General features: G+C 43.2%; 12 protein-coding genes, 2 long non-coding RNA genes and 3 pseudogenes across 27 annotated transcripts; 6 read left to right on the forward strand and 11 right to left on the reverse strand.

Moving 5' to 3' along the window:
* Nucleotides 1–751: 751 nt before the first annotated feature.
* On the forward strand, nucleotides 752–5,196 carry LOC120691917 (annotated as a pseudogene).
* Nucleotides 5,197–5,756: 560 nt separating this feature from the next.
* LOC120691918 (dirigent protein 1-like) lies at nucleotides 5,757–6,692 on the forward strand. Its single transcript, XM_039975121.1, has one exon. It carries the CDS (start codon nucleotides 5,863–5,865, stop codon nucleotides 6,505–6,507), a length of 645 nt encoding a protein of 214 aa, XP_039831055.1. The 5' UTR covers nucleotides 5,757–5,862; the 3' UTR covers nucleotides 6,508–6,692.
* Nucleotides 6,693–7,008: 316 nt separating this feature from the next.
* Nucleotides 7,009–21,050, reverse strand: LOC120691919. The gene is made up of 2 exons (XR_005682405.1): nucleotides 11,753–21,050; nucleotides 7,009–7,517 (listed from the first exon to the last, which is right to left on the reverse strand). It is a non-coding gene; the product is annotated as an uncharacterized LOC120691919 (long non-coding RNA).
* A 733-nt stretch (nucleotides 21,051–21,783) lies between these two features.
* LOC120690167 (auxin-responsive protein SAUR40-like) lies at nucleotides 21,784–22,456 on the forward strand. Its single transcript, XM_039972715.1, has one exon. The coding sequence runs from the start codon at nucleotides 21,904–21,906 to the stop codon at nucleotides 22,210–22,212; it is 309 nt and encodes a 102-aa protein (XP_039828649.1). The 5' UTR covers nucleotides 21,784–21,903; the 3' UTR covers nucleotides 22,213–22,456.
* On the reverse strand, nucleotides 22,304–25,352 carry LOC120690166 (30S ribosomal protein S5, chloroplastic-like). Its single transcript, XM_039972714.1, has 2 exons — nucleotides 24,534–25,352; nucleotides 22,304–22,786 (listed from the first exon to the last, which is right to left on the reverse strand). The coding sequence occupies exons 1-2, from the start codon at nucleotides 25,259–25,261 to the stop codon at nucleotides 22,537–22,539; spliced, it is 978 nt and encodes a 325-aa protein (XP_039828648.1). The 5' UTR covers nucleotides 25,262–25,352; the 3' UTR covers nucleotides 22,304–22,536.
* Nucleotides 25,353–41,580: 16,228 nt separating this feature from the next.
* On the forward strand, nucleotides 41,581–45,286 carry LOC120690845 (dormancy-associated protein 1-like). 3 transcript variants are annotated; one of them, XR_005681969.1, is made up of 4 exons: nucleotides 41,581–41,816; nucleotides 42,092–42,290; nucleotides 43,827–44,549; nucleotides 44,790–45,286. XR_005681969.1 is itself a non-coding variant. In XM_039973691.1 (3 exons), the coding sequence occupies exons 1-3, from the start codon at nucleotides 41,711–41,713 to the stop codon at nucleotides 43,861–43,863; spliced, it is 342 nt and encodes a 113-aa protein (XP_039829625.1). In that variant the 5' UTR covers nucleotides 41,581–41,710; the 3' UTR covers nucleotides 43,864–45,280. The 3 variants fall into 3 exon arrangements, 1 of the variants encoding a protein (XP_039829625.1); XR_005681968.1 differs by having other exon boundaries at nucleotides 43,827–44,701; nucleotides 44,790–45,281; XM_039973691.1 differs by having other exon boundaries at nucleotides 43,827–45,280.
* Nucleotides 45,287–47,368: 2,082 nt separating this feature from the next.
* Nucleotides 47,369–51,695, forward strand: LOC120690873 (probable sodium/metabolite cotransporter BASS1, chloroplastic). Of its 2 annotated transcripts, XM_039973736.1 has the most exons (8): nucleotides 47,369–47,944; nucleotides 48,530–48,618; nucleotides 48,891–48,984; nucleotides 49,068–49,101; nucleotides 50,405–50,459; nucleotides 50,541–50,624; nucleotides 50,699–50,986; nucleotides 51,137–51,695. In XM_039973736.1, the coding sequence occupies exons 1-8, from the start codon at nucleotides 47,551–47,553 to the stop codon at nucleotides 51,284–51,286; spliced, it is 1,188 nt and encodes a 395-aa protein (XP_039829670.1). In that variant the 5' UTR covers nucleotides 47,369–47,550; the 3' UTR covers nucleotides 51,287–51,695. The 2 variants fall into 2 exon arrangements, with proteins under 2 accessions (XP_039829670.1, XP_039829671.1); XM_039973737.1 differs by lacking the exons at nucleotides 48,891–48,984; nucleotides 49,068–49,101 and having other exon boundaries at nucleotides 47,383–47,944; nucleotides 50,405–50,464.
* Nucleotides 51,696–51,971: 276 nt separating this feature from the next.
* LOC120690872 (putative E3 ubiquitin-protein ligase RING1a) lies at nucleotides 51,972–60,126 on the reverse strand. Of its 3 annotated transcripts, none has more exons than XM_039973735.1 (10): nucleotides 59,834–60,120; nucleotides 59,640–59,712; nucleotides 56,926–56,984; nucleotides 56,292–56,373; nucleotides 55,969–56,089; nucleotides 55,853–55,894; nucleotides 52,948–53,478; nucleotides 52,764–52,871; nucleotides 52,504–52,677; nucleotides 51,972–52,358 (listed from the first exon to the last, which is right to left on the reverse strand). In XM_039973735.1, exons 1-10 carry the CDS (start codon nucleotides 59,991–59,993, stop codon nucleotides 52,326–52,328), a joined length of 1,383 nt encoding a protein of 460 aa, XP_039829669.1. In that variant the 5' UTR covers nucleotides 59,994–60,120; the 3' UTR covers nucleotides 51,972–52,325. The 3 variants fall into 3 exon arrangements, 1 of the variants encoding a protein (XP_039829669.1); XR_005682000.1 differs by having other exon boundaries at nucleotides 52,005–52,358; nucleotides 52,764–52,890; nucleotides 59,834–60,126; XR_005681999.1 differs by having other exon boundaries at nucleotides 52,005–52,358; nucleotides 52,764–52,816; nucleotides 59,834–60,125.
* A 907-nt stretch (nucleotides 60,127–61,033) lies between these two features.
* LOC120690871 (probable serine incorporator) lies at nucleotides 61,034–64,512 on the reverse strand. Of its 2 annotated transcripts, none has more exons than XM_039973733.1 (6): nucleotides 64,096–64,512; nucleotides 63,021–63,260; nucleotides 62,510–62,621; nucleotides 62,251–62,425; nucleotides 61,711–61,951; nucleotides 61,034–61,635 (listed from the first exon to the last, which is right to left on the reverse strand). In XM_039973733.1, exons 1-6 carry the CDS (start codon nucleotides 64,277–64,279, stop codon nucleotides 61,340–61,342), a joined length of 1,248 nt encoding a protein of 415 aa, XP_039829667.1. In that variant the 5' UTR covers nucleotides 64,280–64,512; the 3' UTR covers nucleotides 61,034–61,339. The 2 variants fall into 2 exon arrangements, with proteins under 2 accessions (XP_039829667.1, XP_039829668.1); XM_039973734.1 differs by lacking the exon at nucleotides 64,096–64,512 and adding an exon at nucleotides 63,736–64,047 and having other exon boundaries at nucleotides 61,068–61,635.
* On the forward strand, nucleotides 64,291–104,139 carry LOC120690869 (protein virilizer homolog). Of its 3 annotated transcripts, XM_039973730.1 has the most exons (29): nucleotides 65,465–65,821; nucleotides 66,708–66,796; nucleotides 68,375–68,498; nucleotides 70,697–71,359; nucleotides 71,448–71,819; nucleotides 71,920–72,021; nucleotides 72,141–72,323; nucleotides 73,526–73,667; nucleotides 73,758–73,939; nucleotides 77,753–77,838; nucleotides 78,267–78,315; nucleotides 78,394–78,460; nucleotides 78,553–79,034; nucleotides 79,116–79,215; nucleotides 79,336–79,469; nucleotides 79,587–79,654; nucleotides 79,747–79,966; nucleotides 80,265–80,480; nucleotides 80,572–80,724; nucleotides 81,820–81,873; nucleotides 81,954–82,165; nucleotides 82,255–82,321; nucleotides 82,971–83,287; nucleotides 84,615–84,795; nucleotides 84,868–86,171; nucleotides 102,548–102,647; nucleotides 102,740–103,543; nucleotides 103,622–103,693; nucleotides 103,839–104,139. In XM_039973730.1, the coding sequence occupies exons 1-29, from the start codon at nucleotides 65,747–65,749 to the stop codon at nucleotides 103,857–103,859; spliced, it is 6,639 nt and encodes a 2,212-aa protein (XP_039829664.1). In that variant the 5' UTR covers nucleotides 65,465–65,746; the 3' UTR covers nucleotides 103,860–104,139. The 3 variants fall into 3 exon arrangements, with proteins under 3 accessions (XP_039829663.1, XP_039829664.1, XP_039829665.1); XM_039973729.1 differs by lacking the exons at nucleotides 102,548–102,647; nucleotides 102,740–103,543; nucleotides 103,622–103,693; nucleotides 103,839–104,139 and adding exons at nucleotides 86,364–87,167; nucleotides 87,246–87,317; nucleotides 87,463–87,761 and having other exon boundaries at nucleotides 64,291–65,821; nucleotides 84,868–86,271; XM_039973731.1 differs by lacking the exons at nucleotides 65,465–65,821; nucleotides 66,708–66,796; nucleotides 68,375–68,498; ... (2 more) ...; nucleotides 103,622–103,693; nucleotides 103,839–104,139 and adding exons at nucleotides 69,746–69,863; nucleotides 86,364–87,167; nucleotides 87,246–87,317; nucleotides 87,463–87,763 and having other exon boundaries at nucleotides 84,868–86,271.
* On the reverse strand, nucleotides 89,449–90,312 carry LOC120690876. Its single transcript, XM_039973741.1, has one exon. It carries the CDS (start codon nucleotides 90,189–90,191, stop codon nucleotides 89,553–89,555), a length of 639 nt encoding a protein of 212 aa, XP_039829675.1. The 5' UTR covers nucleotides 90,192–90,312; the 3' UTR covers nucleotides 89,449–89,552.
* LOC120690874 (mitochondrial arginine transporter BAC1-like) lies at nucleotides 90,952–94,952 on the reverse strand. Of its 3 annotated transcripts, none has more exons than XM_039973740.1 (9): nucleotides 94,699–94,952; nucleotides 93,188–93,277; nucleotides 92,847–92,948; nucleotides 92,609–92,713; nucleotides 92,417–92,509; nucleotides 92,140–92,340; nucleotides 91,961–92,059; nucleotides 91,726–91,788; nucleotides 90,952–91,557 (listed from the first exon to the last, which is right to left on the reverse strand). In XM_039973740.1, the coding sequence occupies exons 1-8, from the start codon at nucleotides 94,792–94,794 to the stop codon at nucleotides 91,744–91,746; spliced, it is 831 nt and encodes a 276-aa protein (XP_039829674.1). In that variant the 5' UTR covers nucleotides 94,795–94,952; the 3' UTR covers nucleotides 90,952–91,557; nucleotides 91,726–91,743. The 3 variants fall into 3 exon arrangements, with proteins under 3 accessions (XP_039829674.1, XP_039829672.1, XP_039829673.1); XM_039973738.1 differs by having other exon boundaries at nucleotides 91,726–91,867; nucleotides 94,699–94,951; XM_039973739.1 differs by lacking the exon at nucleotides 93,188–93,277 and having other exon boundaries at nucleotides 91,726–91,867.
* LOC120690870 lies at nucleotides 95,515–101,771 on the reverse strand (annotated as a pseudogene).
* Nucleotides 104,140–105,642: 1,503 nt separating the features above from the next.
* LOC120687794 lies at nucleotides 105,643–106,507 on the reverse strand. The gene has a single exon (XM_039969810.1). It carries the CDS (start codon nucleotides 106,384–106,386, stop codon nucleotides 105,748–105,750), a length of 639 nt encoding a protein of 212 aa, XP_039825744.1. The 5' UTR covers nucleotides 106,387–106,507; the 3' UTR covers nucleotides 105,643–105,747.
* A 639-nt stretch (nucleotides 106,508–107,146) lies between these two features.
* LOC120692384 (mitochondrial arginine transporter BAC1-like) lies at nucleotides 107,147–111,153 on the reverse strand. Of its 4 annotated transcripts, none has more exons than XM_039975653.1 (9): nucleotides 110,897–111,152; nucleotides 109,383–109,472; nucleotides 109,042–109,143; nucleotides 108,804–108,908; nucleotides 108,612–108,704; nucleotides 108,335–108,535; nucleotides 108,156–108,254; nucleotides 107,921–108,062; nucleotides 107,147–107,752 (listed from the first exon to the last, which is right to left on the reverse strand). In XM_039975653.1, the coding sequence occupies exons 1-8, from the start codon at nucleotides 110,990–110,992 to the stop codon at nucleotides 107,928–107,930; spliced, it is 921 nt and encodes a 306-aa protein (XP_039831587.1). In that variant the 5' UTR covers nucleotides 110,993–111,152; the 3' UTR covers nucleotides 107,147–107,752; nucleotides 107,921–107,927. The 4 variants fall into 4 exon arrangements, 3 of the variants coding, with proteins under 3 accessions (XP_039831587.1, XP_039831588.1, XP_039831589.1); XR_005682602.1 differs by having other exon boundaries at nucleotides 107,264–107,752; nucleotides 108,612–108,699; XM_039975654.1 differs by having other exon boundaries at nucleotides 107,264–107,752; nucleotides 107,921–107,983.
* Nucleotides 111,154–111,716: 563 nt separating this feature from the next.
* On the reverse strand, nucleotides 111,717–117,973 carry LOC120689808 (annotated as a pseudogene).
* A 3,927-nt stretch (nucleotides 117,974–121,900) lies between these two features.
* On the reverse strand, nucleotides 121,901–125,914 carry LOC120687516. The gene is made up of 3 exons (XR_005680768.1): nucleotides 123,179–125,914; nucleotides 122,464–122,781; nucleotides 121,901–122,315 (listed from the first exon to the last, which is right to left on the reverse strand). It is a non-coding gene; the product is annotated as an uncharacterized LOC120687516 (long non-coding RNA).
* Between the last annotated feature and the right edge of the window lie 8,755 nt (nucleotides 125,915–134,669).

Below are 134,669 nucleotides of genomic sequence, written 5' to 3' on the forward strand. Positions count from 1 at the left end.
TAATATGCGGTTTGAGGCCCACAAATAACAACCCAATTTGTCTTGAAAATGTTTAACCATTCTCACTTTCAGCGTAGCTAGTTTTTTTTCACACAAGCCTTAATTTAGTATCTAATCATAGTCTAATTAGACTCATTAAATTCGTCTTGTAATTTATAAGCAAACTATATAATTCATTTTTTATTTCGTCTAGATTAAATACTCCATACATGTAAAATTTGCTTTCGATGTGATAGTTTTGAAATTTTGAATTTTACAACAAGGCGCAACAAACGGACCGAGTCAGCAACATCAAACCCCTCCAATTCAATCTTTCAAAAAAAAACCCCCCTCCAATTCAAAATTTGGATGGCCACGCTCTTCTCGCCAACGGCGGCGGCTCTTCCCGCTCTGGCGGCGCGCGACGAAGCGGGATCGCGCGCCGTCGCCGGAGTTCGTCGAGGTGCGCGCCGCCGCGGGCAAGCGGGCTGGCGGCGCGGCGGAGGGAACGAAGCGGAACCGCGCGACGTCGCCGGGGGTTGTCGAGGGGATGAAGCGGAAGGGCTCGCCGTCGCCGGATGTCGTCGAGGTGCCCGCCGCTGCAGAGAAGCGGGCCGGCGTGGCGGGGGAGTGGATGAAGCGGAAGCGTGCGCCGTCGCCGGAGGTCGTCGAGGAGCCCGCCTGAGAAGCGGGCCAGTAGTGCGGCGGAGGGAGCGGAGACGGCGCGCGCCGCCAAGAAAGGTTTGTTTAGGAGTTCCCTTTTTTTCCTTTTTTGTGCATTACAAGATTTGATTCCCCCCCCCCCCTTCATCCGTTGATGGATGCGCCGACGAATTGCTTCCCCCATGTCGCTTCCAGGGGGATTATTGCTTGAGCTAGTATTGCTGTATTTCTTGATTCTTTTTCTGGGCTTTGTTTATTGCCATTGCCCATTAAGCATCACACTGCAAGATTAGATATTTGGAGGGCATGGATATTTCACTTTGGTTTGTGGGGATCTGGGGGGATGTGGAGACATCTATGTGCTACAATCAGTGATAAGTATGCATGTGATATCGTAATGTTCTTGAATCCTAGTTATACTCAAGATTTCGCCGATCAATGTAACAAACTTCTCACCATAATCAAAGAATTCGAGAGTATCTAGGGAAGTGCAGATATATTAGCGATAAATTGAATTGTCACTATAATTTTTTGCATCTGGTGTGGCGAAGATGTTGAATATGGGGTGTATGAGGGATCAACATGGTTACCTCTAATTCAGGGTGCTGTTGATTTGCTGAGTTGTTGACTTGGTCTCCAGTTCTATAACTATTTTCATGCCATTTACTGAATTTTCTTCCTTTTATGCTCCACAGCTTGATGCTTTTCTTAATATGCTGCATTTTTACTTGCTTACAAGTTGTTTGAATATATTTTGGACATATGTATTTTTATTCCTGTCCCATTATTTTTACCTTATTTTTTTTTACAAAATTACAACAGCGTTGCACTTGCACATGCTGATGCCATCCCCATCTTCTGCTATTGAGGGCATTGTGCATTCATTATTTTGCTCACCTATATTCTAGTTAACTACTGACTTGACACTTGCAAAATCGGAACTTATATATATATCTGTTTTCTTTTACAAGTTTCCATTCAGAGCTTATATAGCTTTAGTGGGTCCTTTAGGTCATTATCATGGTTTTTACAGCGGTAAGACAAGGCGTGGCGACCTACCCCCTTCCGGACGCCTAGGCGAGTATGGCGCGAGGCGAGGCGAGGCGGCGCCATACTCATACACTAATCTAGATTGAGTGACACAAACATACCTTGTTGCTGCAATTTTTGGAGCCCATGTGGCAGACATGGCTTAGCTATATACAAAGCAGAACAGAGCAATGAGCACGTTGCACTGAACCACTGGTAGCAGTAGCACATAACAATCTTGCACAAGCAGCCAGCAACAAGTAGAATACGGCATAAGCAGAGGAAGAGCAAAGCAGCCAGCAACAAGTACAATACGGCATAAGCAGAGGAAGAGCAAAGAAGTGGAGAGAAGTATACTCCCTCCGTTCCAAATTATAAGTCATTCCAAAAATCTTGGAGAGTCAAATCATTTCAAAGTTTGACCAAAATTATAGAGAGAAATATAAAGTTTTATGATATCAAATAGGTATACTATAAAAATATAACTAACAAAGAATCTAATGATACTTAATTGGTATTGTAAATGTTATAAGATTCTTGAAATGACTTATAATTTGGAACGGAGAGAGTAGAAGATATACCTCTGCTCTGAGCTAACGTGAAGGAAGGGCTCCCCAACAGAGGCAGAGCAGAGGAAGCAGCCAGCCAGCCACGAATCGATGGAGGGCAGAGCTGCAGAGGTCGGAGGTGCCGAGCTGCAGGGGAAGGCTTCAATCGGCGGACGGGCGGAGCTGCAGGCCATGGAGGCGTGCGGTGGACGGGCGGAGCAGCAGGCCGTGGATACGTGCAGCCGCCGAATTCCAGGTCCGCGCGCAGGGTCCCGCCGCCCTCCTCTCTTCCCACTCACCTCTCTTTCCTCCTCTATCGATTGGAGCTGCAAGGGGGCGTGCCCTCTCCTCTCTTCACCCGCTCGTCTCTTTCCTCTGTTGATTCGCACTGCAGGGGCCCTGCGCGCGGGAGTATACGCGGTACGCGCGCGATTTCCCGCCCGCGCGCGTGATTTCCCACCCGCCCGCAACCCCTCTGCCTTCCCGCGCGCGCGATTCCCCTTTTCCCATGCACGCGCAGGTCGCCGACGCCAGTTTTTTTCCGTGCGCATCGCCTTCCGCTCGTGTGGCGTCCGCGCGGACGCCTTCCTACGCGAGGCGACGCCATAGACCGGAAGGTCGTGGCGGGCGGGACGCCCCGATTGGGAGCTCGCCTGGACGCCTTGGCGTCGCCTAGGCGACGCCATGAAAACCTTGACTCATTACTTTTCCTATCCACTAAATGTTGGTGACAATGGCAAATGTTTTCTGATGAGAAATCTTGGCAGCATGTTCTACTGACTGAAAATATGTTCTGTCGGGGCTATACATATTTTATGATTATTTTGAAGTGATTTCACTGTTTTATTTTTTGCATCATCGTGTATACTGATCTTATACACGATGTTTATCACATCTTTGTGATTATAAAAAATAAAAAATAGCAAACAAATTTATGTATGCTAGAAGCTGAGTTCATCTTTCATGTCTGTTATCCTAATTGTCTGACACTGATAACTAAATGACTGTTGCATAGGAAATTCAAATAGTCATTTGGATAAGAAGATTGTCAAAGTAATGACCTACAATCTCTGGTTCCGTGAGGATTTGGAGTTGATTAGAAGGATGAATGCTATTGGAGATCTCATTCAGCATCACAGCCCAGACCTTATTGGCTTCCAGGTCCTTAATTCAAACTATTCATTATTTAGTTTCCTCTTCTACATGGGCATCAGATATTCATATTTGGAACTGCAGGAAGTTACTCCAGACATATATCTGCTTTTGAAAAAATCTGATTGGTGGCAAGCGTACAAATGCTCATTGTCACATGAGGAGGCCATGGAAAGACCATATTACTGCATGCAGGTATAAACCGTTTCTCAAACTTAGTAGTCTATTACAATTTCTCAGAGTCGGCGTATTTATAACATGGAAAGACCATATTTTTGCAGTCAAGTTTTAAAATACCTTGTTGTATGGCTGCACTCTATTTATAAGATGCGGGCTAGGGTTATCCTTTGGTGGACACAGAATTCATGCCATGTTTTCAATACTGGATTTAGTTGCTATTTAAAATGCTTGGTTGCTACCTGCCTACCTCAAGGTTTTTCCTGAGGTAAATCTCCATTCCAGTTCAGGATATTAAAAACATTAAATGTACCTGGGTTTTAATAATAAAATGTGAGGTAAATCACTGTCCCTTCAGGATGTTAGAAAGCTTTAGGCATTAGCTCTGTTACTGTAATACACTCACGTCCATTTGTACTTAGCATTAGCTTATTATGACTGTTCAGGCATACAACAGAAGATGCACATGGCTACCCAGAGTCTGATTGGTTTCTTGCTCATATCACTAACATACCCACATATATTGTCTTTTACATGCTGAGGCATTTGACTTTTAAATTATACAACATTTTTATGTGGTCTTTAGTGCCTGAACTTTGCACATCTAGAAATGCTAATGTTTCTGCATTTTGTTGTTCTCAACCGTTTCAGGTTGAAGACAGTATATCTTGCTTTCTGTCATTTACTCTTTTAGTCTACCCTAACTTGCTTGGGAAAAAAGGCTATGTTGTTGTTGTTGCTGTTGCTGCTGTTGTTGTCATTTACTCTTTTCTTTCATAATGTTATTTTGTTGCAAATAAATTCAGATGAGCAAATTGCCGGTGGAATCATTTAACCGCAAACCATTCTCTAACTCACATATGGGACGGGAGTTGTGCACAGCTGATGTCATTGTTGGAGGTTTGATCAAGTTGGTGTGGGCCACAAGCCACCTTGAGAGCCCATGCCCTGGACCTCCTACATGGGATCAGATGTTTAGCAAGGAAAGGGTGGCTCAGGCAAATGAATCTTTGAGAATTCTGAGAGCTTTCCGCAATGTAATATTCTGTGGGGACATGAACTGGGATGATAAAGGAGATGGACCCTTCCCCCTACCAGATGGCTGGATTGATGCTTGGGCTGAGTTGAAGCCAGGCGAAAATGGCTGGACATACGACACGAAAGCAAAATGCCATGATATCAGGTAACCACAAGCTGCAGAAGAGGCTTGACCGGTTTGTGTGCAAGTTGTCGGATTTCAGGGTCGACAGCATTGAGATGATGGGAAGGAGGCAATACCGGGTATCACGTACATTAAGCAGAAGAAAGTCCGGCAGGAGATCCGCCAACTGGTGCTACCAGTCTTGCCCAGCGACCACTTCGGGCTTGTTCTGACTATCAGCTCAGTCTGAAGAGATGTGATTATGGTAAAGAAACTATTGTCTAGTGTATGGCCTCTTTTGTAAATAGGTATTAGGTAGTAGCAATGTAGCATATCATGTCCCATGGAAACATCACGGTGATTCTGGTGGATGCTTGTTAACAATTGTAGACATAGGATCATCCTGGTGCTCCTGATTTTGTCCAGATTTGCTAAGGGGGCAACCGTATGCTATGTAAATATACCTGGTGGCTTATTGCTTGACATGTTGATACCCATTGCTTCACTGATCCTGTGGGTTCTGCTTCGCTGAAAGTGTTCTGGCGACATTTCTCGCTGTTGGACTTGGATTTGTGCCTCAATGCCTGATCAATCTCATTGCGGTCAGTGATGAAAGTGAGTGATCCTGATATCCAGTAAAATTGGCTCACTACCATGACCTATGAAGGCTAAGATTGGGGTGCTGGTGGTGGGTGGTGAAGGTGTGTTGGGACTTTTTAGAACGGTTGCTGGGCAGAGGAAGAGAATCACTTGGCCTGGATACATGGGATGCATTTGGTAGTTATAATATTTGTGGTTTTGAGTGGCTTCACGGCGATCAAACAATCCCTTAATTTTCACGCTAAACATGCTTGGCCATTTCTATATACTACTATACTATTTTTTTTGCACGTATTGTACTAATTTAATTTTCATAACGTACGTGTTGGTAGAGTCGTAGAGAGACCAACCTTTTCTGACCGAGGGACGACGTTCTAGACGGCGGCGAGGATGCGTGGTGGTCGTACAGCTAGCGTAGCGTAGCGTAGCTGTCTCGTACCAGCAGGCCGTTAATGCTCTGGCTGGCAATGGCAGATCGGGTAGCTGCCAAGCAAGGACACGACGATGCGCCATGGCGGCACAGCAGAACCATGCACGCATGGTGTCTATAAGTAATGACGCGCGTACAAGCTGATGACCATCGAGATTCGCATAATGGCTTTCGTCTCCACGGCCGCATGGATGCCTCGCGTCGTCTTCGTCGCCTCTCTGGTGGCGGCCCTCGCCATGGCCTCCGGCCCGGCAGCGGCGGCGGCGCGCGGCGGCCGCCGGGTCATCCACCTGCGCTTCTACATGCACGACATCACGGGCGGTCCCGGCCAGACGGCGGTGCAGGTCGTCAAGGGCCCGGGGCCGGCGCACCCGGTGATGCCGGGCTCCCACTTCGGCGACACCACGGTGATGGACGACGCCCTGACGGAGGGTGCCAGCGCGGCGTCGCGGCCGGTCGGGCGCGCGCAGGGGACGTACACGCTGGCGTCGCTCAGGGAGCCCGCGCTGTGGGTGTCCATGACCGTGGTGCTCACGGGCGGGGCCTACAACGGCAGCACCATCGCCGTGGTTGGCCGGGACGACATCTCGGCGAGCGTCAGGGAGCTCGCGGTGGTCGGCGGCACCGGCGCGTTCCGGGGGGCCACGGGGCACGTGCTGTGGCGGACGGCCAGGATGGAGTCCAGGGACCACGTGGTGCTGGAGCTCGACGTCTACGCCACCGTGCCGGGCGCTAGCCCGCCGCCGCGCGCAGGCGCCGTGCGTCAGGGGGGCCTGAACCTCGACTGACATGGTTTTGATTCCGGCCATGAACTCTATGATCGATCGATCCTATAAAATTGCTCCAGTTCGGCATTTCTTGGTAAATAAAAAACAGTAATTGGTTATTACCGGTGTTATTGTTGGATCGGGAGTTAAAACCAATGTAAGTTTATTTGCGTTGAAATCAATAAAATTTGAGTGATTCGATTGAAGTGAACGGCCAAGTAAATCTATTCTGTTGCCGCCGCAACCAACGTGCTGAGAGCCACGAGCGTTGGAGATGCTTGCCAGTTGCCATAGGCGCATCTGCGCGTTCGTCACGCAGCGGAGGTAAAGAGAGGGGTATGAGCTCAAGGTGTACGTCAAGCTAGCTAGCTCCCGACAAGAGTGCGAGGCCACGCGGCCTAGGTGCCCACGCCGCCTAGGCACGAAGGATTCCTATGAAGCAGGCCGGCGAGGCGGCGACAACATTGTTCACGTCGTGAGTAGTGTCGCGCGCGTCTCGGAGGAGCTGAGGCTAGGCTACCCTGCCGTAACATTCAAGTCCACTCTATTTGAAAGCTAAACAATTCGTCTGACTCAACAAGTCAGATACTACTTTGATCCTAGTTTTATTTAAGTATGCCAATGCAAGCCCTATAAAGGGACGTGATGCAAAGCTAGTCCCAGCGTCTCTTCGGAGAACTGCATGATGCTTCCACAGTTCCACTAGGACGGATCCAGGGCCTCGAGAGGCGATAGAAAAGAGTGAGGAAGTGATCAACCTCGAGATGGAGTTTCCTGGAAGTGAGACGAGTCTGTCGTCCTCCCAGCTTCCAACTTCAGCTTTGGCTGCCAATGAGCACGTCCCCAACTCCAAGGAGATGGAGCTGGAAATGGCGGCAGGGGATTACAGGAACGGAGCTCCAGCAGATGCCCGCCAAGAAGCAGCAGGCGAGGACATGTTACTGCTCGATGGCGGCAAGGTGGGCGCTCTCAAGAGGCGAGAGTTCTTCGACAATCTTCTCAAGCGCGTCGAGGATGACAACCTCCATTTCCTGCAGCGACAGAAGCAAAGAATTGAAAGGCAGGCTCTCTTTGCTGTTAGTGGTAGCATAAATCTAGTTATATTAATTAATGGTTTTTTGCATGCGTTGTAATTCATATTGACAGGGTTGGTGTGAAGCTGCCAACAATAGAGGTGACCTATGAAAATCTGTGTGTGGAAGCAGAGAGCAGATACTCCGGCGGGAGTCACCTGCCAACCCTATGGAACAGCATCAAGGGTTTTCTCTCAGTAAGTCAATTCTGTATTTCTGATGATGACTTGATACGATCACTGGGAAAATCATGATGGGTAGTACAAAGGTAGTAACTGCTTGCTTCAAGCAATAAAAATTTGGCTCAATATCAACAAAAACGCAGCAAACACTTTCTATTTAAGAAAATAGTATTTTCTTTCAACTTTCGCGGAACAGTTGACCAAGGAGTGATAAAAAAAATTGAAGTCATGAAAGTGATGTTGAGATATTGTACAAGAAAAATTCTATGTATTAGTAAGCACTGAGTCTTCAAGACTATATTATTTCACCGCGTCAATTGGAAATGTAACATCTACAAACATGCACCTTTTCAAACCTTCTGATACTCCAAATAGATCCACAAGGTTAGATGATTTACTCTATATATGGACCAGAATAAAATGGAATTTGGAATTTGTAGACAACAATTTAACATGGTACCTTACGACATATTTTTCAGTTGGGGGAAATAGTAAAACCACACTGCAAGCTACCATATGTGTATGCATATCCCCTAGAAAAGTTGGGTGAAATAGTAAAACCACACTCTTAAGCATATCTTAGCGTGCAGCCTATGGGTATCCTCATATCCCCCAGAAAAGTTGACCATCCAACATGGCTTTCATCTAGCCTCCATTCTGAGTCTAGGTGCTTCACTATGGATTGAACGCCCTTTAATTCAAACCACGCCATTACATTTCCAGTTCAGGAATCAGGATGAATATTTTGACAAATGATGCAATGGTGTGTGACACAAAGAAGAGAAGACCATTACAACACTGCTATTGTCCACGTTAATTACAGCATACTCAAGTAATATTGGAGCACCTAGAGACACATCAAAAGGCTAGTCAAGATCAGTATCGGGAGGGAATATGAGAGCTTATAAAGGTTGTAGGTGTTAAACCATAACAACTTGAGATGTTGTGGGGTTTGTGTATTGTGATTTCCCATTTTTTTTTGTTTTTATCTTTATGGTCATATTACTTTTCTAGATAATGGGTAGAAATCATGTGGCAGAAATTAACCCTTTCATCACAAGTTTCTGTAATCAAGACTCATCCAATTTACTCAATTTTTTTCATCAGTTTGTAAACCCTATGATTATGTATATGGATCATCTAGTCTTAAGATTTGCCAAGTTGCAAGTGAAAAATAGATAACTTTGTACACATAAAGTTTTTGAAATTAATCACATTTACATGAACGAATTGGGGCCCTATTTAGAAGATAACAATTATGCTTACTAGACTTGCTTATAATTCATAGGGTCCCATCATGTTATTCGGGGTAAAGTCAGATAAAGTAAAGATAAATATTCTAGAAGGTGTGAGCGGAATCATCAAACCCTGCAGGTATGTCAACACCAAGAATTCCATCTTTTTGTAAATTGTTTGATGTGCTGGCCAGCTGAGTTGGCAGTGTTTTTCTCTCACGTCAAATCCACACCAGCCACCAGTACTTTTCACTCATAATAAATCAGCACCATCTACCAATCACAGCCAAGGGAACAGAGTGAATTTGCTTTTGGTCGATTCTCTCCGTGTTTGTTGTGTGTTTGTTGCTGTTCGCACAACCCAAAGGGAATTAGCCAGTGAAGAAGAAAGCAGACAGTTGAGAGATGGCTGATTCTTTTACTAATAGGTGGGTCCCATATCTAGCTATTGACATTGTGGCGTGCAATACTTGAGGACTGGTTTTGCTGGGTCCACGGTGGTCCTTAAACATTGTTGTTGCTCTTAGCACCACACTAGGCATTGGAAAGTAGAATATTCAGAGAACGCCTATCATGATAGATATGAAGCTTGCAGTGTCACTTTAATATGCTTGCAGATTGACTCTACTACTGGGACCTCCAGGATGTGGGAAAAGCACACTGTTGCGAGCTCTTGCTGGTCAACTCGATAAATCTCTGAAGGTACAAATAGTGCTTCTAATTCAACAAGAAAAATGTGTCATTTTTTCTCAAATTCTTTATGCTCCTTCTGAAAAATTTCATGATCAAGAAAGTTAAATAATAATTATAGAACAAATTTATTTAGGAAGTACAATAGATATCAACAATTTAGCTAGCATCCAAATTCGGGGGCCGCTAGTGGATGCTCGCGCGTCGCCAGCGAATAGTGGACCTCTACTGTTCTTCTTCCTCCTCCTTCCTTCAGATTTCTTCCTCCTACACCACCACCCCATCCGCCCCGTCCCGCCCCGGCCCCACCGCCGACCACCACCGCAGCCTGCGGCCGGCGGCGACTCGCCGCCGCATCGCTCCGCCCGCCACCCGCCGGCCTCCCCCACCGCCCACGGCCACCGGCGCCCTCCGCCCCCGCCGCCGGCACAGGCCCACCGGTAGGAGTGACAACTGAGATCACCTAGCTCCAGTGGAGCTACTTGAGGATTTCGGTTTGATGGCTTCCACACCAACTCCTCTCCTCTGATAGTACAGGTGTGATCAGTATTGCTTGGGATCCTATGAAGCATGAACTCACCAAGCACATCGGTGTTGATGCTTCTTAAATGAGATCGCAGGTGCATGATCAGATTGTGGCTCTTCAGTATGTGCCTTCGAGTTTTAGTTTGTGGACTTCTTCATGAAGGCTCAAAAAAAGGTGCAGCATAGTTATTTTCTTTCCAAACTCAGTGTTGTAGACCCACCATGAGTTTGAGGGGGTGTTAGATGTATATACATCCCTATGTATTTTCTCACTTGTAGGGTGCTTTATGCACATTTGTGCAGCACCTTATTTGCCCCTTTGTGGCATTGCAATAGAGTTGCTCATTCCTAACGCAAACAAGTAGCCTCTCACTCCGGGTTGTCAAAATCCCCAGGCCAACTTATTACCAAATCAACTCTCCTCATATTGTTACAATCTGAAAGCAACTTTTCACAATCTACAAGCTAAAAGTCTAAAACAAATAGGGCCTTTAGGTAATAAGAAGACCACCCTTTCTCATAAAAAATTAGTAACCGAAACAAATAAGTTTTGCTGGCAGTACTTATATCGCCATTAGATGATATTTAGATTTTAAAGTTAGTGTCCTAAAAAGATACTATTTTATTCTATTAATATCCCTGTTGCTCCCCTTCTTTAACACTAATATAACTGATTAATGAATCTTCAAATTTCGCATGACAACTGCCGACCCATCTTGTTGAAGCCCATTAAATGGATCCACCCCGTATGGCCATAATAGACAATAGTATAATGCCTTAGGCACTTTACCAACACAAGTTTAGACGGTAATGGAAAATTGTGTTAATGTAAATGATTTAAAGTAGCTTGCAACTAAAAATGCTTATACAAGCAACCCACTAATCAGCATAAGAGTATAGTTGTTTATGATTATACGAGACATTTTGCATCATCTTGGAGTTTATCATGTCGTTGAAGCAACCAAAGGTCAGAATTTATTGGGCAGACAAATATATAGATTACTTAGTGATTTTTTACTTTAACAATGATACTTTGCATACATCTTTAGTTCATCGTGAAGCTAATAAAACAAATATCAAGTAAAGATGAAAGAATGTACATATCATGTCATATACATAAAACAAATTTGCCATAGCTAGAACTGTTTTATTTGACAAGATGTCATTCTTTAGTGTTATTTCACAAAATCTTGCTTTAATATTTACAACATAGGTCAAAAACTGAAAATTTCATGAAAAGTTTACCCTAAACCCTAAGCCTAGGAACACCCGATGCGTAAGGTTGTTGGTCAAGTCTCACCCTTGTTTATGTTTTTTTTTAGAGTATTTTTCTACAGGTGTCCTATGTGTGGGCATGATACAGGCCCCTAACTGTATCACTTGGGGTTCACCCCTATTTTTGTTCTTAATATACTGATGTGCAGCTCTCCTGCGTGTTCTAAATGATAAGATGGAAACTGTCTCTAGGTTACAGGGAATATTTCTTACGACGGTTACCAACTTGATGAATTTATACCTGAGAAAACAGCTGCTTATATTAGCCAATATGATTTGCACATACCTGATATAACAGTAAGGGAAACTTTAGACTTCTCCGTCAAGTGCCAAGGTGTTGGAAGTAGAGCTGGTAATTCCTTCTGCACAAATATTTATCATTATACAAAACAAGTTCCAAAGTAATAACAATATTATGTTTTTGTTTGTCCAAAGAAATACTTGAGGAAGTGAGCAAAAGGGAGAAGGTGGCCGGGATAATACCCGATCATGACATCAATCTGTACATGAAGGTAATATAAGAGTCTCCTTTTAGAAAATAGCGAACAACATCTTATCTGTTTTACTGAGAACACGTACACATGTCATGAAAGAAACAGGGCAGTGCCAATGTTGGTGAAAAGGAAAAATCTATGTCTTATATATGTAGTTATGATTAAAACAATCCCTATTCTATTCTTTAGTTTTGAAATTATGTCTCAAAAAATTCAAAAACTAATTTGCATCATGTAGGCGACCGCAGTTGCAACTTCAGAGAAAAGCCTACAAACAGGCTACATTTTGAAAGTACGTATCACTGAAACTTACAAGTTTAGGAGTACGTTGCTGAAATAGTGCTCAAGGAAGAACAATTGTATGCTTAAGCTTTAAAGAAAAGCTCATAATACTAATTATTTTTTTATAGATCATGGGGCTAGACATATGTGCAGACACTATGGTTGGGGATGCAATGAGAAGAGGAATATCAGGGGGTCAGAAGAAAAGACTAACAACAGGTAGTTAAAGCAAATATGGTTAGCCAATATAAACTATTAATTATGACTTAATATTATCTCTTCTATAAGATTGCCACGCAAAGATTTTGCATGTTTGCAAAACATTCACTTAATATTATTTCACCTGTCTAAACCAGCGGAGATGATCGTTGGACCAGTAAAAGCTTTTTTCATGGATGAAATATCCAATGGTTTGGATAGCTCTACTACTTTCCAAATAATCAAGTGCTTTCAACAACTAGCAAACATCAATGAATGCACCATGCTTATTTCACTTCTTCAACCAACACCTGAGGTATTTGATCTATTTGATGACCTAATCCTAATGGCAGAAGGAAAGATTATCTATCATGGCCCTCGAAACGAAGCTCACATTTTTTTTGAGGAATGTGGCTTCAGATGCCCAGAGAGAAAAGGGATGGCGGACTTTCTCCAAGAGGTATCAAATTATAAATCATAAAAATCATATGAAAAGATAAAACAATATATTCAAAGGTTTATGATATATTTTCCCTAATTTGTGAATCCTTAGGTATTGTCCATAAAGGACCAAAGGCAGTACTGGTCTGGTACAGATGAATCTTACAGATACATTTCTTCTCATCAATTATCGAGCATGTTTAGAAGATATCAGAAACGGAGAAAATTAGAAAAGCCCTCTATACCTCAGAAAAACGAGTTGGGCAAGAAATCTTTATCATTCAATAAGTATTCACTACCAAAATTAGAACTGTTCAAAGCATGTGGAGCAAGGGAAGCACTCTTGATCAAAAGGAGTATGTCTGTTTATGCATTCAAAACTATGCAGGTTATACTAATCACAAAAGTTATTTGTACAAAATGCAATAGCCATAGTCTCTTTGTTCAATTACATGAATATAAACTAATTTTACTCATTTATGCAGCTCTCCACTATTGCAATCATTACAATGTTTGTATTCTTTCGAAGTCATATGACAACAGATTTAACACATGCTAATTACTACATGGGAGCATTATATTATTCCATCATTATCATTATTCTAAATGGCATACCAGAGATGAGCATGCAGATTGCTAGACTGCCAAGTTTCTATAAGCAAAAAAACTATCATTTTTATCCTTCGTGGGCATATGCAATACCTGCATCGATCATGAAGGTCCCTATCTCCTTACTAGACTCATTTGTATGGATATGCATCACTTATTATGGTATTGGTTACACATCTACAACTTCCAGGTAAATCTTTATGAAAAAAAAATCTCAAATTTGCATTCATATGAACTAATTTGGAATTTGACTAACTGCAAAACTCTTTCTTTCAAGCCACTGCCAGGTTCTTCTGCCAGTTTCTGATATTTTCTCTTCTCCATCAATCATTAACATCATTGTACCGATTTATTGCTGCTCATTTCCAAACACATATTATATGTTTCTTCTACACATTTGTATCCCTAACATTCTTCCTAGCGTTTGGAGGCTTCATTCTTCCCAAACGTAAGACAAATATCATCATTGAAAAGTATATTTACAAAGCATATATATCATTTAGCACTTATTTTATATGCTACCGTTGTGTCCCAGCCTCTATGCCAGGATGGTTAAGCTGGGGATTTTGGATGTCTCCATTGACCTATGCAGAAATCAGCACAGCCTTAAATGAATTCCTTGCACCAAGATGGCAAATGGTGAAATATCTTCTCAGATAAAAAAATGTGATGAATTTGCTGCTACCAAGCATTCAACATTCTCATTATTTTTTTTTCAGGAAACTATGCAAAATAAAACAATAGGGAACCAAATTTTGATTAACCATGGCCTCTACTACAGTTGGCACTTTTATTGGATATCTGTTGGAGCCCTTATTGGATTCATCATTTTGTTTTACATAGCTTTTGGACTAGCACTAGCTTATAGAAGGCGTAAGTTCACTACAGAAAGTGTAAAGGATACCGCCATAATTTTTATTTGTTTTAAAAAGAAATCATGCTTCTACTTGTTTCAGCTATAGAAGCGTATCATGGAAGCATTCCTAGGAAGTTCTTTGCTAAAGTGCAGGAAGAAGAGATCAATATCCAAAAAGAATCCACTAATCATGCAAACATGACCCAAGAAGGTAATCCCATCAACCACCATCCTGCTTCTCCTCCCTCCTCAATAGCATAGTAGGCGAGAGTCTACTGAAATGACTACATTGATATTACTAAGATACCATAGTACAATAAAAATATGCAAAAACTTCTCAACAAAAATATGAGACTAGTAGAGTTTTCTCTCAAAACCAAAATCCATTCTAATACGTAATCACCTACAATTTCATCTTCTTGCAGCAAAGCTGGCTATGCCTACTATGCAACTTGCACTTACGTTCCGCAATCTCAACTACTATGTTGACACACCATCGGTAAATTTGGAAAGACTCACCTTCAAATGTTCCATTGTTTCTTTAGTGCTTGCCTACTTTTTACTTGAAGGAGTATAAAAATTGTACCCTTGTTGTAGGGAATGCTGAAACATGGCCACTTAGAAAAAAGAATTCAACTATTAAACAGTGTCACCGGTGCATTCCGTCCTGGTGTTCTTTCTGCATTAATGGGTGTTAGTGGAGCTGGGAAGACAACTCTACTAGATGTATTGGCAGGAAGGAAAACTGGAGGTTATACTGAAGGAGACATAAGAATAGGCGGGCATACCAAGGTGCAAGAAACATTTGTCAGAATATTAGGTTATTGTGAGCAAGTTGACATACATTCTCCACAGCTTACAGTTGAAGAATCTGTAGCTTATTCAGCTTGGCTTCGCTTGCCTGCACAGGTTGATGAAAAAACAAGATACGTACGTCCCCTAGAACATCACACAACATATTAAAGCTTTTGATAACAATGCAATTTGATATTGCCGTATAGATAGGGGAGTGGAAAATAACAGAAGGTTTCATGAGTAATTTACATTCTTTTCATTTTGCATGTAACATGCAGGAATTTGTGGATGAAGTACTCAAAATTGTTGAGTTAGATGACATAAAAGACGCTTTAGTCGGGAGGCCAGGAATAAATGGATTATCCTTGGAGCAGAGGAAAAGGTTAACAGTTGCAATCGAACTAGTTTCAAACCCATCAGTCATATTAATGGATGAACCAACAACAGGATTAGATGCTAGATCAGCAGCCATTGTCATACGTGCGGTGAAAAATATTTCTGAAACAGGAAGGACAGTTGTATGTACAATCCATCAGCCTAGCACTGAAATTTTTGAGGCATTTGACGAGGTATTTTACTTTTTGCAAAATATTCCAAACTTTCAAATGATCTACATCAATCCAATTTACAGCTAATAATTTGTATAAGAAAAAATGAGCCCTCATGATAATATCAGGAACTATCGATATCTAGTTTTTCAAAGGAACACTTCACCTTTCATATAGCATATATTGTCTCCAGGGGCAATGCCACATTTAGTTTCCCTGGTGCATTAGCACCAAGATACATTTATTTTTAGCTACCAAATAAGCTAAAATTTACCATATAATCTAGAGAAAATTTGTTAGTCACTTGAGCCATGCACCATGGTTTATTTAGCGACGACTTCACCTCATCTCCATTTATTCAATTCAATGTTTTAGAAAATGGTAAGTGTTATGCGCACCCTACCGGTCAATGCTTAAGCTGTATGCAACTACTGAAGAGGTTTATGCAATTAAACAAAAATAAAGCTTTATTACAATGTTGTAGAGTGAATACTATTTTTCTAAGTTCATCGATTTTGTACAAACAAAGAGGTTTATGCAATTAAAAAAAATAAAGCTTTATTACAATGTTGTAGAGTAAATAATATTTTTCTAAGTTTATCGATTTTGTACAAACAAATTCTTACAAATTGTATATCATCTTGCACTTATCAGTTGCATCGTTCCATATTGCCAAATCTCAAATGGACTACTTTAATAAACTACATTGATTATCATGCAATACTTCTTTTCATAAGCTCAACCTTACATCATGAAAGGCAATGCATAGAGTGTTAGTGAATATGTCACACGTGCAGGAAAATGATAACATTTAGCTACATAAGAAATTATATAGCAGACAATTGACTTCTGGACTAGTTAAACTTGATTGTATAAGCTAATAGGCAGCTGATTAAACTTGCACATGCACGGAAAATGTTCATGGCAACATCGCAACACTGAAACGAAAATGGTCAAAAAAACAACAGTCATAAAAGAAATATAAGTGGTATAGATAAAATAATGTGTCAACTTCTCAATCTTATTTTCTCATTTCTTAAAGCATCAAAATGCATGTAAAGAGAAATGCTTGGTAGTGCTTATTTCCAATTTCTATTTCCACTACAAGAAGATTTTTCTTTACATGGCTGCTAGAAAAAATTTTCCTTATTGAATTGTTTAAATATTTTTGTGCAGCTTATATTAATGAAAAATGGCGGGAAAATAATCTACAGTGGCCCAATAGGAGAGCAATCTTGCAAAGTGATTGAGTACTTTGAGGTTAATATTTCTCCAAATGATTCCTTGTAGTGTGTTGATTCTTAACTATCCTTCATTTTTATCTTTTTCCAATTCAAATAAAATAACGGATTTGCAGAGTGACTCCAGGATTCTTGATTATATGCAATTGCATATAAAAAAACTTTTCTAAGTGGTTTTTGAAAAAATGGACAAAAATGGGTACCCAGACAACAACAACAATGACACCAGTTTCCGGTGGCTTTTCATTTCACATAACAGTAATCCTACAAATTTGGCATATTTGAAGTCGTTTGTATTCACTATGTAACTTGGCTCACAGCTCACAAGAAAAGCAGAACTATAGCAATTTTTGTGCTTCCAGCCCTGCATTTTGCATGTTAAAATTGATAACTAAATGTTTTATATCAGTATGTCATTGGGGCGTAGTGATATGTAATTAATAGCATGGTAATTTTTGTCGCAAATGTGCATTTGTGGATAGTAGTGTCGTGCTAGTGTTTTTAGACAAACCGTGATTCATGACAACACGTGTTATATCCGAATGTGTCCTTGCACATCATATTACTATGGAAAGTCGGTCAAACTAATAATTATGAAAATACATACCCAAATTTGTGAAGAGGCCTTAAACTGGATGGTGGGGGTGTGCAAATTAAACATACACACATAACACCAACTGAGTGAGGTTCAATTCCCGGTAACAGAAGGAATTAATGGAGTGGTCTACTTCCTTGTGCCAATAGAAAATTTCCGGTGTCCCCAAAATAGAGAGAAATCGCAACCCTGCTACTTGGATAATGGATGTAACATCAGTATCCATGGAGTTTCAACTCGGCATAGACTTCGCAAGTGCCTACAAAGAATCGCCACTGCACAGGTATGATCGCATTTGATAATCAACAAGGAACAAATATATGCCTAAAATAACCTAGATACTGTAAAAGATTATATCAACAAAATATCTCATGTGAACTTACAAAAAGGATAATAATATTTTTCCATGCAGGGATAGGCAAGAGCTTGTTGAGCAACTAAGTAACCCACTACCGAATTCAGAAAACCTATGTTTCTCCTATCGTTTCCCACAGAATCGATGGAGGCAATTTAAAGCTTGCTTATGGAAACAGAATATAACCTACTGGAGAAGCCCTCAATATAATCTGAATCGTATGGTGATGACATTAGTGATAGCATTGACCTTCATAGTATTGTACTGGAGGCATGCAAAGATATTGTAAGTCCACATCCCACTTTCGTTTTTTCAGTTTTTACATAATAGGGGATACGACCATGGTCCTATGCTGTTGAGCAATTTTGAATATGATTAACAGATCATAAAGGTATGTCACAGATTCAATAGGCTAACTGTTAATGTCTCCTTGTTCCGTTCAAGAAATAATGAGCAGGATCTATTCAATGTTCTTGGTGCAATGTATCTGGGGGTTATACAACTTGGCGTTTACAATGACCAGTCAATTATACCATTTAGTACAATGGAGCGCATTGTAATGTATCGTGAGAAATTTGCAGGAATGTACTCTTCCTGGGCATATTCATTTGCACAGGTCAGAAGTCGAATAATGACCACACATTTCTAAGCATAGAAAACTCTATCATGCAAGAACTAATCAAATTTCTTTACCTTCTACAGGCTGTAATAGAGATTCCCTATGCCTTTATCCAAGCATTACTCTATACAATCATCGTCTACCCAACAATTGGCTATTATTGGACAGCATACAAACTCCTATGGTTCCTCTACACTACCTTTTGCTCAATTCTTTCCTTCCTTTATGTTGGATTGCTGCTTGTTTCAGTAACCCCAAATGTGCAAGTAGCCACCATATTGGGATCATTTTTCAACACACTACAGACACTATTTTCAGGATTTATTTTACCTGCACCTGTAAGTCTGGATCTCTGCTTATTACAAATGTGATAATATAGCTTATATTTTTAAAATTTAAACATTTAGGGAAATATGATCATAGAAGTGCAAGTTTGATAACTATGTTCTCACATAAAGCTAAGATGGACATACTACATATCAAGTGGAACATGCATTTGTTGTGATTCTAATGATCCTAGAAGAGATCTTCTAGACATGCAAACCCTATTTCAAACTCACATGGTCCTGCAGTTTATATAGAGCAATTATTACCTCCAATCTGTACATGTCAAATCTTATGTGCATATTTGTCTACAAAAGTGCATGCATATGTATTAATACAAATATATTACAATAGTGAAACTTGAATTTTAGAGATATCGTTAATGTCCAAAATAAAATGTTTTTGTGCCCCAAGATAATATATAGCAATATTTTTATTGTAAACCTATTGACATCATCTTAATATTGCTAATCTAGATAGCTAGGAAAAAATTAGTTATCAAAATTATTTAAGCTTAACTATGTGAATGGAGCGATGAAACATACTGAAGAAGTTATACTCCACTAGTATCATGATTATAGGAAATGCATTTGCCAACCTAACACACAATTAGTAGCACTTTGAATTAGTGGTTTATCATTGTAATAAAATATGATATTCATAGTACCAATTCTCCAACATTTGGCATGTAAACATCAATCTTGAATTCAAATTAGATGTCCCAACAAGAAACATGTATGATACCACTCTATAACTATTGCTCTGAGCAGACATTCACAATGTTAAAAGTTAATCATATCTTGTGAATATTCTAATTGAGTTCTACAAGGTCAATGATTGCTATACCTTTTAACACATCCTTCCTAATTTACTAAGGAGTTGTAGTAACTTTGAAAGTTCTAGCCTACCAATAATATTGTATTCAGGAAACATCAACACATTCAGTAATAATTTAGCAGCAACTAATATACACTAAGAAAATCAGAATGAATGTAAGATACATCTGAGTGATTATCTTTTGCAATGCTCAAATGTATCCCCAGCAGAAGACAGATATTATCCTTTGTAAACTATTTTTTCTAATTCATTTCACGTGAAGATTATACACCAAATATGAAAAAAAACTACTTGAATTTATAGATGAAAACATTTTTTTCTCAGTCAGGTGTTACTTTATGTTCTGTATGAGGAAGGCATTAACATTCAGTTAAATATTTCTTTACAGCAATTCCCAAAGTGGTGGATCTGGCTCTATTACCTTACCCCTACATCTTGGATACTCAATTCGCTATTGACCTCCCAGTATGGAAACATAAATAAAGAAGTCAAAGTATTTGGAGAAACCAAAACTATTGCTGTTTTCTTGAATGACTATTTTGGGTTTCATCAAGACAGGTTGAGCATGGTAGCTGTAGCTATCACTGCTTTCCCTATTGTATTGATTATCCTTTACTCTCTATCAGTTGAAAAATTGAACTTCCAAAAGAGGTAAACATTTTCCAGCATACATTTGAAATTGTGCGCGTATGGAAAAGAACGGAACTTGTGTAACAATCATTCAAGTGATAAAAGAATAATTACATATATTTGTTATTTTGATAATATTTGAGGATTATTACTCTTGGTCCATCCACCTGCACTAAAGCAGCAATCATGTCCACTGCGCTCCAAGTTTCCTCGAAATTTCCTCAAAATAAAAAACAAAGCATGTATAGATACTGCTATTCCCTCGACTATGTGTTGCAAAATCAGGAGCTACTCTAACCAGATAAAAATAGGAGAACTCACGCACGAATTTGATGAAATCCTAGATGCAAAAGTCGAGCGACTATTTCTTCAGCTACGCATGTTATTCTAGGTAATGAAATCTACAGGTAGCTTACGAGATACAACACCATCTGATCGCAAATGTAATATATGTATGTCGCCCACGTAGGGATCGACCGTGAAGCAAAAGAGATCGAGCATAAGGCTGCGGAGAATTTACCTCACTGGTTCGCCTACCTTTGCGGCGGTACCACGGTCCCCTCCGCCTACCCTCCTCTCCTCCATCCCATCAGGAAATACGCCACCAAACGAGCTGAACAGGGACTGGAACCGCAGCGCCAGACCCACGCGCGGAGCATTTCTTCGGGGCGACTGGGTGGAGGTTCCCCCGCACCATGAGGAATGGGATGGGTTGACGAGAAGAGGCTGTCATCGACTACGAGGCCAAGGCACGCTCCAAGCAGTACAACAACATAGTCTTTTTTCCCAAACAAGTTGGGATAGACTAGAGATGAAACCCGAAAAAAATAAGTTCAAGGTTCAGTCACATTGATAGCTAGTCTCCAAGCGCTCCTATCCAAAGCTATCTCTTTATATTCCAATCCTTAAGGTCTCTCTTAAGGTTCAGGCACGCTCCAAGCAGTAGGAAAGGATAAAAGTCTTCCGTCCAAAATCGGGTAATTTAACTATTTGTTATCTTTATTAGTTGCGCCTGCTCGTCCAAAATTCGGTTCTATTTTATGGATGGCAAACAAGCAAGTGCAATCCGTAAAGATGGCAAATAGTTAAATTACTCTCCAAAATCCCTTTGGAATCCATTTAGTTCAAACTAATCGTTTGAAAACTACTGACGTCCAAGATTTGCTTTTGTATTCATGTCACCCTGATAGAAAATTTCCGCAAAAGAACGAAGATATAAAATGCTAATCATTGGCTTGCCATTCGAGTTACTCGGCAGTACTTTGACCGAGCGGCGTACCGACTGACTACGGCGGCAGGCCCACAGCTAAGTCCAACCAAAGCAGACCAGTTCCGGTGACCCTTTCCACACGTGTGTGTCCACATCGCACCAGCCATCACACGTTCTCCCCGTTCGCGTAGGACCAAAGGTGCTTCCGTTCCATGGTCCTCCGATCCGCTCCGCCTGTCAAAGCGATGCATATATAACCCACCTCCACGCAGCGTCTGCACTCACGCCTTCCACTCATCGGAAAACCAAAGCATCGGCAGCAAGTGTCCAGCTGATCAATTCATCGATCACACCGAGGCATTCTACTTCTACCCTGCAAAGCTCCGATCCACGAGCACCAGCGATGGCGTCGGTTCGGGGATCGGTGAAGGGGAGCCCGAGTCCGTCGCGGCAGGTCCTCGCCTTGCTGCCCGGCGACGGCGGGAGGGTCCCGAGAGGCTACGTGCCCATGGTGCTCGTCGGCGACGACGAGGGAGACGGCGAGGAGCGGCGGATCATGGTGCGCGTCGAGATGCTCGGGGAGCCGTGCATGGCGGCCGTTCTGGAGATGGCCGCGCAGCAGTTCGGGTACGGCCAGCGAGGCATGCTCAGGATCCCCTGCGGCGCCGGCCGGTTCCAGCAGATGGTCGGCGTCGCGTGCGAAGCTAGATAGGAGTAGACCAGATGTACAGACGCACGCATTCGTGCTGCTGAATCTGTTTATTCTTTGGTTCAAATCTCTTCCGGTCCTCGCGGTGTACAGATGGAAAGAATCTGCATATATATAGATTACCATGGATTCGTTTTCATCTCCCAAGCTTGCGTGTAAATGTTGGTACAACTCACTGATTCCAGAAGAGATTTGCGAAGCGAAATCGTGAGGCGGGATTATCCTATCCCATAGATACATCAGAAAATGAACTCAAGAAAAATACAGCAAAAAGGAGAAAGAATGCTACAAGGGGGGGGGGGGGGGGTTAGTTTGAAAGTGTTTCTGTCATTTCCATAGCTCCTCCATTGGGATCCCACGCTCCTCTGAGACGTCTTTAAACTGCCTCATCATCTGCGTCGCCTTGATGGTAGCTCTCGCGTTGTTCAGGGGGTTCTTGCTCCGCAGCTGCTTCCCCAGAGCATTTTCAACCCCAGCCATCTCCAGCACGACCCTCACAGCCCCACCAGCAATGACACCAGATCCAGGGCAAGCAGGCCTCAACATAACTCTGGCTGCTCCAAAGTCCGCATCAGCTCTGTCCATGTTGCAGGAAGAGACAAGTGCACGCAAATGTTCAGAATTGCAGTAACACGAGAATTGCAGTTATATAAATCCCAGCTGTCATAGAAAGGATGCCAAACATGCTGCATGCTATCTTTTCAGCAGACGGCTATATAAATTATTCATGTCGCTGATAGTTCGCATTAGCCCAGCTGGTTTACCAATGTGCTCAAGGGGTAATGTGGCTGAAAAAGGGAAACCACAATCAGCCAATTCATATGCACAAGAGTAACAAATAGTAAAGAAGTACTTCCAGACTTCCAAGCTCTAATGTTTATAAATAGTTTATGTCGCTAACCCTAACCAGAACACAGTATTTTAGATGGGGAGCTATAGGTTGCAAACACCAATTTCTTTTTCATAGATGGAATTGTAAACGCTAACTGGTCTTATGAACATGCTTCTAAGGGTCCATGTGGCATTAAAATGGCATGCAACAATCTCTTCTGATAGACCAGATATTTTGGCGTTTGGCTAGCTGATTCTTCCTAAATGAAGTTGCAAGCATTGAATAATGAATCCATTTGCCATTATTTCATTTTCCCAGTAGTATCTAGATTATATAAATGTTTTTGCACAGCAACTTGAAAAATATGGACCAGGCAGCAACAACAAACGATTTTAGATAACGTCAAAATGCCGAAGTAATTTGAAATAGAACTCCCATTACTTTCTGAAATGGGGCTAATATTTTATCATCTACAAGAGATCCAGAGTTATCTTTCCAAGATAAATTTTCATGTTTAACTTTTGACAAAAACAATAGACAAACGGTTACAGCCACTGCTTAGAAATAGCTAAAGCAAATATAATGCAGTGCTATCTTGCAAAAAAAAAAATACAGCCAATGCTTACAAATTTTTACATTTCAGGAAACTTCTTCAGAGAATTGCAAAAGGAAAATTATAGCTGACCCGAATTAATGTTACCAGCACAAAAGATCAAAGCAGTGCAATAAATTTGAAATAGAAAGATGTAGACACATTTCCTAGCAAGGGAGTTAAAGGTCACTATTATCTTACACACAACCTGTAGCTTCATCTTTAATAAATTTTATGTGCAATTAAACTACATACAAACGGTTGCCTTTTAAGTGGCAACTGTATATCCTTTTCAGCCATGTTTCCAATGACCACCTACAAAAGCTACTAATATTCCATAGTTTGCAAGTAAACTTCATGAAGCCACATAACATGCAGGGATGCTAATCCGAAACGAGTGACTAAAGAAGACATTCTATATAGCTTATCCACACAAAGAACATTCAGACCACAAGAAAGGAGACACAGCTACAGTATATGCGTTGAATGGAGTTTCTAGCAACTTGATAAATACAAAATTTTGAAGGAAAGTTCACAGGTGAATTTACCATCCAACTTGATGAAACAACAGATACATCACAATGACAAATCATTGTCTATATTAAATAAAATATGAATATCAGGACAATTTCTCTAATCCTCATTAGACTTCAAACAACCGCATTGATTTAAGAATAGGCCTACAATAGTTAGGAGCAACCTATTGTATCCAGTTGTTGTGCAAATTAGAGCATGTTTCTACAGGTGAAACCAGCTTGATTTCTATAAATTGGTAAGCATAATTATCATCGAATACACAATGTTCAAACTATCAGTGTCAGGAACAAGGAGTTGGAAATTCAGGGACAAAGTGAAGCTTAGCTGCTTAAGTAATGCTGGACAGCTAGCAATGTGACTGACCTGTGCGGGAAGGTGGAGTACTTGGTGAGCGGCACTGTGACAAGATTGCGGCGGCCGTTCATGGCAGCCTTGGTGATGGCCTCGGTGACCTCCTTGGCCTTGCCCACGCCGACCCCGACGTGCCCCTTCATGTCGCCCACGACGACGATGGCGCGGTAGGAGAGCTGCCTCCCTCCCTTGACGACCTTGGTGACGCGGTTGACCTGCACGACGCGCTCGCTGAAGTCGTCGTTGGGGCGCTGCTCCCGGTCCATGTCGATGGGGTCGACCACCTTGACCTCGAAGACGTTGTTCCCCAGCACGGTCTCGCCGCTGAACGCAGGCCCGTAGAGCGACTCGTACGCCGCGGCCACGTCCTCGGGGGACTCCGGCGGGAGCTCGTCGAACGCCGCGGGCTCCACGTAGCCCTCGGGGGGCGCCGCGAACTGGAACTCGGCCGAGGACACCGGCTCCGGCCGCGGCTTCTCGTCCTCGTCCTCGTCCTCGTCCTCCTCGTCCCCGGCGGCGGAGGATTGCTCGGACTCCTCCGCCTCGCCTTCCTCCTCGGGGGCGGATTCGTCCCAGGATGAGGCCCTGGGGACGGGGACGAGGAGGAGGCGCCGGGAGGCGGAGAGGAGGAGCGGTTGGGGGAGGAGGCGGAAGCCGAGGGGGAGCGATGGGAAGGGTGCGGTCGGTATGGGGGTGGTGGGGGAGATAGTGGCCATGGCCATGGTGGCGGTGGCCGCCATTTTGGAGTTGGAGGACGCCCCGGAGAGGGAGGAGGCGCAGGCGGGTGAAGTGCGGGGGGATGGATGAGAAGCGGCCGTTGCCCAGCTTATCCCTTCCCTTCATTATCCGGCGTTCGGACAGGCTACAGGCAACCTTGTTGGATCGGGGTTGGGCCACCCGGGCCGGACTAGTTACGTTTGGCTACGAATCGGCCCGTGCGCCCGTGCCAAAAATAAAAGAAGTTGGACTCAAATTCAAAAAAGAAATCAATAACTGAATGTTCCAAAATATGCGAAAAATAAAGGATGGGTATTTAAGAAAAGTACGCACACCGTTGGGAAATGTAGCACGCACAAATCCAGCGCGGCCAGTATTTCAATTCGAATAGACCCGATGAATCATGTATGAACTGAGAACACCTTATTCTTCCTCAATACAAGCGGACCCGGACCTCAAGTCGCAATGTGAATTGTAATCTCCCGTTCCTTCCGTCCCTTTCTCCTGCTACAGTTGCAAAGGGCGAAAAGGAGGACACTGTCGTTTTTTGCGGCGATTCCTTCTATCCCCTTCCTCTCCAGCGGTCGTAGTATAGAGTCAAGGGATGGCAACGGGTATATACCCCGGGTAGTGGCCACCCATACCCGTACCTGTTATGATTAAATTTTACCCGTCGGGTTACCCGTACCCGCATACGGGTAAGAAAATGATTCCATACCCATACCCGCGCGGGTAATTTTTACCCGTCTGGTAACCCACGCCCGAAATCATACCCGAGTATTACATGTAAATATTAGATATTCACATGAAAAATAAATCATTACAAGCTTCATTTCAACAAGTTAATGGTTCATATGGGTTAACATGAGTTAGAGAGGGTTCAACAATATATATACTAGGAGGGTTTAATTGGATTTGAGCTAAATTCATAGGTCATATGGGCTAAAATGAGTTAGATACTTAGGCTCATTTGTTTTTCATGCGGGTATTTCTTACCCACGGGTAGGCGGGTATGGGTAGTATAAATCCGCACCCGTACCCGCCAAACCCGATGGGTATAGGATTTTGTCCAATAATGTACCCACGGGTAGAAAAATCATTCCATACCCGCCTTCTTATCGGGTAAAACCCGTCGGGTACCCATTGCCACCCCTAATAGAGTCCCTCCTAAGCGTCTCCTATAAATTTGCAGCCATGAAAGGTTGAAAGGAGTAGTTATATAGAAGATGAAGTGAAAAAAAACCTCCTAATATGTTTTTCTAGATCCGTCGTAGTCGGATAGGCACTGGAGATAGAGGTGGATCTAGAAATTGTCGTGCGGATGTATATAGATATAGTCTACATTCGTGTCTTCGTAGGTCTAGGGTTTGCTCGCCATTAGCGATTGCCGGCGGAGCTACGTTTTGCGGGGGGACGATGCTCGTCTATGGTGTGTGTTGTCTAGCACCGTCGGTGAGGCGGTGGCGGCGGCGGCGCGGCGGAATAATGCTCCAGCTCTTCCTCGCCCCGCTAGTGTTCTGCTCTAGTGCCAGCGGCGAGTTCGGGAGCTCCTGTTCAGGAGTCTGGGCGTGCGGCAATTCAGCGTCTCTTCCAGATGATGCTCTCACTACTAAACAACGGGCCAAAGGTACCAGCTGCTGTTGCAGCCGGTACTAATGCCAGCTGGCGCATTAGTACCGGCTGCAACAGCAGCTGGTACCTTTGGCCAGCGGCGCTCAAAGATAAGGGGTTTGGTACCGGGTTAAAACATTACCCGGTACCAAAATCCCCATATAGGCACCGGTTAGTGCCACCAACCGGTACCAAAAGAATAAGGAGGAATAGGTACCGGTTGGTGGCACCAACCCGTGCCTAGGGAGCGGATAATGGCATTGGGTTTTGCCATGACCCGGTGCCGCCAGGTGCCCATCACAAAGGACACCGGTTGGAGAGCACCAACCGGTGCCTTTGTGCCCCCACTATAAATATCCCGCCCCTTCCCTCCCTCCAAGCTGACGTGAACTCACTGTTTATGGCAGCTGAGTGAGGGGAGGGGGCGAATTTTTTCAATTTTTTTTTAAAAGTTAGTAATATTGTTATCAATATTTTAGAAAATTAATTTTGTAGATGTAGTTAGTATTTGATTTAGTTTATACACATGATAAATATTTGTAGATGTATTTTAGACCCGATTTAGTTTATGGTATTATATTATCGTTATATAAATTATTAGGCATAAGATAACTATTTATTTATATATAATTAGAATTTGGATTATTATATTTTTATATTAGGCATGCATAATATATATTTTTATAGTATATAATGTTGATGACACTCCAATTTAATTTGTTTCGTAATCAATCATTGATTCATTCAATTTATTATTATTACTTCCAATGTTTATTTAAAAATGGTTTATGTTGACACTCGTTTGATGTTAATAAATGAAATGTGAACCCAGATGAGTCGGCAATGGATGTACATGACGGACCGGCGTTCAATGGAGTTCATCGATGGTGTGCATGAATTCATAAAAGTTGCTGAGAACCACAAGTACGGTGATTTTGTTCGCTGTCCATGCAAAAACTGCAAGAATGAGAAGGATTACTCATCATCAAGAACCATTCATAGTCACTTGTTCAGTAGTGGTTTCATGCCAAACTATTATGTTTGGACCAAGCATGGAGAAAGAGGAATAATGCTGGATAATAATAAAGAAGAAGAGGACAGGATTCCTGACTTTGCAGGCAATTACGGTGCCTTTTTTTATGACACTGCAATGGGTCAGCCTGAGGATGATGCTGAAGACACGATATAGAAGATGATCTGGGTCAGATGCTGCGCGAATCTGAGAAAGTTTGCAAAACAGAAAAAGAATCGAGAGATCTGAAGCGTATATTGGAGGACTACAGAACATTGTTGTACCCAGATTGCAAACAAGGCCAAAAGAAGTTGGGTACCACATTGGAATTGTTGTAATAGAAGGCATCAAATGGTTTGTCTGACAAGGGATTTGAGGAGTTGCTGAAACTTATAAAAAACTTACTCCCTGAGGGTAACACCTTGCCGGAGACAACATACGAGGCAAAAAATGTTGTTTGACCTTTAGGATTAGAGGCACAGAAGATACATGCTTGTCCTAATGACTGCATCCTATATCGAAGTGAGTATGAAAATTTGGATTTATGCTCTGTATGCAATGCATGCCGGTATAAGATCCCTCGAGATGATCCAGGCGACGTTGAGGGGATGCGTGTCAAGAAGAGGGTGCATGCCAAGGTGATGTGGTATTTTCCTCTAATACCACGTCTGAAATGTTTGTTCATGAACAAAACGAATGCTAAATTGATGCGATGGCACACAAAGAAGAACGTAAGCAAGACAATATGTTGAGACACCCCGCTGATGGGTCGCAGTGGAGAAATGTGGACAGAACATTCCCAACATTTGCAAATGTTGCGAGGAATATAAGGTTCTGCTTAAGTACGGATGGCATGAATCCTTTCAGTGAGCAGAGCAGTGGCCATAGTACCTGGCATGTGACACTCTGTATATACAACCTTCCTCCTTAGTTGTGTATGAAGCGGAAATTCTTTATGATGCCGGTGCTTATCCCCGGCCCGAAGCAACCTGGTAATGATATAAATGTGTATCTAAAACCACTGATTGAGAATCTTCTATTATTGTGAAAAAAGGAGGGTGTTCATATGTGGGATGCGCACGTAGAGGAACATTTTAACCTTCGTGCATTGCTTTTCGTAACCACCAACGATTGGCCAGCACTAAACAACCTCTCCGGACATTCGAATAAGGGTTATAGGGCATGCACCCATTGTTTAGAAGAAACCGACAACACGTACCTCAAGCACTGTAGGAAGATCGTGTATATGGGTCATCGTCGATTTCTTCCGATCAAGCACCCATTAAGGAGGAAGTATGCTCACTACGGTGGAAAGGCAGATCATCGTACCAAGCCTAGGCACCGTTGTGGGAAAATGGTGTTTGAAATGGTCAAAGATACAAAAATAGTATTCAGAAAAGGACCTGACAGCAGATCAGTGCAAAGTGATGACGGACGTGCACCTATGTGGAAGAAGAAGAGTATTTTTTAGGAGTTATCTTATTGGGAAGTCTTAGAGGTCCGCTACACAATTGATGTGATGCACCTAACAAAGAATCTTTATGTGAACCTTCTAGGATTCTTTGGTGTTTACGGTAAGCCAAAGAATACACTGGAAGCGTGGCAAGATCTTCAACGTATGAAACAAAGGGCCACCCTACATCCAGAAAAAAGGGATAAAGGACGTCGTTACCTAGATTCTGTGTGCTACACTCTTAGTAAGGAAAGAGAAGTAAAGTATGTTCGACTATTTGAACAGTATCAAGGTCCCATCAGGCTACTCTTCGAACATAAAGAGGCTACTGAATCTGAAAGAGAAGAAATTCGCACATGTAAAGTCCCATGATTGTCACGTGTTGATGACGCAATTGATTCCAGTTGAACTTAGAGGTATTCTACCAGCTAATGTTTGAGCAACAATCATAAAGTTATGCGCCTTTCTCAACACAATTTCCCAGAAGGCAGTTGATCCATCGAGTTTAAGCAGGCTACAAGAAGATGTTGTCCAAAGTTTAGTTAGTCTTGAGATGATATTTCCTCCATCATTATTCAATATTATGGCGCATCTTCTAGTTCACCTGGTCAAAGAGATTGGTATTCTCGGTCCTGTTTTCCTTCATAATATGTTCCCTTTTGAAAGATACTATACAGTCCTAAAGAAATACATTCGTAATCGGGCTCGTTCAGAAGGAAGCATTGCGAGGGGTTACGTCACAGAGGAGGTCATTGAGTTTTTTATTGACTATGTGGAAGAACTGTGTCCAATTGGGATTCCAGTATCATGTCATGAGGGGCGGCTGATTGGAAAGGGCATACTTGGAAGAAAATCAGTAAATGCCACAGATCATGCCATGTTGAGCAAAGCACATCTCACAGTTCTGCAACAATCAGCCTTGGTGGCTCCATACATGGAGGAGCACATGCAAATTGTGCGGAGCATGTAACATTTGAAGTTTGAGACATGGATTACAAAACATCATAACGATACATTCGCCACCTGGTTGCAGAAGGAAGTCACGGCCAATGATGAAATTCATGAGCAGCTAGCTTGGCTGGCCAGGGGTCCGGCAAATTCAATCATGATGTACCAAGGATATGAAATTAATGGTTACACATTTTATACAAGAGCCCAAGATAACAAGAGCACCAATCAAAATAGTGGTGTCCGTATTGATGCCACTGACTCTAGTGGCCAAACGAACTCATATTTTGGTTACATTGAAAAGATCTGGGAACTCGACGCCGTTGAAGATCCCTCTATTTCGTTGCCAATGGATTAAACTGACAGAAAAAGGTGTCAATATCGACGAGTACGGAATGACAACGGTAGACCTCAAAGAGCTTGGTTATCGAGACGAACCATTCATCCTAGCTAAAGATGTCACTCAAGTTTTCTATGTGCAGGACATGTCTAGCAAACCGAGAAAGGACAAGTCCAGAAATAAATCAAGTTTTCTAGGTGCCGGAGATGAGCCAAAGCGCCATATTGTTCTGGCAGGCAAAAGAAAAATTATGGGAGTCGACGATGTCACAGATGAATTAGAATACAATAAGGTTGAATAGATGACTCTGTTTGCAGTGGAGGTTGACACAAGTATTCTTTTAGCTGAAGAGAATGCTCCCTACGCACGTCATGATCATAATGAATGGATGATTATAAAGTGAACCATTGTTAATATTTCCTTAGTTGAATGATTATGTCTTGTAATATTTTCTGTGAACATGCTATTAATGATTATCTCTGATTGTTATGACATTTACCAGATTTCTTATGCATTTAAATGATTTATTAGGCAATTAATAGAGTTATTATGCATTTATCTGATTTATTATGTAATTATCAGATTTATTTATTACGCATTTAAACGATTTATTAGGTAATTAATAGAATTATTATGCATTTAAATGTTTTATTGTGTAATTATCCGATTTATTATGCATTTAAATGATTTATTATACAATTATCCGATTTATTATGCATTTAAATGACTTATTATGCAATTATCCGATTTATTATGTATTTAAATGATTTATTATGAAATTATCAAATTTACAAAAGAAAAATTGTGGGAGTCGACGATGTCACAAATGAATTAGAATACAATAAGGTTGAAGATATGACTCCGTTCGCAGTGGAGTTTGACACAAATATTCTTTTAGCTGAAGAGGAGGCTCCCTACGCACGTCATGATCATAATGAAGGGACGATTGTAAAGTAAACCATCGTTAATATTTCCTTAGTTTAATGATTATGTCTTGTAATATTTTCTGTGAACATGCTATTAATGATTATCTCTGATTGTTATGACAATTACCAAATTTCTTATACATTTAAATGATTTATTAGGCTATTAATAGAGTTATTGTGCATTTAAATAATTTATTATGCATTTATTTGATTTATTATGCAATTATCAGATTTATTACACATTTAAATGATTTGTTAGGTAATTAATAAAATTATTGTTCATTTAAATGATTTATTGCATAATTATCCGATTTATTATGCATTTAAATGATTTATTATGCAATTATCCGATTTATTATGTATTTAAATGATTTATTATGCAATTATCCGATTTATTATGCATTTAAATGATTTATTATGCAATTATTAGATTTATTAGGCATTTAAAAGATTTAGTAATTAATAGAATTATTATGCATTTAAATGATTTACTATTCAATTATCCTATTTGGTAAATAACCTATTGGCACCGGTTGAAAAGTGGCTTGACGAAAAAAATAGTGGTGCGCGGGAGTCGAACCCGGGCCGCGGCGCCCAGAAAATTTAGACTTACCGTTGAGCTAATCGGTGAATTCAATGCTTTTAAGCGGCAAAATGCTAAAAATAGACAAATCTCAAAAGCCTTAGGCGCCGATTTTTAAGCATTAACCGGTGCCATAGGCCCTTTTAATTTCCCGCCCGTTGGGTCCTAAAGGTACCGGGTCGTTATCCAACCGGAGCCTATGTGGTGCCTAAGGTACCGGGTGGCTTACCAACCTGTGGCTTAGTCCCTTTTAGGCACCGGTTGAATTTTTCACCCGGTACCAAAAGGCTTAGGGTATATAACCCAGTGCCATGTTCCTCTTCCTTTACTGCTTCTTCCGATCGTCGACCTCCGCCGCCGTCTCCTCCGCGCCCGGTCATCCACCGCTGCGCCGCCTCGATGCCACCGCCGGTCGGCCTCCACAGCGCCGCCACCAGGGTCCTCCTCGACGCCATCGCCGCCGCCGCCTCTGCCTCGTCTACGCCGCCCCCGGCCCTCCACTACGCGTCGTCGCGCCGCCGTCTCCCCTGCGCCGCCATCTCCCCTGTGTCGTCTCCCCTGCGCCGCCCTCTCCCCTGCGCCACCCTGTCCCCTGCGCCGATCGACATAAGCAATGGCGCCGGCGCCGGCCCTTTTTTTCTTTTCCCATAATTATTTTATTTATATATTAGTATGTACAATATATGTTATTAGATATAGAATTTAGTTATTATCTAGAATTTAGTTATTAGATATTATCTAGAATTTAGTTATTTGATATAAAGAATGAAATGGAGAGAATTTAGATATAGAATTTAGAGAGAATTTAGTTATCTAGCTCTTTTTTCTTTTTTCTATTATTTGATATTATCTAGAATTTAGTTATTTGATATAGAGAAGAAAATGGAGAGAATTTAGAGAGAGAATTTAGTTATCTAGCCCTTTTTCTTTTTTTTCCATTATTTGATATTATCTAGAATTTAGTTATTTGATATAGAGAAGAAAATGGCGAGAATTTAGAGAGAGAATTTAGTTATCTAGTCCTTTTTATTTTTTTCATTATTTGATATTATCTAGAATTTAGTTATTTGATATAGAGAAGGAAATGGAGAGAATTTAGTTATTAGAGAGAATTTTTATTATTATGTCTTATGTAGTGTATAATTGTGTCATTCAAAGACTTTATTTAATCATGTATTTAAATAGAGAGTGAATAATGTTTTTATTTATGTATTTATCATGTATTTCTGTAACTCACGCACTGTGAAATCAAACACGACCAATGAACTAAATGGTTAGACTCACAGAATCATGTATTGAATATTTAATTATGAATTCTTCATTCTTAATTCTCGAGCTCGCAAACTCGTGCTAACACACAAACTTGCGCTCGGTCTTTCTCTCATTCTCTCACCGACGCTTTCTCCTTTTTACCGACGCTCGGTCTCTCGCTCGCTCACTCTCTCTCCCTGACACACACATTCGTTCAACGCTCTCTCGCTATCTCTTTCTCACCGACGCTCGGTCTCTCGCTCGCTCACTCTCTCTCTCACAGACACACACACATTCGTTCAACGCTCTCTCGCTGTCTCCTCACCGACGCTCGGTCTCTCGCTCACACACACACGCACACACACACATGCACTCACACACACTCACTCACACACACACTCATGCACACACACACACACACACTCACACTCACTCATGCACACACACACTCCAACTCACTCATGCACACACACTCGTTTAAAGAATTGAATTCTCGTGCTTCAATTCTGGATGGTCACAGACTCTAAATATTTTTTCGGTTTCAGTTAAGGATGAACCCCTTCGGTGATAACGAGGACGCCAGGCAATACATGTTGGACGCAATAAATGAAGATAAGAGGGCCAACACCACCCAGCCAATCGGTGAAGAAGATGCTCGGACAGCTGATTCCTTCCTGAATAGTACTGGAGATGCCGATGAAGAAGATGATGACTTTGTGCCGCCGCCCAATCATCAGCAGCACGTTTCAGTACGAATCTTAATTATATATGCATGGTGACTTTGGTAGATTAGTTTTGCGATTAACATATATTTTCTGTAATTTAGTCGACCTCCGCATTGACTTCGTTGAGCCAATCAAAAGGGAGACGCCGGCCAACCAAGAAAATAGAGGGAAGACAGGTCGTCACAGAAGTGGACGCAGAGGGCTGTCCAAGTGCTCCAGAGGCTGCTAGCACAAAATTTGTCAACCAATGTGGAGTTATTGTTCGGGCAAGAATTCCGATCACCACAAGACTATGGAAATCGAGCAAACCAGAAGAACAGCAACACGCCGTGCCTCCACATCAGAAGGAAATGTTATGGACAGAACTCAAGGATATGTTCACTCATACTGAAGGAGTTGATCAAGAACTTGTGAAGAAATGTGCCTTGAAAAAGATAGCCCTTGTCTTTGCAACTTTCAAGAAGAAGTTGTACAACAAATACATCAAGAAGGATAAGGAGCCTAACTGGGACAATCTTCCTCAAGTTAAACTATACTGGGAGGAGTTCAAACAATACAAACTATTAGAGGAAGCCCAAGAAAAATCCCAACAGGCCAAGGCGAATGCAGCAAATAAGAAGTACAGCCACCACCTTGGGGCTGGCGGGTATAAGAAGGCAGTAAAAAAATGGCAGAAGACGGAGCAGGACCTTATGGACAGAGGCATCAGTCCGGCGACTTGGGATTGGCCGGATAGATCCAAGTGGTGGTTATTTGCTAACGGCATGACACTAAACCAGTTGGATGGAACTCTGGTCACAGCAATAGATGAGGCCCAACAAGGAACATTCTAGCCTCAAAGGGAGAATAATGAACTGACCAGAGCATTAAAGAATCCGAAACACCCTGGACGAACCCGCGGCATCGGCGTGGTCCCATGGAAAGTTGCTTGGGCCGGAGATTCCTCTTACAAGACTCATCGAAAGAGCAAAGGCGAACAAGAAGAGAAACTCTGTGCCATACAAGAAGAAATGAACAGAAAGGTTGCGTCCTTGGAATCTCAGATGGACGCCAGGGTCAATGAGGCAGTGCAGCTAGCTCTGAGCCAAAGGGGCACTACTGGGTCGCACCCGGATGTTGTGATAAGCCTGGGCTCTCAGCCACGCAGCAGCTGTGCATCCACGGCGGCGCCTGACGTACAAGCTGATCAGCACCCCCAGATTGAGCCAACAGCGGTAGATGACCAGAAGTATCCAGTGGATGATATCACCATGCCGACAGCATTCGAGCTACATGTGCGAGCAAAGAATATATCCATTCATGTAGCATACGGGTCAACCCTGCCACTGAATCCTTATACTACAATTCATGGAAGGCCGATACCTCCTGGCTACACCTCCGTCACAGTTGAGCAAATTGTTGGAAACAATGAGAATCTTGAGCTCGACTTCTTTGGAGGGGATGGAGAGAAGACATTGGGAGATGCACTGCACGGGGCCATTCTATGGCGCAAGGCCGACATCAAACTTACTGCAAGCACAACGGCTCCCGTGCAGACCAATCGCCCGTCTCCGCGGCCTCCCTCACCGCCATCCCCACAACCACCTCCCTCACCACCGTCTCCGCTGGGGCAAAGGGCCACGAGTACTCCTATTCCTCCTGCACCAAAAAAAGGAAAGAAAAAGACATCATCCCTTCCAGTGGCTGGACCCTCAAAGAAGAAGCAGAAAACGGTCGAAAGAAAATTGACCTACGAGAAGACAACTGAGGAGTTGAAAGAGGAGACTGCTCGATATATAAAAGAACAGTTGAAGCCTAAAGTTCCCCCACCGAGGGAAAAAGTACCTCTAGAATTAGGGAAAAAGCTTCTTGCGAACCCAGACAACCCACCAAAACCGAAAAGCTTACCCTCGGACTATGATCGTACTCTGACAAAGGCACACAAGATGAGAAATGTGAAGCAAAAATTTGGCAACACCATTCCTCAGCTTGGCACACAACAAAAAGAACTCGAGCCCCTCCGGGTGCCAGGGTTGCCAATCCTACACCCGATGGACGTACAACTCCAGGCGGACCTACAGGCGGTGATATTTCTTTCTGAAACTGGATTAACGCTAGAGCAGGCAATGAGACAAGAGGAGGCAGATATCCCTGTCGCTCCCGTTCTTACTCCATTCGAGCATGGAAAACTTTTTGTCACTGAGGAAGAGGAGAAAAGTCTAGGCACGCAGATGTTCAATTTGCATAGATGGTACCTGCGAATGTCGAATGACGAAGGGAAAATGTTTTTAGTCAAGTATCGTGACCATGATTTCTTCCGCGGGGAGGACGACTTCTGGGTGTACTTCGAAGATTTATATCACATTTACCATCGACAAGCCCTCGACACCTCTATCATCACCATTTGGGTTCTGTAAGTATCACTTACCTCTACATTAATCCTTTTTGTTAACAAGAACGTAATTATCTGTGTGCATTATATAATTTCTATTATATCGTTTAGACAGGAGATTCAAAGAAGCCAAAAACATGGATGGCACCATCAGATCGGCTTCATGTCTCCGTTGCTAGTCAACCAGAAAATGCTCAACAAAAATTACAAGGACACGTGCTACAATATGTACGATTCGTTGACTAGACAAAATTACAAGTCCTATATATACATACCATACAACTATGAGTAAGTCTTGATCGACTCAATCCTCTGTTATATTTTTAAATAAATACTAAGTGGTCTAATGCATGTATGTATATATCCTTTCTATATCTGCAGTTATCATTGGATTTTACTCATACTTTCTATAGAGACCGGCAGTTTTGTAGTGTTTGACTCAATGAGAAATCCAAAGTCCGCAATCCAACATATCATAGACCCCTTGAACAGGTAAGTTCAGTTTGCACAATCAAATGCTTTTTCTGTTAATAACAATTCTTGAATATCAAACACAACTTTGAGCGCAGGGTTTGGAAAAAATTTGTGAAAACGAACAAAGGACGTGGTCATTGGAGCCCCGAACTGAATGTTAAATGGATTATCCGGTATGTTGATTCACAAAGATTTGTCTAGTTAAGTAATCCCAATTTTGTTCTAAATTGAGTAATTTATTTATTTATCCTTAAGTGTGCGAGACAAAAATAAGGAACTGATTGGTGCGGGTACTACTTATGCGACTTCTTGCACATCATGACTCCATGCGGAAAGTCTATTAATGAGGACATAAGAGTACGTACAAACCATTCACTAGTACATTTTCATAATTATACTAACGCACATGATGTTAATATATCAGTTCTTTTTTCCTAAATAATAGATGTCTCAAATGGGGGATGAATGTTATTCTACCAATCGAATCAACGTCGTGTGCGAGCAGCTCGCCGGATTCATTTTGAACGAGATCCTGGATCCTAGAGGCGAGTTCTACCACGACGGTCACATCCATAGAGGACTTCCATCGACATCCTGAGGGGCCCAGTAGTTGGACTACAAACATGACTTGTACATTTGTAAATATTTCGAAACGTGATGCCTTGATATTTATATATTTGTAAATATATTAATTTACCTAATTAGCTTAATCGTATGCTCGCATTTGACTTTTAGTTAGTTTCAAATATTCTGTGAAATCGAACACGTACGACCAACGAACGTATAGTACTGTAGAGCTCGAGTGCGCTTAGCAATTATAAAAGAATAAATAGTAATAAAAAAAAACAAAACTGAATTTGGGGAATATAGGGAGAAACCTCATTGACCAACCGGTACCAAAGGGGCTGCCAGTTTGCGTCAGCGTGGCAGCCTCTTTGGTACCGGTTGATATTTCCAACCGGTACCAATGGATGCCTAAGGCATTGGGTGAGAAACTCGGGGTCTTAGGGTGACGCCATTGGTCTCGGTTTGGGGGAACCGGTTGGAAAACCGGTGCCCAAGGCCGTTTCCAACCGGTTCCCATGGCATGTTTTCCAATAGTGTTTCGTTGTCCTACGTCTTCTTCAAGAGTGTCGAGCAGGTTGTTGGATAGTGGATGGTGGTCGGCTGGATCTAGCTCCATCTTCCTTTGGGGGCAAGGACCTTCAATGACGAGCTTAGATCCAGGAGATGAGTGGTGGGGCGTGTCCTTGATCAATGGGCTATCACCAAGGGCGGCTTCTACTGCTGCGACCCTTTTGAAGCCACTGCGCGATGAGACTTTCCAACTCGGGAACGTATCTTGTGGAAACCGCAATCTTTGTGAAAATCCAAGCAAATCACGGCAAAAAAGTTATCTAAATTCACCCAAAAAATCACACATGTAGATGATATAATGATACACAATCTTGTAAAATATCTTGTCCAATCTCGACTTGGTTTGTGAGATATGAAAATAACAAATTTCTAACAAATCATCTGGACAACTTTCTAGCTTGAAATTTGTTATTTCTATATCTCACAAACGAAATTGAGTTTGGACAAGATATTTTACAAGATTGTGTATCATCATATCATCTACATGTGTGATTTTCTAGTGAATTTAGACAAATTTCTTACCGTAGTTTGCACGGGTTTTCACGAAGATTGTGGTTTTCACCAGATATATTCGCTTCCAACTCAAGGAGGTGGCTCGCGGAGGACCTAGTGGCTTCGTTGTAATTTTGTTCTTTCTTAGAGTTCTTTATGAAGCTTGGTTGGTACAATACAAATGTCTCTGTATTCTTAACGTATGTATCTGAGGATGGCTATGCTTGAAATCGAATAGACCTCGAATACTGTTTCTATGGTTGGCCAGGCGCACTCTAACTCATAGTCGACAACTGATCAATTAGAGGGGCCCCACACCACGTGAATATGTTCCCCTCCCTCGGTGCCTCTCTCTCTTCCCATTTCCTTCCCCTCTGTCTTCTCTCTTCTTTTCATCCGAAACTGTTGTCCACTCCAGGGCGAGCGGCGCAGCAGGCAGGCACGACGCGGCGGTGGGATCCGCCCCTCAAGGGAGCGGCGCGACAGGGGAGGCGTGATGGCGGCTGCAGGAACCTCCCCTGGGCGCTCGCTCCCGGCGGCGTCGACAGTGAGCTGTAGTGTTTTTTTGTTTTTTGTTCTTTTTGTTTTTTGGATGCAAATTGTTTTTACAAAACTTTTTTTCAATTATTTTCTCAAACTTTTTTATTTCAAACTTTTTGTCATCAAATTTTTACACTTTGCTATCATCAAACTTTTCAAAAAAAAAATTCCCAAACTTTTTTTTAATCTACATCTGGATGCAAAAGTTTTTCTTCAAATTTTTTCGAATTATTCTGAAATTTCTCAGTTTCAAATTTTTCCTCATCAATTTTTTTCTTTTTCTCCCTTCAAAATATTTTCCTTGAAAATTTCCTTAAATTTTTTTCTGTCACAAAATAATAAAATAATACTAAAAAATAGTTGGTCGGAAATCGACCGTACGGAACTCTTCACAGTCGTCCGTAAATTAGAATACCCACGCCTGTTTTTTTTCGATCAGAATAGTAGACCCGGCCCGTTGGTTGAATGGTTTCAGTGTATGCTGCGCCGCTGCGAGAAATTTTGATATTTGACACTAAGTTCGCAAGCCTCACGTGATATAACATCAGGTTCTCAAGCCTTTCAGAATATAACACCGGGACTATGAATTGTTTCGATTCTTGACATTTTCACTATTTTCATCCTATTTGTAAATTTCTTAATCCTTTTTTAATTTAGCAGCCTATGTCAAATGACCATTGTACCCTTGTTTTTATCTCATCCATCGAAATGAATCTTAGATTTCTCATGATTGGATCGGATTGCTCTTCTTCTTCCTCTGTTCGTGCTGCTCCGATGGCAGAGGAGCGCCGCCGCCCACCCCTCCCCCGGTGACCCGCGCCGCTGCCGGCGGCGGCTGACGGCCGGCGGCGGGCCGCTCCAGCTCCAACTCCGGCGGCGGGCTGCTGCTCGCTTGCTTGCTACGCCGGCTTCAGTTTGTTTGCATCTGTTGCTTCCCATTCGTGCTGTTGCTGCTTGCTCGCTAGCTTGCTGTGCAGCCTGTGTGTGTGCATCTGCACTGGTTCCTCAAGTTCCGTGAACTCGCAGCCATGGCCTCCCCACAACCACCGGCGACATTGATCCTACGGCAATCCAAGTACAATACACAACACATGACTAGTTGTCGACAGCACCTCATGTCAGCCATGCCCTGCACAAGCAGAGATCTCCCACAAACACACTTGAGGCCGCCGCAGGCGCGCCGCTCCCACCGCTTCGCCGCGGATCCGGCTCCGCGGGCCCGGGAGGCGGCGCGTGGCCGCACAACCTAGCAGCGGCGGCGGCGGCGGCCGGGAAAAAAAACATGCGCGGCGGCCTAGAGAGGCGGCGGGGGGGAACGCGCGGCGGCTCCATGGAGGCGCCGGGTGGAGGCGCTGCTCGATCTGCGCATGGGAGCCCCTGTCGCGTCTCCCCCATCGCCAGAGGAAGGGGAAAAGAGATGGAGGAAGAAGGAGAAAAGAGAAGGTAGGTGTCAGAGGAGTCAAGGGCTATTGGGCCTTAGTCCATTAGATTTTATTAGGCGCTTGCTTAGGGGTCAAATAAACATGGGTCAAATAAACATTTCTATATAAAGAGAGGAAATGTATCAATTTAATCAAGCAAGAGATTAGAAGGAAATCCCTTCCCTCTTGCCGGCCGTGGGCGAAGCCCCGCGGCCGGCGTTCCCAGCGGCCCCAACCCTAGCCGCCGCATCTCGTGAACAGTACCAGCTGGCACTGTAGCTCTGCGGTACTGTAGCTTTGATACAGATTGTTATGGTTGTTGTTGGGATTGAGATCGTGAGGGAGAGAGGGGGCGATTGCTACTGCGCTACAGTACCCCCGTGGTGCTACAGTACCGCGGGTACTGTTCACGAGATGGCGGCTGCGAGGGCAAAAGAGCGGCGGCTAGGGTTGGGGCGCTGGGAACGCCGGCCGCGGGGCTTCGCCCACGGCCGGCAAGAGGGAAGAGATTTCCTTCTAATCTCTTGCTTGATTAGATTGATACATCTCCTCTCCTTATATAGAGAGGTTTACTTGACCCCTAAACAAGCGACTGATAAACTCTAATGGGCTAAGACCCAATAGGCCCTTGACTCCTCTAACAGTAGGAGTGGGAAAAAAAAAGATAAAAGCGGGTGGGTCGGATGGACCGTGACTGGCAAAAGTCACGGGCGAATGGAAACTCAACATCGGGCTCACGCACCCGCCACGTTTGACGTGCCCATCTGGTCGGGTCGGAGGATATTTTTGCCGCGATCATCGAACGCCCTCTCTCGAGCGTAGAGCCCCCAGTCCATCCCCACTTTGCCCCGTCACCCCGAGCACTTTGGGTGCGCTCACCGTCTAGTCAAGGAAGCTCGCTGTGCCTGGCTGCCTGCCCATAAATCACCGGCCAATCCCCAGCTCCCTCCGCGGCTCCGCCACGAGCTTACTGATGAGGTTTACCACGTACTGACGCTTCGCGGTACCTTCACCTTATCGGTGTCCGGACACTCGTGGCTCCATGATTTAAGAGAGGCCTCCTCGGCTCATTTTCTCTTAGTACCCGGACAGTGCTCCTTTTTAGTTGGTAAGCCGGTGATCAGTGGGTAACCTTCTGCCGGGGCTAGGAGGGAAGAAGGTAGTAGGAAGGAATCAGCAGCAGCGAAGATGCTGGAGAAGCTGTGGGACGACGTGGTGGCCGGGCCGCACCCGGAGACGGGGCTCGAGAAGCTCCGCAAGGCCACCACCTCCCGCCCGCTCGTCATCAACAAAGGTAGCCGCCGCCGGTGCTCGTTCATTTTCTCTACACTAGCTAGTGGCAGCATGCAGTTTTTGAGCAAACTAACCGAGATGATGAAGCACGAAACCGGATGCTTAATACTTAACAAGCAACAGATATACGTTCTTGGTGATGGGGAGCAAAAATTGTTAGAAACAAAACTAACAACGCGTCCTAGACATCGATCTCTTAATTAATACGGTGTGCGCGTATATATGATGGCCGTCTTGTGTTATTAAGAACTAACAAGAATTTAATTTGACCTCAAGATGCTGACGCCGCCGCCGCCGGCGGGAGCTACAAGCGTGCGCAGTCGATGCCGACGACGCCGGGGACGCCGTCGTCGACGACGCCACGCACTAACGTGTGGCGCAGCGTGTTCCACCCGGGGAGCAACCCGGCCACCAGGAGCGTGGGCGCCAACCTCTTCGACCGCCCGCAGCCCAACTCCCCCACCGTCTACGACTGGTAAGCTCCCCGACGATCCGCGCGCCGTATCAGTGCATTCATATCGAGCATCAAATTAGCCAGGGAACTTTGGACTCTTACCAGATCGGATTAATTAGAGCTAGCATCATGCTCCTATCCTTATCCAATTTACTGCTGTGAAGTATAAGCACACAATAAGATGATGAAATAGTGAAGTTACACGTTAGCACTAAAAAAATCAGTACGGATCCACCTTGTAGTACACCGTTTGGTGTTTGCTCGAAGGGATAAGACTGTCTCCAACAGGTGACCGAAAAGGGCACCCAAACCCAAAATGAGTCCTTCACAGTGGTTTGCCTGTCCGAAAATCGCGCTCCAACGGATCACCCAAACCAAGGACCCATTTTGGGTACCGGCCGAGACGAGATGCAGAAATGTGTCGTCTCTCCCCGCACAACACAAATCTCCTCCGCCCTCGAGAGAAAGCAGAGCAAGTTCCGATCCCTCGACGCGCCGGAGAGCTCCGCCCGGCGCCGGCGAGCTCCAGCCACCACGCCATGGCCGCCACTCCGCCCCGTTCCGCCGCCGTGGGCTGCGCCCGAGCTCCGGCCCGACGGGCCGCCGGGAGCTGCTGTCGAGCTAGCCCGCAGTGCCACCGGGGCCGTGGCCGTGCGCCAGAAGGGGGAGAGAGGGATGGCCGCGGCGGAGCTTGGCGGCACGCCTCCGCTACCGTCTCGCCACCGCGCGCGCCCGCGTTTTCCCACGTCGGAGCTCGGAGGTCGCGCCCGCGGAGGCTCACGGCGATGTCGAGCTCGCCAAGATCCAGGCGAGGTGGTGCCCGGCCTGCTCGCACAGAGCTCGACGCTGGCGAGGAAGCAGGCCCTTTGCCGGCCACGGCATCGCTCTGCGCAGGGGAGGGAGGAGGAGTGCGCGGTGGGGGAGGTGGAGCGAGGAGGGCCGGTGGCGGAGGGGCGGAGGGAGGAGTGGCGGCGCGTGGGCGGCACAGGGAGCAGCGCGCGGGGCGGCCTGCATTGGTAGCTGCGGCGGGGCGGCCTGCGCGGGGTAGCTGCGGGGTGGCCTGCACAGGGAGGAGCAGCGGCGCGCGGTCTGCACGAGGAGCAGCGGCGGGGCAGCCGGCGCGGGGAGCACAAAGCACGTGCACGCGCTGCACGGGCGGCCGGGGACCAGCGGGTGCGCGGCAAGACGCAGAGGCCGCAGAGGCCAGCGGGCGTCGCGGGGAGCTGCGGCCGGCGAGGTGGATCCGCATCAGGGAGCCGCCGGAGCGGCGAGGACGGGCCGCGGCGATCCGCCGGCGGGGCGACGCGGGGAGAAGCAGGCGGTGTTTGCGTCGGCTGTTGGAGAAGCAGCGGTTTGGGTCCGTGACCCTTTCCATTCGCACGACCCAAACATGGGATTGCGTCTTGTATTTGGGTTCCGTTTGTTGGAGATAGCCTAAGGAGGCCGCACCGTCGAGTGTTGACCGTGTGTACTATTTTAATGCAGAAGTAGTATTTTTTTTGGAAGTAAAAAAGCTCTAGCATTATCGTGACTGGAAAACGTTATCATGAATTTCAGGCTCTACAGCGACGAGACCAGGAGCAAGCACCGCTAGATCGGAGGACGGACGGACGGATGGGATCGGCGGAGGAGCGGTGGCCGCCGGTCCCTGTCAACCCATGTTTGCTGGTCCTTGTGGTTATATATCTAAAAAGCGTCGCTGTCCGAGGCTAAAAGACTTTTAATTTACCGTTTGTTTTGTTCCAAAATGCTATGTGGAGTGAGTAATGCTTGTACTAATAGTAGTGGTCAGTTGCACTGACTCAGCTCGGCCGCTACCAAGTCAGGACTGTACCAAGTGGGTGGTGGAAGAAAATGGGGTGCGCCCCGGTCGCACTGTCGCTTCAGTGCGACCCCATCCGCGATGCCGTTGCGCTGCAATCTGACGGTGATGCACAACGGCTCAGCTCCCTCGGATCGGCTTCCGTGGGCACCCCATCTCGGCGTCCTCGGCTCGGCTTTCCTCCGACGTCGAGTGAGCGCGAGCCTCCGCTCCACTTCTTCTCCAATCGAAGCCTGGCGGCGGCGGAGAAGTCCACCCCCTCACGCGACTCGTCCCCACTCCGTGCCTCCCTCCCTCTCGTCGAGGTGCAGCCGCCTCGACCAGCCAGCAGCGGCGAGGGGCTGTGACGCTTCCATGCCGAAGATGGCATTCCAATCGTCTTCGCGTGACTCCTTCACTGGTGCCGCATACGCTGCCGTCGCAATCAACGATTCCCTCTCTCCTTTGCAACATCTGGGGTGAGGACTATTCACCCCTCTCACCCTTCCTTCTCCCTCTCGCTCTTGCATCCCCTCTGTTCCCACCTTTCACCAAACTATCAGGTTTATGCTCAGAAAACAAGTGTTTCTGCTATCATGTTTAAGCAGAGAAGACTACCTGCATCATTCTGGTGATTGTTTCTATTGTGCAATCATTTAATTTGTCTATCTTGCAACACATGGTTGATGGTGCCTATTTGCATTTCTTCATATCTGCAGGTATACAAACTTCACCAATCAAAGAAATAATGTGATCAACGACATTGCAATCAGATTTCAAACAGATCACCCACAAACAGCTCCTCTAATATGAAGTAGAAGATTTAAGACTTCTTTGCCCTCTGTCTATGTGTTCATATGCCTAAGTTTCTGTTGAAAATGTTGCAACCTCTGGCTGCTGAAGATGGTAAAGCTCAATTACAAAATGGTGTGCAGTTTCTGTTGGAAATGTTGCAAAATCAATGATAGACAAAAGCAACAATGAAACCTCTTGGGCCAGTCTAGATGATATTGGTGAAGATTTATTTTTCTTGTGCCAGCAGCTGTGAAGAGTGTAGACAGTTGGAGTGTCTTTTGGGATTTTGGGTTAACAGGAATACAAGGTTGTACTACTAGAGAAGACTGATGTGTATGGATGTTTTGAAATCTGCAGCGGAATGGATGTCTTAATAATCTGATTGTTGCCTGAAATGTATTGTGAACTATTGACTTGGATCCTTCCTAACGGCAGAGTGTATATATCCAGCAATGCAACAGAAATTTGTGGCCTAAAATATATGGTTTTATTGCAGCAGAAATTATTCTCAACAATCTGTCAATAGTTACAGGCAAAGAAGGATCCGAGTCAATAATTTGTATAGAAATATGTTATATAGGATACACCATTTTGAACTTGTCATCCATTTGAGTGAACCATATTATCCATATCCCTTGCAATATTTTTTTGTCTTAAATTGAATCAGCCAAAACGGAAACCTGTCAATGTATACAAACTGAACAACAGCAATGTTCAAGAACTTTTGTATTTATTTGAGAATAATATCTCTTTTGTAATACATCCATACATTGTACAATTTGAGCCCTACACTATATACATCATGCAAACTTACTAAGCCACAATAGACTAAGCAACAACTGTCTCACTTCCTGATGGTGTTTCTATGGGTGCCCTGCTCTGATGTGATGTTGCATCAGAAATGCCTCCTGGTGTTGTGCTTCATGCATTAGGTCCCTTCTCAATAGACCAACCAAAAGAGCATTCCACGATGCTATGTGTGACTTTGTCTGAAAATCTGAATTGCATCTGGGCAAGGCCAATAAGATCACTGAAACCATAGAAATGGATCAGGGTCCCTTGCACAAATGCATGAGCATCCAAACCGTTCTTCAGAATAACACTGACAGTACCAAGCACATGCCTTCAGAATAGCACCTCTGCAGCCATTTCCATCATCCCTGCCTTCACATATCCATTGAGCATTGAATTCCAAGTGACTGTGTTCCTATCCAGCATCCGATCGAACACAGCACGGGCACAACAAAGATCTGACACCACTGCATAGGCATGAACCAGGTTGGTGGCTACAATGACAAACTCATCCAGCCCCGGCGCAGAACAACCCCATGAGCCATTATTGCCACTGTCGTTGGTGCCCCATGGCGAACAAATGCCGTGACCACGCCGGCAAGGGTCACCTCATTGCATTGGGGACAACATCCTCAGCGAGCATGCAGCGGAACACGGCCACAGCGCGCCCAGCGTGTCCTGCCTAAGCAAGTGCAGTAACGAGATGGTGTCCCTGTGGCTATGTGGCATATCCTCGAGCAGGCGTGAGGGTAAGTGGCCGCTGGCGACATGGGGCCAGGCCATCGCGCGGGGAGGCGGCGCCGCCGAGCGGACTCGGCTGTGGTCGGCGGGGAGTGTGGCCCGGCGGGGAGGCAGAAGTGGTGGGTAACGGGAAGGGCGGCTAGGGCGTGCTGGAGCGGGGGACGCGGCGTCTCTGGCGATGGAGTTCTGCGGCGGCTCCGGCGATGGGATCCAAAAAAACAGGAGTGAAGAAAAGGAGGTGGAGCCGTACAAACAGGTTGAGCCGAGCCGGGCGCGTGAAGGAAAAGAGCCGAAGGAAGAGGTGAGCCGATTACTATGCACTCCGTCGGATTGGAGCGGGACGGCATCGGGCCAGGGGGCGCACGAGAAGCTCCCTGCGCCCGGTGCGCATCCAATTTTTTTCCTGGGTGGTAGCGACCGGCGGGCCAGTGACTGGAACCCGCTTGGTGTGGTTTCTACGTCTGTAAATATTTGCTTCAGTGTAATGGGACGCGTGAATTACTGAATTGTACTGCCTCTTCCATGTTTAAGTGATTTTCTCGATCAGATGTGTAGTTACCGTCGTTGAGATGATGGGGTGAGGAGATGACGAGGCTGCCCTCGAATTCGAGGATTCTAGCTGAGAGCTGGGGGGGGGGGGTGAATTTCCCACGGATTAAGATTAAACGATGGGTGTGTTGTTTCGCTGGCCTGCTTAATTAATCACGAGCAACGATTTCTGTTAGACCATCGCACGGCCGGACGCGCCGTAGTGTTGGACTAGTGGCAGTGGAGCCGGCCCCGGCTTCGGCTTCGGCTTCGGCTTCGGCTAGGGCGCCGGGTTGGCATCTAGCGAAAGGTAGCCCCGTCAGCCCATCGACCCGATCCCATGAAAAAAAGGTCGCCACGTCCCCGTCGGGCTGCCGTGCCGGGTTTGGTGGCCGTGACTCGTAACAGCGGTCGGGGACAGGGACAGGGACAGGGACAGGTTTCTCCGAGCGAGAAAGAATCCATCGCGAGCCCAACTAGCGTGAGGACTCTGGCTCGCACAGCTGAAGATCAACTCCCGTGAAGCGTGCGGATTGAGTCCCAAATTCTGAAATTTCTCCTTCACTCTACCCAGTAGGAAAAATCAGTCAACGGACGGTCAGTTACTCCTCCGTCCTGCCACTCATGCCTCTCCTCCGCCCCGCGCCGCCGGCTCCCGCCGCCGCGGTAACCCTCCCCGGCCGCTGCCTCCTTACTTCCCGCAGCCGCCTCGAGTCCCCCTCGACCCCGACGCCCCTCGCCTGCCTCCGCCTTCGCTCCGCCGCCCCGATCCGCGGCATCCCGCCGAGGACCGGGTGCCGCGCGGCCGCCGCCAATGCCGATGCCGATGCGGCGGCCCCCCAGGGTCCAGGCGCCGACGGCGGCGCGCGGGTCGCGCTGGTGCGCCTCGGGGAGGCGCTGTCGCTGGGGTTCCCGGTGTGGGTGGCGTCGGCCTGCGCGCTCGCGCTGTGGCGGCCGCCGGCCTTCCTCTGGGTCGGCCCCACAGCGCAGATGCTTGGCATCTCCTTCACGATGCTCGGTCCGTCCCTAGTTCCCTTCCTTCCCCCTGCTAGTACTAGTACGTTTCCTGTCCCTGTCCACCTCGTGGTGGGGACTTGTGTCGCTTGCTGAAGTGGACTCAAACTCTAGCTCCCATGTGGAGTTGCTGTCTCTGTTGATGTCCTCTATTTTGACGCTGCTACTGATGACACTAGCTAGCGTTCGCGTTCTGGGACACTGCGTTCCACATGCCGCGGTGCTTAGGCGGTGTGATCACTGAAATGAATTTGTAACCTGATACAAGGAAAGTATAACACCGCAACGCTGTACAATCCTGTGTTGACTGGCACGATCAGGCATCTTGTTATTCATGTTCGCACTATGGAACGGGCCCTGGCTTTGCCCTAATGCTGGAACTTGTTCATTCCTTCAGTCCATGGATCAATTTGGTGCTGCTGTGATTAGCAGGACCTTCTCACTTTTTTTTGTCACTTGTACATATAGAAACTGAACGGTGAACTGTGTTGATTTTCATGTGTCTGAACATGTTATTTACCCTTGGTTTTATTTTCTGGCCATGTTATTTATGATTGGATAACTGATACATGTTAATCTGTATCTACAGGAATGGGAATGACATTGACTCTGGATGACCTCAAAACCGCACTATTGATGCCTAGGGAGTTAGCTGCTGGATTTATACTGCAATACACGGTTAGTACCCCACCTTATTTAGTGGATTATTGTGGTTTTAAGTGGATTAAAATCCATAACAATAATAAAACAATCCTGTTCTCATCTACGTTGTCTATGAGTAGACTGTTCTCCTTACAAGTTACAATGGCATTATGAATCTCGCCTTGTAAAAGCTGGTGAATCTTCTATTCATTAGTCCTTATATTTGGTAATCACAAAGTTTTTTCCTGTATTATATGTTTTGCCACTCCATGTGCAACAAAAATACAGAGTAAGTGATTTATGTACAGGTGATGCCACTGTCAGGATTTTTTGTGAGCAAGCTGTTGAAATTACCAGCCCATTATGCTGCTGGACTGATTTTAGTGTCATGTTGCCCTGGAGGTGTGTGTGCGTGCTGCACTCCTTTTTTTCTGTCTATAGTTTTGATGTCAGCTCTTGAACTGAGAAGACAATTATATCTGCAGGTACTGCAAGTAACATTGTGACCTATTTAGCAAGGTAATGAATAAATAAATAAATTGTCATGTCAATAATGCATACCATCATGAGTTTTTTACAACTTAAAACACTAGTCATCTGGTTGGCTACATTCATCCTGATTTCCAAGCTTGTTCATTTAAATATGTTCAGATATATGAAATATTGTAGAAATTTGATTCAAGTGAGGATTGGGATAGTAATAAACAAATTCACAAGCAGTAAAGAGATACATGGACATAGACTTGAGTAGAAGACAAAAAGAATCCTTGAGGGTTCCAGGACCTGGAATCTTAGTGATCCCTGATGCCTGGTTTGGGTTTAGTGATCCTTTTCCCATTTGGGCTCACATTCCGATATGTTTTTCTAGTTACTCTAATTGCATCTATATTTATATCCCTCTTTCTAGTATATTCGGAATCAAGTATCTTGGAAAAACTGTTGCTAGTTCAACATATTAAGTTAGCACTCTTAACAATCTTTGTGATCTCCAGATTTTCTGGAGCCAGTCTTTCTCTTATGTGGCCCATTGTTAGCTGCTATTACCTAATGGAGATGCAAGTTTGTCTTTCGAATTATTTGAAAATGACTCAAGTTCTATTTTATTGGAGTCACAAAGGCATCTTTTGAATATAGTTAACCAGCTTGTTCTGCCAATAAGTGGCCAAATCAGTTAGAACCAGAACAAGTTAAAGCATTTGCTTGTGCTTCACCAAACTGAAAAGTATCTGATCTCGATCATGATATCATAGTCTAGCCATTATATTATCAACAGTTCTGATCAGTTTAAAATAAATTATTATGGCTTTATAGTTACTGACTGTTTTTTGTTTACAATAATGATGTTAAAGTCGAACTGTGGCCAGATGCTGTATAGCTGTGGTCGGGCAACAAGATTATCTTTGATATGGTCAACATGGAAATATCAACTTTAAGATTGCTTGTCGCCCATAACAGGTGCATTATGAAACAAATTGCAAGGTCTAATTGAGTGGTCAAATCCAGTGCCTTATGATATAAGTTAGCCATAGTATCCAATCTATCTGAATGAAATTATATTATACGTGTAATACCCAGTGATTCAGAAATGTTGGCAGAACGATATATTTCAAGTGAACAATGAGTGTCAAGATGGTGAATATCTTGATTTATTTAGTGTACATAACCAACTAGTGATGAAAGTTGATTTGGTAAGTTAGTGCATTTACATCAAATTCAAATACAGTGGAAGCAAATAGTCAAAATTCAGAAGCATTTCCAGGGAATTTTATCTTCAGTACTCAATGGAAAGTAAATCTTAGATAAACCAATGTCCATATTGCAGGGCAAATGTTGCTCTTTCGGTGCTGATGACGGCAGCAAGCACTTTCGCTGCAGCTGTAATGTGCCGCTCTCACATCTGAGTTCTTCGACTTAGCTGTTAATCTTTTTTTTTCTTAACATCTTGCTCCCTGATGCAGTTCATGACTCCTCTCCTGACATCTAAACTTGCTGGACAATATGTCGCCGTAGATCCAATGGGACTGTTTGTGTCCACATCTCAGGTACTGTAAATTTTAAATCTTATCTGTTTTACATATTCTTTGACCCCTGGTTAATGTTTATACGTATTGTACAGGTTGTCCTCGCACCTGTCCTGCTGGGTGCTCTACTTAATCAGTACTGCAATGGTTTGGTTCAATTAGTGTCCCCCCTGATGCCCTTCATTGCTGTAGCAACAGTAGCTGTTCTATGTGGCAATGCTATTGCCCAGAATGCTTCAGCTATCCTATCATCTGGGGTGCTAGTAGTTCTATCTGTTGGTTGCTTGCATGCATGTGGCTTTTTCTTCGGCTATGTTCTTTCTAGAATACTTGGCCTTGATATCTCTTCGGCAAGAACAATCTCTATAGAGGTTGGCATGCAGGTAACTGATGCAGAAGTATCATATCATTACCTTATTTTGCATACAGATGATTTGAAAGTTTTTATTTCATTCTATATAAGCAACTCCTCATGTCTCTCACTACAAAATCCGTGTTATTTACATCTCTCACTGAATTTCCTATCAATTCAGAACTCTGTGTTGGGCGTAGTCCTTGCAACCAAACATTTCGGCAATCCCCTCACGGCAGTTCCATGTGCTGTTTCGAGCATCTGCCACTCGGTCTACGGCAGCATTTTAGCTGGGATTTGGAGGTCTATGCCCCCCACCAAGGGAGAATGATGTGTTAACATAGTTAACAATGTGGATTTTCTGTTCTCCTGGTGGATGAAGGATTATAGCCTGTTGGAGTAAACATTGATGAGACCAGCCAGTGGTTACGCCATCAGCAGCAGTAGTTTGTCTTTGATCAGCTGCAGTGAACGCAGCACAGTGGTATTCAGCTCACCACCAAGCATTACAAGTGGTGCCCTGAACTTAGTCAGGTGCTTATTTAGAATTTTTCTTTTATGTTCTCGTAAATGTCGATGAATAAGTATGGTCTCATTGTACTTGGGAAGTTAGTTGGTGGATTCACCATGGTAGTATGTTTATTACATCTGATCTGAGACTGTTGGTTACCATCTTAGTGTTATGCCTTTTTTTTTTGTAAGTGTTACGCCTTTGTTTTGTAAGTGTTACGCCTTGTTAACCCTCCCTCCAGCCAACCAGTGTCCTCTGGGGCAGCCATGAATTGGGTCCCTTAACATTTGCAAAGGAGAGACATTTCCACCTCACACTCACACATCAATACAGAAACACCAATATATAGTAATATACTCTGGTACTCTACGCCCCAAATCATGTCGTTTTGACTTTAGTTTTTAGATATATATGTTTTGCTATGTATCTAGACATGTACATAGTAAATACTATATATATCTAGAAAAAGCCAAAACAACCGGAGTAATAAGTTCAAGGTTTTAAATAGTACAACACAACTTGCCATTTGTCATAAAAGGAACACAAAAACTCATTTCTGTTACATAGGGTGCCGTTAGCAGCACGGACAGGCTGCCGTCTGCACAAAAGAATATTAACCCCACAAGTTGAAACAAATCAATTATGCAATTGAACCCGACTCATCTGAAAACTAGTAATTGACAACAACTTACATACATTTATCTCACATCTCACAAGGTAATTATACACCAACTATCCTCACAAGGTTTTATGAGTCCTCAATAGTATACAAAAGCCCTGAGTCACCAAAAGGGTCATATCCTGATATCTATAAATAAAATCCTTCAATTTGAACTGAATGGCCCACTATATTCAATGTCTAGTTTGCGACTTTGATGGCATAGACCAACTCCTGAATCACAATGTTCAAAGAGTAAAACAATTAGCAAAAGGAAAAACAAAAGCTCAAACATGATATATATGTACATCAAGGTTGATGAGATAATCGTCCCTCAAACAAAAAAAGGTTAATAAGATAGTTGAGCGTCTGATCTCACCAGAACCCCATTGGGAAATGTGAATGAGGATCGCAAGTCTGAAAGGCGCTCCTCCCCTACAAGCCTTGCCTTATCAAAATCGCATGTGTTAGTGCTGACAAGGTCGTTGTATGAAGGCTTCCGTGCATAGATCTCAACGTCTTCATCCTTGTGAGATGTCTGACTGGCGACAAACTACATGTAAGCATAAACAGCTATCTGTAAGTTTTGGAATAGTTCTGATAATGGATCACTGACAACATGCTTCATTAAGGACTGACCTGACAAAGCTGTTTGATGGAGAGAGTTGGGCCGCAACACAGATATGGCTTCTCTAGATTTGGAGTAGTTTGCCCATCCAGTGGAAGCAAACAAAGATGTATGTCACGCTGTCAAATAAATCAGCAACTAACGAGATGCTCAGTTGGGTAAGAGTATATATCAAAAAGCATGTTTTATGCTCACCTCGCTATCATTGTCATCAGAATTTCGCAGACACTCAACCAACTTGATCATGCGCCCACCCTTGACCACCCTGCCATTTGAACCACTAAAGCTACTGTGTCGAGTCTGACTGCGAGTACCGTTCTTTCCCCATGCTCGCAGCGGAGATGTGCTAAAATTTTCTCTAGAGATTCCTACATCATCCTTATCATCAGAAGCAGCCTCTTCACTGCATGCTGCTCGGGCAGGAGAAGAACGTGGTGTTGGCCATTTCGGTGGTCGTTTCTGCTTTTTCTCTGGGGAACTCTCCTCAGCAGAGGACTCCTCTTTACCCAAGATTTGACCGTTTCCATCCTCTTCATCATCAGAACAGGCCAGTGCAACATCATCGGAACTGGCTCTTCCTCTACCACGAAAATAGGTACTAAGCCCATTGGCCCGAATGTTGCGGCGTGATCTTCTTACAAATGCAGCAGCAGTAGCTTTGGCAGTAGACTTCCGCCCAATAACTTCTGATTGTTTCCGAAAAGCCTCGGCAATAGATGCTTGAATCTTCACATGTACATTAATCAATCAATTTCATGTTAAATTGGGAATAAACTGTACGCAATATGTATTCTGGTTGTTCAGATATTTATAGATGTCAGACTTCAATACATAATGCAGTTGCTCTTGACAGAATTTGCATCATGCAAGCATCAAAATAAAGTTCCTGGGTTCTTGAAGAACCGAGGCTTCTTAATTCCATGACCCCACTACTGGTGTACTGACATCAAAATAAGGCATTTTACTAGAAAGGCCGCGCAGCCTTGCTGCGTGTGGCCTGATTTTTACCTTTTATTTGTATTATATGAAACTTTGTTCGATACATGGAAGAATAATGTAATTAGATTGACAGAATATTTTTTTTAAGATTGCAATGTATGTGAGACTAATTGGTCAATCTGTTATCTCGTTTTTTTTTCCGCGGGTTATTGCTTAATTACTGTTAGTAGGTTGAATAACTTGTGTAGTGGAACAACCTTATAGTATTAACATATAAAGTTATGTTTTTATTTTATCCGTACATGAGATTTTTAAACATGTGTCGCAGGCTAATCACTCTTTTGGCCATCGAGGTCGAGGTCACGCTGTACCCACTACCGAATATCGGAATTTTTTTTACTCGCTCCGCCCCCACCACCGGGGTCCTCCTCTTTCCCTCCCATTTTCTCTCTCTCCCCAGTCCCCACGACTCGTCCCTGCTCCCTCCCCGGGCTCCGCACTCCCCTGCGCCTTCCTGGCGGTGGAGCCGAGAACGTCCGGCGGCGCGTGAGGCCGGCGGCAGAGGGGCGCGGCAGCGAGCAGCAGGCGGCGGTGGGACTCCAGCGCCGAGCACTATCCGCCAAGTCCATGATTCGTGGATGCTGAGTCAGTGTACCATCAGAGGCACAGGCTAGCTAACACGGGCTATGAAACCAAACAAAGTATAAGGAGTGCACCTCAGCCTGAATCGTGCTTTCTGGCACCGCGAACCTTGTGCTAATCCATTTCCTAAGCAAGCCAACAAGCAGAGTATCAGCTCTCTCTCTCTCTCTCTCTGAGGCTGTTCGGCTGATTTGATGAATAGTGTTCGACTGGTAGAATGAATAGTATTATGTGAAAGGAAATAAGTCGAAACAAGCCGAGACGAGCCGAGAACCCTCTGTCGGTGGACACAGCAAACACACAAGCACGCACACGGCACCTCTCCCATTTTCTCTCTCTGTCGGTGTGTGCAGCATTAATTCACCTTTTTCTCTCTCTCACATGTCTCTCACTCACTCCCTCTCTGCTGTGGACAAAAGGCCACGAGCCAGCAGCAGCTCTCTCTGTCGGCAGACTCCTCTCCTCACTCCTCTGATTTTTTTTGCTTCTCTGCACCGAACAAGCAGGCGGCGGAGGGGCGCGCGGCGGCGGCCCACGCGGGCGAGGGCTGCACGCGGCGCCGTGCTGCGCTGCGGCCCTCCCCTCGCTCCGTTTCTCCCCACTCTCTTTCTATCTCTCCCTCTCTCTCTCTCCTGCGCCGGTCGGATCCGGCGCCAGCGAGCAGGGACCAGGCGGAAGGAGCTCGGGCCGGCGGCGGGTGAGGGCTCGCGGCGCACGGGCGGCCGCCCGCGTGGCGCGCGGCGGCGGCCGGCTCGTGGGGGCGCTCCCCACTCCCTTGTGCCCTCCTGGCGGCGGAGCCGAGGACGGCCGGCGGCGTGCGAGGCTGGCGGCGGAGGGGCGCAGCGGAGAGGCAAGTGGCGGCGGGCCTCGTGCCGCGCGGAGGCTGTGCAGCGCGTGGGTCGGCGGCGGCCGGCGCTGGCGAGGGCTACGCGCGGCGCCGCGGCGGTGGCCGGCGGGAGGCGCGGCGGCCCGGCGGCGCATTGTGGCCGTTCGATGGCCCAATCGGACGGCTGCTCTTTTTTCGGGTGACGTGGCGCGATGAGAGGCCGGGGAATGACACCGGAATCGTGTTTTAGAGATATGCACTTTGTGGCCGCAGCAGTATGCATTTGTAATTCCATGACCCCACTACTGGTGTACTTGAGTCTCTATTCATTGGAATGGAGCACATGGTGTACAGTTCCAAAATACTACCATGAAGTTGGAAAGTTGTTCTATTTTAATTTTGTCCGTTTTTTTTCTGAAGTTCTCTGCCACTAGCTTACTATCCTTAGCATTGAATTTGTATTTCACTGGGATTTTTCCTAATACCCACCAGAAAATGCTAATGTACAAGGCCCACATGGGGCAGAAGTATCTTATGAGAAGTAGCAAGTGAATCTCATCACAACATATCTGTAGTAAGTGGATTCACAGATTGCAGACAAAAAATTATGGGGAATAATTTAAGTGAATCACCATAAGAAATTCACGTGACCATGGATAAAAATCTGTATAAAAAATAGATGGAAAAGAGAACCTGTTTATTGCGATCATTCTCCTCTTCGTTGAAGGCTAGTTCCTACACATGGGACAATGCATAAATACTAGGATCAATCTCTAATATGAATAAGCAAATAACAAGTATTTCAATACCTCTTCTTCATATTTGTCAATATCTGGGTACAGAGCTGCAATCATGGCATCATAGTTGGGATCATCTCTCAAAGAACGCCGACTTGCACAGTGTGTGCGGCATGCTGGGCACTCATTATTCCTATATAGCAGAGGGAAAAGTTAATAACAACATTGTGCTACTAAGCATGGGCTCACAACATATGTGATGTACAAGCAAACAAACATGCAGTCATGCACTGGATATAGCATATATCAATACAGAAAAACAGACAAGAGTGGTAAGTCTGGCTCAAAAGCCAAAACCATGCAACAACAATCATACGTAATGTATCATATCTTACCCAAGTCGCATGGATTTGTCAATGCATTCCCTGCAGAACCGGTGCAGACACTCCATAACTGTTCTCGTCTTCCGGATAATGCCTAGCAGCACAGAAGGTTCCACAATCAGTAAATTATATCTAATGTTCAGGCCAACATGTGTGGATGGCAATACAAATGCAATTGACAAAACAGGATATCTCAATAGCTCATATATAAAAGCGGCATCTTTCTTTTAAAAACATAGCCTACCCCAACTTGCTTGGGAAAAAAGGCTATGTTGTTGTTGTTGTTTCTTTTAAAAACATAGACATGGGCTAAGAAAGCAAGAACGATTAAAGAGGATGACCTAAAGCTCTTCACTCAGATCATTCATCATTGCCGGAATGAAGATGAATTTTAGTTTTAGTTAAGCATGACTAAAAATAGTAGCATGTTTCAGCACTAGCTCTAACATATGGCATGTCCATTAGGAGAATTCTTATACTTTACAACACAAGGAATTCTCTCCAACTGAAAGTGCAGGTGGATTTCAAAATACTGAAATATCAATATCGCATATTTGACATTGTACAATCTTAAAAATCTAGCCATATGAAATGGAAGCTTTGTGTGATACAAAAGGTTACAAGTTTGTTGCATGCCTGTAACTACCTAAGCATATGGGACACTGCACTTCCTTGCGTATGTCCGCCAATTTCACTGGAATAAACCTGCAGGTGCCAGGGCACGATGTCAACTCAACTCTCTAAAATGGTTGAGAAATATTTCTTCAAAAAAAGGTGGGAAATTAAAGAGAAAATAAATGATATCCTGTAATAAAATTATATAAAGCAGCAAAACTTAAGGTACACACTAGATTACTCTCGTATATACCAAGCAAAATACACAAGGATCTGATGCTAATGGTGCAATGTGCAAAATAGGCAGAGAGGACAAATGAGCTGTATGTTCAGGACTAAGAATGTATCCTGACATATTATATTCATAACTGAGAGCGTGAAACATGTTCCTGTCATTACGTTCGTGGGTGTAAAAGTGACTTAATATGAACAGCTGTACAGACAAATAGTTAGCAACGTTGAGAGAAATTGTGAGAAGCATTAGACAAACATATCATAGCATTTACCAGCTGAACTCCTGAGGCAAACAACATTGGTCAATCTCAATACCCATGGGTAAGTCAAAAAACTTGCACTATGATATTGTTGACAAGAAAAAACAGGCATATGCAGTGCAACTAGGGATTGTCCTGGCTGCAAAACGAGTCAACAACCAACCCACACCAGGATGAACATTAATGTTACACAGTACCAATCAGAAATGGTTTCATTTGTTTTTATCCTAAGAATCTGGCTGTGTGACATCAAAATAAGGCAAAAGCAAGACAAATCTACTACAATAGTCTAACACAATAGCAATGTGTATATCAGTGCAAAATAAAAGGCTAAACATTTTCCTACCTCATCACTAACTTTTGCCAGACTAATAAACATACCAGTTATATAATCATATTAACAGATGTTATTAGATGTCAACCTACCCTATACGTATATGACCAACTAAACCCCAGCAATATGCATATCAGCAACTACATTACAACAGTAAGCACTTAAAAGCAAGCTTGGATATAACTAAACCATAAGTTGAACACTTAAAGCTATAAACGCATATGTTGTGTTCTACTTTCTTGCTCTATTGACATTCACATGAATAAAACCTATAAGAAAAAAAGGACTTACTCCCTCCGTCCCAAATTATTAGTCCTTTTGGCTTTTCTAGATGCATAGCTTTTGCTATGCATCTAGATATATATCATGTCTAGGTGCATAGCAAAATTGATGTATCTAGAAAAGTCAAAACGACTAATAATTTGGGACGGAGAGAGTATGTCTGATTGTAAAGCCTTAGCAAAAAAAAGAAAAGACAAGAGGTATAATATCAACAGGTTAATGGCAGGCAGTAAGTGCATGTTGTTGTTCTAGCACATGTATCATGCATATATGCATCATGACAATTTAAAAGATATGCTAGATTTGTCCTGTAGTACTTAAATGTTTCAAATTTTAGTGATATACTGGTCGGTGTCACTACACACTTGTCAGGAGCACCAGTGAGCTCAGATGTACCACTTTTTATAATTAGGCATGATCAGGCTACCAAGTTCCTAACAGTATGGTACAAACTAGTACCACAGCGCAAAATTTTCAGAATGGAAACTATGATGTCAGTGCCATTCCACACTGGTAAAGAGTGGTGAGTTCAGAGCTCTAAGTAATCATGGAAATTAGGGGTGCTGGTTTCTATCACTATGGCAAAAGCTTAAAGCTACAAATTGTGATTAGAGCAAGGTCAATAATAAAGCCAAGTGTTTGGCTATAAGTAAGTTATAAGAGCGAAGCTATACAATAGTTAGTCTTCTATTTGTCTACTAAATTTCTTTATTATTATATGTTTCTATTATCTTTTCTATTCCTCCTCACATACATCTCTATTGGGACTTGCTACTGCCTATGCTTTCCTACCCAACTTGTTGCTAAGCTCTCTTCTCTCTCTCCTTTCTCTCTTCTACATCAGCAAAAATATTGATTAGCTTTTCTATAAGCCAATTGCTGTACCTGCTCTTAGGTTCCAAGTTTATTAAATTAGTAGCTGGATTTATTGCATCTAGCATCAATTAAGCAATAAATAAATTGTGCTGCATTCGAGGTACTCCAGGCTTCAAGCGATAAAAGCAAGGCACTACAGAGTGTGGGCCAAACCCCCATTTTTTAAAAATAAAATAACATAATCAATATCTAATCACCAATGAAGTCACTTCATTTCTGGACTGTAGAAATATCATGAATGGGAAGATACAGTGTGCCACATTGGACTACCGGGTTGAGAGCTCTAGCACTGCTCATGAAGAACAACTACTACTACTTCATAGCCCCTCAGGTAGCCTAGCCTGGCTCTTTCGATCAGATTATGAGTACAGCTAGGCGCTTGTATATGCTACGCGTTGGTGTTGCCACCAACAGAAATCACTGAGTGAGGACGCCGGGTCTCACAAGCAGAAAAACTATGAGCTCGGTGCCTCCCCTCGGCCAGCCAGCCAGGCACCAGAAACTCCGCGGCCAGCCATGGTCGACGAGGCAAAGAAAGAGCGGCGGTCTCGCGCTCGAGAGCAGGGGAACGGGCCAACGACACCGAAGCGAACAACGAGGTGAACGCGCGCGCGAGTCGCCGCTTCGCCGCGGCGCATCTGGAGCACGCATCAGGATTCAGGAAGGAAACGACGACGACGGACCACAAGTGAAAGGAAAAACGGCAAAAAGGCAAGCAACGAGGGTGGTGGGCGGACGGGCGGGCGAGCGAGCACGTACTCCTGGTTCACGGCGTCCGCGTCCTCCGACTCCGACTCCGACGCCTCCGACGCCGACACCTTGGCGCTGGAATCTGCGACCACAGCGAAAACAAACAACACGGGGACGAGAGGGAAACCCAGCATCAGCGCGCCGAGATCGAGGAGGAAGGACGCCGTCGGCGAGCGGGGAGGGGAGGGCGGGGGCGCGCTCACCGTTGGCGTTTCCGTTGGCCTCGGCGCCGTTCTCCTCCAGCTTGGGCTTCTTCTCCGCGGGCTCGGCCGCGGGCGGCGGCGGGGAGGACGCGGGAGGGGGCGAGCCGGCGCCAGCGGCCGCGGAGGGGGAGGGCGCGGGCGGGCGCTTCTGGGCGGGCATTGGAGCGGCTGCGAGCGCGAGCGGGGTCGCGTGGACCGGCGGCGAGGTGGAGAGGCCGGGCGGGGCTCGCGTGCGGGGGCCTGCGCCTGCGGGCGATGCTGCGTGCGCTCTGCGCTGGGGGCGGGCGGGGATGGTTGGCACGGGGGCCTCACTGGGGTTGCCTTTTCTTCGCGTCCTGCCGCTCTGTGCGGGGCGGAAGTCACAGGTTGGGTTGGTTGCGAGTTCGGGTCGCGCCTGGTCTCGGATCGCGTACGCCTCGTGCGTGTCCAGAAGTGATTGGGGTTGCCCAAGCGAGCTGGTGTTTTGTCCCCGTGCCGGCCAAGCTCCACCGGCAGTTGGGGAATCCTCGATTCCTCGTCATCAGTCTATATGCCCCCATCGAGTCCGCGCATATATTTTTAAAAAATTTCAGTCATAAATTTCGTTATATAGCATGTTTAAATACTAATTAGAAACACTAAATATAAATTTATTATAAATTTAATTTCATAAGTCTTGATTTAATCACAAGACGAATCTATTAAATATAACTACTTCATAATTTGATCACTAATTGCTACAGTGATCATCACTAAGCGTACATTAATTTTACCTAATAGATTCGTTTAGAAAGTTCCAATTATTTTTATATTAAATCGATATACGAACGTTCGAATTGACATCCGAACATTCGATGTGACAGCTATTTAAAAAATCAAATGAGATCTTAAACACTCGTCGGATATCATAACTTTTAACTTTTGCAAACGGTTAATGCTTAGTTTGTGGTTCATAACACCCATAACACTAGTTAAGTATTTTACCTGTTCTCCCAAAAAAGATTGTCTTCGGTAAGTTTGTAATTATCAGTTGTTTTATACTCGAAAAAAATTATATCAGTTGTTCGATGTTTACAAAGATGGTATGCTGGGCAGTCGAGCTGGCCTACAGGAGGTGGCGGCGGCAGTGCAGCAGAGCTGCCGGTTGGAGCATGGACTGCCTAGTTTCTATTCATCCCAAAAATGCAAAACATTCATGCTTATATATAGCTCAGTAAACTGTAAACACAAAACGAGCCGCAGGCGCACGAGCACATACACCACAGATGCTACTCCATTGTTAATCACTTATAGCGTAACCACTAGTAATTGTCACAACTTGGCATACAACTATATATGATTCAATATCCACAACCAACTACTTTGGCATAGATATAGGTTTGTATATGCCCACACGAACAGGTACGAAATGCTACCGCTTGCAGGCCACAACATCAGATGCTACTTGTTCTACTTCCAAATTCTGCTTATTTATATTCACAATCACAGCCAATTCACAAATACGGAACAACTCCTGGTCACAGGTGCCTAGGAGAAATCACGGTCCGGGAAGAGCAGCGGGGCAATGAGGGTCCAGATGTATAACGCTGCGGTGACCCACTCTGTGCAGATGCGCACCCAGACGGTTGTCCATCCAACATCCATTAGCTCTGACTTTTCAGACACCGCACTTGTCCAGCCAGTCAAAAGCATGGCTGAGTACATGCTTGCAAGGGCGAAGATGAGGTGGAAGAAAGTGTAGGAATAGCTCACAGGGCGAGGTTCGCTTTCTTTGTCATTGCCTTTGCCAGTCTCCTCATCGCCGAGTAAAGGGTTTTTGGCTCCTGTAGGTGTTTTTAATTACCATGGTAGTCAACAAAGAATGAGACTGCGCAGGAGTGTAATTGGCATATCCTTACCAGATCTAGGAGACGATGGTGGTGAGAGGAATGTAGTGGAAGATCCAGCACGGACAGCAGAGTACACAACAGATAGCACGGTAGTGAGCATCCCGAGTATAAGAGCGCTCATTGAAACCTGCTTAGAATGCCTGTGAAGCCCATTGCATTCGTAGTCGTCTGGTTCACTAGAGAGACTAGTGTAACACAGGTACGCACAGTAGACAGAAATGACAGAAGCAGGCATAATGCTTCCATTGATCTGGAAAAGGAATCGGTATTCCATTACACCTAACAGCAAATTCTATCAGGTAATAGCAGAGAACTGTATAAACTGTTGCATTAGAAATTTGGATCATGAAGACAATCAAATGTATTGAGATTTCCTCGCTCAAATACTCGAAGGAATCACATACCAACGATTATCTCAAAACCACACATAAATATTCTTGCTATATTTGTTTTGCATATCCATAGGGAAAGTTCCGAGATTAAAAAAAACATTCAAGTGACTATTTGTTAATAACTTGAAGTAGTTTCAAATTTGAGGTGGTATGTTACCTGGGGGTGCAAAGCAACTATTGCAAAGGCAAAGGCAAGAATAAGAGTCGTGACAATAAAGAACACGTTGAGACCACAGTCATGACCGGAGGGATTAAACCACATGAAAAGTACACCAGAGAAGGCAAATGTAGAGAGATAGCAAACCACTGTCACTACCAGTAAAGCTATTTCCCTGAAATATCAAATAAGATGGCATAATCAATATCACATGATAAACTGGGTTCAAGCATCACTATCTCGTGTTTAGCGCACTTACCACTTCTGCTCATCTTTCTCAACCCATGAGTCATTCCAATTATTTGTGAAGTCTAAAAGCATCGCAACCTGTACTAGAAGAAACAAACCAGATCCAAACTTTGACAGTACCTCTGCAATTATCAATTTCAAAATTAGTAAAACTCAACAAACAATGGCAATTAGAGGTATATCTAGTGCAACCTATAAATTAGCTGCAGCCATCAGAAATTCTCTAACTTGGGAGATAAGATCAAAGACAAGAGGGAAAAGAATCTGAAGAGCAAACCCTCAATGTAACACATGATTATGCAATGTTTTCAAGCCTAAATATGACAAGAAGTAGATTTATCAAGAAAAGAGATAATGTTAGAGATCTGCACACACTGCCATGTGCACCTTGTATCTCAAACATGTTACCATATGCACACTTGAAGTGAACTTGAATTTTTGTGAGTGCTCTATGGTCATCTTACATGGTTATTTCTGAAGACAGTGTAATACTAACGATCAGGGAAACAAAAGAAGCTTACCGTAAATAGTAATTACAATGTTCGGAACACAGAACATAAGAACAATGAGAACAGCCCAGACAGCAATCTTTGCAATCCAGCCACCATGGTGCCATGCATCTCGCCGATCATTCTGGTCTTTTATACCAATCATCATGATGGCAAATATTGCAAAAAACAAGAAGTTCCCCAGGCTTACACGAAGAACAGCATTCATTTGAAACCATTCATCTGGTGGTGTCTGGTCAAATGCATTTACCCCTGCAATGCAGTAAATTCCTGACTTACTATATGCCATGAAATCAATTAATGGTTCATTTGATTTATCATAATCTCAAAGATTTAGTGGATCAAAAGTCCAAAACAAAGAAGAGTACTGTTTGAAATAATAGCTCACTAAAAATTGACAGTTTCACACATCAAATATGCTCTGTACCAGTATACCAGCAAATATGAAATGCATGTCCTAGGCAGCACATATGGGCTCAACCTCTGCTGCGAGTGACAAAACTAGTAGAATTCAAAGACGGCCTCTATCTTGTCCAATTTGTCATGATTCATGTTATTCTGCATACCTGTATTTTATCTTGGGTACCAAATGGGTGCTCTATAATACATTAATACTTTTGTCCCGCTTGAGCCTCGAGGGATGTGGAGAAATGTTGCCAGTTCTAAATATCCAAGGGAGTAAATATTTACACACAAAGCGAACGAAATTATCCGACTCAACACTCACCAGACAGGGAAATTCATGCCAAGGGCGCCTGGATTCACCTAAATCCAACTAAAATTGATACCGGGTATGTGGAGTTGGAGAGACACAAAATGGATAAGCCAGAGCAGGGACTATCTAGCACGCATCCGGGGGCGAATTCCCCAAATAGCTCCCAACCACACAGAGAGAAAGGTCAATCTTGCACGCTACATCGCAATTACCTACTAGTACCACAAAAATTGCAGCCAGGAACTCCAAACAGATCGATCTATCCTAGTAATAGGGGGAAGAAACAACAGGCAGAGCCTTGAAGCGAAGATGAATCAGGGCTGAAGGATGGGAGGGGTTTGCTGGGGGTGAGTAGCGACGGGGGGCACGTACACGGGATGTGCTTCAGAAGAGGCACGGCGAACTGGCGGAGCAGGAAGGAGAGGATGAGGGAGGCGGCGAAGAGGCCGCAGTAGGCGATGCGCGCGGAGCGGCGGGTCACGGCCGACGCCGCCGACGTGCAGAGGTTGCAGGTGCAGCCCGCGCAGGCGGACGCCAGGCACGACGCGCACCACATCCTGTGCCGACCCCGTCGCTCCTGGGCACCAAGTCCAGCTCCTGTGGTTTGCCCTCCACTCCACGGCGTCGGAGCTCGCCGGGCCTTCGGATTTCTTCGGTCCTCGGGTCCTCCCCTCTCCCTCGTAGAGTCACAGCTCTGTGGCTCTATCCACGTGGACTGTTTATTGCCCACGCCGTCACGCGACACGCTGCTCCTGCAAGGCTGCAGAAGCGAGGGATTTTGATATTTGGATGATGCTTTCAAGATTTGACATCGTATCACAATAACATATGAGATCATCTGAGTCATTGACATGTGGGTTAGAATGTCAAATCTTGAAAGGCTCAGGAACTAAATGTCAATTTTAAAATTTTCTTTAGAACCAGACTTTTGTAAAGAAAAATATCATGGTTTGATTGTCATCTTAAAATGATATATAGTGACTTGATTCTATGGATTTTTTTTTAAAAAAATATGAAGATCTACCTATTAGCAAAATCTACATTCACACTCTATTACCGAGATGTACTTTTACGCACAAAATTTTAATATGGGATATAATATCTATAAACAAGTCTATGAAAATAAATATAATCAAGTATATTTTTTTACTGATGTATAGATCCTTACTAACATACGTCACTCATGTAGAATTTTAATTCCCAACAAACTTATAAGTACGTGAGGATAGTACGGGAGGTCTATAACTTTGAATTCTTTCTTTCTTTCTTATTCTTATACGATTTAAAGTTTGTTTATTTGATTATTTTCCTTCGCTTTGGTGACAATTCAACAAGCTTCATGTTGATTTGTGTTTCTTATACTAGCCATTGATCTAACGGTTCTGCAAGATATGCAGGGTGCCGTTGGGGAGAGATGGGTAAAAATAACAATATATGTAGGTAATACGATCTTTGATATTATGTTCATGGTGTATGATGTGTATGAGAAAGATAGTTGGAGATGATAAATAAATTAATATGATCAGAGTGTCAAAATTTGTTATAGTATATATCAATTCAGTAGACACCGGATTTTCATACGCACTCCAGGTAAACAAATGAACCATAGAGGAGCAGAGTAGCGGAGATTGACACGGAGGGTTTTGGTTTGCAAGGGGGGAAAAAAAGGCAGACCGACAAGTTACCGTCTCTTGACAACGGTAAAAACAGAGAAATGAAAGGGGGAAACTAGGAAAAGGACCGTCCCCTTCATTGCCACGCTCCTCGGCCGCTGAACCAAACCCTCCTCTGCCACAGGCCGCCGCCGCGGCCGACTTCGTCGCTGAGGGGCTAACTGGAGCCTGTACCCCGCACGGGCTCGCTACGCTGCGAAGCCCACCTGCGGACGCTTGACGTCCCCTCTCCTCCCCTCTCGCGCTCCGGCGGGAGCTAGGGTTTTAGGCTCTGTGCCTGCTTTGGCTCGCGCAGGCGTGGCTAACGGCGACTCCAAGTCGGCCCATCCGGGATTAATCGATTCGCGGCGATGGGCCGACCGGAGCCGGTCGTGCTGTTCGCGCAGACGATCCTCCACTCCCAGCTAGATGAGTACGTCGACGAGGTACGATTCCCAACCCCGTTTCTTCCCCCTTTTGTTAATCAGCTCTGGAATCTGCGACCAAGCTACCGCTGGGTGAGTAGACGCTCTCTTAGTTTGTAGACTGCTAGGTTTGATTGGTGCTTTGGCGCACCACTTGCATTGAGTGTGGCGAGGCTGAGTATTGGAGAGATTTGGTTTTAATGTAGCAATTGCGTAGACAAATTCTATTCACAGTGTGAAGTGATCCCATGAGATATATTGACCTTATCATGCTAGATAAGTTTAGGTCTCGCAGAACACAGTTGGTAGTTATTCATTGGGGAGAACCAACCTATTTCATTCCAGAAGTTCAGGAGTCATGACATTGGTTCTGCACCACCATGGCTTCGCATTTGTGTGGGAAGCAGCGCAGTGAAGTTGCTGGTGTCACCTAATTGAAACATAGTCAGACATACTGTACCATTCTTTAAGTGGATTCAATGCAAATGAGAACCAGAAAAACTTGACGGGAAGGGCAGGCCAACCCCCACTTTGATATTAAGAGGATGCAAATCTTGAACCTCGGCTGGTTGACTGAGAGCGCACCCCAATCACCACCAACCCGCGAGAACGCTTGCTGAGAACCAGAACACTGGAGCAATTATTTCTTGCCCCTGTTTGATACGATCATCTGTATCTTATTAGAATATTTCCTTGGGACATTTTCTACTAAGCTAGGAATGCAATGTTAGGATATGAAGGAGTAGCAGCTGGTATTCAAACACCCAAAAGTGCCCACCTTGGGACATTTTCCTCTCAGCCAAGTATCTGATGTGATTGCAATTAACAAATCTTCAGACATAGGGGTGGATACTCTTTCAACTTCATATTTATTTCTTATCCTGAGTGCACTTTTTACTTCATGCAGGTGCTGTTTTCTGAACCAGTTGTGATCACTGCATGCGAGTTTCTTGAGCAAAATGCAGCTCCTTCTACACCAAACATTTCCCTTGTCGGGTAAGAGGCATTTCTTTTGAATATTGGTGTTTGTGCTTACGACATCCTTGTATTTATTATCTTCTTATAATCAGCACAAAAATATGTCTCATCCTTGTATTTATTATCTTCTTATAATCAGCACAAAAATATGTCTCCAATGTAAAAGTTACTTGTGGTTCAATGTGTCCTGCAGAGGAGTGCCCTGTTTAACTTATTTTTCTGTTGTAACTTATCGAAAGCAAGGATTACTTTGTAACTTATCGTAAGCAAGGATTACTTTGTAACATCTGATAACCTTTATGTGTTAAATGCAAACAGTTTTATGTATAGGTGACTGCATTTGCTTGAGGATGACTCTCACATAGTAAATATGCTAGTTACAAGTTGGCCTGACATGCCTTTGCGTGTCCATTTTTATCCTTGAAGCTTTAATATCACTCTTTCAGTCTTTCCCAACTATCTAGGTGTTGGATAATAGTGTTCCATTTGCTTTGTACTGTAAGATAAGATTACAACAAAATCAGTAAATTATTTGTCAAGTGCTTTTAGTTATATGAGTAAAAGTTGAAAAAGATACAAGTGCTGGAATGAGTTTCTTTCGTTAGATTGTGTGTAAATATATCTCTTACATTTCTGAAGCCTTCTGAGAGCAACAGTGGTTGCATCAGACTTGAATCGAATACAAGTTCTGTTATACAATGTCTTACAGTTCTGAAACCTTCTGATAGTAAAAATGGTAGATAGTTAAAACTATAGTCCTAGCACTAACATTAACAGGGGATAGGTTCTATGGAAAGCACACAATTTTGAAAACTATTAAAGATACAATTTAGAAGTTACAATGTTCTCAAATGATTGTCTAATCTAGTAAACAAATGAGATATGGAAATATTGAAATGTAACGGTTCCAAATGTATGTTATGACTTTTCCTTTCACACTAGCAATTTGTCTTTTTTTTGTATCTTGCAAATGAGATTATGTTTTTGAGATTTTCCATGTATATGGTCCGTGGTTTGTAGCTGACAATTTTCAGGATTCTTTTTTTTCAAAAAAATAATGCACGTGATTTTCAAATAGTTTGCAAAGGTTTTAGTTAGTTTTTTTTATTTCGCAGGGTAACCTATAGTAATATGTGTATCGAAGATAGTCCTTGATTGCAGTCATGTTGGTGGTATATGAATAAGCCTAAGGAACACTTAGTATGTAACAGTACTTTATAAGCTGAGGACAGCTTAACCTTTTCCCCATACAAACTTCTCATTTTGTTGTTTCTAGATGTAGTTATGGTAAATTACAACATCTGCTCACTTGTTCAGCACATTAAGCCTGGGGCGATCTCCTTTATACACATTTTTTTTTCTTTTAAGATTTTATTGTTTTTCTGATATAGCTTGCTGTTTGCCACTGATGCTTTTGTTTGTTACGAGTGTCATTAAGAGTGAGATTTCAGTTTTCTTCAGTGTGAAATTCCAAGTATAACTGACTGATTGTTCACCTGTGCAAGGAGCATGCACACACAATTTATACGCACTGCCTTTTGCCTATGTTGATGATGAGCCAGGTTCCCTGACTACTGTTAATGTTATTATATCCAGTGCTACATCGCCACCTTCATTTGCTTTGGAAGTGTATGTTCACTGCGATGGGGAGTCTCGGTTTAGGCGCCTTTGCCAGCCTTTCTTATATTCACATTCTTCATCCAATGTGCTAGAAGTTGAGGTATGATATACTGTTCTCAGTTTCTATTTTGTCATGTTCTCCCAACTGGAGCTTTTTGTTTCTTTGTTGTTTTTTTCAATATCTTGTTACTGCATTTGTTTTGCTCGACAAAATGTTTAAGGGTTCAACTTATTAAGGTCTAAGGATTGTCGTAGTCCTTGGCTGGGTAAGGATCCAAGACGCTAGGGTAGGATACCGTAGGACACCTGCCCTTGGTTGACTGGTCAGGAGCTCTTCTCCCATATGCAGCCCGACAAGAGTCTAGGACCAGGTTGAAGAAGAATCTGAGCCTAAAGAACATTTCTATTTATGTATTCCAAGACAATTTAGATGATTGTTAGAGATCTCTGAAACAACCTAATTTAGTATTTTTTCAATTTCAACTAATGGGGATAATATTGTGGCCAGTTAAGATAATGCACAATGTAACTGATCTTATGCTCAGAAACTAATTTATCACTTATAGAGAAGCAGCAATTCTCTATACCACACTTCAGGTTATGAAGTTGTTCTAATCTTGACCGCAACCATCACTGCACTACCACGAGTTTTCTTCATACCGCACTTTGGGCCTAAGAGCATACCAGTGTTTCATATTAAGTTAGTGAAATTTCTCACATTTTGGTTCAGTGGTTCCTAATGCTATTCTGAATCAATAGTTTACCATAGCGGAAGTCTACTCTATCGATACTGCTTGAAGGACATTAGGTGGTGCTAGTAGGTCTACCCTGGTTCACCTTGCATGAACTTTTGTGGATTGATTTGCACATGCATGCATGTGTGCCATTGAGCATTGTCAGCCCCACAACCTGATGAAAGCTCCTTGGATGATTGGTGGGACAAGGTGAGCGGTAGGTTGGATGGCCTGTTTAAAAAGGGGCTTAACTCAATTATAATCTTGGTGGCATGTCGCTGTGGAAACACCGCAACTGCTGTGTTTGATGGACTGCAGCCAATCTGAATGGGCTTCTTTCATCCATCAGGGAGGAGCTGCACTTGTGGGATATTGCTGGGCCTCGAGGAATTGCTCACATCCTCGCCCTGTTACCAGCTGGTTAGGATAGTGGTCCTGGTGTGTGTGTTTGGGGGGGGGGGGGTCTACAGTTTATTTTCCCCTGAAAAACAAACAAAACCTGTGTACTGGTGACTGGGTGTTCTCACCCCCTTTCTTTTTAATATATTAATACGCAGATCTCCTGCGTGTTCAAGAAAAAAAAGGATGGGATTACCTGTTCAATGTTTTATTCATCAGACTAATGTCATATGAATCTTTGTGGTTTGATGATCAGAAGTAAATTTCAACTGCAATTCCTAGATTTGATGATAATTATGTCTCTGATGGATAGGACAGTGGACAGGGGTGAGGTAATAGTTGTTTATTTGAGATTTGTAAATTGCACTAAGTGACTGTAAAACCCTGAGCTTTTCTGAGTGTGACTTTTGAGTCCTTGAACTGAAACCTGCAAAGTTATGTCCCTGAATGGATGTTTATTTAGAAGAAGGATTATAAAGATTCTTTAGAAATTGTTTAATGAGTGTGTTTAAATGGTTTTAAGTTGTCAGTTGAGATTCTATTATACAAATCATTGTTTTGTCTGAACTAGTTCATTTGATTTTTTATGATCTTTCGTGAAAAACATGTGGTGAAGCTCGTTTTGTTGTCTTAAAAAAACAGATTTCAGGATCCTGATCTGATCCTAATAAAGAAAATTTGATGGTTGGTATTCAAACTCTTTGACATAGGTTTTTTTTTTTTTGTAAATGAATATCCAAGCAGTCTAAATCAGCAGCAGCTTGATGCTTTCTACTCGGCGGTAATCATGGATAATAAGAACTTGTCCCAAACTTTCTCTCAAAAAAAAAAGAAGAACTTGTCCCAAACTAAGTTATGGGTCACTGGTTCTTTAACTTCTCTATCTTATTGAGCCCTCCAGTCAAAAACAAACTTTGTTATCTGCGGTGACAGTTTACAAGTTAATGGACATAAAAAATAAGCCAAACATATTTAAAGACCTCCCATGCTCTTTACCCAATTAGACTGTCTTGTTTTAAATTTCCTGCTGGTCATGTAAATCGAGTGTCAGTCATTTGCTTGGTAGTATCTGTCACATCTGCTTGTGCTGTTATTTCCTTTCCTGATATTGTGGGGCATGATTCTTTAGCTGCTTATAAATTTCTTTGTTTTCCTTATCTTGCAGGCTATTGTGACAAACCATTTAGTACTGCGTGGAACTTATCGCAGCCTCACTCTTGTAATATGCGGTAATACTGCTGAAGATCTTGGTCAATTCAACATAGAACTGGGTCTGGACCATTCTCTTGCAAACATTGTTAGCTCTCCATCAGAGGGAAAGCTTGAGGACCTCCCACCCGCACTATATTCATCCAAATTGTCATTTGAAGAATCATTATCTTCATTGAAACCATTGAGTTTTCAAGCCACCGATGTTGACCTATCAATTGAAGCGAAGAATGTTTTACATTTGACTCTTAAAATGTACCAAATGTCTGCTGTGGAAAATCTTATTCCTAACCTAAGAAGTGCAGTTATCTCAGCTATTTCCAAATATGTGACTGCTAGTACAAACCATATCCTACACACTTGGAATCAAGACTTGGCAAATGCCTCCACCAAGAGTGATTCTGATTCTCAGGAAATTAACAAAATTCTCACTGAAGCTTTCAATGAGCTCTCTGAAATTTGGAAAAATGTCCATGCTGTTGTTGACAGCAATGATAATGGCTTTGCATTTGCAGTAGATGAGGAATTGCCTACGACCAAGATTCTTGTTGAGCTGTTTAATCGATGTTTCCCATATTACAAGAATTTTTCTTTACTTGATCTGCAATGCCCTTCTCAGGTAGTTTATATCATGTTTACCTTGATTTTCTACATATCCGCTAAATTTGTTTTCAACATTTATTTATCTCATGCTAATTTAATTTCAGAACAAATGGTTGGTGCTGTCTTTGAGTTTGGTTCTCCTACTATGCTCCTCAAAGGAGAGTTGCTTTTATTTTATTAGTAGTGGTGGGATGGGGCAAATCATTAATCTGCTATGTTGGAAGACACCAAAATCTGCAGCTACCACATTGCTTCTCCTAGGTATTGTCGAGCATGCTACTCGGCATGCTTTTGGATGTGAAGCTTTCCTGGGATGGTGGCCGCGAACTGATCTCAACAGTATACCTGGTGGCAGCAGCGATGGCTACTGCTCTTTGTTGAAGCTTCTACTGGAAAAGGAAAGGCATGATATCGCCTCTCTAGCTACATATGTTCTACAACGCTTGCGTTTTTATGAGATACTATCTAAATATGAGGTACGAAGGATTTATGCTTGAATCCCCCAACCAAGTGACCTTTACATTCAAGCTTAGTGTATTATATGTAGATGATAAGAACCTTTTGGTTGTTTGGCAGTCTGCAGTGGTCAAAGTGATTTCTGATCTTCCGGCTGATAAACTTTCCACAGATGGAGTTCCATTTCTTATTTCTGCTAGTGTTGAACTTGCTGAAATGTCGGTAAGATTCAGTTTGTTGTTTTACAGGCAAATGCTTATTGCAGTTGGATACACATTTGTCATTCTCCTTAAAAGTGATGTGGGTTAGCCATGACTTTGTGTTGACAAATGCTGATGCAGAAATTGATAATTTTCTGTGGTCCTATTGAAGATCCCTCACTAGTGGCTTCTGCTAGAAGAATATTTAAGTCTGAACATTTGGAGGGCTTACTTTCATACAAAGCGACGATTGATCTTATAACTTCTTCTAAGTACAGTTTTTTGCAGTATGATACTGATCAATACTTGTTACCTCTTATCCAGGTAATACTCTGAACATGCATTGTTGTTTTTCTACACATTATGTACCTATTTGCTCTGTTAATCTTGATCGAATTTGGGTTAATGCTTGTGCTCAATTTGCATTATCTTCTATGGTTTTATATATAGTCTTTCAATTCATCCATTATCCTACATTAGTACATTAGACAGTTTTTAAGTTGAATATAGGGCTGAGGACCAAGGATAAGGGTGTTCTCCCTCATCTTACTGCTGTTTCGATGGGCTATGAACACTGTGTGCTCTCAACATTTCATGTTGGTTATAGGAATTAGAGTCAAACCTTACTAGCTCAACTCTAACCGCTCTTATTATTGGGCTGTCCGCGGCCAAAGGGCTGACACAGCTAGCATTGGTTTGAGTTGAGTGCTGTAAGTACTCGTTGTGGTTAACTGGTTATTTTGTTTTCCGTTTGTGGTGCACTTTTTTATTTCTTTGATTGGGTGTTTTACCCGGATTTATTCTTTCTAAAGTCAATCATATGCAGCTCTCTTGTGTGTGGTACTATTCTATTTTGCTGTTACATTTTCACTAGTGCTGAACTGTATACCGCTGTACTCATTGTATCTTATTGTGTTTTTTTTTGTTGGCCTATATTGGTCCTTAGTGGGATTGCATATTTTCAAAAGAATGGGCTTCGACCCATCTTCTGTATTCTGATTTTAATATTTATGATGAATCTGATAGTCATATCAGTCTTTATCTTTGAATTAGGTAAACTTTTGCCAGCTGTCCTGTCAAATTGAATTTAATATAGGAAGCTTGGCAGCTAGAAAATGATTTGGGGAATACATTATCTCTGGCATGGCCAAACCAGGCAATTGGATACAAATTGATCTTAATATGGGAATTTTTTCTGCCATCTGTTGATTATCATTCTTAACTATGTAAAATCAGTAAATCACAAGATGAGAAATATTTTAGGGAAATTTGTTTAGGACACACTTCATTTCCATGGTTTTGTCTGTAGGACTCATTTTTTTATTCTGTAGTACAAGATTTTTTTCACCAACAGGTTGATATTTGTTCAGTGTCATGTAGACAATTTCTCCACTAACTTAACTTAGCTGCTTAAATGAAAATGGCAATGCATTCTGCAATCTGTTGATTATCAGTCTTACAGAAGCTTTACAGCTAAATTTATGACTTGAATACAATTTCTTTATTTCTGTACTCTTTGTAAGCAGGAAAGAAGCTTTTTCCCTGTGTCAGCAGCCTTATTGTCATCGCCTATATTGCATTTAGCAAGTGGGCCTGCTGCTGAAATTTTGATGGGGATAGCATCATCAATTGAATCTATTATCCTCTCCCTCCTGTTTTCTCGTTCAGGTTTGGTCGCAATTTTATATTTCTTGAACTGGAATAATCTTAACCTTGATTTTCCTGAAACTATGACAACTTACTCTTTTCTGTTCCCAGGGTTATCGTTCTTGCTCAGTCAACCTGAAGCGACTGAGCTTATCGTTCTTTCTCTTCAAGATGCGGAAAATGTGAATAAAGCAGAATGCATAACTCTTAGACAGGCTTTTATTCTTTTGTCAAAAGGGTTCTTCTGCCGTCCACAAGAAGTTGGGATAATCACGGAATTACATCTTAAAGTGGTTTGTGCAGTTGCATCACACTTATTCAATTTGTAATGTTTTATTATGAGTTTTTTCACCTACATACTTGACACACTGAATAGACTGACTATATTGAATGCAAATTATAAAAGAAAAGGTGTCATGTGGGGCATGCCCTACAGGTCAGGGCTGGCAACTTGACATTTGTGCTCCAATGAAATTACTCCCCAAAGAAAACAGATAATATTAAACAGTTCATTTTAAAGACTATGTATTCTAATGGTCTTGTTATTAGTGAACTCCTCTTCTAAATAGGATGCCTCATGGCATTGTGAAATAAGGATACAAAATAAGCTATTTCTAGTAGTAGTCACCTCCTTCACATCTCCCTATCCTTCCCTGTGCACCCACTCCGGTCCTATGCATGGTATTCTGCCCAGTGCCCACTAATGGTCTTGTTATTAGTGAACTCCTCTTCTAAATAGGATGCCTCATTGTTGGAGTATATTGAGCACATGTGTATAGAGGCCCATCTAGAGGCCCATGTATAGGTATTATATATACCCACCCTTCTAGGGCTGGAGGAATACAAGCATTATTCTCTCCTACATGGTATCTTTAGCCTAGGTTTCCTCTCTCTCCTCTCTCTCTCCACCCTCCAGCCCGCCGCCGCTGCCGCCGGCAACCATGGCTGGCCGCCGGCCCCTCCTCCCCCCTCTCCTCTTTCCCCTCCCTCTCTTCTCGTCCTTCCCCTCTCTCTGCGCCGGCGCCATGGCCCGCTTGGCCTACCAGGCCCGCCGCCTCCCTGGCCCTGCTCGATCCCGAGCAGGGCAGGGCCGCCGCCGCCGGCAGGGGCCTGGGGGCCGCCGGATCCGGCGCGCCCGGGGCCGCCGGATCCGCAACCCCCGGGGCCGCCGCCGCCGGATCTGCCGCTGGAGCGGCCGCCGCCCTCCCCTCCTCTGCTCCGGTTCCCGCCGCCGCCTGGGACCGCCCTACCGCCGCGTTGGCCGCCCAGGCTGGCCCTGGCGCGGGCGCAGGTGCGGACGGGGCCCAGGACGGGGCTGCAGCCGCCGCCGCCGCCCAGATCGGACTTGCCGCCGCCGCCGCGCCCAGGCCGTCCCTGGCGCGGGCGCGGGAGGGCCCGCCGCCGCCGCCGACGCTCAGGCCGTCCCTGGTGCGGGCGCGGCCCCTCTGGTGCCTGCGGCTGATGCCGCCGCCCCTGCTGCTGCCGCTGCAGCCCCTAATGCCGTCGGCGCCAGGGCCCTTCCTGTGGGCGCGTGGGCCTCCGGCGCGGGCACCCCTCCTTTGTTCCAGGCCGCTGCCCAGGTGCCTCCTCCACTCCAGGGCGTGGGCCGCGCCGCCGAAGCTGCTGCCTCCCTCACCGCCGCGCACGCCGCGCAGGCCGCCGTTGCGCCCGCAGACCTGGCCGCCGATGCCGCCTTTGTGGCCGCCGTCGCGCCCGCCGCGCCCGCCGCGCAGGCCGCGCGGGCTGCCGCCTCCCTCGCCGCTGCGCACGCCGCGCAGGTCCAGGCCGTCGCGGGCCCTCGTCCTCAGCCCCACCCGGCGTCTCTCCGGTACCCTCCTCTGTCCGCGACGCTTTGGCGGATCCTCACTGGCGTCGCGCGATGGAAGAGGAGTACGCGGCTCTTCTTGCCAACCAGACGTGGGACCTCGTGCCGCGTCCGTCTGGTTACAATGTGGTGACTGGCAAGTGGATCTGGACGCATAAGCGTCGGGCTGATGGCACACTGGAGCGCTACAAGGCTCGCTGGGTTCTCCGGGGGTTCACTCAGCGGCCTGGTGTGGACTATGATGAGACCTTCAGTCCCAGTCGTGAAGCCCGCTACGGTGCGCACGGTCTTCTCGCTTGCGCTCTCGCGCTCTTGGCCTGTGCACCAACTGGACGTGAAGAATGCGTTTCTTCATGGCACTCTGTCAGAGACTGTCTACTGCTCTCAGCCAGCGGGATTTGTGGATTCGAGTCGTCCCGATATGGTCTGCCGGCTCAACAAGTCTCTCTATGGACTGAAGCAGGCTCCTCGGGCTTGGTACTCTCGGTTCGCCACGTTCTTGATGACATTGGGATTCACCGAGGCCAAGTCTGACACGTCTCTCTTCGTCTACCGCCGTGGGGATGAGACTTCCTATCTGCTGCTGTACGTTGATGACATTGTGCTCACAGCCTCTAGTCAGTGGTTGCTTCAGAGTGTCATCTCCTCTCTGCAGCAGGAGTTTGCTATGAAGGATCTCGGTCAGCTCCACCACTTCTTGGGCATCACTGTTGAGCCTCGCCCGTCTGGTCTTCTCCTGTACCAGCGGCAGTACGCACTCGATATCCTGGAGCGGGCTGGGATGACTGATTGCAAGCCCTGCTCCACTCCTGTCGACACTCAGGCGAAGCTGTCCGCTGATATGGGTGATCCGGTGGCTGATCCTACTGCCTACCGGAGTCTGGCTGGTGCTTTGCAGTACCTCACCTTCACCAGGCCGGACCTCACCTACGCTGTCCAACAGGTCTGTCTTCATATGCATGATCCCCGGGAATCACACCTTGCTGCGCTGAAGCGTCTCCTCCGCTACGTCCGTGGCACTGTGGACCTCGGCCTGGTGCTTCACAGCTTGTCCTCTGCTGAGCTGGTGGTCTACACCGACGCTGACTGGGCTGCCTGCCCGGACACTCGTCGCTCCACTTCCGGCTACGCCGTCTTCCTGGGCGGCAACCTGGTCTCCTGGTCGTCCAAGCGGCAGCCGGTTGTCTCCCGCTCCAGTGCCGAGGCGGAGTACCGGGCTGTCGCTAACGGCGTAGCGGAGGCGTCCTGGTTACGACAGCTCTTGGCGGAGCTCCACAGCCCGCTCGCCAAGAGCACGCTTGTCTACTGCGACAACGTCAGCGCCGTGTATTCTCTCCACCAACCCCGTCCAGTATCAGCGGACGAAGCACGTGGAGATCGACCTACACTTCGTGCGCGACAGAGTCGCAATCGGCGATGTTCGGGTACTCCATGTTCCGACTACCTCCCAGTTTGCTGACATCTTCACCAAGGGGCTGCCCTCCTCGACCTTCTCGGAGTTTCGATCCAGCCTCAACGTAGCCGGTGGCTAGTTGTGACTGCGGGGGGTGTTAGCTTTTTGTCCAGTCTTGAACACCGCTGCGCCGGTAGTTCAGACTGCGGGGGGGTGTTGGAGTATATTGAGCCCATGTGTATAGAGGCCCATGTATAGGTATCAGGGATTGCATTATCGTTCGATAATCAATGATTATCGACTAATAATCGAAGCCGATTTTAGCGATAATCGCAATTATCATGATAATCGAAGCCAATATCAACGATAATCTGTATTGATTATCGCTACCGGGCTCCACTGATAAATACCTTACCGTTGGTAAGGTATTCCCTGATAGGTATTATATATACCCACCCTTCTAGGGTTGGAGGAATACAAGCATTATTCTCTCCTACACTCATGGCATTGTGAAATAAGGGTACAAAATAAGCTATTTCTAGTAGTAGTCACCTCCTTCACATCTCCCTATCCTTCCCTGTGCACCCACTCTCCTATGCATGGTATCTGCCCAGTGCCCACTCCTACCATAATCACGCCTCAGTGTTGATGAGGCCCTGGGCCTAGACATCAGTACCTGTGCACCGTGTTGTGTCACATGTTTTTGTGAAAACATTTCCATCATACTATGTGCCATTTCCTCCACACTATGAATGCCGTTACATCTACTTGTAGTTTTATTATGTCAAACTTCTGTTGCTGCAGGAACATAATTTACATGCAATCAACTGATCACGTTTGAGCTATATACTTTCTTGTTTCTAATTATAGTCGAATTGCTCTCTGTAGGGAAGTGCTGCAAATAGGATACTCTCAGTTCCTTCTAATTCTGATGAACTTTTGTGGGTTCTTTGGGAACTTTGTGCAATTTCAAGGTCAGTATTGATGAAAGTGTTTGATTGATAAATTTACTTGTGTGTATGAATAGTTGTGTCAAATAATGATGAACAGCTGCAAATTGAGATTATCTTCCAATTTTAAGTCCAGTACCCTGATCATAAGATGTTTTTTTCTTCGGGAAAGATTATCTGTTCCATTCTCAGTAATCAATGATAGAGACAACACTAATATTATCTGGATCTTTGTCCCGTCATTCAATGACGTCCTCTCAGTGGTCTAGTAAAATGCCTGTAACTTTTATGTCTTAGCTATAATTCTTATATCTGAAATTGAAGATACCTAGTTAAATTCTCAGCACGAAGGGTTGCGCTTGTAGAAAGGGATAGGTTCTTGTTTCCAGTATCTTCTTTTGTAGATCTTTCCATGACTCCATATGACCACATAGGTTTACATTGGGATGCAGGTCTGATTCTGGTCGGCAAGCATTACTAGCTCTTGGGTACTTTCCTGAGGTACATATTTGTTTACCTCTACTATTATCTTATGAAAATTATTTGAATTGTTGAGTGATGTCAGTATTCCTGTTGCAGGCAATATCAGTTCTATTGAGATCTCTCTCTTCGTACAAGGATCTTGATTCAGTCATGGCTAAGAATGGTTGAGATGATCATTATATTCTTCTGAGTCCTTCCATTTCTTAGATTTTGTAAAGTATTCGTGAGCTTACATGCCTTTCTGTCTGATCTTAGGAGGATCGCCTTTGGGTCTCGCAATCTTCCATTCGGCTGCAGAAATTATTGAAGTTTTGGTTGCAGACTCAACTTCTTCATCACTTAAGTCATGGATTGGATTTGCTGTTGATCTGCACAAGGCTCTGCATTCATCTTCTCCAGGTTCAAATAGGAAAGATGCACCAACAAGGTTGCTTGAATGGATAGATGCTGGTGTTGTTTATCAGAGAAATGGTGCATGTGGGCTTCTTCGTTATTCTGCAATTCTCGCATCTGGTGGAGACGCTCATCTTTCTTCTGGAAATGTGCTTGTGTCAGACTCAATGGATGTCGAAAATGTTGTTGCAGATTCAAATAGTAGCTCAGATGGTCAGGTCATTGATAATCTTCTTGGTAAACTTGTTGCGGACAAGTATTTCGATGGAGTGGCCCTGTGCAGCACTTCTGTTGTCCAATTAACAACAGCTTTCCGCATCTTGGCATTTATTTCGGATGATAAGGTAAGAGATTCATGAATATGGAACACCCATTTGTTCATGACTTAATAGTTTGACATGCCTACCTTTTTGCTGTCTGTGAAGGCCGTGGCATCGTCCCTTTTTGAAGAAGGTGCCATTACTGTTATATACATAGTCCTGATGAACTGCAAGTCTATGCTTGAGCGCTTATCAAATAGTTATGGTGAGCACCTTACTTTATAATTTTCTATTGTGAGATGGAATTCGTGATATTGGTATAACTTTAGATCCTTTTATTCATGAATCTTCATGTGCTAAAATTTCATGATTATTCTTCCTTCAGATTACCTTGTTGATGAAGGGGCTGAACTGAGTTCTACCACTGAATTACTTCTAGATCGAACTCATGAGCAAGCTATTGTTGACCTCATGATTCCCTCACTTGTCTTGTTGATAAATCTACTTCATATATTACGTGTAAGCTGTATTTCCTATTCTATGTGACATAGTCAATGTGCAGTCCTCTGTTTATGAGCACATTGATTGTCTCAAAGCTTCTAATTCTTATAGGCTTGGGTTATTTCTTCTTTGCAGGAAACGAAAGAACAATATCGCAACAAAAAACTTCTTAATTCTCTTCTCCAGTTACATCGAGAAGTTAGGTTGTTGCATACCACATATATTTTATACCCCCTACACTCCCCTCTCAATCTCCCCCTTTTTCTAACACATGTATGCAACTTTGTTCATGCAGCCCAAGACTAGCAGCATGTGCTGCAGATTTATCCTTCATGTCTCCTACTTTTGCCGTTGGTTTTGGTGTTGTTTGCCATCTTATTACGTCAGCACTTGCTTGCTGGCCTTTGTATAATTGGGCACCTGGTCTGTTTCATTTCCTTCTTGAAAATGTTGAGGCTACTAATGCGTCCATACCATTAGGTCCAAAGGCTGCTTTTAGTCTGCTTTGTCTTCTGGTAAGCATTTTGGCTACTTTTGTACCTCCGGGACTCGTATAATGTATATGCTTTGAGGATGGGACAACAAATGGACCTCCGAATCTAGCTAGGATCCAAAGCTAGTTGTTTATGGATGAATGGTTTACTCCGTCACCACATCATCCCTTGTAATCTTCAACCAATATTGTGTCACATATCCTCAAACCAAATGGCCATTAAGATGACTTTATTAATCCTGTTTCATATCTCAAATAGTATTGATGTCATGTTTAGAGATTTTTCCCCTCCTGTTCTAATACCTTGTGTGCACTGCAAGGGTGATCTGTTCCCAGATGAAGGCATATGGCTATGGAAAGTTGAACTTCCTTCACTGAGTGCCATTAGATCTTTGAGTACTAGTACAGTTCTAGGGCCTCAGGTGGAAAAAGAGGTGAACTGGTACTTGCATCCTGAACATATAGACATATTACTTGTGAGGCTGACGCCACAACTTGATAGATTTGCTCATATCATTGATAACTTTGCTACCTCGGTACGTACTGGCTTTATTTCTTTTGCTTATCACTCCAAAGCTAACTACCTTTCTCTTGTTCACTTCTTACATATACTGTTATATCTTATAGGCCTTGATGGTGATACAAGACATGCTTCGTATTTTCATTGTTCGTGTTGCCTCAGAGAAGGTTGAGTGTGCAGTGGTTCTTCTTCGCCCGATATTTATATGGTTAGATGATAAAGTTAACGAAACTTCCCTGTCAGAGAGAGAGATATTAAAGGTATGGGAACGTGCAGCATTATACTTGCATAATATGTGTGCTCTCACTTTAATTTGGTGATTATAAAGGCATTACTGTTTAAACACTTGGGGTTAATTTAGTACTTACCTCATGAGAAATGCAATCCCTTGTCTGACCAGCTTCTTAAAAGGCAATTATTTTTTTGGGTCTGATTTTGTTGCCCCCGTCTGTTTTAGCAAGTTGAAGCAGTTTTTGTTATATACAACACAATTAAAGGTATCATCCACAAGAGAGATTGTGGAATCTTCTGAGTTCCATCTGAAATTGGTTCCTGGAACAGGGGTAAAATCCAAAGCCTTGTTCTGGTTTCTCTTTTTTTTTCCTTCTCTCTCTTTTTTTTGTTGGAAATATAACAATCAGTTCCGCTGGAATAGTCTCCAATAGACCTTGATGTTTGCCACACACAAACTGGTGATGCTGTGGCCTGAAAACTTGCAAGATTCTTGCAGGAACCTCCTGTCTGCATTGCTGAAAAAAAAACTTGACCTGCGAGGGGCTAGCCGCCCCCCGAGCATTCTTATAAGAAGGAGGCCTTCTAACGCAGGCCAAGAAACCCCCCGAACCCCGGCTCTTTCTGACCTTGGGTCTGGTGCCATTTCCTGGAACCGTTACCCGGGCCGGGACCGTTACCCACTAGGCCGGGAAACCGTGACACCAGGCCGGGCCAGGCTGACTACACAGCCCAAGCTATCAGGAGCACAGCAAGGGGGGTTTTTTTCCCACAGGCGGGGAAATTCGCCCCGGTGGGGGTTCGAACCCCCCACCTGTGGAGTGCCGCCGGTTGCTTCGCACCACTCGGGCTAACAACCTTAGGCGTCTGCATTGCTGAAGTTCCTGTTTTTGTACTGTATAGGGCATTTCTAGTTGTGCTTAGAATTGTCTTTGCTAATCAAACTTCAGAACAGTTCTATTTGCATACCTGTATAACAATTGAGCACATAACAATGAGTTACTTTCTTGGCATCATAGTTGGTTGAAGAAGCCTTTTTTTGGTTCCTCAAATTCAGTCCTGTTATCATTTATTATGTCAGCATTCAGAATTGGCAAAACCTGAAGGTTCTTTATGCATTTCAGGTGCATCAGTTGCTTCAGTTTATTGTGAAATTAGCTGAGCATCCCAATGGGAAGGTGAGAGGTTCTGCCATATATGATTCTTGGAAGCTGTTTCTCTTTCATCCTAGCTCATATTCTCATTTCTCTTAATCCAGGCATTGCTTTGGAAGATGGGAGTAGCAAAGATTCTTAGAAAGTTGTTACAGAATTGTAGCAGTATATGCTTTTCGGATGATATGACTTTTGGAAGAGCGTCCTCCAGCTCCACGAATGATCTAATGCTCAAATGGAGGATTCCTTTGTTTAAATCTCTTGCATATATCTTTAGTATTGACCCATTTAATAATGAGAAGGCTGTTGCTGAAGAGTAAACACACAACTACATCATTATTTATCTAGAAACATTTATCTATTTATGTATTATGTACTAAAACTAATGATTTTTCATCCACATAGGCCCCTGAGTGAGGAATCTGTTCACGAGTGCTCTTCTATCATGCGTCACCTCTTGATGTTCTGCCAGGTACATTTCTTTTCATTTGTTTATTATTAGTCTATTCTTGTGGGAACATGGGTTTTGATGCATTGGTCTTAATATCTTATTTATTTATTTAGTTTATAGCATGATGTCCTTAATCCTGTGGGAAAATAATAGGTGGGGAAAAGCTAACAATTGGAAATTGCACATGTGTGATACTATATATGTAGAAGTTAAGAAAAAATCTAAAGAAAACTCATCGCTAGGCTAGATGTGGGAAAAACATAAGTAATAGGTGTGACAATATAAACATGGAACAACAGTAGCTTTGCACTACTACACTTGGGATTTGCCTTTCTTTTTGTGGGTATCTTGCGGATGGGATTATGTTTGTTCTCAAGTGTTATGTGGATGCAGAACTTGCTCTTCCCTATAACAGAGATGTTTTTTTTAGTATATCTGAAACTTGTTAGCTTGTTTCCACCTGACATGTTTCCCAATGTTTTCATCACTGGTTTTCGTAGATGCTACTTTTTAAATAATTGTATAATATGGCACTCAAAATTCGATAAACCATTATTGAGTTGTATATTTATTCAAAAAATTTGATATCACTCTTAAACCTCTGTTCATATTTATTTCTATATATTTCTGTGTTTGATTATAATATTTATGTAATGATATAATATCACAGGTTTTACCTGTCGGACCGGAAATGTTAGCATGTTCCCTGGCATTCAAGGAATTGGCTTCTTCTTATACCTTTAGAAGTGCAGTTACTTTGATCTTCTCACAAATCCATACTTCCAACAAAGATTTTATTGAAAAAGATGAGAATGACGCTAATCGTAACTCGTCAACTGTGGATAATTGGAGTTGCTTTTCCTCATTGCTTAAGTGCTGGAAGAAACTCATAAAAAACATTGGTTCTGATCGACCAACAGATTATTTGGTAGAAACAATTTATTCCTTGACACTTGGTGCTATCGCCCTCAGCCAGTATGGTGAAAAGTAAGCGTTGCTGCCTTTTCTTGCTTTTGAATGTTTCAATAGCATCTACTCTGCAGAAGTAATGTGTAGAGGCACTATTTGCAGTCAATGCTCAATGTATGTGCCAATTTTTTAAGCACTTGCCTTTTTTTGCTATCTGTTATGGTTGTCAACGTATGCTAATTTCTAAATAAATGTGAATGAGGTGTTGACCTTGTGCTGTGGCACTGGGTCATGCATGTATGGAGAGATAAGCGTGATCTCCAGACACAACAATCCACTGTGGATGGTCCTATTATCAATACATTTGGGTAAGAGTACCGTTCACTTAGGATCATGACTATTGAGGTTCTCTGGGGCTAAGGGCCTTGCTGCCTTGGACCCGGGAAGGTTGGTAGAACAAGCGTGATAAGTGCGATGTGGTCAGGTCCTAGTGTCTTCCTTTTATGTAATAGCTCTAGCATGTTTCTGCAGTCCTCTCTCTGGTCCAAGGAGAGGAGCTGGACTCTGTAATTTGGAACAACCCCCCTTTTTCCTCTTAATACAAAGATATGCAGCTCTCCTGCGTGTTCGAGAAAAAAACTTAGGATCATGATCTACCGGGTATCACAATGCCATGTTGTGCATTTACGATATGCCCGTGGCATTTTGGATCTGTTTCTTTTTCACCTTCTCCATTCCATTTTGTTGATTTCTTATTCTTCCATTTATTTCTTGTGAATTCTCTAATCTCTACCCCCCAATGTTGGTAGAAATTATCCAGCTTACAAAAGATAATTCATTTTCTTAGTTTTGTTGCTGTTTCTGGTCCATCACCATGCCCTCAGTCCTGAATCCATAGTGAGTCCTGCTAGTGGAAAGACACGTGATGTTTGTCTATTTCATTGTACAGTAATTTTCATTTTAGGTTTTTCTGCTTTGACTTTATTTGCTTCAACATTTGCAATATTCACTGGAATGGTTCTCAGAGATCCATTCAATTGCCTGTGATTTGTGCACAGGATAGGGAAGAAGCAGCACCTATTTTAGTTTCAATTGCCTATGATTTGTGGTCTGAAGATGTAATTGCTATACAGTGATATCTATTTAAGATCTTTAAACAACTTCCTTGTTGATTCCAATGTTAACTTCAAACATGATTGGACATTTAGTTAATTCTTGATGCTGGTTCAAATTTTGCTATTTTTTTAGCTAGCTGATTTCTTTTTCCATAGTCAGGGTTCGTACCAAAACAAATCTTATTGGCTGGCGATTAGTGTTATTCATATCTTTATATTATGACTTGTCGATGCATTACCATATCTGGAACTATAGATGCATTAGCTGATAATCTTTCTGTTGTTTTTAGTCTTGAGGGTCTGTTAATATTGAGGTATCTATTTGGGATCCCTTCTGATCCTAGTGATTCCTTGGAATCATCTGGTGAGAGTCTGAATGAGATTGCATCATTCTTGAAGACATTTGAAGAGAAGATATGCCAGGGCCTTGAAAATTCGAAGACTTCTGTTCGAAAGTCCTTTTTACCCCAGGTATATTACTATGTTGTTATGTTGAGTATTTTGCTTTGCCGCGCTATTTCTAATATTGATGTTACTTCTCAGGTACTGAATTCGATCAAATTACTATGCTCAATTCTTGAGAATTCTGGGCTATGCACAGATTCAGTTCAGATGGTTCTTGAAGAAGGCACAGACTCATCGTCCAAAGTTGCTCGCTCTGTTGTGATGACAGCTCATCTAATGCCATCTCTAGTCGATGTGCCAGTAAATGATGAATCTCCTTTCCTCTTTTCCAATGCTTGGAAGGTTCTTGTTGATTCAGAAGAGCCTGTTGACTGCCAAGAGGGTGAATTTGCAAAGAGACTGGTTTGGGAGTTGCCTGATTCTTCTGATAGACAGCTAATGCCTGGCCAATCTGCCAGGAGGAAATTGGTCTTGGGAGAGAATGGAAGTAGGCGTGCAAGGGACAATCAAGTACCTGAACCAACTGGACAGTTCTCTCGAGGTTTAAATACAACCAATGCTTCTTCAGGGCATACACGCAGAGATACTTTCCGTCAGCGGAAACCAAACACAAGCAGACCACCATCAATGCATGTAGATGACTATGTTGCAAGAGAGAGAAACATAGACGGTGCAAGTAGCGCATCAAATATTGTGAACTCTACTCCACGTGGAACACTTAGTGGAAGGCCTCCATCCATTCATGTTGATGAATTTATGGCAAGGCAGAGGGAACGTCAAAATCCTGTGCCTGCCTCAACTGGAGATGCACCTCAAGTAAAAAGTCAGACAAGTTTAGATGACAATCTCCGTGCTAAGCCAGACAACACACGTCAGCCCAAGGCTGATCTTGATGATGATCAGGAAATTGAAATCGTCTTTGATGAGGAATCTGGTTCAGATGATAAACTTCCTTTCCCTCAACCAGATGATAGTCTCCAATCACCACCTGTCATAATTGGGGAAAATTCTCCAGGTCCCATTGTTGAGGAGACAGAAAATCAGGAAAATGGAAGAATTCCCTTTTCTCAGAGGGCCACATCACTCCAAAAGGATGATGAAAGTCCTGGTGTTGACCTTTCTTCTCAGACAGCAATGCTTTCAGAAGCTAATGATCCTTCGGAACGAAAATATTCAGTTCCTAGCCCAGATAAGAATTCTTTCCGTGATCATGTTTCTCCTATTAGTGTATCGGGGAGATCGTCTGCACAAGCAGCTCGGCAACAATCATCTCGCAGTAGATATGAGAAAAGAAGTCCACAGAAGTTTTCTGACACTTCTCTGTCAAGTGGATCCCATGGGCATGAGCATAGACATTCCAATAACCATCCACCTCTGCCACCCATGCCACCTCCAATTTCATCCATGCCCTCACAAAATTCCGATTTAGTTAATAGGCAGTCATCTTCCTATAGTTCTAGAGATCGACCAACACCTAATGCTTCTGGTTATCCTACACAATCGTTTGACACTAGTATGCCTAGTGCTTTCACAGGCCATCAGGTAAATGATGATAAGAAATCTTTAGTTATGCTGCTGCTTTTTTAAATTTTTATCTGTTACATAGTTTCTAAAATGTGAATTTCCTTTTGTAGGGTCAAACTCAATATATGCTTGCGGGTTCTGGTGGTTCACCATTGAATGATTTACCCAATGCAGACGCCAAGCTTTTATGGAACACATTTCCAGTAAATAGGATCCCTTTGGAGACCTTCAGCTCTGGTCTATCTGCTCGACCGATGCCACCTCAACCTTATTCAGCTGTGGTTACTCAACATGCTACGATTAGCTCTAGCTCTCCAGCAACACTGTATAACCAAAGCAGTGTTGTCCAGCCTTCACCAACTGCTCCTATTATAAGTGATTCAAATTTAGGCATGAACTCTGCATCTGGCAGCATGCTTGCATCAAATATGTTGCCTTCATTTGCATCACAATTTCTGATGGGTAGGCCTTCTATGCCTACTTCATTTTTCGGCACGCCTCTTCCACAAGTACAACTCTCATCTGCTCTTCCACAAAATATTTCTAATTCTCAGCCTTCTGTCTCCTCAGTACAACCACGGCCACCTCCACCCCCACCACCACCTCAGCAGCCACATCCTTCTCAGACACTCCAACAACTTGGCGCTATGCAACTGCCACAGCAAGAACAGCCTCTATCATATCCACAGAGTGCTATCTTGCCGCAAGTTCCATTGCAGTTTCCTAACCAGCTACCCATTCCTCAGCTACAATTGTATCACCAGAGCCAGCAGGAATCTACGCAAGCTCTGAGGCAAGCTGGGGAACAATCACAACTTCAGAACCAGAATGTGCAAGGTGATAGTTTCTCTCAACAGCAGCAAGACTCAGGGATCAACTTAAACCAGTTCTTTTCATCTCCAGAAGCCATTCAGGTATATTTTTATTTGCGAAGCTACATTTAGTGAGAACTTAATTTCAAGGTGACTGAAGTCACAACTTTTACTTTTCAGAGTCTACTTAGCGATCGAGAGAAGCTCTGCCAACTTTTGGAGCAGAACCCAAAACTCATGCAAATGCTTCAGGTAAACCTGTGTGAACTGTCTGAATTAGGTATTTTTAAGTTTTATTAATGCATCTGCATTCAGTCATTGGTTATTTGCATGTGCACTGTTAATTCTCAAATTTGTGATGCCTGTTGTTGTGACTGTCTTTGCCATCTGCCACCAGGATCGCATAGGCCAGTTGTAGCCACTGTGGGCAGCGCTGTTGTGAAGCTGACATGTGACATCTAATGCTGGATCTATTGCTAAGGTGTTCTGTTTTTGGCTAGAGCTGTAGCTTAGTACCTAGAAGATGAGTACTGCTGCCTTGCTAGGCACGGAAATGTATGCCCATGTAGCCCATGTACATACATTATTCGTCTGTAATCCTGTGTAATATGTGAATATTTGTAACTTCAGTGCATGTCGTAATTTGTCGTTTGAAACGTTGATGCTGCTGATTAGCTGCTGCTAGTTTTGACGTTCCATTCTGCTAGTCATTCGTTGAGTACTTAATCGTTCAAAAAAAAATTTCGTTGAGTGCTTTGAGTGTACGTTCTTTGGTTGTACAGAAAGAGCCAAAAATTTGGATCCGCTAATTGCTTTGATAGCTGCTGGCCTGCTCGTATTAGTTGCGTTGCGGACCGGAATTCTTAAGCATACACACATATCGAGCACGAGCCGACGCCTGTATGTCCCGTGGTCTGCCTCGCGGTGTTGGACCATGCTGATGCCAAACCTAAGGGCAACTGCAATGCTAATAGCTACGTGGTCTGTTGATGTGGATTTGTGCGATAAAATCAATTATTTTATATTATTGGATCTATATGTTTTTTTTCACATGTTGTTGAGCTATGTGAAATAGATCAGTTATTTATTGATCACTTGTGACTTTTTTCTCCTATTTTTTCTTATCACATTAGATCTAGCTAGTTAAATAGATAACTGTTGGGGGTGCTGTAAGTCCATACTATCTCCGTGCTATAAAGATTTTTGTTTATAAAATTTCAGACACATTACTGATTCTGTTACCCCCAATAATTATAGTTATTGTGATTGAAAACCGCACTATTTATTATTTCCAAGATCTTTAATAAATGCGTATCTATTCAAGTATTTGATTGGCTTAATACATTTCTCTACATAATACTCCTTCCGTTCCAAATTATGTCATTCCAAGAATTTTGGAAAGTCAAATCATCTCAAAGTTTGACTATGACTAAAATTATAGAGAGAAACACAAAGATTTTTTACATCAAATAGGTATACTATGAAAATATAGCTAACAAAGAATTTAATTATACTTAATTGGTATCATGAATGTTATTATTTTGTTATATAAATTTGGTCAAATTTAAAAAACTTTGACTCTTCAAGATTTTTGTAATGACTTATAATTTGGAACGGAGGGAGTAGTGGATTGGTACTTGCTATTGCTTTAATTAGATGAATCTCGTTATAATCTACATGAACAATTTTTGTGGACAAATTTTAGAGGCTAAATGAAAGTTTTTGTGAGACGGGAGTAACTTTCTTCCAAACGACACAATATAGGTCCATTGCAATTTCAAAACATGTTTTATTTCGTTTTGCATGCCTGCTTTATTTAAATACACATAAACAACGTCGTAACCTTGCCACCCACATTTTTTTTTCAAAATGCTGTATCCCTAGGAGTTAGCTGGGAATTTGACTCCATGTATTGGGAGGGATTGAGTTGGAATTTTATTTTATTTCCCACTCCAATCCACATGGATTGGGAGGAAATAAGTTTATCCAAACAAAGCTTCAATCCCTACCAATTTAGGATTAACTGAGGACGGTTCGGGAAGGAGATCAATCGAACAATATCAAAACGAAAATTTGATCACTCAAATTGTAAACCATCGTATACATCTATAAACGAAGGCAGTTTATATGTTTCTTTAACAGTGACAGTAGTTGCGCCTTTTCCACGACCCGCAAAAAAAGTACTCCCTCCGTTTCAAATTATAGGTCGTTTGACTTTTTCAATCTCAAATTTGACCACTCGTCTTATTCAAAAATTTGTGCAAAACATCACTTCTCTTGTTGTGGCTTTTATTAATACAAGTTTTTGAAGAATGGTTTAAATTTGACTATATTTGTATAAATTTTTTGAATAAAACGAGTGGTCAAATTTAATATCAAAAAGTCAAACGACCTATGATTTGGGACGGAGGGAGTAAGTGTTTATGGGCATGGCTCGCGCCGCCAGTCGAAGACTCTGCCTGCCAAGCAGCCGGCCGGCGGATCCGATCAGAGCTTGGTGTGGTCGTGGCACACCTGGCTCCGGACCTTCATCTCCGGGACGCCGAAGATGACGTGGCAGTCTGAGTAGGCCACGGCGCGCAGCTTGAGCACCCCGCCCAAGAGCCCAACCTTCCCGGGCACCCTCGCGTTGGCGTCCAGCGGCACCGCGCCGGCGCCCAGGTCCCGGGCCAGCTGCGCCAGCAGCTCGGCGCCGAAGCTGGCGGAGAGCACCGTCATCTCCAGCTCCATGGTGCCGTCGCCCCTGCTGGGGAGGTGCCCGGGGTCGATGCCGGCGACGCCCACCCGGACGCCCCGGTACCAGAGCTCGGCGCTCCCGGACTCGTACGAGAAGGACGCACGGTTGGGGTTGTGCACGTCCACGGTGAGCAGCATGGTGAGGTTGAACTGGAGGTCCGGGCCCGGCGTGAAGCCGATGACCCGCGAGGAGACGAGCCGCGTGGTCGGGTCGCGCACGCGGAGCGCCGTGAGGAAGAGGACCAGCAGCGTGACGGCCAGGAGCGCGGCCGCGCCCAGGGACACGAGGAGGCAGACGCAGCAGCAGCGCCTGCGCCGGTGCCGGCGGCGCTGGAGCTTGTCGTCGGCGGCGTGGGTGGGAAGAATGGTGGCGGCGGCGTTCGAGTCCATCGGAACGTGATTACGTGATCGCCGGCCGGTGGCGCATTGGATTGGATGCCGGGGACAGGCGAGTTTTAACGGGGAGGTTGGGTGGTTTCGCGGTGCACGCAGCCGAGTATTTTAGAACTGGTAACCGGCCGGTAACGGAAGAAACCGCACGGCCATTTGGCAAGGAGGCAATGGCCTAGTGGTCGTTTGGAGCAGCGTGTGTGTACATATATATTGCCGTGGCGTCTGGTTTGCATCGTTTCGTCGGTAGACTGTTGCTCGTTCGTGTTAGAAAAGGTATATTTTTTCTAGCTGCTAACGTGCCGTAACGTGGCATCAGTGAAACAACTCAAGCTGAAAACTGGAAAATTCTTGATAATCGGCTGAATGCCTGAATGTCCTCTGCTCTATCTAGCAAGTGAACTGATGATGTGCACTCAAACTGCCGGAGCTGAGTAGCTGACTGAATGACTTCCAAATGCTAGCTAAGCTCTGGATACGCTACCGATTAGAGCCACTCAAGCTGACCATCTTTCCTAATTCGCTTTCCTGTAATTCAGCTTCAAAGGATTGAGATATGCAAAAGTGCAAATCTGACATCTAGTACCTTTTCCTTGTAAATTTTGTCTAAACCACCTTTACTTCTCTCCTCTCTAAAAGAAAGGGGGTATAACCCGCTCTCCCCTTTCCTCCTTTTCCCCTCGATTTCATTTATTACCTGAGAAATCACAGACAAGGGGCCATTTCACAATTCCACCAAGAAGGGTGGTACAGTAAATACTTCCCTTGCAAGTCAGATTCATTTATTTTGCTGGATATCACGGATTTTGCAGTGTAGTTTCTGATATACAAGACGCTTAGAATATTTAATGGAATTACAAACAAAACAAGCTTGATCCACACATCAAATCCAGTAAAATAATAATAAAAACATTCTGATGCTAAACACCCATAGCTTTTACAAAATATGGTAGAATCAGCTCACCCCTAAAATCCACAAACATAGGTTATGCAGAACAGGGAAACAGCAGCCGTAGCACATAGGCACCTTGCCATCCTTCGTTTCCACTTTCTGGTGGCAATCAAGTCCATATCAACTCAAGTAGGTTTGTGATCATGCCATCATGGTACAGATCAGCGATTACCTTAACTTGCCTCATTTACATGGACTAACATTTCCAGCTTTTTTTATGGAAACTCAACAGAGAATCGGTAGGTTACTAAAAAAACAGAGAATTGGTAGAGATGCGACCAAGTTTACAGAGTTCTTAGCATATAGCCTTCCTCTTTTTCATTGTGGTGGGGAAAAAACATCAACGCCATGAACCAAAAGAAATGCTTCCTTCAGTGTATTTCCCAGTCCAATTCCGGGACAAGTGCAGAGTACCTGGAATAGCAAGAAAAACCCGCAACATATATTACTAGTCTACTGGCAGAGACAAAAGCCTAGCAGATGACATCTTCTACAAAATACAGACAGTGAAATAAAACAGAGCAAAACTAACAGAAAGAAGGTTAACTCTTGAGATAAGATTTCATGTTCATATAGTAGTACCTTCATACTATACTCGCTTTATACCAAGAATCTTAGCACTGTACTCCCAGGCAACAATTGCCGCTGCATTGGCAGGGAAAGCTCTTGTTAGTGTCGGTCCAAGGCCAGCATAACAGCCACCCATCCCAGCTCTCTTATAAACCTGTCACATTTCAACCGTGTAGGTTGTGCCTGCCACCATCAGGACAAGACACTAGCTAATTAAAGCGCAACATTGTGAAGCTAAGAACACTACCATGCTTAAAATTCGAAAGGGGTTTCGGCTCAAATGAGGGTCCGGATTGGTCTGTATGATAGTTTTTGCAACATCCAGAGGTAGGGTAGCTGTCCAGAACTACAGATAGGAAATACTCGTCACAATGAGGGTGTAAAAAGGTGCATTACAAAGAATTTAAACAATTACAAAATACTTACTGCCATTCCACTAATGCCACCACTCATGACCCCTATCCCAATATCTTTTGCCAGAATAAAATGACTGCTACTGGAAAACCTAGGAGAATCCAAATATTTGTGCATCCAGTATCGGCTGTACTCATAAGTGCAAAAAAAGACAGCATTGCCAATTGCCTCTCTGAACAACGTTGCCAGACCACCACGGAACAAACCCCTAAGCTGCAACACAACAACAGATAATTAGTCTGGCAACAGTTAAGCTACCAAATAGAAGCAGGAGGCAAGTTAATCTCACCCCATCACTTTCCAATGTTTTCACAGCACAATCTAGAGGGCTGGAGTACCTAGCACCATGCATTACATCCTTCCCTTGAACTTGCATTCTGCACTGAACAAGGTCTTGACATCACATCATTAAATGCCACCTGAACCATCCTAAGTCCTTGCATCAATTAGGGAAAAGAGGGAATTTAGACGCAACACTGACCTTGGTCAACTCAGTCGGAGTGAGGATGCAGCTAATCAGGGCCCCACTAGATGCAGCAGAAGGAATGATTACCTGTAGATGTGGCCTACCATCCTCATAGTTTCCCTGAAAGAAACAATTTAAGAAAGCTATACTAAAACTAATGCTAGGGCTTGAATCAAGGTTTGCAAATTGCAATCTTCCTGCTTGCTCACAGTTATATGCTTAATTCTTTTAGTCGGAAAGATCATCTAAATACCTGTAATAATTGTTTGGCTTGGGAATATGTGCCGAAGAAAAGAGAGCTTTCAACTGCTATACCAATAAATGAAGATGATGCACCTTTGTACAACCCTCTAATCTGCAAGAGAAAATAGCCAGCAATGAACTACAGTTAGTGGATGAACAAACCTTATAAAATTCTATCCTTTCAAAATGTTATGATAATGTATACCAATCCTAAATTTAACAACTGCAGGTTCTAATACTGGGACTAACATGAACTCCAAGGAAAAACAGCAATGGCAAATTTGATCCCTTGTCTTTAAGTAGAAGGATGATGACACAAAACCAAGCAATATTAAAGAAGAGGGGGCTTACTCCTTCCTCAAGCAGTATTCTACTAGTGCAGTGGAACGCATTCTTGTACACCTTTCCATAAGCTGTGGTATTGTGAGCTTGCAATTTGACCTATCAGTGAACAAAGAAATCTTTACTGGCATGGACCAGATTAACAAGAAAATCTTAAATTGACATGAACCAAATTTATATTAATGATAGTCATATATTCCATCCAGATTAAGAGCTTTGGCTGGTAGCTTGTACAGGCTATTTTGTGCATTGTATTACACTGGTATAACAAGGAATTGTTCAACAGGCACAGACTTAAGAAACAAAATCCATCATCAGATGTTAATTTTTTTAGTATCAGCCTCACACAATATCACAGCCAGCAGGCTTTCCCAATGTACTACAAATTTGTGTTTATGGAATCATCGTACAATGCCACAAATGCCTCGAAATGTGGACCATCAAGGTCAAATAGGGCTTTCTATGGTGTGATGCCTTGTTTTGTGGCAAATCCTTAATCAAGGGTAAATCCCATCTAAATAAGACCAGACAGAGACCATAGACCAGAATAAATAGAATTTTTGAGACAAAGATTCAATATTCTGGCACCATTTAAGTGGGTAGGCACCACTGTTCATAGAAGCATGGTACCTAACATATCGATCTAAGTTCCTATCTAAAGGTAGCACTGCTTACAATCTCCTAGAGATAACATTATGATGTAAAGATATTGCCTTACTAGTTACTAACCAAAAACCTAAACAGTCCTAAGCATAGTCAACTGGCCCTAGTATTGCAGGTGCCCCTAGCTCCTACTGCTCTTCTGTCCATGATCTGCATGGGCCCTAAAGAGCAGCACACATTTGCTAAAATGTTGTACTGACTACTGACAAACCATAACATGCACATTATGCAGATTATGCAAGTTGAAGTTAGCTTAATCAAACAACTGATAAAGGGCGAATGCAGCACTATCGAGAATCTCGACCGCCATATATAAGGTCATCGCAAACCACCCCTCCCACTAACCATGACACCTCATGGAAGAAACAACAGTGGAAGAGCTGCCAAAAAGTGAGCCACATGCAACCCATGCTATCCCCATTCCAGTAGCACGTTGTTACTAACCAGCAAACATGGGTGGATGTAGAAGAGCTTAATGATGACGTTACGGGGTGGAAGTTGGTGTTAGAGTATATCAGTAAAGTTGCTCTAATATACCGTGATCTGAATCTTGCAGCAATGTATTGAGTAGATTGCAATGGATAACTATTCGAATGAAGTAATTGATGTAGAGTCTCTACTTTGGAAGAACAACTTTACTCCATCGGAGGGGGGAAAAAATCTATAACGCCACGGTTGGATACCTATCTGATGAATGAAACCTTGCAAGCATTTCATCAAACAGCTACTGTAGCCTGTGGGACTTAGGCATCGCAAGAAACAGGCAGGTGGTTGACAAAGAGCACGACAAAAATTTGCAGGGAACGACGCATACGAAGGAAATAACGGAAACAATGAGATGAGAGAAAGAAATACACCTTGACGGTGTCGAACGGGTGGCCCACTACGACCTGGGCGATGCCGGCGACGGATCCGGCGACGTATTCCTTGGCAGCGTCGCCCGCACCGGCCATCTAAAGGATAGGGTGCGGGAGTAGCTACTCGTACTAAGGGAACAGGGGGATGCAGAAATGTGAGCGAATGGGACGATCGCCGGCGGCCGGGCAGCGCCGCCGCCGCCGTGTCGCAGCGAATGCGGAGAAGGGAAAAGGAAGGAGGCACCACTAACTACCGAGTGGACTTCCCTCAAAAAAAAAAAAAAAAAAAAAACTACCGAGTGGACTCGGTGGGTCCCAGGCCCCAGGGACCTCAACCGGCAGCGCATCAAACATGGGCCGAGTCAGATGGGCGTTGTTTACTTGCGGCCTGGCCTATTTGCTTTTTTTTTTTGAACTCTGGGCCTCTTTGCTTCACCACCACGTCGAATAAATGAATACAAAAAAAAAACTTGCAGCAGTAGTAACAATTTTTTTTTGCGAGGAAGCAGCAGTAGTAACATGAATGAATATGTATGCTCGTGCACATAGCAGGTCATGTTAAAAAGGACTGGATTTTAGGGTTTGTATTATTTGTATGTCATATATTCCTTCCGAGGGTGCTATTGTATGAAACATCTTCCTCCCGAGGGTGTCACTAGATAAAGATTCAATTTTCAAAAGTGACTTTGGATCACAGCTTGTTTCGGGAACAGAGCACGCAAGCCATTTGTATGAAATACTACAGTGTTTCTCCAGGTTCATGGATCTTCAGTACACTGTCGTAAATTACCTAATCGAACCATTGAAACACTTCGGTTTTCTATCAAAAAGAATGTTTACCTTCTCCATTCGGAGGGGCGGTCATGACTATATTAGGTATGTAGTTGATCTGTACAAAAGAATTTGTTGGCCTTGCTGGCTCACACAAAACTAACTTATACTACATCCTTTGTTTCTGAGAAAATGGTAATTTAAGATCACTGATCGCGCCCCTAACATATTTTTTGTGTGTGTTTTTCTTAGAACTAAACCGGGTCACTGCCTCAAGGTATAACCCGTACATGGAGGCTGACTGGCTGGCATAGAGCTACAAATACCGGCTACGCCATCGTCATGGCCATCAGCTCTCTCTTTTGCTTCCAGCATCGTTCTGGGGCATCAGCAAAATGGAAAACTCAGGCCCTCCTCTAGGTCGGGGTCATCATCCATGTACCTTGTCTTGGACAGGTTCTGGGGGCTTGTCCAGCTACTGTTAGTTCTGTAATCTCTTTGTTCTAGCTCTTTGGTTCCCTCCAACGTGTCGCTGCTGTGATAGCTTGAATGATAACCAGACCGATAATGATTTCCAAAGTTCGGAGGCTCATGGAAACTGTCTTCTGGACCAGTAGGATGTGCAGTGTTCAGTGCCCAATCGCTGTGCTGGCTGGAACCATGGCCAGATGTGTAGTGATTTGCAAAGTCTGGAGGCTCAATAAAGCTGTCATGAGTCTCAACAGAACTGTCTTGTGGATACGTTTGGTGTGCAGAGGCCTGGGCCCAGCAAGTGCAGCTTGTAGACTTTTGTTCCCTGCCCTGGTGGTTGAAGGTGGCACGCTGAAAGAACGCACTTGATGTTGATGCCTCCAAGTGTCTTAGAGCTCTTTCATATATATCAGAATCCCGGATTTCCTCCTCTTCAATCTCAGTAAATGGCTTGCTCAGAGGTGGCCATATATCCTCCCCTGGTTCATCGGGGTGGTTAGATGATTCCGCATTTCTGCCTAAGTGTTCAGAGTGACACGTGTAATACCAGTCCAGAATGTATGGATAAGCTCTTTGATCTGTGTCCAGCAGCCCTAATGGACTAAACTTATAAATAATCCCATTGCCTGGAAAAACATCTCTGGAAAGCAGCCGATGGAAAATGTTGCTACAACTTGGATCTCTACTACTCAACACAAGCTGTGATTCTTCCATTGCTTGAAAAGTATATTTACGAATTTGCTTTTCCTTGAATCTCTGAAGATTGCACAAAAACTGCTTGCCATATGGATTTGGCTGCCATGATGTATATGCGTTTTGGAAACTGCAAAATAAAATAACATAGCCACTTAAAGCCAACATTCATCAAAGGTAATTTATACTACATTTTTTTCCTTCGAAATAATTTCATATACCAGTTTTTCTTAGATATGTGTCAAATTGTCAATGAGATTACAAGGATTGGGATTTATTTGTATTTGTACTGGATTGGACACAAAGGAAAACTTGGTCAGTACATAAATAAGAACATTTCACATCTCAGTAACGAAGAAAATCATACAACTCTCGAGGACAAAACTAGTGAGTAGTGACAGATGTTAAGTATCCTCAGTGCCACAAGTCCACTACATATACAAATAGATCAAAGAATGGGCTGAGCTTGCTTTATTAATTAACATGTAATTCCTCCTACATGTGTTTCATTTCATTTTTTTGAGAAAAAAATAAACCAATGTCAAATCCAATTTATTCAGGAACTTACAGTTTTCACAAGACTTATCTGCGATAATAACCCCAAAAGAAACAAACTACCAGGTAAAATGTTATGCCATATATATGGTATTGAAATGAAATGTACCTTAATAATGATTTCTCCATTTTCCCTTGGGAGCTCCTCATATCTTTTACTGAATCAAGTGGTGAACCATAGTTTCTATTTCCATGTCTTTGGAAGTCAAACAAACTTAAGCTATTGAGAAAAATAGAATGAAGTTAGGAACCGTGCAAAGTAACAACATTAGTAGATCGTAATAAGTAATAGCACAATACAGACACAAACCTGCATACATCTCCCATTCCATCTACATAAACTGTAAATTCCGAAATGAAGCACAAAATATCATTGACGCGCTGTAGACCGGGAAAAAAGTAAATCATTATACAACATAATCTAGAAACAAACTTCCGTTGATCTTGCTCAAAACATTACCTTTGGTAGCACAAATATTAGCAAGTAAGGAGTGATGAAAATCGAGGCCATCTCTTCCAAAAGCATTGTAATGGTATACTGCAATATCAGTTTATAAGCAATAAGCTACCATTCTAAAAGCAGATATTGTAAATTATACACATGATTTGATAATAATGATCTGATAAACCAAATAAACAATAGTCCATTGCTTACAAATGCAAAGTACCGAAGTTGGCATTAACTTATTGAGTTCTTTTATTAAAAAAAAACTAAATCGACCACTGAGAGTGTCGAACCCCTTCCAATTCCCAAGTATGGATCCCAATACCCAAGTAGGCATTACCCCATCACGATGCCTAGGCTCTTGTGGGGCAAGGCAGCATGTACCGATCCCTTTTATTTTTTTCAAGATAAATGTTATACCAATCACCGAACATCAAAACTGGGAAAAAATAGAAGGAAAAGGGGGATTGGCCCAACCGAACCCCCATACCCGCAGTACAATAGTACTTATCTACTAATCCTGATCTCTCTATGCACTCTCCCTTTCTATCTTGCAGCAGCTGCCTCCCTCCTGCTAACAAGCCAGCTACTCCACCATGCTTCTCAGACAAATCACCACCACTGTCCCCAACCACAGAGGCAGAGCTGCACCGGCCACTGTACCGGACCTGGCATCCCTCCCTTCCCACTCACTCATGGCAAAAGGATATAAGAACTAAATATGCTAGAATGGCACAGTAACTACAATGAAATGAATCTGAGTTATTTACGATTCAACTGTAAACACTCAGGGAAGTGAATTACCTGAAACAGAGTTTCAAATTCTTTCCGCACAAGTTCACTGCTCTCTTTACCACGCCATCTTTTTGGCATGTAATGTGTATGTTGGACAACAAGGGTCATAGCTCCTTCTGGGTCAATCACTTGAAGCTCATCTGCCACAACTTTCCTACTTACAGTTGCGATGGTTCCAAAAATAACAGTATACCAGAAAAGATTACGTCCGAAAACCTTCATAACCCATAAAGAAATGAGATTTTAAAGATAGAAGGTATCGATTGTGTGACATAAAGGATGCAGGGAAAAAAAAACTTACATGGCCCTCAAGGATAGATTCACCCAGGAAGCCAAGGATGAGAAGGATTCCAGCCAAGCCACCAGATACAAACGAAACAAATTTTGCAACAATAGATATTAATGGAGTTGGAAACTGTTTTAAGTAATTCAAAGAATGAAGAGTGCAATTGTTCATCCTGTGTCTGAAGAAATGTTCAACCTGAAATAGTTAGTAGTGGCATTAGGGACTAACTGGAAAAGAACAAAATTAACTAAATATGATCTATGAGCTTTGTTGTGGGCTTATACCCACAAAAAAAGATACTTATTTCTACCTCATTGTACTCACGCAGAATCCATCTTGATAAATTTGACCATCTTCGAGATGATGCTGTACTGGGGTGATTGTAGAATTCTTCAGCATGTCTCAGAAACATATATACCAATGGGAAGATGACAAGGCAGGGCGACAGGAAAAGCATTGCAATGCCCATAATTACAAGTCGCTTTTTCAAAACAGATGGGCTTGCTAGGAAGTCTTTTCTGACGCAAAATTTACTGCAAAAGAAGATGACATGAGGTTTGTGTTGAAGCAGGATCAATAGCCATTAGCCGATGTAAAAAGGTTACAGAAAGTAAGATAACTTTTTAAAATAATAGAATCAACAAATAAAGTTGAAAAACTATAGTGGAAGAGAACATTTTAAAGGAAAAGTTATGAGAAAGGTGCTTCATGGATAAGAACGAAAACAGGAACACCATACATTTCAGGTAGTAATAGTTGTTTCTGAGATTATTTACAGCTACAAAATTCAGTAAATGAGCAGCAAAGTTTTCTCATCTGTCATCTCAAAAATTTCAGGTAAACACTATTGTCCCTGCAATGCACATAAACTGAGCGCCACATGGAAGGGGACACAGAGTCACAGACATTTTATTATCATATATCATAAAGGGTTAAGGGTGCTAAAGTATCATAAAGGCCTCAATTTGTCATTATTGACATAGTCAGTAAACTAACATATGACAAAATCTACTAGGACTGGTGTATTTGCATGGAAACAGCATTCCACTATTGACATTGCCAGTAAAATAACATCAAGTTGACACTTGTAAATACATATCCACCACATATTAGTTCTTTTTTCATGTCATAACTCTTACTCGTTCTCAAAAACCTGAGTGGCACTGCATATCAGACCATTTGCGAAAACTAACACTAGCCAAATTTTTGACGGAAACCAGAAAAAGGAACACACTTTCCTTACCTATCGAACATGCTCTGAAAGATGCACCAATTTAATGTCCCCTCCAGCACCTTTGGAAGCATCAGATGGTTTTTCCTTCCATGGACACGAGAGCCGACAGCTGGACCAACTCCAGGCAGCCAACAGGGAAGTGAAAATGCAATGACGCCTTTATTAACCATCCCAATCAAGTAGTTCTCTTTGCGCATTATTCTCATGATGATATCATGCTCTGAAAGATCCTTAACAATGCAAAGTTGTTGCGACTTCTGGAGGAGGACAACCTTCTCAACTACTTTGGGCCATGATATAGTTTGAATCTTCAGATCTGTTACCTTAAGGCTGCACAAAGAAGTAATAAAAACAAAATGATAAGTCAATTATTTTCTCAAAGAAATGTTTGTGTGGAAGTGGGCACATGAAATTGAAATATTACCTGTTATGGTAGAAGTCACGAACATTTAGCGTGCTTCTCAATTTTACAAAGAACTTGACAAAGTTAATAATTCCATAAGTCGTCAATATAACCATTGATCCGACAGTGATCATCTTCACATATGTGAACGAACTTAATGGGTCATTCTTGATGACATTCATTAGGTCACATGGTTTCTCCCCTATCTCAAGTGCTTCCACTCCACATTTCAAATGGGCAAGGGCATCCCAATCAACAAACAAGAAGAAAAAACCAATCGTGCATACCATAAATGTAACATTAAGGATCTCGATTATCCATTTGGTGATGATGCATCTTAAACCCTTTGCACAGAAATATTCATACAGCCTCTCAAAGAAAATATCCAAGTCAGGAATCAACTCAGCCTTTAAGTCCTCCCCATGGAGAAGTCCTGTTGGGCTGTCACAATAAGACCTTGGCAGTCTCCGGTAGTCTGATAACTCTACTTCAGGTGGAATTTCAGCAAGATGTGTTGAAAGTGCTGATTCTCTTCTCAACGGCCACTTCAATGATCTTATAATATTTTTGCCCTTCAGAAGGAAGGACATCATATATGGAAAAGGAACACGAGAAAAGCTGAAGGCTTCCTTGCCATGTCACGGCTGATCACCTGGAAGGTAAAGTTTATGTTTTTGTTTTAAGTGACTCTGCAAGACGCATTCTGATTAAAACGCCCAACAAGAAAGTACCGGCTTCTTAAACAAGAAGAAAAACATCCACTCCCATCCAACACAAAACATAGTAAGGAAAAAAAAATCTATTCTCATCCAACAGAACATAAATACATGAATGTTTCAAAAACTAAGCTTTTGCACTTCCTGTCCAGGAAGGATAGCAAAACTAAGTATTACTAGTTGAATTTGTTTTCTAATAATTTTGGAATCAAGACCCAATTATAGAAAATGTAAGCCCCTTCTGCTTCAAGCACTAACTATCAAGTGTAAACTAGGCTTACTCTGTCCAAGTCCACAACACGGGGGGACCCAATAACTGTTGCAAAAAGATCGAATTGAGCATGTAAAATCATGGTCAGATCCGAAAACAAACACCACTGTTGCAAAAAGATCGAATTTAGTAGGTAAAATCATGGTCAGATCCGAAAACAAATACCTTACGTTAGGGATTTGGGTGTTTGATTTCGTGCAGCGGGATGGGAAGGGAAGGGAAGGGAATAGGCAGGCATACCCTTGTCGGATGTTCGTAGGGTGCAGCCGCACCAGCTGGACTCGAGCTGCAGTTGGGCAGGGGAGCGTGGAGGACTGGAGGGCGCCGCACGGGTCGACAGCGTCGAGAGCGGCGTCTGGGGTAGCAAAGGGAGGAGATGGAATCTCGGGGAGGAAGAAAAACATGCAAATCCAATCCTGCAAGGCCCTGGGGCGGTGGGGTTCATAGGTCGGTTACTGCAAAGTAAGCTTTGAAAATTTTCCGTATCCGATAACGGTGTGTTTAGTTCATTTTCCATTTTGCGTTTTTGCGTTTTGCAATGGAATCTTCAATATTTAAAGTATTAAATATAGATTAATCACAAAACTAATTACAAATCTTGTATGTAAACTACGAGACGAATCTAACGAGCCTAATTAGAGGAGCATTAGAGCAGGTTTACTGTAGTATTAATGTAGCAATTTAGTGTCTAATCACGCCCTAATTAGCCTCATTAGATTCGTCTCGCGATTTAAAGTACATTTATATAATGCGATTTATTTTTTAATTACATTTAGTACATCATGCAAGCGATTTACAAAATTTTTGCGTTTTATCTTTTGGGATTTAAACACGGCCTAAGGACACAAATTTGGGTACATATCCAAATACGTATTGAAAGGTTTAATGATACGGCTTAAATTAATTATCAGTGGTACTTATATTTCTCGATCTACTATCAGTCTCACTTCCGCTCTTAACTTCTTGTTTAATTTTCCAAATCCCCTTCTTGATATAGGTGGTAACATTAAATCCGAATAGTGCTACGAACCAGCTTAGCGATGTTTGATTGTTTGTTATTCCTTTATGTACTAAAAGACTACTTAAATGCATTGATGTTTATCTTCTCTATGAAGGGCCAGTTTAGTTCGTATAAGTTGTGTAAAAAGTGTGAAAAAATTTCACACTGAGAAGCGTGCCCAGTAAGAGGGGCACAGTTGTCAGTGTAACATCTTCCTATAGTTCTAGAGATCGACCAACACCTAATGCTTCTGGTTATCCTACACAATCGTTTGACACTAGTATGCCTAGTGCTTTCACAGGCCATCAGGTAAATGATGATAAGAAATCTTTAGTTATGCTGCTGCTTTTTTAAATTTTTATCTGTTACATAGTTTCTAAAATGTGAATTTCCTTTTGTAGGGTCAAACTCAATATATGCTTGCGGGTTCTGGTGGTTCACCATTGAATGATTTACCCAATGCAGACGCCAAGCTTTTATGGAACACATTTCCAGTAAATAGGATCCCTTTGGAGACCTTCAGCTCTGGTCTATCTGCTCGACCGATGCCACCTCAACCTTATTCAGCTGTGGTTACTCAACATGCTACGATTAGCTCTAGCTCTCCAGCAACACTGTATAACCAAAGCAGTGTTGTCCAGCCTTCACCAACTGCTCCTATTATAAGTGATTCAAATTTAGGCATGAACTCTGCATCTGGCAGCATGCTTGCATCAAATATGTTGCCTTCATTTGCATCACAATTTCTGATGGGTAGGCCTTCTATGCCTACTTCATTTTTCGGCACGCCTCTTCCACAAGTACAACTCTCATCTGCTCTTCCACAAAATATTTCTAATTCTCAGCCTTCTGTCTCCTCAGTACAACCACGGCCACCTCCACCCCCACCACCACCTCAGCAGCCACATCCTTCTCAGACACTCCAACAACTTGGCGCTATGCAACTGCCACAGCAAGAACAGCCTCTATCATATCCACAGAGTGCTATCTTGCCGCAAGTTCCATTGCAGTTTCCTAACCAGCTACCCATTCCTCAGCTACAATTGTATCACCAGAGCCAGCAGGAATCTACGCAAGCTCTGAGGCAAGCTGGGGAACAATCACAACTTCAGAACCAGAATGTGCAAGGTGATAGTTTCTCTCAACAGCAGCAAGACTCAGGGATCAACTTAAACCAGTTCTTTTCATCTCCAGAAGCCATTCAGGTATATTTTTATTTGCGAAGCTACATTTAGTGAGAACTTAATTTCAAGGTGACTGAAGTCGCAACTTTTACTTTTCAGAGTCTACTTAGCGATCGAGAGAAGCTCTGCCAACTTTTGGAGCAGAACCCAAAACTCATGCAAATGCTTCAGGTAAACCTGTGTGAACTGTCTGAATTAGGTATTTTTAAGTTTTATTAATGCATCTGCATTCAGTCATTGGTTATTTGCATGTGCACTGTTAATTCTCAAATTTGTGATGCCTGTTGTTGTGACTGTCTTTGCCATCTGCCACCAGGATCGCATAGGCCAGTTGTAGCCACTGTGGGCAGCGCTGTTGTGAAGCTGACATGTGACATCTAATGCTGGATCTATTGCTAAGGTGTTCTGTTTTTGGCTAGAGCTGTAGCTTAGTACCTAGAAGATGAGTACTGCTGCCTTGCTAGGCACGGAAATGTATGCCCATGTAGCCCATGTACATACATTATTCGTCTGTAATCCTGTGTAATATGTGAATATTTGTAACTTCAGTGCATGTCGTAATTTGTCGTTTGAAACGTTGATGCTGCTGATTAGCTGCTGCTAGTTTTGACGTTCCATTCTGCTAGTCATTCGTTGAGTACTTAATCGTTCAAAAAAAAATTTCGTTGAGTGCTTTGAGTGTACGTTCTTTGGTTGTACAGAAAGAGCCAAAAATTTGGATCCGCTAATTGCTTTGATAGCTGCTGGCCTGCTCGTATTAGTTGCGTTGCGGACCGGAATTCTTAAGCATACACACATATCGAGCACGAGCCGACGCCTGTATGTCCCGTGGTCTGCCTCGCGGTGTTGGACCATGCTGATGCCAAACCTAAGGGCAACTGCAATGCTAATAGCTACGTGGTCTGTTGATGTGGATTTGTGCGATAAAATCAATCATTTTATATTATTGGATCTATATGTTTTTTTTCACATGTTGTTGAGCTATGTGAAATAGATCAGTTATTTATTGATCACTTGTGACTTTTTTCTCCTATTTTTTCTTATCACATTAGATCTAGCTAGTTAAATAGATAACTGTTGGGGGTGCTGTAAGTCCATACTATCTCCGTGCTATAAAGATTTTTGTTTATAAAATTTCAGACACATTACTGATTCTGTTACCCCCAATAATTATAGTTATTGTGATTGAAAACCGCACTATTTATTATTTCCAAGATCTTTAATAAATGCGTATCTATTCAAGTATTTGATTGGCTTAATACATTTCTCTACATAATACTCCTTCCGTTCCAAATTATGTCATTCCAAGAATTTTGGGAAGTCAAATCATCTCAAAGTTTGACTATGACTAAAATTATAGAGAGAAACACAAAGATTTTTTTACATCAAATAGGTATACTATGAAAATATAGCTAACAAAGAATTTAATTATACTTAATTAGAGGCTAAATGAAAGTTTTTGTGAGACGGGAGTAACTTTCTTCCAAACGACACAATATAGGTCCATTGCAATTTCAAAACATGTTTTATTTCGTTTTGCATGCCTGCTTTATTTAAATACACATAAACAACGTCGTAACCTTGCCACCCACATTTTTTTTCTCAAAATGCTGTATCCCTAGGAGTTAGCTGGGAATTTGACTCCATGTATTGGGAGGGATTGAGTTGGAATTTTATTTTATTTCCCATTCCAATCCACATGGATTGGGAGGAAATAAGTTTATCCAAACAAAGCTTCAATCCCTACCAATTTAGGATTAACTGAGGACGGTTCGGGAAGGAGATCAATCGAACAATATCAAAACGAAAATTTGATCACTCAAATTGTAAACCATCGTATACATCTATAAACGAAGGCAGTTTATATGTTTCTTTAACAGTGACAGTACTTGCGCCTTTTCCACGACCCGCAAAAAAAGTACTCCCTCCGTTTCAAATTATAGGTCGTTTGACTTTTTCAATCTCAAATTTAACCACTCGTCTTATTTAAAAATTTGTGCAAAACATCACTTCTCTTGTTGTGGCTTTTATTAATACAAGTTTTTGAAGAATGGTTTAAATTTGACTATATTTGTATAAATTTTTTGAATAAAACGAGTGGTCAAATTTAATGTCAAAAAGTCAAACGACCTATGATTTGGGACGGAGGGAGTAAGTGTTTATGGACATGGCTCGCGCCGCCAGTCGAAGACTCTGCCTGCCAAGCAGCCGGCCGGCGGATCCGATCAGAGCTTGGTGTGGTCGTGGCACACCTGGCTCCGGACCTTCATCTCCGGGACGCCGAAGATGACGTGGCAGTCTGAGTAGGCCACGGCGCGCAGCTTGAGCACCCCGCCCAAGAGCCCAACCTTCCCGGGCACCCTCGCGTTGGCGTCCAGCGGCACCGCGCCGGCGCCCAGGTCCCGGGCCAGCTGCGCCAGCAGCTCGGCGCCGAAGCTGGCGGAGAGCACCGTCATCTCCAGCTCCATGGTGCCGTCGCCCCTGCTGGGGAGGTGCCCGGGGTCGATGCCGGCGACGCCCACCCGGACGCCCCGGTACCAGAGCTCGGCGCTCCCGGACTCGTACGAGAAGGACGCACGGTTGGGGTTGTGCACGTCCACGGTGAGCAGCATGGTGAGGTTGAACTGGAGGTCCGGGCCCGGCGTGAAGCCGATGACCCGCGAGGAGACGAGCCGCGTGGTCGGGTCGCGCACGCGGAGCGCCGTGAGGAAGAGGACCAGCAGCGTGACGGCCAGGAGCGCGGCCGCGCCCAGGGACACGAGGAGGCAGACGCAGCAGCAGCGCCTGCGCCGGTGCCGGCGGCGCTGGAGCTTGTCGTCGGCGGCGTGGGTGGGAAGAATGGTGGCGGCGGCGTTCGAGTCCATCGGAACGTGATTACGTGATCGCCGGCCGGTGGCGCATTGGATTGGATGCCGGGGACAGGCGAGTTTTAACGGGGAGGTTGGGTGGTTTCGCGGTGCACGCAGCCGAGTATTTTAGAACTGGTAACCGGCCGGTAACGGAAGAAACCGCACGGCCATTTGGCAAGGAGGCAATGGCCTAGTGGTCGTTTGGAGCAGCGTGTGTGTACATATATATTGCCGTGGCGTCTGGTTTGCATCGTTTCGTCGGTAGACTGTTGCTCGTTCGTGTTAGAAAAGGTATATTTTTTCTAGCTGCTAACGTGCCGTAACGTGGCATCAGCGAAACAACTCAAGCTGAAAACTGGAAAATTCTTGATAATCGGCTGAATGCCTGAATGTCCTCTGCTCTATCTAGCAAGTGAACTGATGATGTGCACTCAAACTGCCGGAGCTGAGTGGCTGACTAAATGACTTCCAAATGCTAGCTAAGCTCTGGATACGCTACCGATTAGAGCCACTCAAGCTGACCATCTTTCCTAATTCGCTTTCCTGTAATTCAGCTTCAAAAGATTGAGATATGCAAAAGTGCAAATCTGACATCTAGTACCTTTTCCTTGTAAATTTTGTCTAAACCACCTTTACTTCTCTCCTCTCTAAAAGAAAGGGGGTATAACCCGCTCTCCCCTTTCCTCCTTTTCCCCTCGATTTCATTTATTACCTGAGAAATCACAGACAAGGGGCCATTTCACAATTCCACCAAGAAGGGTGGTACAGTAAATACTTCCCTTGCAAGTCAGATTCATTTATTTTGCTGGATATCACGGATTTTGCAGTGTAGTTTCTGATATACAAGACGCTTAGAATATTTAATGGAATTACAAACAAAACAAGCTTGATACACACATCAAATCCAGTAAAATAATAATAAAAACATTCTGATGCTAAACACCCATAGCTTTTACAAAATATGGTAGAATCAGCTCACCCCTAAAATCCACAAACATAGGTTATGCAGAACAGGGAAACAGCAGCCGTAGCACATAGGCACCTTGCCATCCTTCGTTTCCACTTTCTGGTGGCAATCAAGTCCATATCAACTCAAGTAGGTTTGTGATCATGCCATCATGGTACAGATCAGCGATTACCTTAACTTGCCTCATTTACATGGACTAACATTTCCAGCTTTTTTTATGGAAACTCAACAGAGAATCGGTAGGTTACTAAAAAAACAGAGAATTGGTAGAGATGCGACCAAGTTTACAGAGTTCTTAGCATATAGCCTTCCTCTTTTTCATTGTGGTGGGGAAAAAACATCAACGCCATGAACCAAAAGAAATGCTTCCTTCAGTGTATTTCCCAGTCCAATTCCGGGACAAGTGCAGAGTACCTGGAATAGCAAGAAAAACCCGCAACATATATTACTAGTCTACTGGCAGAGACAAAAGCCTAGCAGATGACATCTTCTACAAAATACAGACAGTGAAATAAAACAGAGCAAAACTAACAGAAAGAAGGTTAACTCTTGAGATAAGATTTCATGTTCATATAGTAGTACCTTCATACTATACTCGCTTTATACCAAGAATCTTAGCACTGTACTCCCAGGCAACAATTGCCGCTGCATTGGCAGGGAAAGCTCTTGTTAGTGTCGGTCCAAGGCCAGCATAACAGCCACCCAGCCCAGATCTCTTATAAACCTGTCACATTTCAACCATGTAGGTTGTGCCTGCCACCATCAGGACAAGACACTAGCTAATTAAAGCGCAACATTGTGAAGCTAAGAACACTACCATGCTTAAAATTCGAAAGGGGTTTCGGCTCAAATGAGGGTCCGGATCGGTCTGTATGATAGTTTTTGCAACATCCAGAGGTAGGGTAGATGTCCAGAACTACATATAGGAAATACTCGTCACAATGAGGGTGTAAAAAGGTGCATTACAAAGAATTTAAACAATTACAAAATACTTACTGCCATTCCACTAATGCCACCACTCATGACCCCTATCCCAATATCTTTTGCCAGAATAAAATGACTGCTACTGGAAAACCTAGGAGAATCCAAATATTTGTGCATCCAGTATCGGCTGTACTCATAAGTGCAAAAAAAGACAGCATTGCCAATTGCCTCTCTGAACAACGTTGCCAGACCACCACGGAACAAACCCCTAAGCTGCAACACAACAACAGATAATTAGTCTGGCAACAGTTAAGCTACCAAATAGAAGCAGGAGGCAAGTTAATCTCACCCCATCACTTTCCAATGTTTTCACAGCACAATCTAGAGGGCTGGAGTACCTAGCACCATGCATTACATCCTTCCCTTGAACTTGCATTCTGCACTGAACAAGGTCTTGACATCACATCATTAAATGCCACCTGAACCATCCTAAGTCCTTGCATCAATTAGGGAAAAGAGGGAATTTAGACGCAACACTGACCTTGGTCAACTCAGTCGGAGTGAGGATGCAGCTAATCAGGGCCCCACTAGATGCAGCAGAAGGAATGATTACCTGTAGATGTGGCCTACCATCCTCATAGTTTCCCTGAAAGAAACAATTTAAGAAAGATATACTAAAACTAATGCTAGGGCTTGAATCAAGGTTTGCAAATTGCAATCTTCCTGCTTGCTCACAGTTATATGCTTAATTCTTTTAGTCGGAAAGATCATCTAAATACCTGTAATAATTGTTTGGCTTGGGAATATGTGCCGAAGAAAAGAGAGCTTTCAACTGCTATACCAATAAATGAAGATGATGCACCTTTGTACAACCCTCTAATCTGCAAGAGAAAATAGCCAGCAATGAACTACAGTTAGTGGATGAACAAACCTTATAAAATTCTATCCTTTCAAAATGTTATGATAATGTATACCAATCCTAAATTTAACAACTGCAGGTTCTAATACTGGGACTAACATGAACTCCAAGGAAAAACAGCAATGGCAAATTTGATCCCTTGTCTTTAAGTAGAAGGATGATGACACAAAACCAAGCAATATTAAAGAAGAGGGGGCTTACTCCTTCCTCAAGCAGTATTCTACTAGTGCAGTGGAACGCATTCTTGTACACCTTTCCATAAGCTGTGGTATTGTGAGCTTGCAATTTGACCTATCAGTGAACAAAGAAATCTTTACTGGCATGGACCAGATTAACAAGAAAATCTTAAATTGACATGAACCAAATTTATATTAATGATAGTCATATATTCCATCCAGATTAAGAGCTTTGGCTGGTAGCTTGTACAGGCTATTTTGTGCATTGTATTACACTGGTATAACAAGGAATTGTTCAACAGGCACAGACTTAAGAAACAAAATCCATCGTCAGATGTTAATTTTTTTAGTATCAGCTCACACAATATCACAGCCAGCAGGCTTTCCCAATGTACTACAAATTTGTGTTTATGGAATCATCGTACAATGCCACAAATGCCTCGAAATGTGGACCATCAAGGTCAAATAGGGCTTTCTATGGAGTGATGCCTTGTTTTGTGGCAAATCCTTAATCAAGGGTAAATCCCATCTAAATAAGACCAGACAGAGACCATAGACCAGAATAAATAGAATTTTTGAGACAAAGATTCAATATTCTGGCACCATTTAAGTGGGTAGGCACCACTGTTCATAGAAGCATGGTACCTAACATATCGATCTAAGTTCCTATCTAAAGGTAGCACTGCTTACAATCTCCTAGAGATAACATTATGATGTAAAGATATTGCCTTACTAGTTACTAACCAAAAACCTAAACAGTCCTAAACATAGTCAACTGGCCCTAGTATTGCAGGTGCCCCTAGCTCCTACTGCTCTTCTGTCCATGATCTGCATGGGCCCTAAAGAGCAGCGCACATTTGCTAAAATGTTGTACTGACTACTGACAAACCATAACATGCACATTATGCAGATTATGCAAGTTGAAGTTAGCTTAATCAAACAACTGATAAAGGGCAAATGCAGCACTATCGAGAATCTCGACCGCCATATATAAGGTCATCGCAAACCACCCCTCCCACTAACCATGACACCTCATGGAAGAAACAACAGTGGAAGAGCTGCCAAAAAGTGAGCCACATGCAACCCATGCTATCCCCATTCCAGTAGCACGTTGTTACTAACCAGCAAACATGGGTGGATGTAGAAGAGCTTAATGATGACGTTAACGGGGTGGAAGTTGGTGTTAGAGTATATCAGCAAAGTTGCTCTAATATACCGTGATCTGAATCTTGCAGCAATGTATTGAGTAGATTGCAATGGATAACTATTCGAATGAAGTAATTGATGTAGAGTCTCTACTTTGGAAGAACAACCTTACCCCATCGGAGGGGGGGGGGGGGAATCTATAACGCCACGGTTGGATACCTATCTGATGAATGAAACCTTGCAAGCATTTCATCAAACAGCTACTGTAGCCTGTAGGACTTAGGCATCGCAAGAAACAGGCAGGTGGTTGACAAAGAGCACGACAAAAATTTGCAGGGAACGACGCATACGAAGGAAATAACGGAAACAATGAGATGAGAGAAAGAAATACACCTTGACGGTGTCGAACGGGTGGCCCACTACGACCTGGGCGATGCCGGCGACGGATCCGGCGACGTATTCCTTGGCAGCGTCGCCCGCACCGGCCATCTAAAGGATAGGGTGCGGGAGTAGCTACTCGTACTAAGGGAACAGGGGGATGCAGAAATGTGAGCGAATGGGACGATCGCCGGCGGCCGGGCAGCGCCGCCGCCGTCGTGTCGCAGCGAATGCGGAGAAGGGAAAAGGAAGGAGGCACCACTAACTACCGAGTGGACTTCCCTCAAAAAAAAAAAAAAAAAAAAACTACCGAGTGGACTCGGTGGGCCCAGGCCCCAGGGACCTCAACCGGCAGCGCATCAAACATGGGCCGAGTCAGATGGGCGTTGTTTACTTGCGGCCTGGCCTATTTGCTTTTTTTTTTTGAACTCTGGGCCTCTTTGCTTCACCAATCACCACCACGTCGAATAAATGAATACAAAAAAAAACTTGCAGCAGTAGTAACAATTTTTTTTTGCGAGGAAGCAGCAGTAGTAACATGAATGAATATGTATGCTCGTGCACATAGCAGGTCATGTTAAAAAGGACTGGATTTTAGGGTTTGTATTATTTGTATGTCATATATTCCTTCCGAGGGTGCTATTGTATGAAACATCCTCCTCCCGAGGGTGTCACTAGATAAAGATTCAATTTTCAAAAGTGACTTTGGATCACAGCTTGTTTCGGGAACAGAGCACGCAAGCCATTTGTATGAAATACTACAGTGTTTCTCCAGGTTCATGGATCTTCAGTACACTGTCGTAAATTACCTAATCGAACCATTGAAACACTTCGGTTTTCTATCAAAAAGAATGTTTACCTTCTCCATTCGGAGGGGCGGTCATGACTATATTAGGTATGTAGTTGATCTGTACAAAAGAATTTGTTGGCCTTGCTGGCTCACACAAAACTAACTTATACTACATCCTTTGTTTCTGAGAAAATGGTAATTTAAGATCACTGATCGCGCCCCTAACATATTTTTTGTGTGTGTTTTTCTTAGAACTAAACCGGGTCACTGCCTCAAGGTATAACCCGTACATGGAGGCTGACTGGCTGGCATAGAGCTACAAATACCGGCTACGCCATCGTCATGGCCATCAGCTCTCTCTTTTGCTTCCAGCATCGTTCTGGGGCATCAGCAAAATGGAAAACTCAGGCCCTCCTCTAGGTCGGGGTCATCATCCATGTACCTTGTCTTGGACAGGTTCTGGGGGCTTGTCCAGCTACTGTTAGTTCTGTAATCTCTTTGTTCTAGCTCTTTGGTTCCCTCCAACGTGTCGCTGCTGTGATAGCTTGAATGATAACCAGACCGATAATGATTTCCAAAGTTCGGAGGCTCATGGAAACTGTCTTCTGGACCAGTAGGATGTGCAGTGTTCAGTGCCCAATCGCTGTGCTGGCTGGAACCATGGCCAGATGTGTAGTGATTTGCAAAGTCTGGAGGCTCAATAAAGCTGTCATGAGTCTCAACAGAACTGTCTTGTGGATACGTTTGGTGTGCAGAGGCCTGGGCCCAGCAAGTGCAGCTTGTAGACTTTTGTTCCCTGCCCTGGTGGTTGAAGGTGGCACGCTGAAAGAACGCACTTGATGTTGATGCCTCCAAGTGTCTTAGAGCTCTTTCATATATATCAGAATCCCGGATTTCCTCCTCTTCAATCTCAGTAAATGGCTTGCTCAGAGGTGGCCATATATCCTCCCCTGGTTCATCGGGGTGGTTAGATGATTCCGCATTTCTGCCTAAGTGTTCAGAGTGACACGTGTAATACCAGTCCAGAATGTATGGATAAGCTCTTTGATCTGTGTCCAGCAGCCCTAATGGACTAAACTTATAAATAATCCCATTGCCTGGAAAAACATCTCTGGAAAGCAGCCGATGGAAAATGTTGCTACAACTTGGATCTCTACTACTCAACACAAGCTGTGATTCTTCCATTGCTTGAAAAGTATATTTACGAATTTGCTTTTCCTTGAATCTCTGAAGATTGCACAAAAACTGCTTGCCATATGGATTTGGCTGCCATGATGTATATGCGTTTTGGAAACTGCAAAATAAAATAACATAGCCACTTAAAGCCAACATTCATCAAAGGTAATTTATACTACATTTTTTTCCTTCGAAATAATTTCATATACCAGTTTTTCTTAGATATGTGTCAAATTGTCAATGAGATTACAAGGATTGGGATTTATTTGTATTTGTACTGGATTGGACACAAAGGAAAACTTGGTCAGTACATAAATAAGAACATTTCACATCTCAGTAACGAAGAAAATCATACAACTCTCGAGGACAAAACTAGTGAGTAGTGACAGATGTTAAGTATCCTCAGTGCCACAAGTCCACTACATATACAAATAGATCAAAGAATGGGCTGAGCTTGCTTTATTAATTAACATGTAATTCCTCCTACATGTGTTTCATTTCATTTTTTTGAGAAAAAAATAAACCAATGTCAAATCCAATTTATTCAGGAACTTACAGTTTTCACAAGACTTATCTGCGATAATAACCCCAAAAGAAACAAACTACCAGGTAAAATGTTATGCCATATATATGGTATTGAAATGAAATGTACCTTAATAATGATTTCTCCATTTTCCCTTGGGAGCTCCTCATATCTTTTACTGAATCAAGTGGTGAACCATAGTTTCTATTTCCATGTCTTTGGAAGTCAAACAAACTTAAGCTATTGAGAAAAATAGAATGAAGTTAGGAACCGTGCAAAGTAACAACATTAGTAGATCGTAATAAGTAATAGCACAATACAGACACAAACCTGCATACATCTCCCATTCCATCTACATAAACTGTAAATTCCGAAATGAAGCACAAAATATCATTGACGCGCTGTAGACCGGGAAAAAAGTAAATCATTATACAACATAATCTAGAAACAAACTTCCGTTGATCTTGCTCAAAACATTACCTTTGGTAGCACAAATATTAGCAAGTAAGGAGTGATGAAAATCGAGGCCATCTCTTCCAAAAGCATTGTAATGGTATACTGCAATATCAGTTTATAAGCAATAAGCTACCATTCTAAAAGCAGATATTGTAAATTATACACATGATTTGATAATAATGATCTGATAAACCAAATAAACAATAGTCCATTGCTTACAAATGCAAAGTACCGAAGTTGGCATTAACTTATTGAGTTCTTTTATTAAAAAAAAACTAAATCGACCACTGAGAGTGTCGAACCCCTTCCAATTCCCAAGTATGGATCCCAATACCCAAGTAGGCATTACCCCATCACGATGCCTAGGCTCTTGTGGGGCAAGGCAGCATGTACCGATCCCTTTTATTTTTTTCAAGATAAATGTTATACCAATCACCGAACATCAAAACTGGGAAAAAATAGAAGGAAAAGGGGGATTGGCCCAACCGAACCCCCATACCCGCAGTACAATAGTACTTATCTACTAATCCTGATCTCTCTATGCACTCTCCCTTTCTATCTTGCAGCAGCTGCCTCCCTCCTGCTAACAAGCCAGCTACTCCACCATGCTTCTCAGACAAATCACCACCACTGTCCCCAACCACAGAGGCAGAGCTGCACCGGCCACTGTACCGGACCTGGCATCCCTCCCTTCCCACTCACTCATGGCAAAAGGATATAAGAACTAAATATGCTAGAATGGCACAGTAACTACAATGAAATGAATCTGAGTTATTTACGATTCAACTGTAAACACTCAGGGAAGTGAATTACCTGAAACAGAGTTTCAAATTCTTTCCGCACAAGTTCACTGCTCTCTTTACCACGCCATCTTTTTGGCATGTAATGTGTATGTTGGACAACAAGGGTCATAGCTCCTTCTGGGTCAATCACTTGAAGCTCATCTGCCACAACTTTCCTACTTACAGTTGCGATGGTTCCAAAAATAACAGTATACCAGAAAAGATTACGTCCGAAAACCTTCATAACCCATAAAGAAATGAGATTTTAAAGATAGAAGGTATCGATTGTGTGACATAAAGGATGCAGGGAAAAAAAAACTTACATGGCCCTCAAGGATAGATTCACCCAGGAAGCCAAGGATGAGAAGGATTCCAGCCAAGCCACCAGATACAAACGAAACAAATTTTGCAACAATAGATATTAATGGAGTTGGAAACTGTTTTAAGTAATTCAAAGAATGAAGAGTGCAATTGTTCATCCTGTGTCTGAAGAAATGTTCAACCTGAAATAGTTAGTAGTGGCATTAGGGACTAACTGGAAAAGAACAAAATTAACTAAATATGATCTATGAGCTTTGTTGTGGGCTTATACCCACAAAAAAAGATACTTATTTCTACCTCATTGTACTCACGCAGAATCCATCTTGATAAATTTGACCATCTTCGAGATGATGCTGTACTGGGGTGATTGTAGAATTCTTCAGCATGTCTCAGAAACATATATACCAATGGGAAGATGACAAGGCAGGGCGACAGGAAAAGCATTGCAATGCCCATAATTACAAGTCGCTTTTTCAAAACAGATGGGCTTGCTAGGAAGTCTTTTCTGACGCAAAATTTACTGCAAAAGAAGATGACATGAGGTTTGTGTTGAAGCAGGATCAATAGCCATTAGCCGATGTAAAAAGGTTACAGAAAGTAAGATAACTTTTTAAAATAATAGAATCAACAAATAAAGTTGAAAAACTATAGTGGAAGAGAACATTTTAAAGGAAAAGTTATGAGAAAGGTGCTTCATGGATAAGAACGAAAACAGGAACACCATACATTTCAGGTAGTAATAGTTGTTTCTGAGATTATTTACAGCTACAAAATTCAGTAAATGAGCAGCAAAGTTTTCTCATCTGTCATCTCAAAAATTTCAGGTAAACACTATTGTCCCTGCAATGCACATAAACTGAGCGCCACATGGAAGGGGACACAGAGTCACAGACATTTTATTATCATATATCATAAAGGGTTAAGGGTGCTAAAGTATCATAAAGGCCTCAATTTGTCATTATTGACATAGTCAGTAAACTAACATATGACAAAATCTACTAGGACTGGTGTATTTGCATGGAAACAGCATTCCACTATTGACATTGCCAGTAAAATAACATCAAGTTGACACTTGTAAATACATATCCACCACATATTAGTTCTTTTTTCATGTCATAACTCTTACTCGTTCTCAAAAACCTGAGTGGCACTGCATATCAGACCATTTGCGAAAACTAACACTAGCCAAATTTTTGACGGAAACCAGAAAAAGGAACACACTTTCCTTACCTATCGAACATGCTCTGAAAGATGCACCAATTTAATGTCCCCTCCAGCACCTTTGGAAGCATCAGATGGTTTTTCCTTCCATGGACACGAGAGCCGACAGCTGGACCAACTCCAGGCAGCCAACAGGGAAGTGAAAATGCAATGACGCCTTTATTAACCATCCCAATCAAGTAGTTCTCTTTGCGCATTATTCTCATGATGATATCATGCTCTGAAAGATCCTTAACAATGCAAAGTTGTTGCGACTTCTGGAGGAGGACAACCTTCTCAACTACTTTGGGCCATGATATAGTTTGAATCTTCAGATCTGTTACCTTAAGGCTGCACAAAGAAGTAATAAAAACAAAATGATAAGTCAATTATTTTCTCAAAGAAATGTTTGTGTGGAAGTGGGCACATGAAATTGAAATATTACCTGTTATGGTAGAAGTCACGAACATTTAGCGTGCTTCTCAATTTTACAAAGAACTTGACAAAGTTAATAATTCCATAAGTCGTCAATATAACCATTGATCCGACAGTGATCATCTTCACATATGTGAACGAACTTAATGGGTCATTCTTGATGACATTCATTAGGTCACATGGTTTCTCCCCTATCTCAAGTGCTTCCACTCCACATTTCAAATGGGCAAGGGCATCCCAATCAACAAACAAGAAGAAAAAACCAATCGTGCATACCATAAATGTAACATTAAGGATCTCGATTATCCATTTGGTGATGATGCATCTTAAACCCTTTGCACAGAAATATTCATACAGCCTCTCAAAGAAAATATCCAAGTCAGGAATCAACTCAGCCTTTAAGTCCTCCCCATGGAGAAGTCCTGTTGGGCTGTCACAATAAGACCTTGGCAGTCTCCGGTAGTCTGATAACTCTACTTCAGGTGGAATTTCAGCAAGATGTGTTGAAAGTGCTGATTCTCTTCTCAACGGCCACTTCAATGATCTTATAATATTTTTGCCCTTCAGAAGGAAGGACATCATATATGGAAAAGGAACACGAGAAAAGCTGAAGGCTTCCTTGCCATGTCACGGCTGATCACCTGGAAGGTAAAGTTTATGTTTTTGTTTTAAGTGACTCTGCAAGACGCATTCTGATTAAAACGCCCAACAAGAAAGTACCGGCTTCTTAAACAAGAAGAAAAACATCCACTCCCATCCAACACAAAACATAGTAAGGAAAAAAAAATCTATTCTCATCCAACAGAACATAAATACATGAATGTTTCAAAAACTAAGCTTTTGCACTTCCTGTCCAGGAAGGATAGCAAAACTAAGTATTACTAGTTGAATTTGTTTTCTAATAATTTTGGAATCAAGACCCAATTATAGAAAATGTAAGCCCCTTCTGCTTCAAGCACTAACTATCAAGTGTAAACTAGGCTTACTCTGTCCAAGTCCACAACACGGGGGGACCCAATAACTGTTGCAAAAAGATCGAATTGAGCATGTAAAATCATGGTCAGATCCGAAAACAAACACCACTGTTGCAAAAAGATCGAATTTAGTAGGTAAAATCATGGTCAGATCCGAAAACAAATACCTTACGTTAGGGATTTGGGTGTTTGATTTCGTGCAGCGGGATGGGAAGGGAAGGGAAGGGAATAGGCAGGCATACCCTTGTCGGATGTTCGTAGGGTGCAGCCGCACCAGCTGGACTCGAGCTGCAGTTGGGCAGGGGAGCGTGGAGGACTGGAGGGCGCCGCACGGGTCGACAGCGTCGAGAGCGGCGTCTGGGGTAGCAAAGGGAGGAGATGGAATCTCGGGGAGGAAGAAAAACATGCAAATCCAATCCTGCAAGGCCCTGGGGCGGTGGGGTTCATAGGTCGGTTACTGCAAAGTAAGCTTTGAAAATTTTCCGTATCCGATAACGGTGTGTTTAGTTCATTTTCCATTTTGCGTTTTTGCGTTTTGCAATGGAATCTTCAATATTTAAAGTATTAAATATAGATTAATCACAAAACTAATTACAAATCTTGTATGTAAACTACGAGACGAATCTAACGAGCCTAATTAGAGGAGCATTAGAGCAGGTTTACTGTAGTATTAATGTAGCAATTTAGTGTCTAATCACGCCCTAATTAGCCTCATTAGATTCGTCTCGCGATTTAAAGTACATTTATATAATGCGATTTATTTTTTAATTACATTTAGTACATCATGCAAGCGATTTACAAAATTTTTGCGTTTTATCTTTTGGGATTTAAACACGGCCTAAGGACACAAATTTGGGTACATATCCAAATACGTATTGAAAGGTTTAATGATACGGCTTAAATTAATTATCAGTGGTACTTATATTTCTCGATCTACTATCAGTCTCACTTCCGCTCTTAACTTCTTGTTTAATTTTCCAAATCCCCTTCTTGATATAGGTGGTAACATTAAATCCGAATAGTGCTACGAACCAGCTTAGCGATGTTTGATTGTTTGTTATTCCTTTATGTACTAAAAGACTACTTAAATGCATTGATGTTTATCTTCTCTATGAAGGGCCAGTTTAGTTCGTATAAGTTGTGTAAAAAGTGTGAAAAAATTTCACACTGAGAAGCGTGCCCAGTAAGAGGGGCACAGTTGTCAGTGTGAAATTTTTTATGCAAACAGGATCTAAGATCTGTTATGTTTATTATTTAAGAAGTAATAATAAGTTAAAAACTATCAAACCTCATATGAATATTTACATTGGTGTAATATTGTTTATTTATATTTAAAAAATGCTGAAACATATCGGTGTATCAGGTATTTTTCTAGATTTCATGTATCCATGTATCTATATCCGTCAGATACTGATACACATATCCATATCCGTGTAGCATAGAAGAAAACTACAGCAGACGCCGTCGCACAGGCCGATTTAACTGATTTTGTGGGATCGAGGAATAATCGTCCCACCACGTCAATCAGCATGGCCTGTTGATGTCGTCTATATATCTCCACCCCGCGCTGCTATTGCTTGTCATGGTAGTCTTGTATCTGCTGACTTTGGGGAAAAGAAAAAATAGAAAAAATAGATTAAACATTTTTCAAAATAAAAATAAAATCATGTAATAGAATAACATATCTTTAGGAATAAAATTAAAAATGTATGTACACCCATTTGAATAATCATGCGTCCACCACTGGTCCACAAAGCATCAACTCAACTCTAAGTCAAAACAGTATTAGTTTATTTTCGAGATTGTGTTCGAAGTCAAAACTTAGCAGCTTAAAACAAATAAAAACCATTCCAAATACTGCCGACAAATCCATAAATACATGTAATTGGGCTGGGCCCGAGTACAAATAAGCTTACATTAGGGTTTGGGATGCTCGGTTTCGCACGGCAAGAAGGGAAGGGAAGAGAAGGGAAGGAGCTCACGTACTTTGTGGATGCTCGTCGCTGGCGAAGTGCCCGGCAAAGACCTAGCGAAGGTCGGCGCCGCTCGCCCAGTCGTGCCTTGGGCCGTAGCCCGCAGGGGGAGGGGGAGAGGGAGGAGGGCTACGGGAGGTGAACGGGACTACGGGAACTACTCCCTCCTTCCCCGTTTATAAGGCATACACGTATATCAAGATTCAAACCTTTTCATCTTTGACCAATAATTTGACTATTAAATTTTTATTTTTATAATGCAAATTTCATATGATTGGATTCATAATCAAATATAGTTTACAATAATTATAAGTTTATAATCAAAAGTGATATAATATATGATAAATAAATGGTCAAAGTGTTGTTTAGAAGACCGTGTCATGTTCCACCATGCCTTATAAATGGGGAAGGAGGGAGTAGAAGAGAAGAAATAAAAAAAATAGATTTATAACTGACCTATTTTATTTGCGTCTGTCACATTTTTAGAGCGTCGGATCGTCATTGGATGGCTGCGATCCGATTAATGCGTAACGTAAAATAAAAGAAATATTGTTATTTCTTGAGCTACAAAGTTTGCCATGCAAATCTTTGTTTAGAATTTTTTTATAGGAAGGGCTACAAAGTTTTTTCCCTTCGAAATTACACCCAAAAAAAATAATGTTTATTAATCTATATATATACTACACTAAGGCCTTCCACAATGTGTAGCTTTACTAGTGATGCTTGAAACATCGTATCACAATTGATCCTATTTCGCTTGGAACATTGCAGTGTGCGGCATCGCTCTCTGCCTACATCTGGAACACAAAATAGAATTGAAAATTCCAAACTCATCTCTTCTCTCCTTCCCTCCAAACGTATGCACTATATTTTAATAAGCAAGCATCGATGCACGTTTTTGTGCCGAAGCTAGAAAAAAATTATCAGGCACCGGGTGCTGCAGTGTTGAAGCATGGGTAGAAGTGATGCCTAAAATCCAAAAAGTACTTTCAAGCATCACTTTAGCGGTACACGTGGAGGGCCTAATGTGCCAAGATTTGGAGCATCCTCATGAGTCGTGGCCCCATCTGGGGCCACACACTGTTCATGAAGGGTCCACGTGGGACTTGTGTACTGTCTAGATGGGACGTGGGTCCTGTGTACTGTTTAAGTAGGACCCACATAGGCCCGCAGGAATAGTACATGGGTCCCATGTGGGACCAACATATTATTTAATTGACCCGCGCAGAAAATATATTTAATTATTTTCTATATACGAAAAAAATAAAAAGATCATGTATACTACGCTCATATGTGGTAGCTCTACTATTTATTAGATTTTGTTTCCACTTTGTAAACTTGCAAAATATAATTGAATCATCCATTCATTTTTAATATTATCTTTCCCCTACCAAAATCAATAATTAGTGTAAGTCAATCCATCAACTATATCTACTAACATAAAGAAAATGAATTCCTACATTACTGTTTATGTAGGGCCCATGTGCGACCCACGTATTATTCAGGTGGTACCCACATAATATTCAGTTGAATCCACCCACAAAATATATTTAACTATTTTTTACATATGAAAATATTAACCAGACTTCATAAATTACGTTCAGATGTGGTAGCTCTACTACTTATTGGATTTTGTTTTCACCATTCATTCATTGCCAATCTTATATTTTTTACCTATCAAAATCAATAATTAGTATAAGTCAATCCATCAACTATACCTACTAACATAAAAATGAATTTCTACATGTACTGTTTATACATTATCCACATGTGATCCGCGTATTATTCAGGTGGGACCCACATGGGGTCCGCGTGCTATTCAGTGGTACCCACGTAGTATTTAGTTGGGATCCATACACAAAATATATTTATTTATTTTCTACATATGAAAATAATAACCACACTTCATATACTATGTTTACATGTGGTAGTCCATTGATTGCTATTCTTATCTTTTTTCCAACCAAAACCAATAATTAATGTAAAACAATCCATCAACTATACCTACTAATGTAACAAAATGAATTCCTAAAAAAACTATATGTACATCTAGCACGCTCTCAGACTTCAAACTACTGCACCAATCTACTGTAACTTTCAAATTTCATTCAATACATCAACACGATGTTGCTTTAAATATAATATACAATATAGTATACGATAACATTTTTTAGTATTGCTTTACATCAAACCTGTTGGTACAAGCGCGCATCGCGCCCCAACCTGTCTAGTCTACCTGAATTTGCAAATAGAACATGTATTTTTGGTAATATAATCAATGTAACATTACTTCTTAAATATTGGAAAGCTGGGACACTTTTCCGGTTAGCACCCTTCTGCCCACATACTCTGCAGTGTGCAACTAAATACAACATAGAAAATATTAGAAAAAACTGAATCACGCCATTTGAGAAATTTCAATTGTTAAAAAAAGAAACAGCAAACATCCACTACAAGAGCCATCTAACTAAGTCAGTTAGAGGTCCTTTCGCTACCCACCATTCTTAAGGGATGTTGAATGGAATCACAGCGCACACTAACATGGTGGAAGAAATTTCCAAATTAAAAGGGAAAAACAAAAAAAGGACTAAAACTAAATTCCCGCGGAATAATTAAAACAAGATGCAAAAAGTTCATTACAGAACTCCATGCTGCAACTGCAACTCATGCCCGCCCTGTTCTCCATTTGAGGTGGCCTGCTTCTCATCAGCCTTCTGCCCTGCCGCAGCTCGCTGCAGCTCCTTTCCTTCCCCCATAGAAACGTATAGACCCCCAAGATGACGAGCAACGTACCCAGTATGCTGCTGCAGATCATGGAAGCAAGCAGCCAGGCATCAGCATCAGAGTATGCAACATTTACAGTGACATTTGCTGCATTTGCTACAGTGCATATCACACAGCTATGAAGAAATCGGGTTGATACATCTCTCTGCTCAGCAACAAGACTCTCACCTCCCTAAGAAGATACTGGTGCCAAGCAACACCGCGTCCATCACCTCTATGGCGACCATCGCCAATGACTTGAACATGGGCGGGTAGCAGGGGCGGAGCTAGGTTGTGTATGGGGTGTGCCTGGGCACCCACGCCAAAACAAAAACTCAGTGTTAATTATCAAATTTTCACTTCATAAATCATAGAGCTAGTAGCACAATCATAGACAGGGCACCCCCCTCGATTCAGCTCTAGTTTCGCCCCTGGCGGGTAGATCGACCCGCAACGCTTGACTGCCCATGACATCAGAATAAATGCCACACCAGTGGTGAACACCCCCTGCTTGGATGGAATAACAGGTGAATAGCATGTCACGTTTCAAATAAAGGTACAGCATGGCGTGCCGCCTTAGAGATTGTTCAGTTAGACATGAATTCATTCCGGACCGTGAATGACAGAAACAATAAGAAATATATAAAAGATTGGGATTTATTCCGGGTCGAAAACTAATTGCTATAAAATAGTCTTATGATAGCTATATTAAAAGATCAGGAATCAATCCATGAGTCTAGAGAGGTGTGAAATTAATCCTGGTCTCTTGCTGTACTTATTATGAGTATATTTTGTTGCAATTAGTTTTTGACCCGGAATAAATCCCGGTCTCTTGTTATATCTCTTATTGTTTTTATCATTCCTAGTCCGGAATGAATCCACATCTAACCGAACAAGGCCTTACCAAGTATACAACTGTTAGAAGTTTAAGATCCCATTTGAGCGTCCATGCTGATCTCTTCGGGTCGATCAGGATGCCAATCGCAAATGCTTGCAGGCTGCTTGACAATGACAGACATGTAAGTGTTGTCGCCCAATACTGACATGGGAAACCTTAGTTAGCTTAACCTGTAGTGATATAAAATTTCAGTAAGGATGACGAGTAATAATTGGAGTGTGGTCATACGACTCATACCTAATAAACATTCATATCACTCCTTCAGAATAGATACATGATGCAAAAGCAGGCTATAACAAATGGCGTGATTTGCTTGGGGGAGGGGGAGGGGGTGGGGTCTCATTGAAAATGTTTAATTTATTGGGCGATTTTCTTCTTATTATTTATAAACTAGCCTATCAACTCTTGCTCCCAGGCTAATTAGAGTTATTTTAAAAATAAATCATACAACTAATAACTATAATTATCTATCTCACGCACTAGCATCTATTTAATATTCTAACACATATAAAATATATTTATCGTAATATAGTTGTAATAGATTTCATTTTACAGCACACCTTCATGTGTATTATATATATAACTAATTGAACTATTTATTTATGAATTAGTTTTTATCATTCATCGTACATGAATACATTGTGACACTTATCATGGGTAGTATTTTTATATAAATAATAATATAATAATATAAATAATAATTTAGAATTTTATTATTGATATGCTTTAATATTTTATTATAATTATATAATTTAGATTCAGATTTAGGGGCAAGCCACCCCGAGCATTAATGTAAGAAGAAGACCTCTCACACAGGCCGAGAAAACCCCCGAACCCCTACCCCACCCTTACACTGGGGCGCCGTAACCCATACCGTAACCCGTGTGAGAGCGGGCCGGGGTGAGCCCGCTCGTAGGTCGAGTTTTTTTTAATTTATATAAATTTAGGGGTTACTTTAATTTTTTTATAATGGTAGAGGTGGTAATTTAGATACATGTTTAGAGGCCACTTTAGTCTATTTTTATAATGACTGATGTGGGTAATTTATTAGAAAAGATAATAGATCCAATGACTATTATGATTAGAGTAATCAGATGGATGGCTAGATGTTTCTAATTTTTATGAGAAGGATTTCTCTATTTTTTTTATTTTTAAAATATCCACCTAGAATCCTTGGTGGCTTTACGTGTAGGCTTCGAAGGAACCTCCAATTAGCAATAGTAATACACCGTGAAACTTATCGTGGGTAGTATTTTTATATAACAATAATATAATAATAATAGAAATAGTAATTTAGAATTTTATATTGATATACTTTAATAGTTTATTATAATTATATAATTTAGATTCAGATTTAGGGGTTACTTTAACTTTTAATAATGACATAATTGGATAATTTATATATACATTTGGGGGCTATTTTGTATTATTATTTAAATGGCATGGTTGGGTAATTTACACAAAAATTAGGGGGTTACTTTAGACTTTTTTTATAATGGCATAGGTGGATAATTAGATACATGTTAAGGGGTACTTTAGTCTATTTTTATAATAGCAGATGTGTGCAATTTATTAGAAAAGATAACAGATCTAATGACTATTATGACTAGTAAAATATACATGCGTCACGCACATATTTTAAAAAATATTGAACACATGTTTATATTCATAGAATGCTCATATAAGATTTTTATTCAATTGACATAAACGGCAAGCCAACTGAACATATTATTGAACCCATGTAAATAATTTATATTCATAGAAAACATTCTAACAAAGAAGAACTATTTTATTGAACCAGTGTAAATAACAGAATCACAAAAAAATATCATAGCATAAGAAGTGGTAGACTTAATCATCTGAATGCTTATTTGCTAAGAAGCTCATATCTATCCACGACCTGCAAGTTTAATCAACTTATTATGGAATTTATATGTCCAGATAGATTAGAAATTTGGTATTAGCCGTGTTTCAGTTGCATAATAAAAAATACATGGGTGCACCGTTTCCTTATCCATCTTCTTGCCTTCACCAAAGATGAAGTAATTAAGAACAATCAAATGTTCAACAGGCCAGTAAAGGAACATCAAAACTTGAGCAAAAAATTGCCACTGAATTATTGCTACAATGCTGCAATTTCCTACAAAGAAAACCGCCAACTGAATGTAAGGTCCAGGTCTCCAGGACGAGAGAGAGAGAGAGATAGAGAGAGAGAGATAGAGAGAGATAAGAGACAAAATAATTACTCTGTGTACTCTCAAATCAGCAGGCACATGCCACCTGCTGCTTCTGCTCCCTCAAATCAAGCAGGGCATGTACAACGCCGAGACGATGTCGTCTTTCTGAAATACGTCGATTCGAAAAAGAAGAGATCAAGCAAATAAAACAGAAGGTTCCGACCTCCCCCGATCCACCAGCCGCTGCCGCTATCGTCTGGCTGCTCGTCTCGCTCTCGCCCTCCCAGTTGAGGCCACCACCTTCCCGGCTCCACCCCCGCCCCGCCAGGGGCCGCACCTTCTTCCCCGTCCTGTGCTCCCACCCACGTTTTTACTACCACCCCACCCATCGGTGCGCCGCATCACTGTACCATCAGCCTCAGCCAGCGCGCCCCCCGTGCTGAGCCGCGCCGCGCCGCGCCGGACGACCAGACCGGACCAAAAGCCATAATGTCGGGCAAGTACGTGTAGACCGCCCCCGGCCCGCCTCGCCGCCCACCGGCGGCCGTCCTCCTCCTCCGCCTCGCCTCGCCGCTACCCCCAACTCCTGCCATGCCGCTCCCAAATCAAGGTCGCTAGTTAATCGAATCAAAGCCGAGACTCAAGGGGGGGGGGGCGACATGAACGTGCAGCCGGCCTGGGCAACTCCAGCTGCCTGAGCACCGCCACCACCAGATCTCCTTGCTCCGGCCGCCCCCGCCCCTTCCGGCCACAGATCCGCGCTCCCCTCGGCTCATCCTCTCCATCCATCCCTCCCATGGCCTCTCTAGCTGTGCGTGTAGGGAGATCGGGGACGATGGCTTAGCCGCCCACACCACCCGCCGCCACCGCTGGTGACCACTTCGGTCCCGGCGGCCACTCCGGCCCCGGCGGCCATAGTTCCGCCACTCCCCCGGCCACCTCGGTTCACCTTCACCTCCGAGCTGTCGTACGCCCGTCGTGCGCGCCGCTATGCCTGTGTTGGAGCTCGACGATGACAACGACGACCTCCTTGATGACATGGTTCGACCTCCTGACCCCGACCCCCCACCCACCGCCTGCGGCTCACCGGAGCACCTCTTCTTCCATTCACCACCGCCTCCGTCCACCCACCTGTCGGCAACCACTCCGGCGTCGACGACCACCACATCCTCATCTGCTCCAGCGCCGGGTGCCTTCTCCCTCAATGGCCCATCCACGCTGACAGCCACCCCGGCCCCGGCAACCTCCTCCTCGCCGACGGGCGCTCCTCTCCCCTTCCCTGAGCTCGGAGCTCTCTTCCCGGACGCAGCTCCGTTTTTCCCTAGCGGCCACTCCGGCGGCCGGGGGAAGCAGCTCCGATGGAGGGACGACACCCCACCCCTCTCCAACCATGACGGCTCCCCGTCCTACCGCGACATTCTGCTGTGGCAGCCCAGGGCGACCACCTCAACACCGGCGGCGGCGCAGGTCGACGCGCCGGCTCCGATGGCCACTCTCCGCTCCATCGTGGTGTTGCCTCCACGTGGCGAGGGTGGGCACCGCAAGCGTCCACATCGGTGGGGCCGCCGACTACCCTCTCCGCCACCCTGGACAGACAAGCACTCCCGGCGCAGCAATTGCCGCCATGGAACGGCGGAGCTAGTCGTCGGTCTCCAGCGGCACGACCACCCCCACAAGGCTGGTCGGTCTACCCCATGCCGTGTCCGTGATCAGGCTGCGCATCGCCCTCCTCGCATCGACCCTGATGGCTGGCAACGAGTTGAGAGGCGGCGCGCGCATCCTCGGGACCTTCGGGAGCAGCCTCCTCGGCCGGAAGCGCCGCCGCGGCGATGCTTCCCCAAGGTGCTCGATGGACGATGCTTGAACTGTCTTTCCTTCAAGCATCGGGTTGCTTCGTGTCGTCAACCATCGCAGTGCCTGTGCTGCCACGGTCTTCGGCACCATGCCAAGGATTGCTTGCGGCCTCGTTGCCCTCAACTTCGCTCGGCCTAGGCTCGGCTGGACGGTCATGTCGCTCCTGCTGGGTTTGGGCATGATCGCCCTCCGGTCTCCGACGATCGGTCGTCGCTGATGACTGCTGCTACTGGCGGTGGCCTTGACCTCACGCTATCCGCCACCGACGCCTTGGCCATGGTTGCTTTGGCTGCGGCCAAGTCAGCGATCATGGCTGTGCTTCGCATCGGGGAGGACAACTTCGCGCCTGGGGCTAGGCTTCCCCGAGCTGTTAGTGGCCACCTTCCAGTCTCAGGAGTTTCGAGATCGGGCTTCGGCGGCGAGTGTTTCCCAGGAGGGGCCATCGCTTTCCGGTGGTCTGCTGGGGCACTCGGAGGCTGCCACACCCGTGACGCCTGTGGAGGTGCCACCTTCGGCCGAGGTGGGGTCGGTTGTGGAGGTGCCGCCTGTGGAGGTGCCACCATCGGCCGAGGTGGTGCCAGTTGTGGAGGGGCTTCCTATGGAGGTGCCACCTTCGGCCGAGATTGTGGTGCCGGCTTGTGAGGAGGCAACTAGCACGGTCGGGGTGTCGAAGGATTGCAATTCCACGGCCTTGGAGGACTTCATCAGCAAAGTTACGAAGAATATTTCGCCGCTTCTTGTGGACAAGCCGCCTCGCTGCCGTCGAGTCGACCCTGTCCTCATCGGCACGCCTCCTCAGCTGCCTTCGTCTGAGGTATATGGCCTCAGACGAAGCCATCGCCAAGCCTTGGACCCTCTCTCGGCCGTCAAGCCGGCAAAGCGAGGGGCGGTGCTCCTGATGTGCCGACTCGGTGAGGTTGGCGCACCTCTTCCCTTAGCGGCTTCGGTAGAGCAAGTGGTGGAGAAACTCTTTCGTGAAGGACCTTCGCTGCATCACATGGACGCTTTGGAGGACATACTTCCGATGTTGAAGAATAAGATCAACAGCTCCCCCTCTGTGGGATGGAGCGTTGACTGAGGGCTACGTTTTGAGCCAGTTGTTTAGGTTGTGCGGGATGTGAGTAGTTCATGTTAGAGTTATCATTCGGGTTGTATTCAGCTGGCTTGCCGGCTTGTGTCCATCTGGAGTCCGTTCCATTTAGGTTGTAACCGAACACTGTACCAATTTCTTCTTCATCTTAATGCAATGATACGCTACGCGCGTATTCAAGAAAAAAAATACGTCGATGCGGCCCTCATTAACTGAAGAGAGAGGGTGTAGCCGTCATCTTGTTCATCTATTGCTTGGGCGCATGCTCCAAAGCACGACGACGACTCCCGATCCGCGTTGTATGAACTCATCGACGGTGCCATTGATCCGATGTGCGGGGATTAGCGTGCGCACGATTTTCCTATGGAAAATCAGTGGTTGAGGCAAAACTCTATCTAACTAGGAAAGAGGGAAGAGCAGAGAAGAACTTGCCTCTCCTAGCCGACGGTATTGATGGATTGGCTTGTGCTCGATCCCACCGGCAGCTGCACTGCCGGTGAGCCATCGCGCGCACTGGCCCTTCCTATGTTGCGTCATCCGCAGCGGCATGCCTGCTTGCCTTGGGCTCCATGATTTGCCATGGCGCTGATGGGAGAGGAAGAGAGAGAGGCCGGAGAAGAGAGAGAGCTGCTGGATTGATGAGAGGCAGATAGTGGCCGGATAAGGATCAGAAAGAGGAGAAGGCTCTGCTAGTGGCCATGGATCGAAAGCTGGAATATTTTTTTATCATCTAATTAAATATCTTTTATTTATACTTCTTAAGTGACTTATATATGAATATATCATCTATTCTATTGTGGAAGCACAAACAAAGTTACAAAGATCAATTCTTACTTGATCACCATGATTCGTGTGCTCAAAAATAAATTAAATGGCATGAAGACTGCTATATAGACAATCCACTACACAAACTATTTGTTTAGCTGTCTATGTATGTCAAACAGACAGCAACTGTCTAAATCATTGTACATGCCCTTAGCAACTCATCTACTTAATGCCTCTCTTTGTTTTTCTTCCCGAGCAGAGAAAGCAAGCAGGTCACCGCCAGCCACACCATCAGCCTGCATCGCCGCTCGTCACCCTCACAAGAAGATCTTGACACGAATAACAACCTTTCCCCTGCGTTGACCTGCACAAAAATCGGTGGGCGGTTGCCGACTGCCGCAGCACAGGGCACCCATGGCTGCGTCGCCGGCGGCTCTCATGCCACCGCCATCGGCGGCCGGTGATTCCTGTGGAAGACAACATGAACCTGGAGGCATCGGTGGCGAGCAGCGCCCAGCGGTCGCCCGCGAGCTCGGTGGTGGTAGGGGGGTGGCATGGGCGGGACTGGGGAGCCGCGCCGCGAGCCCGGAGCTGGTCCATATCGGATGGACTCTGCTGAAGGCCACATCACCGGGGACCAGCTCCATAGCTAGGGCAGGCATGACCTGGTCTCCCATGCACAGACCTGGATCTAGATGACTGAGGCTATTGCCGGCCAACCGCTGCAGCCCCCATAGTCGCCGGATTGGGAGGGGGCCATGACCCTAGAGAGGGAAACGAATGCCAAAGGGCACCAGGCCACGTGACATGATAGATCGCAGCCCGTCGAGGATTGGATTCCTCCACAACAACAGCGGGGCAGCGAAGTCGGCGGTATTTCTGTGCATATTCCACGGAGAACCTGCAGCCGCAGGAGCGGATCGTAGGCCATCGGGCGCGCGGCGACCGGGAGGCTGTGGCGGCTGTGGCAAACGGGTCATGGCACGGAGCAAAGGGAAAGGAGAGCCCCGAAAGGAGAAGCCGACGCACAGGCTAAGGGACAAACGGTACCCGCCGGGTATGAGTCAGCTGGTGCTAAAAAAATTTGCTTTTGGGCAGACACATCCCTGACTCGCAATTGTTTGGGCAGTCCCAACGCTCCATGTCATATAGTTTCCATAGTATTTAATACACTGCCATATCAGCATTTTGATGAGATGGCAATCAAATTAATGAGGAAAGAGAGAGAAACGATTTCTCCCCTGAGAAACCAGGTCTACGCGTCGACCGAGAACCAAAGAAACTAGCAAAATTGCGCTGGGGCTGGTCCTCGTTTCCATCATTATGGGGCCCACTGTGAGCACCCAATCGAAGAACTGCAGAGCTCACCTTTTCAAAGGGAAGATAGTGGTAGAATTAATTGTAGATGCACACAAACCAACATTGCATTGTGTAGTGTAGTTTCTAGAGGTAGTTTCTTTTTGATTTGGCACCTACAGAAACTAATGTGTAGTTTCTGGGCTGGGACTACCCTTATAGGTCTGCACCCTCTCCCACCTTCCTCACATCCGACACGTGGTTCTAGCGTGAGGTGTACGGTGGACCCAATCTAGATGAAAAAGATTTTCAATTGTTTTTTATCTTTATAGTATAGATAGAAGAATATATTAGAGTAGTCAGATGGATAGCTAGATGTTCTGATTTTTATGAGAGTTTTTAGAACTTCTCTATTTTTTTTAGAGTGTCTAGAATTTTAGGTGGCTTCACATGGAGACTTCAAAGAAGCCTTCAATTAGTAATAGCAAGATTGTGTTAAGCCACTTTACTTTATTATGTGAATTTCAAATCATGAACTGGCACGATACGCTGGTGTAAATAATTTAGCGTCCATTTCGCTTCCTCATTAACCACTTGCTCACGCCCGCTAAAAGAGGCACTTGCTATTCTCACGCCACGATTACCTTCCAATTACTGTCCGCCAATACCAAAATTCAGCCGCCAAAGATAAAAATTAACTTCCTTCTATTGCCACCCATACCAAAAGAAGCACCAGTGCTTCAAATTTTCATTGCCCGCCATCTAGCAATTTCGTTTTCAAGTTGCCATGGCCTATATAATAAGTTGCTTTGGAGGATCACTACGTCCAGACAATTCCAGTAATCGACCCCGGCCCACCCCCTAGACATAAAAAAAAAACTGTTGTAATGAAAGTAGAGAATGAATGATTGTGAATGAGTGTGTTGTTTCCATTAATTAATTATGCTTATATACAAGACCGAGAGACATCATCCTAAGGGACATGTCCCTTGAGGATGATCCCTTCGGGGCACCCCTTGGGGTGGAAGTTCCCCAAGTGGGGATTTATCTACTAATTACTGAATTAACTAAATAATTACACTAATTGATCACTAATTAATTATTTTTCTTCTAACACTCTCCCTTGATCCATTTGTCCTTCTTGTGGTCTTGTAATTAATTTAATCTTCTTGTGGTCTTGTAATCAATCGAAAAACTCCTTGAAAAATCCTATGGGAAAAATCAGGAGATGTATATATATGTCATGGGAAAAACTCCTTAAACTCTTTTGGGAAAACTGGAGAAAATGTTGATATGACATATATGTGTTGGTATTCCATTAAAACTCCTTTAAAACCCAATGGAAAAAATATAAAGAGAAAATAATATGGAATATCATTTATTGCAAACTTATATATGAGAAAAACCTTGTAAGGAAAAACTCATAAATAAGTTTGAACGTATTATGATCTATGGATCATATCTGAACTAATTCTCCCCCAAAACCCGATGGAAAAATATGAGGAGAAATTATATCTTGAATATCTTCTTAAAAACTTTAGTGAGAAAACAGAAGATATGATATATGTAATATGTCTCGAATATCCCTTTAAAATCCCCGGTGAGGAAAATTAGAGATATGACATAAAATATTGCCTCATTAAAAACCTATATATATATGAGAAAAACCTTAATAGGAAAACTCATTTAGGAAAAGAGTACAATTATATAATCTGATGATTATGGTTGGTTGAATTGGTTATGATTCAAAGAGAATCTCCCCCTGAACCTTGCAAATCTCATGTTTTGGTTTGAAAGGTTTCTATTTCCCCATAAAATAGTTTAGGAGCAATGTATTTTATGATTTTGCCCTTTTATATATCCTGCATTCTTTTGTACAAATGCAAGCTAAATTATCTTCATAGATAATTATTGGTTTCATGATTGAACCAATGCCACATGACTGTTGTATGTGGTTGATCATTCTGTGAAGCCATATGATTCACGTGAAACTCCATGTAATGTAATTATTTCAGAATGATTCATGGATATAGCTACAAGAGTCGGCTTTGATAACTCACAAGATGTTGTTGTTCCACAATGTAAAATTATAAAACCTGTTTAGGGTATAATATTATGGGGATCAGACATCTAGCCACCGTCAGTGTAACTAACTATGGTCTTGTCTTAGCTAAAGCTAAGATTATTTGTGCCTTGGAAATATCTGAAGATATTTTTAATTCAAGTTCAAAGACTTTTCGTTGTAGCTGTGCTGTATGTCTTAGCAAGTAAATTTACAAGCTCAATTATCATTTATAGATAATATTCGATGATTCAATGAATCATAGTTTAATTATTCATAGAAGTTATGTATTAATGTGATGCTTCAGAATGATTGACCAAAGTTTTTCATTAGAATCTATTTTGATGATTCATATGAAACTTTAGTATCCGGGTATCTGTTTATATTCTGGCAAAATAGGGATTAGTTAGTTAGTATCTCGATATTCCACTTTTGATGTGTTCTGATTTGATAATAACAAATCAGTATCTTTTGTTCCATTTAGATATCTGTGGATATCTGATTTGACTCCAATCTGTATGTATTGTTGGAGTTGCGCTAATTTGAGCTAGCAAGGTATCTACAACAGCAATATCAGGCATGTTGAAATTTGTTTGATACAATAGCGCTTTGGCACCTAGTTTCTCATCCCAAGGTCTAAATGGGTATTGATCTATTTTTAGGGATTGAATGAACATAAGTGTTGATGGATTCGATTGTCCAATATTAATTAAATATTGTCAAACTGATTTATGTGCTTAAGTTGAAAACTTAAACAACAATTGATTTTAACCAGTTTTCATCTTGAATTCCGTCATAAATGAATTCTTGTTGTTTGTGTGCTGAGATGATGAAAATTCCGTTTGAAATTTATTTATGGACACACATATGCATTCATAGTAATTAGTGTAATCCTTTAATGAGATATACTCATCTAGTCAGTTGTACCATAATCAACTTGACTATCTCAAGTCATAGAGTGACTTGTATATGTTGTGATTTTTGTTTTGGATTTAGCATACGAAATCCTCTAGGGACATATAAATCCAAATTTATCAAATTCAATTGATCTGCCAATAATTGAATATGTGAACGCAATTCTCACATATACCTTGATGGTATGCTCCTCGGTCTCTACGTGAAACCATATGCTACAAGCTCTCATTGTCTCACCACCTTGCTTTCTTGAAAAAAAGCATTATGATATGTAGATAAGACTTTCTTATTTGAAAATGAGAGCACTTCTCCTTAATTGCCACCTTTTGATTTGACCCAATTTGAGTGTTTGTTAACACTCTGCCTAGGACTTTTTGGTCTGGATCCAGTTAAAGGTGTATAGCAATTTTCAATAGAAATATATGTCGACAAATTTGTAGTCTTAATATGATTGATTGATCATAATCAATATATCTTGTGAGAAATTAACCCCTTTGAATCCTATGTCATTTCCCACGACCATAGAATTAGGGCATTCCACGACCCAGTGTCTTATTGGCGTGCACATATACTGGGCTTCCGAATGCAAAACATTCATAGGCTTTGGATTTGAATAAACCCATAAAGTGTCTAACAACATTCATGATGTTGATTTGATTTACTATCTAGGAGGATGTCTACCCCTATTTCCGCTGATGCTTTTATTAAGCTGAATTCCTAGCTTGTGACCATACTTCTCCCCCTCTTATTTTGATATGGGAGTTGAGTGATAATTTATAGGTGCTTCTCTCTTTCTGGTACAATAATTGTAGGAATTTTATTTGATGACACTCTTGATCAGTAAATGTATTTGGCAGGCTATTTGCAATGTGTTGCAAATAAAGAATGCTCTGAACTACTAGTTCAGATATAGGATACACGTTGTATATACGTGGATATGAGGATTGAATGTGATATTCTTCTATAATTTATAATTTCTGGCATTCTATATATGTGGTATTAATCTCCCCCTAATGCCTGGAATTTTCCTCAAAATGTAATCAATATACGGGCTTATGAATAAATGAATTAATCCCTTATGAGTGATCCAAAATATTTTATGAATGATGGATAAATATCTTGTATGGATCCTCAATGCCCATGGATATACGCTGCGGTGGTGATATCGGTATATGTGAAATATAACCGACACACAGATGGGAAATATTTGGCTGATGCCAAGATTCCACGTACTTACTGCAATGGGGATTGCCGTTTTGATTGTAGTTAGATGAATTTGAATTAAATTTACAGTGCGTAAGACCGTATCATGCCAACATGATGTTGACCGCAATTCTA

This window comes from Panicum virgatum, chromosome 9N, assembly GCF_016808335.1.
Source record: "Panicum virgatum strain AP13 chromosome 9N, P.virgatum_v5, whole genome shotgun sequence".
Taxonomy (NCBI): domain Eukaryota; kingdom Viridiplantae; phylum Streptophyta; class Magnoliopsida; order Poales; family Poaceae; genus Panicum; species Panicum virgatum.

Coding starts and splice junctions, on each gene's coding strand:
- LOC120691918 (XM_039975121.1), top strand. CDS start 5,863: ATGACCATCGAGATTCGCATAATGGCTTTCGTCTCCACGGCCGCATGG.
- LOC120690167 (XM_039972715.1), top strand. CDS start 21,904: ATGGCGTCGGTTCGGGGATCGGTGAAGGGGAGCCCGAGTCCGTCGCGG.
- LOC120690166 (XM_039972714.1), bottom strand. CDS start 25,261: ATGGCGGCCACCGCCACCATGGCCATGGCCACTATCTCCCCCACCACC. Junction 22,787..24,533: donor TACTCCACCTTCCCGCACAG/GTCAGTCACATT, acceptor CAACATGGACAG/AGCTGATGCGGACTTTGGAG.
- LOC120690845 (XM_039973691.1), top strand. CDS start 41,711: ATGCTGGAGAAGCTGTGGGACGACGTGGTGGCCGGGCCGCACCCGGAG. Junction 41,817..42,091: donor CCCGCTCGTCATCAACAAAG/GTAGCCGCCGCC, acceptor TTTGACCTCAAG/ATGCTGACGCCGCCGCCGCC. Junction 42,291..43,826: donor TCCCCCACCGTCTACGACTG/GTAAGCTCCCCG, acceptor CATGAATTTCAG/GCTCTACAGCGACGAGACCA.
- LOC120690873 (XM_039973736.1), top strand. CDS start 47,551: ATGCCTCTCCTCCGCCCCGCGCCGCCGGCTCCCGCCGCCGCGGTAACC. Junction 48,985..49,067: donor AGTGTCATGTTGCCCTGGAG/GTGTGTGTGCGT, acceptor TTATATCTGCAG/GTACTGCAAGTAACATTGTG. Junction 49,102..50,404: donor ATTGTGACCTATTTAGCAAG/GTAATGAATAAA, acceptor TCCATATTGCAG/GGCAAATGTTGCTCTTTCGG.
- LOC120690872 (XM_039973735.1), bottom strand. CDS start 59,993: ATGCCCGCCCAGAAGCGCCCGCCCGCGCCCTCCCCCTCCGCGGCCGCT. Junction 53,479..55,852: donor AGAATGATCGCAATAAACAG/GTTCTCTTTTCC, acceptor GTACATGTGAAG/ATTCAAGCATCTATTGCCGA. Junction 52,872..52,947: donor CTGATGACAATGATAGCGAG/GTGAGCATAAAA, acceptor TTTATTTGACAG/CGTGACATACATCTTTGTTT.
- LOC120690871 (XM_039973733.1), bottom strand. CDS start 64,279: ATGTGGTGCGCGTCGTGCCTGGCGTCCGCCTGCGCGGGCTGCACCTGC. Junction 62,622..63,020: donor CATTGTAATTACTATTTACG/GTAAGCTTCTTT, acceptor TGATAATTGCAG/AGGTACTGTCAAAGTTTGGA. Junction 62,426..62,509: donor GAGAAAGATGAGCAGAAGTG/GTAAGTGCGCTA, acceptor TTGATATTTCAG/GGAAATAGCTTTACTGGTAG.
- LOC120690869 (XM_039973729.1), top strand. CDS start 65,747: ATGGGCCGACCGGAGCCGGTCGTGCTGTTCGCGCAGACGATCCTCCAC. Junction 65,822..66,707: donor TAGATGAGTACGTCGACGAG/GTACGATTCCCA, acceptor TACTTCATGCAG/GTGCTGTTTTCTGAACCAGT. Junction 73,940..77,752: donor CGGAATTACATCTTAAAGTG/GTTTGTGCAGTT, acceptor TGCTCTCTGTAG/GGAAGTGCTGCAAATAGGAT.
- LOC120690876 (XM_039973741.1), bottom strand. CDS start 90,191: ATGGACTCGAACGCCGCCGCCACCATTCTTCCCACCCACGCCGCCGAC.
- LOC120690874 (XM_039973738.1), bottom strand. CDS start 94,794: ATGGCCGGTGCGGGCGACGCTGCCAAGGAATACGTCGCCGGATCCGTC. Junction 92,510..92,608: donor CTCCGACTGAGTTGACCAAG/GTCAGTGTTGCG, acceptor GACCTTGTTCAG/TGCAGAATGCAAGTTCAAGG. Junction 91,868..91,960: donor CCTTTCGAATTTTAAGCATG/GTAGTGTTCTTA, acceptor GAAATGTGACAG/GTTTATAAGAGAGCTGGGAT.
- LOC120687794 (XM_039969810.1), bottom strand. CDS start 106,386: ATGGACTCGAACGCCGCCGCCACCATTCTTCCCACCCACGCCGCCGAC.
- LOC120692384 (XM_039975653.1), bottom strand. CDS start 110,992: ATGGCCGGTGCGGGCGACGCTGCCAAGGAATACGTCGCCGGATCCGTC. Junction 109,473..110,896: donor ACCCGTTCGACACCGTCAAG/GTGTATTTCTTT, acceptor GTTCACTGATAG/GTCAAATTGCAAGCTCACAA. Junction 108,705..108,803: donor CTCCGACTGAGTTGACCAAG/GTCAGTGTTGCG, acceptor GACCTTGTTCAG/TGCAGAATGCAAGTTCAAGG.